Source organism: Capra hircus, chromosome 5, assembly GCF_001704415.2.
Source record: "Capra hircus breed San Clemente chromosome 5, ASM170441v1, whole genome shotgun sequence".
NCBI classification, from domain to species: domain Eukaryota; kingdom Metazoa; phylum Chordata; class Mammalia; order Artiodactyla; family Bovidae; genus Capra; species Capra hircus.
The window spans coordinates 69,688,850-69,805,956 of record NC_030812.1 but is presented as its reverse complement, the minus strand read 5'-3'; the positions used below and the strand labels follow the sequence as shown (position 1 = coordinate 69,805,956).

Genomic DNA, 117,107 nt, shown 5'->3' with positions numbered 1-117,107 from the left:
TCTGTCCCCTGGTTCAGTCCCTGCTGATGGGGCAGTTAGTTCTACATTTCCAGAATTTCAGAGTGATAGGCCTTCATGCCCATGGTAACAAACACAGTAGTAAATCCCATGAGCCTGAACATCAGTGACCTTCTGGAAGTTCTCATCTGAATTTGCAATGAAAGGAACTTGAGGGGAAAGCAAGCTGGTGCCGGCAGCTCGTGAACAAGCTACACGGGCACAGCACAGCGCCTGCTGTCGGCACACAGTTGGCGTGCAGGGTGTGTGTTAGATTGGCCCTTCTAGAAAACTATGAAATCAACAAAATGCAATCAAAGTGTCAAAAGTAAAGAAAACATTTGTTTTTTCTGAGTATCAATGTGAGGAAGTCACTTGCCCAGCAAAAGAATTAAACCAATAGAGAGATTAATGAGATAAGCTGAAGAAAACCTGTGGTCCATGGGAACAAGCAGAAGCAGGGGCTGTGGGGAGCGTGGAGCCCACAGGTGAACTCACTGCAGGGCCACCACAGCTGGGAGCAGAAGGGACGCGGTGCCACTGTCAGCATCGGTCAGGAGGCGTGGTGAGCAGACCAGGACAATACCAAAGCTTGTCCAACTTTTCCAGACCCAGGACCCAGGGGTCCCTCCAGATCACCCAATACACAGCAGAGCCCAACTCTGGCCATCCCGCCCCTCCCAGCTCTGTGCTCACGTTCAACTTCGTAGAACAGGTCGGTGGCTCATTTGCTTTTTTGTGTTCAGAATGGGTGAAAGAATGCAGGTTAGGGTACAGTGTAAGCATGTGAAGTCAGCCTCGCAGATACAAGCTGTAACTCAACTATGCTGGAGGATTAAATAGCTCTGAGAGCATTTGCATATGCGTGGTTTTCTTTATCCAAGCGAGCATGGGGACTGGTTACTAATTATCCCCACTAAGTGTCAGAAGTTGTCCTGGACTCCGGGGCAGTCACAGATTAAAGCCTGTTTCAGTCTACTGTGTAGACTTTGATGGAAGGTGGCACTTTGGGTTTGCTTGCCGACAAACTGGAAGGTTGCGCGATAAGCAAGGCAAACCAGCCCATTAACCAAACACAATGCATAAAGGGCACAGAGGGTCCCTTGTGTTTCCACAGACGAGACATGCAGCCGCAAGAGAGGAGACTCGTAGATTCTGTTCAGACCCTCTCAACTGGCAGGCCAGGAGGAAAAGAAGAAAAAAAATTTGAAATTTTAGTGTGTCATAAAACCAATCTAAACATTCCTTCTACAGTGGTATGAGAGAAGAGAGAGAGAAAATTCTTTAAAGTCCTAAGTATCTTTCATTATTTCTATTCTGATTGGTTCTGCTGCTGCTGCTAAGTCGCTTCAGTCGTGTCCAACTCTGTGAGACCCCATAGATGGCAGCCCACCAGACTCCCCCGTCCCTGGGATTCTCCAGGCAAGAACACTGGAGTGGGTTGCCATTTCCTTCTCCAGTGCATGAAAGTGAAAAGTGAAAGTGAAGTCGCTCAGTCGTGTCTGACTCTTCACAACCCCATGAACTGTAGCCTACGAGGCTCTTCCATCCATGGGATTTTCCAGGCAAAAGTACTGGAGTGGGTTGCCACTTCCTTCTCTACTGATTGGGCCTACTGCTTGTAATTTCAATTTCCAGCCCATCATATTTAAGTATCTGCTCTCTCTGGTCTTTTGTTGAGTCTAGAGCAAAAGCAAATTAACATCTCCTTCCCTCTTAATTAACACTTCACCTGGTTTGCTCTGGGACAGCAGAAGCTTCCAGTGCTATAACCTGTTCAGGAATCCCAAAGAGGGCCATTTAATTAAGATGAAACCGTGTCACGTGACCTTACTAATACTTGCATGTTTTATCCACTCCACATTTTCTGCAGTAACCTGGAAGCTGTCCAGAGGAGTGTAAACCCTGCCTGGCTCCTCCTGGAGCTCTATAATCTGGCAGGGTAGGAGAAAGACAAACCTTGGTTCAGGGTCCCAAGTAGAGAGCAAAGAGGAGTGTCAGAATCACAGAGATATTTAGCTAAGCAGTGATCTCAGGAATTGGAGAGGCAAATTAGAGTGAGAGAATTCAATATTTTGTACCTAGGGAATCACAAAATCTACATTGTTGAGAGGCTACCTGCCATGATTTGATTCCAACCATGCCAAACCAGAGTTTTTTTTTTTTTTAATAAATGGGGGCAGGGGGCAGAGGTGGTGGTTGGCAAGGTTCTGTTAATAAAAATAACTAAAGGGGAAAATGAGGGGCCAGAGAGTCTTTAAGGCTACAAGCCAGCAATGTGGAGCTGCGTCTACCACGGCGCTCATCCATCACAACACATCACAGTGATGTCAGAAAGTCATGCAGCGAACAGGCTGAACCACGCCATGACTCATTCCCATCATTCACCAGCAACACATGCAGCTGAACCGTCTCAGTCTAGTGAGAAGAACGTGGGTAAGCTCCTATTAGCTAGTTAAGACGAAAAGTTTTGATGGTGATTTTGAGAACTCAGAATCAACTATTATGAGAGGACTGCAAATTTAGGTGTGTGACACACCGCTGGTATCCTAAACGGAGAGGGATCTGTCCTGTGGGCTGGTAAGTCTGAGATAAGGTTGGGCAGTAGCCTCTGTTTCCTTGGGACACCAGCACCACTCATAAACTTCTCCGGGACCACTCAAAAAGGACCGCATTTTGAAAACTCCTGTATTATAGTACATGGTGCTTCTGATTATCACTACGTCCTTCCATCCCCACTACACACACACACACCCCCCACACACAGCGCATCCTAACATCATAAGGCCACGAAGAGGTGTGCTGGCTCTCCAGGTTTGGACCCATCAAAATTTCACGGTGACTCAACCTAGACCCAATTAAAGCCATATGGCCTCTGGTGGACACTTTGTTAAAAGCTAATCTATAGCTCAGATATTACAAACCACCACAGAGAAAAGAAAATGTCAATAGCCCTAATCCTCTACCTGTACATTAAGCTAGTAAAGGTAACATGGCCTCTGGAAAATAGTATGATTGGCTGAACTCTCTTCACTGTAATGGGAAAAAAAACAATACACATGTGTAGCCCAAAAATATTCACGTGTATGTAGGACTCTAACATTCTTGCAGCACATAGCATTCCAAGCCATTTCCTTATATGCAAAACCGATTTTTAAAAAGGCAGGAAGACGTTGGCAATATTCCCATTTTCTGCAGATACTGTTTTATTCCTGTTTTGTGATTCAGACTTTAATCTGTCACTGTAGCATGTTTCTATAGTTGTTTGTATGCTAAAATATTTGTGTTTGACCTTTTTCTTGTTGTAGGCAAAATAAAACTTGAATTTTGTGTATTTTAAGTCTTAAAAGCAAAATATTCTACAAATGATGAGGGTTTCTTTGCAGAACAAGTACCTGAGCAGCACTCAAAGCACTATACTTTGTTGTTAGAAGACATCATCTACTTACAGGTTAGGCTCCAAGTATTCAAAACACAAGGAAAAAGAACCCAAACTCCACTCCAGAAGAAGTCAGAAACAGGAGTCCCTAACAACCCAATGGTGGCCAAAAAGCGCTGTTTTGGAGCCCAGAAGTTTCGGCACAGAGCCTGAGGAGCAGCTGCAGGCGGGGGGGGGGGGGGGGGGGGGGGGGGGTGCTGAGCTGGCGGGGGTCCATTCACCTCACATCCAGTTCAACCAAACTGGCTCTACTGTGTTCATTCCATAGATCAGGCCTTTGCAAATAATTTCACGTGAAGAAAGGGTGCCACTACAAAACAAAAATAATCCCCTGCAGCAATCTGATGACAATGAATAGCTTCTCTGATCATTTTCAAATGTCCAAGTAATATTGTAATATTACACATCTTTCTGTAATAAAAGTCAAGACTGCCATGTAATTTACACTTAATATTTTATTCTGGTATGCAACATTATCAGTGTGTAACCTGCATTCTAGACGGTAACTGAGAGGGGATGTCAGGAACCATATTCCCAAGGCCAACCCTGTCGAGCAAGTAACCTGTGAGCCATACCACTCCTGGAGCTTTAACAATTAGGTTGGTGCAAAAGTAATTACAGTTTTGCATTGTTAAACATTGCTGTTTGATATTGGAATATTCCTAAATAAATGTGGTTATGTTGTACATCATTTTAATGTGCACTTCTCACTTTATGTTTTTTTGCTAATGACTTGCTTATTTTATATTTTAGACTAGGGAAATGATGTTAGACGAAAAGCTAATTTGAGTGATTTTCTTATTCAAGATGGGTCGAAAATGGGTCCTCAGGCAGCAAGAACTTGCAACATCGACAACACATTTGGCCTAGGAACTGCTAACACAGTGCAGTGATGGTTCAAGAAGTTTTGCAAAGGACACGAGAGCCTTAAGGATGAGGAGCACAGTGGCCAGCCATGGGAAGCTGACAACGGCCAATTGAGACGATCATCGAAGCTCATCCTCTTACAACTACAGGAGAAGCTGCTGAAGAACTCAACGTCAACCATTCTATGGACATTCAGCATTTGAAGCAAATTGGAAAGGTGAAAAAGCTCCGTAAGTGGGTGCCTCATGAGCTGACCAAAAATCAAAAACATCGTCATTTTGAAGTGTTATCTTCTCATTGTACCAACAACAACTAACTATTTCTTGATCAGATTGTGATGTGATGAATAGTGGGTTTTATACAACAACTGGCAACAACTAGCTCAGTGGCTGGACCGAGAAGCAGCTCCACAGCACTTCTCAAAGCCAACCTTGCACCAAAAAATGATCATGATCACTGTTAGGGGGTCTGCTGCCCATTTGATCCACCACCAAATTTCTGAATCCTGACGAAACTATTACATCTAAGAAGTATGCTCAGTAAGCCGATGAGACGCACTGGAAACTGCCAACGCCTGCAGCTGGTACTGGTCGACAGCATGGGCCCAATTCTCTATGACAATACCTGACCACATGTAGCACAACCAACACTTCAGAAGTTGAAGGAATTGGGTTATGAAAGTTTTGCCTCATCTGCCACATTCACCTGACCTCTTGCCAACCACCACTTTCCTCAAGCATCTGAACAACTTTCTGCAGGGGAAACGCTTCCACAACCAGCAGGAGGCAGAAAATGGTTTCCAAGAGTTCATCAAATCCCAAAGCATGGATTTTTATGCTATAGGACTTCTCATTTGCAGAAATGTGTTGACTGTAATGGTCCTATTTTGATTAATAAAGATGTGTTTGAGCCTAGTTATAATTTATGATTTAAAATTCATGGTCTGAAACCGCAATTATGTTTGCACCAACCTTAATAAGTTTATAAAAGGTTTCTGTGAGTCCATGTCCCACCATCGCAATCAGAAAACAATAGAGGTAGCACCCCAGCAAAATGACATCTGTAGTTTTAAAGAAACAAAACCAAAACAAGCTCCAGAGTGAGGTAACAAATCAGTCACATGAATGGTAGCCGGCTGTCAGTTGGCCAACCCCTGCTGGGTCTTAGGGGAAATCTGTCATTGGGGCCACCTCGCCCTGGCAAGATGGGGTTAGGACCTGGAAGTGGGCCCACTGGGTCAAAACGTGGTCTGAGTGGAGGGAACTGGCTGGGTGTCTCCCCAGGCCCAGGGATGAGTGAATTGATTGGGTCCCCGACATACGGAAGGGTTAGTCTTTGATCATATTCACCACCGATAATTCCTGGAGGGAGGAGAGAACTGGGAGGAAAAGGTCTGGGGTGCAAGGGGCTGGGGTAGAATGGAATGGGGTGGGGGGATGACGGCAGGAACATCGCATGCCGCCCTCTCTGGGCTTCTTTCCTTTGTCTGTACCTCTTCTTGTACAGCTGCAGACAGATAAGAACAAGACATGAGTGAGTTGGACACCTCCCCAAAGTTCCAGTTGGCTTTCATTGTACAGATGTATATATACTTCTCTTTTCCCACAGTACGGAGGCAGACAAAGAAGCTAGCACACTGAAGGGAACTTCTACCAGTTTCTACCTGCATGAATAAGGTAGTAGCTGTGAACACAATGCTAAAGGCACTCTAGTCTTTAACCACACTGCAGCTCAGCAATTGTGCCAATCTGGAGTAACAACACATCCAGAGAAGGGATGAGTGAGTGACACGGACTCTCAAGACTGCAATCTAGCATTCTCAAGCCGATATGAATTTCAGGTCAGCCTTTCCTGAAAATGGAAATTTTAAATATTTGCTGAAAATATCATGCCATAGAATGTAAAAAGTCACAGTATTGGCAGGGAAGGGCGGGGGAAGTCAGTACTTAAGTTCACTTTCTCACCTAAATTATGTCCCTAATAGACCTCAATTTAAATAACAAAATAGATGACCATTTCAGAGGGTGGAATATATTCCTATCTGCAAATAAAACAATATAACTTATTTTTTTCATAACTTACTATTCTAACTAGCTGAATAGCTGAAGACTACTCCAGCACAAAAACAACTCAGTTTTGTTTTGTTTTTACTACAAACAGGGAGCCTATATTAAGTAAAGGTGAAAACAATCACCGTGCTAAGATTTTTTCCTGTGTAATTACGAGACACTGAGGAAAACAGTGGAAACAGTGGCTGACTTTATTTTGGGGGGCTCCACAATTACTGCAGATGGTGATTGCAGCCATGAAATTAAAAGACACTTACTCTTTGGAAGGAAAGTTATGACCAACCTAGACAGCATATTTAAAGGCAGAGACATTACTTTGTCAACAAAGGTCCGTCTAATCGAGGCTATGGTTTTTCCAGTGGTCATGTATGGATGTGAGAGTTGGACTATAAAGAAAGCTGAGCACTGAAGAATTGATGCTTTTGAACTGTGGTGTTGAAGAAGACTCTTGAGAGTCCCTTGGACTGCAAGGAGATCCAACCAGTCCACCCTAAAGGAGATCAGTCCTGGGTGTTCATTGGAAGGACTGATGTTGAAGCTGAAACTCTAATACTTTGGCCACCTGATGCAAAGATCTAACTCATTTGAAAAGACCCTGATGCTGGGAAAGACTGAGGGCAGGAGAAGGGGACGACAGAGGATGAGACGGTTGGATGGCATCACCGACTCAATGAACATGGGTTTGGGTGGACTCCAGGAGTTGGTGATAGACAGGGAGGCCTGGCGTGCTATGGTTCATGGGGTTGCAAAGAGTCGGACATGACTGAACAACTGAACTGAACTGAACTGAAGGACAAAGTCTAAGGTAAAAGTTGAAAACATTTTACTAAAAATTAGCAATAGACTCAAAACAGATTGTATTATATTATAATAAATAAGTGGAAAATATGCCCTTAACATATTAATTCACTAATTATTTCCATGCTACATCAGCCTTGGTATTTACAAATACCTACTTCTTTCCAATCTGTGTCTCGACCTCTGATACTACCATCTAGAAAGAAAAAAGAAAACAGAAGGATTTTAAAATGTTTTGTTCATCTAGCATTACACCTGTCTTACCTCAATTTTCTATACTAAAAGAATCTACTTGGTCTAAAGGACTCTTTGTACTTGCAGAGAACACAAACATGAATGGGGAGAGCTTTGGCGGCACAGGCAGGGTACATGAGGCTTAGAATCTCTATAATAAGGCTATGCTATGACTACTTCCTACTCTAAAAAAAAGAGCCCACAACTTAAAACTTCTGGCCAGCTGAGTAATTAAGACCTCAGTAACAAAGAACACTTTTCTTGTTAGCATGCCATCATGGAAATCACCTCGAAAATCCCGCAGATACAAACACCTCCACAAAAGTTGATCATTTGAAGTAATACAGAGGTCACGACAAACTGCAGACAAAGACAGGACAGAACGAACATCCAAAAGTCGGAAGATCCGCAGCTTCAGCTCCAATGGGAGGACTACCAACCCAAATACATCTGGTAGGTTCAGTGCTAAAAGGAAAAAGAGAATAGATCTTACTGAGTAAAGAACATCCAGTTTTCCTCACATCAACTGAAGTGGCCAACTTTGTAGAGAGATGATAAATTCGATGGTATTCTCCAGTTAGCCAGGCATAAGTCATCTATACAAACTTTTATCCCCCAGTTGACTATATTACTACTACTAACTCTAAGCCCCTTATTCTCTTTATGTTTTACTAGAGAGACAAATTACTTTGTAATACAGATCAAATGAATAACTATGACAGTTTTTAAATACCAGTCAATGGCCTTTTGTTTCAAGATATATTCAGTACAACAAAAAATTCTCTACTCAACTACAGAAAATGGATAATTCATTGGCTTTTACAATTGGTTCCCAATGCTGCCACTTACTGTGTGCCTTTGGACAAGTTTTTTAAGCTCCAACTCAATTTCTCATCTGTAAAATGGGTGAATACTATACCTGCTTCACTGAGTTGAGAATTAAATGTGTAAATACATATAGAGTGCTCAGAATAATATCTGGCAAGCAATAAGCACTTGAGTGTTAGATTACTATTATTTGGTATCTAGCAGGCTGAAAAAGAAGAGAGGAAGACAAATTCAGAAGCAAAACCAAGAAAGGAAAATAATAATATATTCCAAAGTCAAGTGACAATTATTTTTTTATTATTAGCTACTTTGCATATAGGGATACTGTTCTCCACTAGCAAAGATAACCAAAATCCAATACAAGGTTTTAAAATTCACATTATTCTTTTCCCTCACCATCAACTGAAGAAGAAAACTATGATTGTATCAGCCTTGGCACCATGCCACTTGAGACCTAGAATACTATTTTTCTACATACAGACCGCAGATAAAGTCACATATCTATCTCTAAAAACCTGAGACTATTTATCGGCCAAAGGCTGTGGTAGATTATGACTCCACCGTATTATTTTCTACCCGACATCTCCCCATCCCACGGTCACTAGGTTTGGCCATTTTCACCTGTTTTGCCCACTGAAATGAGAGTACAAGCGGCATACTGTTTCTGAATTAAAGCTTTAAGAACCAACACTTGGTCACTGGTCCTCTTTCCCCTGTGCTACAGAAGAGCAAGTCCTAGATAAGGACCTCTCACCACTTTTTCAGCTAACCCTAACCCACATACAACACGTACCTGAGTGAGAAATAAACATTCAATTTAAGTCACTAAGATTTTAAAATATTTTTTACTACTGATAAAACACAAGGATTTGTGTTTATTAATACAAGGATTAATTAATACAAGCTTATTAATACAAGGATTTTGAGTGAATTATAAACCTTGCTGAATTAGTTTCATCACCTATAAAATGAGAATAAAATCCACTTCAAAGTTGTTAGCATTAAGTAAGAATGCATGTCAAATATCCACAGTACCTAGGCACAGAGTCCCAATAAATAGCTTTTTAAAAAGTAGACCTAATTTGTAGGCTATAAATTATTTATATATGTATTTACTGAACACCAATTATGGGCCAGACCGTGTGCCAGGCCATGAGAATACAAAAGAGAGTAAGACATATTTCCCTGCTTTCAGGGTAATTCATAACCTTAGGTGAAAAGAAATCATGTGAAAAATTATGATACAGTGGGAAAAGGGCTATAATAAAGATACACATAAAATGCAGTGAAGATACACAGAGGATGTGAATAGCGATTAAGGAATTAGCATTTAAGCTTAAGAGAGCAGGATTTCACTAGGAGCAGAAAAGAGGGAAGAGTCACATGTCATCCTTAAACATAAGTGAACTTCCGATTCTTTCCAGCCCTTCAGCCTGTGATAATTTATAATTTCTCACCTTGCCGGGTAAAAGCCAGAAGAGGATACACCAGCTGGTCTTTGAAGAGGCGAGAGAGTTTCTGAAGATCTTTGTATATCATGGCTACATTTTCCCCTAGAATATTTATTAAATGAAAAGTCAAAACACAATAGCAAATGGAAAAACTTGAAATGGTATCCTCTACTTCTGCCAAACCAAATCAAAGTGGTAAGTAAGTTTTCACAAATAATTCCTACATAAAGAGAAATGAACTGAAGTCTCCAGTAGAAGAGGAAGTATACACTGTGTAACTCTGAAGGCTGAATTCTCTTTAAACAAAATCTTTCTTTAATGGACCCACTAAAGAAGTGATTAGGAATTTATAAATAAAAGGATAAGTAACAGTACAGAGCATATACTAGGTACTACATTATAAGCCACAGTAAAAATGATTTAAATGACTGTCGAATGAGCAGCATACTCCTACCCAACATACAAAGTACATACTGAAAATACTAAATTAATACAATCCGTAAACTGGTGGCTTCCCTGATGGCTCAGGTGATAAAGAATCCGCCTGCAATGCAGGAGACACAGGAGACGTGGGTTCAATACCTGGGTCAGGAAGATCCCCTGGAGAAGGAAAATGGCAACCCACTCCAGTATTCTTGTCTGAAAAATGCCATGGACAAAGGAGCCTGGTGGGCTACAATCCAAAGGGTCACAAAGAGTCGGACGCAACTGAAGTGACTTAACATGCATTCACACAAACTTGTAATCTAACGGTATTAACTTTCTTCCTCCTTTTTCACTTATTTCTTACTTAACATAAATCAAATAATCTGAGCAACAGTGCTATAAACACTGTTCTTAAAAAATAGGCTGAGGAGCCATATCTACTCCAATCCTAAATTCTACTGTTTATTAACTCTGTCCTTGAAGTAATTTAACCTCCTCTAGACCTGTTTCCCAGAGAAGGCGATGGCACCCCACTGTAGTACTCTTGTCTGGAAAATCCCATGGACAGAGGAGCCTGGTGGGCTGCAGTCCATGGGGTCACGAAGGGTCGGACATGACTGAGCGACTTCACTTTCACTTTTCACTTTTATGCATTGGAGAAGGAAATGGCAACCCACTCCAGTGTTCTTGCCTGGAGAATCCCAGGGACGGGGGAGCCTGGTGGGCTGCCATCTATGGGGTCGCACAGAGTCAGACACGACTGAAGCAACTTAGCAGCAGCAGCAGCAGCAGACCTGTTTCCTGATCTAGAAAATGGGCATAAAAACCTTTACTGCTGTAACGAAGAGTATTTCTACTCCCCACAGTAAGGACCTCCATAGTACAGTGATGAATATACAGTGTTGTAGCCAAGGAATCTCAAGATTTTCTGGTCTTAATGGTAAGACCATCTGTACAGATTCATCAGTCTAGTTCATGCATTCTCAAAAGAAATAATACTGCCTCCAACCAAGCAAAAATCCTAGCTATTACATTGGTTTGTGACCCTCAAAAGGGCCATAGTATACAAATATATACTGTATCTATGAAATTAAAATTTCATCAGGGAGAATGATTTGGAAGTTGGGGTGGGGGATTGTGTACAAAGCCTCCTTAGGGGATTGATAATGAAAAAATGATTGAGAAACACTGGCCTGGTATGACATTAATTGTTCACAGACCATTAAAAATACATATTCTGAGGTCTCTCTTTCCTATCAACTTCAGTTCATATAAGTTAGTCTCTCAGAGTCTGACCTCCCCTGGGAGAGATCTCAAGGCCTTCAAAGCAAAGATCTAGATATAGGTAGCCTACCCTAAAAGACACTGCTGTAAATGCCATTTCCCTGCTATAAGGTATCACACCAGTCCCCACCCCCACCCGATTTTAAAACCTGCCTGACTTTACTATGAGGACAAGATGAAAAATACATCCATAAAGGCACGTGTCTAGCAAAAAAGAAGTATTCCAAAAGATGTTAATTCCCTTCCCACATCATCTCTTCTCTTTCAACTGCCTACCTGTCAGTTACACTTTGGGTTTAACTGAAAAAAGAAAAACTATCTTCTTTGCATCTAATAGAATACAAGCAAAATCACACCTAGAATAAAAACTTTTGAAGTTCCACTCTGTATAAAACAATAACCAAATTTATGTAAGTTTAAGCAAACATTTTGAGTACAGTTTTTCCTTTAATGACCTTTCATAATGCAGTTATACTGTATGGTTTCCACAAAACATAGTTCCTTTCCATACTGGTTAAATGCAATGCTAGAAAAATCCAAAGATTTAATTCAGAAATTATGAAGTATCAATCCTGTGTAATGCATTATATAATAGCATCATTCCATAATGATGCTAAATATAATTTGGCTGTATACTTATATATTTATATGGCATAATGGCAGTATAACTATAATTTAGCATCCAAGATCCAAACAGAAACAGGAAAGAAACTGAAACTCTGTAATATTGTCTTGTATTTGCTTTAGGCTCATCCAGAAATTTTAAGTCTTTGAGCATTATCTTTCTGGTTTTTTTTTTTTTGCATGAACCTCTTAAACCTTTATCCCAAAAGCTAAATCACTGTTACAATACCTGATTCCTCTTTGCAAATAAAAGATTCTGGCAGCAGCTGCAGTCTTTTCACACTTCTAACCTCATTGTTGATTTTTAGAGTAGCTGAAATAGCAAAAGAAAGATGATGAAAAAGTTCTGTCATTTTATCAACTGCTTTGCTTTTCCGTATAGACTTGCATTCATTCCCTTGCCCCCAGTATACAGGCACATTATACAAACTGCTCTCTGCTTAATCCCGTTAAGTAAGACAACATTTTTAAAGCTACAGTAGACACCTTTATATGAACCCCAGTAAGTACTACCAACAGCAGCTTATTAATAATTGAAAGATATGCAACAAGGTTAAAAGACAGGTAAACACAATACAATCATTATTTGTAACGAGGTCACTAAAAACTCTATTTATTTTTTGTTTAACTCTTGGCAATGAGTCTTCCCTTGTTTATTAAAAGAATCCTGCTAGCTTTCACAGTATCATCTCTCTCTAGACCCAGAGGACCAATATTCTTGACATCACCAGAAGGTTCATTTTTTAATCCTATACACAAAGGCGCATTTCATTTCATTCTATGAAAGAACCAGTGATGTGCTCGTGCACATGTGCACTGAGCAGGATGTCTCGGGTAAAGGAAAGATTTAAGGACACACTGCTCCTTCTCAAAGAACTCGGCCTGGAATGCTTCTGGAATGGCTGTCTGCCACTAAGTCCACAAGCAGCTGATTTGTCGAGAATTAGTAAAGGAACAAAACATCAGAAACTAACACATTTAGCAGCTATTCTCTATATTAAGTATCTTAAGACTAGTAAATAAAGGTTAATATATTGTTGAAGTGTTGTTGAGCTGTTTTTATAAGAAACTGAAGCAAAAATTACCACCTCACATTCACTATTTGATAGCTGTGACCTTGCAAGTTAGGCTGTGACATAGCAGCATGATTAGCCCTGTATTCTGTAACCTTTTGGCCCCTGTGTGATTAGTGGTCTAGGGATCAAACAAACTTGATAAAGACTCCTAGCTGTATTGTGACAGCCAATCACTGAAGTGGCTGTAAAGCATTTGGAAAGAAACATGTAAAGATCCATAAACTAACAAGCATGACTCTGCCATCTAGTTACCTATCACAACAGCCAATCACTGAAGTGGCTGCAAAGTGTTCGGAGAGAAACATATAAAGATCCATAAGCTTAACAAGCATGATTCCTCCAGCTAGTTACCATTTATGACGATGAGGTTTCCCAAAGGCACACAGGTGAGCGCAGCAGAGCCACCCTCGCAGAGAGGGTGCGTGTACTGCAGCTTATACACGCCCCCCAACCTCCAGTTCTCCGGCATGGACAGAGCTTTGGCTTCAGTCCCCTGGGCGACGACATGAAACAGAGGGAAACAGATAATGAAGGACAGTGCACTACTCTCAAAAAGATGAAAAACACAAGAGGCCCCTTACCTGTCTGCAAATAAGTATTCCACACAGTCCCTTTAATAAAGTTTATCAAATCATTAATAAAACTGTGATAGAAAAAAAATGTTATATTATCCACCATCAAAAGTTTGGTCCAAATAGATAAAATATCAGAGATGGAAACTGATTTCTCACTTCAAAATTTCACTTATCTGCCTTGCAGAGCCATATCATTATTCAAGAGCCCAGCTCAAAGGCCGCTTCTTTTGTGAAGCCTTTTTCAAAACAAATCCTTGCTGTCATTCCTACCCTCTCACCCCCTAACATTCTGTATGTATTTCCATTGCAATGCTTCTATTATTTACCATAATACATTGTAATCTGCTTTTCACTTCTTTCTTCCCACTTAGACTCCTTGAGGATAAAGATTGTCCCAGCATCTATATATTCTAAATCCTGACTCAGCGCATGGCATGGTCCCCGTGTTAGCTGATCACTGAATTACTCTACATTCTCGTTACTCATAGCATGGCCCGCAGATCAGCAGCATCGTTATTAGGTGGAGAGTGCTCACTACTATCTCAGGCTCCACCCTAGACTTATTCAATCAGAATCAGCATTTAATAAGATCCTGTGGGTATTCTTATGCACATTCAAGTTTGAAAAACTTCTCAATGTTCTCCTGTGTGACTCTCTGGCATGGTATCCTCTACACATATACGCTTCTCCTACAATTCAGCCAATACAACGCACCAGTCGGTTACTTGTCTTTCTCCTCCATTTGGACAGGAAGCAAGCTGACAGCAGAGACACAGCAGTGCACTGGACACTGGCAGATAGTTGTTGAATGGATAGGAATGAATGAATGTAAGCAACAACAACGTAAGAACAAGGTCTCTCTTCCTAACTGAGTCATATTAAGGTTAGTGGCAATTCATAGAACCACTAACATAAAAAAAAAAATAACCCGGTGAGCCATCTATCTAGTCATACACAGTCCACGTGCACTGACCACATATTATCATATATAATCTTTTGGGATTTTTTAAACTGTACATGTCACAATACTAACTAAAAGCTGACAAGGAAATGAAGGAGGAAAAAAGGAAAGAGGGAAGGGAACATTTACTGACTGCCTACTGGTATGCTCAGCATTGTCTTCGACAGTTTACATTAATACCCAGACACCTTTAAGAAAGAAATCTAGAACATAACCCCTTTTCTAACAGGAAACTTTTGTTCTCGGCCGTAACCTCACCTGCGGTATGTAACCCGACTCCAACATGAGAAGATGTATGGATACTATCAGGGCATCGCAGGGGTTCGAACAGTCAGCTGACTGATACAGGATCTCCAATGAATGTGGCACTTGCCCCTCCACTGATTCGCTGCAGAGCATTGGCTCTGCGGGGTAGAAACCTGCACCCTCCTCCACATCCACAACATCTGGAACTGACTCAGCTTCAAAATGCTGACCAGGCCCCAACTGAAAAGGATAACAAAAACAATGAATTCATTAAATAGACTTTCGTTTTTTTCACAGTATATTTTGTATCCTAAGTGAACTGAGATTAGAGCTCAGAGCTAAAGCACTTTACTGAGCTCAGAAATGGTACCCATTTTCTGCGAGGGCTCCCAAACCATGAATAAGCCTGCAATCTGCTCCTCCCTCCTGAATGTCTTGTGTGCATGCTCAGTCAGTCAGGTCCGACTCTTTGTGGCTTCAGGGACTGTAGCCCACCAGGTTCCTCTGTCCATGGGATTTTCTTTTGATCTCCATTAATTTTGGAAGGAAACTTATGACCAACCTAGACAGCATATTAAAAAGCAGAGACATTAGTTTGCCAACAAAGGTCCATCTAGTCAAGGCTATGGTTTTTCCAGTAGTCATGTATGGATGCGAGAGCTGGACTATAAAGAAAGCCGAGTGCCAAAGAATTGATGCTTTTGAACTGCGGTGCTGGAGAAGACTCTTGAGAGTCCCTTGGACTACAAGCAGATCCAACCAGTCCATCCTAAAGGAGATCAGTCCTGGGTGTTCACTGGAAGGACTGATGTTAAAGCTCAAACTCCAATATTTTGGCCACCTGATGCGAAGAAATGACTCATTTGAAAAGACCCTGATGCTGGAAAAGATTGAGGGCAGGAGGAGAAGGGGACGACAGAGGATGAGATGGTTGGATGGCATCACCGACTCAATGGACATGAGTTTGGGTAGGCTCTGGGAGTTGGTCATGGACAGGGAGGCCTGGCACGCTGCAGTTCATGGTGTCATAAAGATTCGGATACTACTGAGCGACTGAACTGAACTGAATTTTGGCTGGTTTGCCAAAAACCTGAAATCATCCTAGACTTCCCCCTCAACCTTATAAGCCCCACCTCAACATAAGTAGTTATCCAAGTTCCACTGAATCTATCTCCTAAATCTCTCTAAAATCTGCCCCTTTCTACCCCAGTGGTACTTCAGACTCATTTATCTCCTAATCTCCAGCAACAGCCTCCCCAGGTATCCCTGGACTCCACTTTCTTGTCTCCCAAGACACTCCACCCACTGCTGCTAGAGTTTTCTGACAACCGAGAATCCAGTTATGTCCTATGTCCCAGCTTAAACTTGCCAGTACTTCCCCTATGCAGATAGCACCACTGGGCCTGTATTGTGCCTTGGAACCTGACCCTAAATATTCTTGGGGAAAAAAGAGGTCTACAATCAAATGAGTATGGAAAATGCTACATGTCACAGCCTCCTAACCTCACCCTCTATATCCACAAAATACATTCCGGCATTATAAAGCTCTGAGAAGTCCAGGAATAATAAAAAGCATGCCCAACATTTAACCAAGAAGTACTATTCTCCGTCCTCAACATTCAGCATCCCCATAACACTTACTTTTAATCTCATTAGACAAGTTTTCCATAGAGGACATGCTGAGAAATGCAGGTCTACAAAATAAAGTCCAACCTCCTAAACCCCTTAGCGTACAAGGCCCTTCATCACCTGACCCCTGACTCTGTATCAAGTTCAGGTTCTGCAGTCCCTCCCTCTCCATTCTGGTATCCCCCCACCTCTTCAAGTATTACAACAGACTATCTTTCTACCTTGCAAAGGTCTTGATTATTGCACTTCACCACCCTGTATTGCAATTTTCTGATTTCATGTCTATATCCAACTATGACAAGAAGCTTAGAAAGGAATAGACATGTCACCCACTTTTGTAACATAAGAACAGTATCTGGCACACAGTAGGTACAATAAATGCTTGCCGAACAAATGATTAAAGATAATATCTTACAATTTCATGTTTTTCAGTGTCTTCTAATTTACCCCAGACAAAAATAGGCAAGACAGATGAGGTCACCTTTTTATACATGCTATAATTTTGATTCAGATTAAATAATATAACCAAGGTTACCAGCTAATAAAAATTTGAAATGATCTAAGATCGCCAGACTCATAGTTCGGAGCTTTCTGACATAGTAACACTGCTTCAGTAAGATTGAGTTAGCTACATTAATTTTACTCAGAAAGACTACTTCCTAGGCATGTGCTCAACTCTTAATGCAAAGCACATTTCTTCTTTTTAAGTTTATTTCCATTAGAAAAGGAGCAGAAGAAAGTAAAGTTACATTTTATGAGTAAAATGGTGGAAGAATGTAAGGGAGCAAGAGGCTGTTCTTTCAAAATCCTTGAGGATCTGAGCCCTGATAGCTTGTAAAGACCCACATTCACCTGTTAAAAACCCAGGGGACAATGACAATCCACACTACCTAAAAATAAGCCTCCTAAAAGGCTCCTTCCTTTGAGGAAGGAGAAAATACTCATTAAAATCACTTACCTGACAAAACTGTGAATTACAGGCATACCTGGAAATGTTTCAGGCTGGGTTCCAGACCATTGCAAGAAAGCAAATATTGCAATAAAGTAGGTCACAAAACTTTTTTGGTTCCCCAGTGCACATAAGAGCTATGTTACACTATGTGGCACTTATTAAGTGTACAGTAGCAATATGTCTAAACAATGTAGACACTCTTAATTAAAAAATACTTTATTGCTAAAAAATGCTACCCATCAAATGAGTCTTCAGTGAGTCATAACCATTTTGCAATAGTAACATCAAAGATCACAGATCACAAATCATAACAAAATACAAATGTCAAAATATTTTTTAAATGACAAAAATAAAATTAAAAAGGTATAAAAATATAATGACAAAAATGTTTAAACTATTGTGAGAATTACTAAATGTGACACAGAGATAGAAGCAAGCAAATGCTGTTGGAAAAATGACACCAACAGACTTGCTTGACACAGTTTCCATAGTCCTTCAGTTTGTAAAACACAGTGTCTGCAAAGCCCAATAAAACTGAGGTATCTCTGAATATACACTCTTTGCTTCTTATGCCTAACTTTTGGTCATTTATTACTTACTGATAGATGTGTGGGAGAGAATATATGTGAGAAGAATGTTTTTAAAGGTTACCCTAGGCTAATAATGACATGGGAGGAAGATATCAAAACCCTCTGGTGAGCTTATCAAACTTTACACCCACTCCATGAGAGCCACAGGCACTCTCTGAGCCATCCTGATATAAACACTTATCATAGTCTTCATGCATGTGCAAACGAGAAAAAATGTTTAGCACCACCTCTCTAAACAGACCGTTTGTCACATGTCATTGACCAGTGAGTGGACAAGTGACAGTAATGCAATTTAGAGCTAATATTAGCATCTGATACCATACTCTCCCTGTTTCTCTTTAAAGATTCAATCAGTACTAGATGAATTCCCAAATACAATGAAATAAGGAATGTGTAAATCAACTATACTTAATAAATAAAGTAATTTAAAAAAATTTCTATAGGAATATACTCTTTAGTCTACTGATGGTAATCATCCTGACTAGTACAGAATTCAGTTGAGCTATTCAGTATGATTTATCAACTATTCTACTTCTTGTTTTGATATGAATACCCACCACACTGTCATCATTCCAGGCTTCAGGTTGGGCTGCCTGTCCTTGGAGTGAGTCATGCAGTTGTGCATCCTGTATGCTGGACTGACTGGAGCTGGCGGCCAAAGAGGGTTGGTCATTATTCTGCAGTGAGGAATGCTCTGAAACTGTGGATGAAGGTAAGTTAGGTGCTGCAATGGCATCTTCAAGAATCAAACATATCAAGTCCCCAGAAACAATCCCATATGAAGCCAAGGTCTCTTCATCTCCAGTGAGGGCATCCTTGTTGTTCAATGTAATTGCAAACCGGGCATCGGAACTGCCAAGAAAGATGAATAAGGACAGTAAGAGCTACCTATTGCCGCCAGCCCCAGTATAACACATTTGAAACATATACAGAGCACACGGTATGGCCCCAGCAACGGCAATGAAAACAAAACAAAACAGAGATAAAAAAGAAAGCCAAAGTCTAGGAAAACTATCAAAATTATTTGTTCTTCTCACTAAATGCCTGCATTACAGATTCCAGCCTGAGGGACAGGATCAGTAATTCTCTATCATTAATCCATGTTTTCATCAATTCTAAGACACATACTTTTTTATACTTTGTCATCTTTGGAAAAGGGATGCATCTTAAAATTGATGACATATCATAGCTTAATGGACAGCCTGTTTTCATTTAGTGTGACTTAAGAATGTGCATCTGAGGGCTGATGGCAACTGAGAGTCAATGAAATATATTCTCTTCAAAATACACATTGTATCACATCATTCCTCTGCTGAGAACCCTCCAATGGCTTCTATTTGACCTTGGAATTGGCCTTAACATGGCCTCCAAAGCCCGACATCTGACCTACCCCACTCATCCTCTCACTCACTGTTCTCCATCTACATGAGCTTTCCACTCCTTCCTCTAAAACAGATCAATCTCACTGCAGCCTCTGGGCCTGTGCATCTGCTCTTCCAGTTCTTCAAATGACTGACTCTTTCACCCAGGTCTCAACCCAAATGTCACCTCTTGAGAGATCCCTTCTACCCAACCTCCATCACTCTATTCCATTCTTGTGCTTTACTTTTATTGGAACATCACTAATTGAAACTGTCATTTATTTGCTTATCATCTCTCTTCCACACCCATACCACTAGAATTTAAGTTTCATGAGATTGAGGACCTTGTCTAGTTCAAAATTTCATCTCCAGCACTTGGCAAATAAAAAGTATTTATGGAACAGATGTAACCAACAAACATTAGATGAAAAGATCAAGATGAGGCTGAAATCAGGGCTAACTATCCAATATCCTTCTACAGTAGTTAGCTTATGCTGCTAACTCGCTTCAGTCGTGTCCGACTCTGTGTGACCCCATAGACGGCAGCCCACCAGGCTCCCCCATCCCTGGGATTCTTCAGGCAAGAACACTGGAGTGGGTTGCCATTTCCTTCTCCAGTACATGAAAGTGAAAAGCAAAAGTGAAGTCACTCAGTCGTGCCAGACTGTTAGCCACCCCATGGACCGCAGCCTACCAGGCTCCTCCGTCCATGGGATTTTCCAGGCAAGAGTACTGGAGTGGGGTGCCATTGCCTTCTCCAGTTAGCTTATGAAGGTTCCAAAATACTAGACCCATGTCCTAATGAATATTCATAATCACAAAAAGTTAGATGAGTGCACATAGATGACTGAGTATAAATTCACCCCTCTTAACTCAGTAAGAGGTTCACCCTTCTCACTGAGGTCTTACTTAAAGTCTTATGTGGAAAAAGTGAACTCGCTCAGTCATGCCCGACTCTTTGCGACTGCATGGACTGTAGCCCACCAGGGTCCTCCGTCCATGGGATTTTCCAGGTAGAATACTAGAGTGGGTTGCTATTTCCTTCTCCAGGGATCTTCCCGACCCAGGGATCAAACCCAGGTCTCCCACATTGCAGGCAGACGCTTTACAGTCTGAGCCATCAGGGAAGTCCCTAATATGTGGAAGACTACACAAATCCAAAAACCCAGTGCTAAGCAAGCTGAGTTCAAATTAGGCTGAAGTAATGAACTCCCATCCTTTCTGCATCACAGATTATCTGACCTTCAGAGAATAATCATTTCATTACACACTGGTGAGGAATAATTAACAAACCACTATAGAACATTTCATAAGACATTTGTACTCAGCAATGCTAACTTCACTAACTTTTTGAGAGGTTAACAAAGGATGAAGTCCTTTGAAAACTGTGTTCTGTTTATTTATTTTTACAATGCTTCGTGGTCAAAAGTGCTCCCAGTAATTCATTTATGTTTTTCTTTCAAGTGTAAATACATATTTTCTTACCAATTAAAGAGTCTTTGGTACAGAAATTACTGAAGCTTTAGAAACAACTCCTGCTTACGAGAAAACAAGTAGCTATGCCTCTGCTTTCAAATGTTTTGATAAATGTTGAAAATCAGCCAACTGCCCAGGAAAACAACATCCCATTTTTAGCAAGAAAAAAAGAAAAAAACCTCAAATGAATTGTGTTTATGGATGATTTGTCAGAGCATAAGGTTGGTTTTTTAAAATGATTATCGAGCACAATATTCGTTCAAATATTGATTTGTAAAAAAGGTAAAGAATTGTCAGCTTAATAAAATGTCGGCCTCCCCTCCCCTTTAGTAAAAGACCTACTTCATCAGGAAATGCCATCCTAGAAACTCCAGGCCTTTGAGAATTATTTTATGGCAATCTCAGACCAACTTGCTCAGCAAGGACACTTTAAAAGTAATAAGGTCTTATGGACACATTTTTAAACTGCCCATTTATTATAAAATGAACATACTGTGAGAATAATGAATTCACTTTCACAAGCTGAAGCGTACATTTCTTCCGGTTAACCAGCCTCAACTGTAAAAACAAACCTGAAAGAGAAACTAACTTGGGCTCTTGAGTAAACAAAGCTAGTCATATTGGGTTTCACATCCTTTCCAGATTGTCCCACCTAATTAAAAAGTGATATGTATACATATATACAAGCTATTTTTAAAACAGAAGTTAATTTTGATAATTTGTAGCGGGATAATGATACCAGTATGCAAAACACTTAGGCTTAACATCAAGAAAAAACAATAGACGTGTCAATTACTATAACACTTAAAAGGAATTTTGCCAGTATCTCATTTTCTGTATTTATGTTTTTAATTTGGAGGGGAAAAAAAGGCTTACTATGAATGTAACGTCCTAAACTGAAAAATGAAAGAGTGAGACGTTCATAATAAAACCTCATTTTACTGAATTTCCTAAAAATAAAATGTAAGTTTATAAAAGTCTTACGAAAGGAGTCAGTTACCAGGTTTTCTTTTGAAGAATTCACCTAAAAAGCCCCAGTGAACACCTTCTGTACTTTTTCTCAGCACACTCAAATTCCAAATTCGCTAGCTCAGGATTTGAAGAGGACCACCCTCACTTTTGTCCCTCTACTCCCAGGTTATGGTCTCCAAGATACCCAGGACAGCCTCATCTGCAACCCCATAAATACAGAATTTGATCCATTATTTCTCAACGTCACTGTCCCCAAACTGCAAGCTCTCCAGGGTCATCATAAGGCCAACGTTTACCATAGTTTCCATTACAAAAAAAAAAAAAAAAAAAAGCAACATCTTGGCCAGGAAAATAATATTATTTGAAACAGACCGACATGCTGCACTTCGCAAAACTTTCCAGCGGGAAAGTCAAAGTGCCCACAGCGGCGCGCGGCAGGTAAACACTTAACGGAGTTTTAAGCGGACTGCAGGCTGGTAGTCCGAAAGCAGCGGTACAGGCTACAGGTGGCCTCGTATCTCCATATGAGATACGAAGCAGGTTTTTAACTCCTAACACTTTACAAACTTTTTCACTGAAATATTCCGACAGCTGGAGATGGTGAACTTAAATCCCTGGGAGTCTGAAGAGGTTTAACCTAAGCCAAACCCGTAATTTCCCAGCTCACATCTCAAAAGACTCGGGAATTTTGCATCTTAGCCTCTCCCTGCGTTCGTTTACTGCAAACACGGAAGCGAAGGCTCACCCTGGATGAGCTCGGAGCCCTCGGGACGCTGGGCCATGACCTCCGGGAGCCGGGACCCCGCGAGCTGCAGCCCTCGTTCCCGCTCCCCGCCTGGCCCGCGTCACAGTCCCGGGGTGCGGGCCCCGCCCGCCGGCCGCCCCGCCTCACGTGACCGCCCGGCGCGGGCCCGCGCCCCTGGGCGCTCCTCCCCGCCCCGCCGCGTCCCCACCCCCACCCCGCCTCTCCGCGGCGCCTACCTGTACCCCCAGGTGGGCAGCAGGGCCTGGCTCAGGTGCGCGCGCAGCTGCCCCAGAGTCGGCTCCGCTTCTGGCATATCCAGAGGCCAGGTCCGCTTCTGAAGCCGGACCCGCAGCTTCATGGCGGCCGCGAGAGGACTCAGCGGCCCGGACCACCGAGGCGGCGACGGTAACTACGGAGCGGCCGGGGAGCTCCCGCCTACAGCGGCCACTACCGTAGCTATGGAGATACTGAGGTGTAACCGACGGAGGACCCCGCCGAGCTGGTCTCTGGAACAGGAGCGCTCCGCCCCTTCTCTTGAGGGCGCCCCCTGGAGCCCACCGGCGAGCAGACCGCTGGCGGCCAACACGGGTCCAGGCCGCTCGGGAACTCACGATCGATGACTCGGCGCGCAACGGCGCCACCTGAGAGCGCGCTTTGAGTTCTGCGCAGGCGTGGAAGCTGCCGCGGAGCGCAGGGGTCGCGGCACTTGTGCAGCGGTGTCTCTTGTCTCCGCCTTTCCTAGAGAACGTTAACGCTGAAAGGGATGCTACAGATCAGACTACTCGCCACTCCGCAAGGCCAGGTGTCCTGGTTCTTACTCCACTTCCTCCGTGGCTCCAGCACCATTCGCACCCATCAGCACCCAGATTCTGATAGTTTCCACGTTACAGCAAACTTAAAACAATTTGTAGGGACTTCCTGTGGGCCAGTGGCTGAGACTCTGCGCTCCCAAAATGGGGGGCCCTGTTCAATCCATGGTAAGGGAACTAGGTTCCACATGCGGCCCAGACCCAGGGTGGCCAAATAAATATTTATTTAAAAACAAAACAAAACATTGTAGGCGGTGATCTACGTCGGAGAGTATATTGGCAACCTGTCGCTGCCAATAATCACCCCAAAGCTTAACTGCTTAGGACAACAAACATTTTTCACACAGGTTCTGTAGATCGAAAATTTGGTCATGACTTGGCTGTTTGGTTCTGTCTTGGTCTCTCGTGAGATTACAGTCAAGATGTAGGTCAAGCAGCCTTGACCTGCAGTTATCTGAAATCTTGACTCGGGCTGGAGGATCTCAATCGCATGACTGTTGACCTTGTTTTTTTCTGTTGAGGCCTTAGTTTTTCACGCTATGGGCCTCCCCATGGGGCCGCTTGAGTGTCCCAAGGGCATGGTGTCAGAGTGTCCCTCACTTCCCCCAGAGCCAGTGATCTCAGAGAGACCAAGGCAGAAGCCGCAGTGTCTTTTATGATCTCTTCTCAGAAGTCACATACCATCACTTCACTCGTTCAACCAAGACTTCCGTGTGGGAGAATCAACCCGAAGGCATGAATACCAACAGACAGGGATCACTGGGGTCCATCTAGGAGTCTAGTTACCACAGAGGCTTGGCAATAATGACGATGATCTCTTAAATGAGGAAAAGAGTATTGTCACTTTTCATCCTTGTAAAGATAGCCATTTTCCAAATCATAAAAAAGAGTTGAATAACGTTTCTTCCAATAGGTGGCAGCACTTGTCCACATTCTGACCATTCACTCGATAAATATATACCGATCACCTCTTTTGTGCCAGAGTATCCTTGGTCCTGAGAAGACAAGTTCCTACCCATGCAGAGCTTACAGGGAAGTGAATCGACTTTTGTGGTAGAGCGTAAAAAGTGTCTTGTTTATGATGGAGATAAGAACAGTGCTGGGGACTGGGATACATAGGGAAGGGTGGTTGGCCAGGAAGGTTCTTGAGTGGCAAGCGATATGAAATTGAGAAAGGACGGATGACAGGACCAGGGTGGCTTGATGTGGCCAGAATGGACACAGTGGCTCAATGTGGACGGAGTGGGTATATCGCAAATAAAGAAGAGCCTCAAGCTAAGCAAAGGATTTGGGAAACATCCTAGAAAATGCGTAGGAAGCCACTGAAGAGTTTTAAGCAAGGGAGGCTTCATCTATCAGAGTTCTTAGCTCTGAGCAATAGAGGCTAACTCTGACCAAACAGAAAAGCAGCAAATGAAAAGGATAATGGATAGTTCTGGGATTCTGGGATGGCCTGAAGAAGTGACTCCAGGTTAAGCTTCTAGGAGGATGCTCAGAACCACACTGAAGAACTGGCCTGATGAGGAAACTATCTTGACTGGTAGTCGCCCCACCCCATCCTGGATGGAAGCTGCTGTCACTGCTGCCGGGAACTGCTGGGGAATGGCTGCCACCTCCAAATGCCACATGATTTTACACCAACGAAATGCCAAACTTCCAGATGAACCTATATCCTCACCTCACTCACTTTGAAATTGAAACTTCAATGCATCTGGGATGCATCTGCTTAAGGGAAACTGAGGCCTGAAAACTGAGGGAAACTCCTGGCCAGAAGAGACTGGAATTTAGACTCTGATCTCTTTCCCTGGGGAAACAAGACTTACAATAGTTTGATTTCCCCAAATGGAGGAAGGCAGTTCAAAAGATGACAGGAGGCCGTGAGTCTGACAGATGGGTCAGATCTGAGATATGAATCTGTCCCTGGTAGAATATGGGCGAGATCAGGGTTTCTCAAGTTCTGCACTGCTGCCACTTGGGCCTCACAGTCTTTGTTGTGCAGAACTATGATATCTTGTACCTTGTAGATGCTGCTATTTAGCAGTATCCCTGATCCCTATCCACAGAATGCCAAGAGAACCCCGCTCCCTCAGTTGTGAGAACCAAAGATGTCTCCAAACTCTGCCAAATATCCCCTAGGAGGAAAATTGCCTTGGAAACCACTGGATTAGCGACCAGCCCGGTTAGACCTGCCCATTCCAATGGGCTGGAATGACAGTGGGAATGGAAACAGTGGGATGGTCTGGGAATATGTGTCAGAGGTAGAAATTATAGAACCTGAGAAATGGCTATGTTTAGAGACTGTGAATATGAATTTGAGCAAACTCCAGGAGATAGTGAAGGACAGGAAAGCCTGGAATGCTGCAGTCCATACGGTTGCAAAGAGTCAGACACAACTTAGCGACTGAACAACAGCAAATCAGGGTACAGCTTCAGCTACTTGAACAGATGTCTGAAATTGTAGTGACCTAAGCAGGATATAAGTTTATTTCTCTCTGAAATAATGTTCTTGAAGAAAGAAGTGTGAGGCTAATATGCTGTCCGTCTTTGGGGACTACATACCACAGTCTGCCTCTTCCTATTGCATAAACCTAATAAGTTTTAGAGAAACCTAGGTAAGTTACTGTCTGTAAAAATGAAAATAGTAACAAAAATATATTAAATAAGTATGCTGTAAAGATTCAGTGGGATGATACCTTTTGGTTTTTGTTCTAATCTATGAAGCTCCTGGTAATTTCTTAAGACAAAAACAGAAAACTAATCCACATGAGATCTTTGCCTCAATCCTTTGCACAATAGAGTGTAATCACTGGGGTGGAGGAAGTAATCCAACCACAGGAGTGTAGAAGGGGCCTGAAACAGAACCAGAGTATCTCCAAGGCACAACCAAGATGTAAGGTACTCTAGAGGGCAATCCTCCAAAACCTCAAAGGTCCATGAGAATATTGTATACCCCTTCTCTCAACTATCTTCCTCACTGAGAATTTGTTTTTCTCTTTTGCAGGACGTCACCTTAATAATGTCTGCAAGCAACAGTCACTGCAGTTTTCAGAGTTCTGAAATTTACATTTTTTAATGGGCCATTTTATAGAATACTACAAAAGGATGATGTCACTATTCCATGGGAATTCATTCATTGGCTCCCTGTAAGCTTTTTTTTTTTTGGAGTATAATTGATTTACAATACTGTGTCACTTCTGCTGTACAGCAAAGTGACTTAGTTATACACATATAGACATTCTTTTTCTTACATTCTAGGCTTTTTTAAAATAATTTTTTAATTTCAGAACAGTTTTAGATTTATAGAATTATTTTGAATACTTATCCAATTTGCCTTTATTAACAGATTCATATAATAGATTTGTCACAATTAATGGACCAATATAGATATTTCTATTAAAAAATTCATACTTTATTCAGATTTCTCATTTTTTTCCTGTTCTATTTTTTCTCATTCTTTCTGTTCCAGGATCCTGTCTAGGGTGCCACCTTATATTTAGTGGTTGTGCCTCCTAAGCTCCTCTCATTTGTGATGGTCTCTTAGACTTTCCTTGTTTTTTATGAACCTTGACAGTTTTGAGGATTACTAATCAGCTATCTGGAAGAGTGTCCATCAGTGACAATTTGTCTGGTATCTTCTTATGAAAATACCATGGCTGAGGTAATGTGTTTCTAGGAAGAAGACCGTTGAGGTAAAGCACGATCATCATATCAAGATGACGTCTGATGTTAAATTCTGACCACGTGACTTCTCCACCACAGAGTCATTTCTTTTCTCTCCTAGGTTTAGTTTTGTAAGTGCCAAACTTTTCCAAAGTGGAAAACATTTTTCATTCCCATTGGCAATGAATGAGACTTCCTATTGCTTTGTATTCTCACCATCAGTTTGTATTGTCAACTGTTTGTTTGTTTCATCTTAGCCGTCCTAAAAGGTGCATCGTTGTATCTCACTGTTTTAATCTGCAGTTTTCAATGACAATGCTGAGCCTTTTTTTATATGCTTATGTGCCATCTATATATCTTCCCTAGTGAGGGTATCTGTTCAGATCTTCTGCCCACTTCTAATTCGGCTGTTTGTTTTCTTGAATTTCCTTTAGTTTTCTGGACATAACTCAAATTTCTGTGCTTGACAAAAACACTTTATAATCTAGGTAGAAACCCCCTTCTTCAATCTGCCCAGTGACCCCCTAAAGAATACCCACACTGCCCTGTTCCAGAAAGCCTCCCTCACTTCCCTTGACCCTGTCTCCCACGAAGTCAGTTTGCCTCTGAGCTTTTGCACATGCTGATTCTGGCACCTAGAATACCTTCCTATCCTCCTTTTAAGAAGAGTGTGTTGCCTCTTCCTTTTGCTCCAAAAGCACTGGGAACATCCTTTTTAATGTTTTCCATCCCATTGTAGTGCAATGATTTGTGTAACAGGCTTTCTCTAGTCTGAGGCTGTGAGTTTCTCAGGGGGAAAAGGCAGGTCTTATCCATCTTCAACAACACTCAGCCCCCAGCTCGAATGTAAGGGCTGGTTAAGCAAGATTCAAAATATGACATAAGGATATCCATGCTTATCTCAGAGGTCTTGATATATTTATTTGAAAAGTAAGATCTGCATTCTGTCTCTAAAAGAAAAAGGTTGGCCTTAGTTTCGATATTTCCTTACAAGTCTAATCCATTTTCCTGAATCTTGAGCGTTAGTCTACATACTGATAGTTCTCACCCTTTGGAGTGTCTCATAAAACTTATGTGAATTACAGGACTTTCCTGGCAGACCAGTTGTTAAGACTCTGCACTTCCAGGGCAGGATGTGCAGGGTCAGTCCCTGGTCAGGGAGCTAAGATCTCACATGCTGGGCAGGGTGACCAAAAAATAATAAATATTTTAAAGAGTTATATGAATGTACATTTAAATTTTAGCATGAAGTTAAATTCATTTTGAACTGCAAAAATAAAAAGTAACTCCCTTTCAAATAAACAATAAGTAAGGGTTATTGGGTGAGTGGGTTTGTTTATTTTTCAAAACCAGCAGGAAGTCACTGCCATAAACCATTCCAAAGTGTGATTGGTGGGAGAGGCTGTGGTCTGAGTCAATCATCAGTGTTCACCCAGAAATGTTATCACATGGACAACAGGGGAATGTGGCCTGGCACTGAGCTGGGATGGGAGAGAGATGTGCTGTCAGGCAGTTGGGTGATTCTGCTAGATGTCTCCCTAGCCCTTCCAGAGCCACGCTAATTTCAGGCAGCTTCCTCTGGTTAGAAGTAAACTAGCAACTTCAAACAAACACATATATCTGTGTTACTCACACAGATTCAATTAGCAACTCAAAAAACCAGATGTGCTGCCTAGCAACAGCATCCTTCTCTCCTCACCTTCCACATCCGCTAGACTATGGTTTGTCCTTTTGTGACCTTCCCGAAAAAGGCAGCTTAGCACAGGGGTTAAGAGCCTCCCAGATGCAACTTAACCACAGAAGTAAACTTAACCATAGTGGTTCAGAGACTCCCAAAAGCAGAACACCTGGGTCCTGAATCCTGGCTCCACAAACTAGCTGTGATGCCTAAGACAAGGCAAAATTACTTAAACTCCCAGTCTCCTCGTCTATAAAATGGAGATAATATTATTATCTCAAATAGCTTTGGTGGAGATTTAATGAGTTCATATATAAATGGTGCCTGTACGTGCATGCTTATTCGCTTCAGTTGTATCCAACTCTGTGCGACCCTATGGGCTGTAGCCTGCCAGGCTCCTCTGTCCATGGGAAGCTCCAGGCAAGAATACTGGACTGGGTTGCCATGCCCTCCTCCAAGGGATTGTCCCAACCCAGGAATAGAACTCATGTCCTTTATGTCTCCTGAATTAGCAGGCAGGTTCTTTACCACTATCACCACCTGGGAAGCCCCACAGAGTACCAAGCATTCAATAAATGTTAACTCTCATTTTTCTCTGCCTCTTATGTCGCTCTTCAGGGTTTCCTTTTAACCAGATTTTACCAACACAAAATGTTGGGGAATGGGGAAATCAATGTGTCCTTTGTCCTAAAACTGCTTTATCTGGTTCATCCCACGCCCCACCCCCAACACACAAAGAATCCCTGTTTCCCCCCACTTTTGTCTCCTACAAAAAATAACATAATTTGCTTCCAAGCTCAAAAACAGTCTTATATTCAAATAACTTCTTTCTGTATGGGAATAGCCCAGACATTCTAGAAACCAAGAACTAGTATGGTCCATCCTTGTATCTTGACATCTTTCTCTTTTTTTGACATCTTTCTTTAATGAAGATTCTAGCTAGTTGATTTTTATTTTTCCTTTGGAGTGTTAATTAAAGGTGTCTCTTGATCTGCAGAGACTAATATACTGTCAGCCATTAATAAGTGGAATAACAGTAGGCAGTGACCAAAAAGAAATAGAGGAAGGCAAAGTGGTTGTCTGAGGAGGCTTTACAAATAGCTGAGGAAAGAGAGAGCAAAAGGCAAGGGAGAAAGGAAAACATACACCCAACTGAATGCAGAGTTCCAGAAAACAGCAAGGAGAGATAAGATTGTCCTTAAACAAACAATGCAAGGAAATAGAAGAATGGAAAAGACTAGCAATCTCTTCAAGAAAATTGGAGATGTCAGGGGAAGATTTCATGCAAGGATGGGCACAATAGAGAACAGAAACTGTTCTGTTAAGGACTTAACAGAAACAGAAGAGATTAGGAAGAGGTGGCAAGAATACACAGAAGAGCTATGTAAGAAAAGTCTTAATGACCCGGATAACCACAGTGGTGTCCTCATTCACCTAGAGCCACACATCCTAGAGTGTGAAGTCAAGTGGGCCTCAGGAAGCATTACTATGAACAAAGCTAGCGGAGGTGACAGAATTCCAGAATTCCTGCACTATTAAAAATCCTAAAAGATGTTGCTGTTAAAGTGTTGAACTCAATACGCCAGCAAATTTAAAAACTCAGCAGTAGTCACAGGACTAGAAAAGTTCAGTTTTCAGTCCAATCCCAAAGAAAAGTGAAAAGTGAAAGTGAAGCCGCTCAGTCGTGTCCGACTCTTCAACCCCATGGACTGTAGCCCACCAGGCTCCTTCATCCATGGAATTTTCCAGGCAAGAGTACTACTGGAATGGGTTGCCATTTCTTTCTCCAAATCCCAAAGAAGGTCAATGCCAAAGAATGTCAAACTACCGCACAATTGCACTCATTTCACATGCTAACAAGGTTATGCTCAAAATCCTTCAAGCTAGGCTTCAGCAGTATGTGAACTGAGGACTTTCAGATGTATAAACTGGGTTTAGAAAAGGCACAGGAACCAGAGATCAAATTCCCAACATCTGCTGGGTCATAGAAAAAGCAAGGGAATTCCAGAAAAGCATCTACTTCTGCTTCATTGACTATGTTAAACCCTTTAACTGTGTGGATCAAAACAACTGTGGAACATTCTAAGAGATGGGACTACCAGACCACCTTACCTGTCTCCTGAGAAACCTGTATGCAGGTCAAGAAGCAACAATTAGAACCAGACATAGAACAATGGACTGGTTCAAAATTGAGAAGAGTACGACAAGGCTGTATATTGTCACCTTGCTTATTTAACTTATATGCAGAGTACATCATGCCAAATGCCAGGCTGGATAAATCACAAGCTGGAATGAAGATTGCCAGGAGAAATATCAACAACCTCAGATATGCAGATAATACCACTCTAATAGAAGAAGGTGAAGAGGAACTAAAGAGCCTCTTGATGAAAGTGAAAGAGGAGAGTGAGAAGGCTGGCTTGAAACTCAATATTCAAAAAACTAAGATATGGCATCCAGTCCCATCACTTCATGACAAATAGAAGGAGAAAAAGTGGAAGCAGTAACAGTTTTTACTTTCTCGGGCTCCAAAATCACTGTAGATGGTGGCTATAGCTATGAAATTAAAGGACTTTTGCTCCTTGGAAGGAAAGCTATGACAAACCTAGACAGCATGTTAAAAAGCAAAGACATCACTTTGCCAACAAAAGTCCATATAGTAAAAGCTGTGGTTCTTCCAGTAGTCATGTACAGATGTGAGAGTTGGACCATTAAGAGAGCTGAGCACTGAAGAATTGATGCTTTCGAACTGTGGGGTTGGAGAAAACTCTTGAGAGTCCCTTGAACTGCAAGAAGATCAAGCCAGTCAATCCTAAAGGAAATCAATCCTGCATATTCATTGGAAGGACTGATACTGAAGCTGAAGCTCCAATAGTTTGGCCACCTGATGCATAGAGCCAACTAGTTGGAAAAAGACCCTGATGCTAGGAAAGTTAGAAGGCAGGAAGAGAAACGCATGACAGGATGAGATGGTTAGATAGCATCACTGACTCAATGGACTATGTGGGAGATAGTGGAGGATGGAGGAACCTGACATGATGCAGTCCATGGGCTCGCAAAGAGTTAGACATCACGTCTTGACTGAAAACCAACCAAATTAGTCTTGCATTCTCAATTGTCATCATAGGTAGGCTGGATAAGTAGAAATTCCCAGCAAATCCTTAGTTAAATCTGGAAGATTAAATAAATAATGAAACTGGATATCTGGATATCATGCTGCTGGCTTTTGTTGTTTCTAATGATGAATTTTGCAAATTACCAGAAAATGATTCTTCCAACAAAAGGAACGCTTGAGGTAATGTCTAAGGCCCCTTACAAATAAAATAAAAACAGACCAGCTGTACTCTCTTTTATCTTCGCGTCTTAAACTCCAAGTATCTGAGACTGTTTTTCCAAAATTATTCCACATCATACATGAGCTGTACTATTATTTACTTCATAAATAAACCCAATTCTTAAAGTGTATATAAATTTGTTTAAAAGGGGAAGTTATCTAAAGGGGAAACTTTTATTAATTTCCTAATAGAGGATAAACATTAAAATAAATATAAATATCATAAACATTAAACTCTGTACACTACTTCAAAGTAAAACTTGTTTAAAACATCTTTTAAATTATTAATTGAAAATAATAGAGAAAATACATGTAATAGGGCATCTAAATTATTGACAGTGAAGGAAAAACTTAATATATGCTACCTCACTTAGTTTAATTCTCATAATGACTTTTCAAAGTAAATGTGATAACCACTTTTATAGCAGATTCTCGGAGACCCAAAGGAAATAAGTAAATTGCCCCAGAGTCGGGGTGGGCAGGGCAAGTCTGTGTGAGGCCAGAACCACAAGGACTGCAGGATGGGGTTCCTCCTCCCCCCATTTCACATCCTGTCTCCTCTCCTTCATTCAGACCATGCTTCCAAAGACTTCTCTCCAAATCCTGTGCCCAAAATCCCAGGATTCACAACATTGACTTGAGTTAGATTTTCAGTATTTTGTGCCAAAAATAAAAATTAGTATTTCCATCAGAAAAAAATACAATTATTTGTATTTTACAATCTTCAGCTTGCTTTTAAGTGGAGCAGATTCTTATGCAGCTGGTTAATGGGTCTGACGATGCAAATAGGAGGCCAATCAAGGTCTGAGTCTCCCTGACAGAAACAGGGAATGAGGATGGGAAAGACGAGGCTGAGGGTGGGGCGCGCAGGAGATGAAGGTGAAGGTAAGAAGCGGCTGGGGAGGTGGGGGAAAGAGAGATCAGAAGCAGAGAGGAGGGACAGGAGAGGAGAGGCAGCGATGCTGGCTCCGAGGGGAGATTCAGAGGGAAGGAAGAAATATCCACAGGCACTGGATAAATTGTCTCCCATACAATGTATTATGTCATTCATCTTCTCCCATGTCTGGTTCTTGGTTTTTTATAGCACACTAAAATAAATACAAACAATTCCACGTGTTTATCTGTGTAGCACCTGAAGTGACCCCATACTTCTGCTGTAGGACATGTACATGGGAAACTGCCCCGGATGACCTCACCACTCCTACAGATTTAAATCCATCTCGAGGATAATGACTCGGAAATTCATATTTCTAGTCAACCTCTGCTGGGAACTCCAACTACCCAGCTGATGTAGCCATTTAGATGTCTAATATCGTCATTTCTGCCCTTACTGCATTCCAGACACACCGGCCCACCTTAGCTATTCCCTCCACCCAATCCCTTCAGGGCTTTTTCTGGCTGGCTTCTAATGCTCAGATCTCAACTCAGATACACCTCCTCCGAGAAGCCTTCCTGAGCCGTCCTCACAGAGGAAGCACTCCTCCCCTCAGTTGCATCACCCTACCGATTGCGAGACCACCCCCCCACCAACTACATCCTCCATGTCCTCCCCAGCACATCACAGTCTACGCGTTTTGGTTTGTCTCGTTTGCCTGTTTGTCTTACATCTCCATCCGCTAGAATATAAGCTCCATGTGGACATGAATTCTGTCTGTTTTGCTGAAAGGAACTTGTACACAGTAGGTGTCCAAGATTTGTGGATTTAATGAATGAACCAGTCTATGACTGGCAATAACCGATTCTATGAGGAGAGTATCTTCAGGCTCCTATCACCATTGATATGACCACATACCAATGAATAAAGATTTTACAGCACTTTACAATTCAAAAGCACTTTACAGCACAAAAAAATTTACAGCATTTTACAATTCAAACGTTCTCCTAGGTTACTTAGGTTACTGCTATGGTCTGAATGTTTGTGTTCCTCCAAAATTCATATGCTGAAATCTTAACCCCAAAGGTGATGTTATTAGTAGGTAGCACTTGGGGAATTCATTTCTTCTAAAAGAGGCTCCAAAACTATTCTTAACTCTTCCCACCCTGTGAGAACACAGCCAAAAGAATCTAGCTGTGAACCAGATCTTAAACCACAGCAGTGACCTGGATCCTGCAACAGAGTCCTAATCAAGACATAACTATGCTAGCTCCTTGATTGTGAACTTCCCATTTCCAGAACAGTGAGCAACAAATGTGTTGTTTATAAGCTATGTCTTAGCTTATACATTTAGCTGAGCTTAGACTGGCTTGTGAAACTTACTAGCAGCCTGAACAGAATAAGACAGCTATCAACATCTTTTTTCCACCAGTACCTATTAAAGTAGATGCTATTTTTATTCCCACTTTACCCCTAAGAAAACTGAAGTTAAACAGGTACCTGTAACTGGAGCTGCGCTGGATGAGGAACTTAAAAGCTGTCAGAAGTACAGACAATGCCAAGCAAACATGCCTGTTGTTCTTCCTCGTTTTCCTGAACTGTCCTGGTTTTAGTACTGAAAATCCTGTGTCCTGGGTAAACCAGAACAGTGGATCACCCTATCTCAAATTGTAAACTTAAGACCTGAGATGCTTCATGTAATCAGATTCCTGCCCATCTAAAGTACAAGGATTAAAACATGGGGGATGGGAGTGGGGAATGAGGTTTAGAAACTATAGATACCACGTTCCGAAATAGTTGATGAACCCGCCTAAACTGACTTCAGAGGAATGCTGGGAGTGAAAGTCATTAATAATCTGAAAAACGAGCCAATAGTCAGAGATACTTTCTGTGATCCTACCCTGAAAGATAAAGATGGTAACTAGGTTGGCCTGGTTATCAAGCCTCATGCTTTCAGAATGAATCTGATCCACCAAAAGTCCAAAAGGTATCCTTGGCAGCAGTGGCAACACTCAGTACAGGCAGCCTGACCGAGGGAAACCAGCTTACTCTCCCAGGAAGGAGAGGTCTTCCTCTTCCAATTCAATACAACTTAGCACCTTTTTAAAAATACACTGGAATTCTGAAGCTTTCTGGTAAAGTAGCCATAGTAATTTCTCAAGATATGAGTGTGTGTGTGCACGCGCATGTATGTGTGTGTGTTAGGGAGATAATTATTGCATAGGTGGCATTGTCTGCTCATCTAGGCAGAGACTGAAGTGTTCATTCATGTCTTCATGTCATTGGGTAACTGAAGTGAAGCAATAATGTATCACATTTTGAAAGAGGCTTTTTAAAAAGATTCACCACTAGATGATTCAGACTTAATTATCATCTTTGCAGCAGAGGAGCTCAAGGCTCCAGTGGAGAACACATCGACTTCAAAGGCAGAGGGGACTGAAGGCGCTCCCTGGCTTTGGATACTTCCTCTTCTTGAGGTAAGAATCTTAAACCAAGATTGAACCAACCTGAAGCTTGAACCACCTTCAAGTCTCTGCCAGTGCACAGTGTCCCAGCGGGAACTACCCTCTTGCTGGAGATGACCCAGATCTGGTAGGACACCTTGAACAGCCAGCTGTCACACATCCTGAATTATTTTGGTCTGCCTAGCTTTTTCTATGCTTTATTTCTTTACGTCACTCAGCCCACCCAGAAAACTGTGGACAGCTCTAAGATAGAAATGAGAGTTGGTTTAGACTACGTGTTTAGTTCTGCATCCTTCAAAAGTGGGGCTCAATAGTTTGGACTTCTATTTTTGCCTCCATTCCAGTGGGGAACCCAGCACAGTGGCAGGAAATGCTAACTTGTCTCTCGACTGGTGTGGTTAAGACTAAGGAACCTCAGTGATCTCTGTGCTTTGGGATCAGGCCTTAAACCACAACAGTGACCTGGACCCTGCTGAGCAAATGGCCTTCCCATCTACCTGAATTTTGTAACTCTTTTGTGTTAAGTATGGAGTTTGGGGGGACAGGGGTGGGGAGACTTGGGGTAAATTTTCAAGGCCCTTGTTATTAGAGATCTTGGTATAAAATCAAATGTGTGGGCTGAACCCCTTGAAATATTCTTCAAGTCTGCCTATATTCCATACCTGTTGATTTAAACTTCTTACCAATTTTATTATCTGTCTTAACCATTAGGGTGGAATATTCTTATAGACCAGGCTTCTTTAAACCAATTGAGCTTAATTTCTCAAACTTTGCCTCTATTTTAAAGGCTACACATTTCATTCAATCAACACACATTTTAATTTTTCCAAAGTCTGCCAAAGCTCTCCTTCAGGAGCAGTAATGATACATTGATATTTCTCAGGACTTTCCTAAGTCATATGTGAGTTTTCTTATTTCTAGTCATCAGAATGGCTCAGGCAAAAGCCATTTAATTTAGAAGTATTATTCTGTCTGGATACTGGTATGGAAATGTAATGCCTTCTGAGGTTTTGAGTATTGGAAAGAGGAATTCCTCAGAAGCAACAAAACAGGTAACTTGCTGGCAGGTTTTTAAATCATCCTGAATCCCTTCTTTTAATAGGCAACTCACCCTGTCCTTACTTGTCAGCCAAATTACCTAACCTTTCAGGAGTCATCTCCTTGTTTGACAAGGTTCCGTTCCTCCCCTGCCTATAAATTATCATCCTAACCAAACAATTCAACTGAAAGTTACATACAATCTATTCCTTTATAGCTCAGTAATTTTACTCATTCATAAAATTTTGAGAAGAAAAATATGTGTTTTCTATATGCAGCTTTGAGTTCCTGAATCTCCGTCAAAGTAGACCACTTCAGAAACTTCCTTGAACTGAGAAGTGAAAACAGGTTTTTTGGCTGCTGGAAGGAAATTTAAAACTCCATTTGTGCTCAAGAAAACACAAATGAATTTGCGCTTTGATACTTGAAAATTTCCAGACACTTAATGAATCTTTCCACATAAAAGATGGCATCAAGCAACCCCTATTAAAATTCCCAGATAAAAATGAAAAGTTTAGTACTGTCAAGTCATTAAATGAAATAAAAAAAATCATAAACACTAGAATTAGGAGCCAGAAGAACAGGTTTGATTCCCAAGAGTCTGACTTACTCTGGGATCCTGGACAGGTCATTTGAACTCTGTAAGCCTCTGTGTCCACATGTCTAAAATAGCAGAAATATACTAGTGTTGTGAGTTTTGTGAATGGTGAAGAAATATAAATTTATCATTTTAATTGCTCTTCCATTCACAAGTAATATCTCTGCTTTGGTTTATTGTGGTTTTTCACTGTAGAAATGAAGAACTGTTTATATGATAGTTTGGTTTTCTCATTGTTTTCAACCTTTTCTAGAACTTTCCTTAGCTAACAAGAATCTTGTAGGCCAGCTGGTTAGTAAGTTAGCAAATATTTGTTGAGGTCCTACTATATACCAGGCAGAGATAATTTCTGCCTTACTTTGCATACATCTAATGGGTATAGACTTTTTGGTCTAACATTAATTTCTTTTCACTATTATGAAATCTTTTCCTTGTTTAAAAAATCCCTCTCTGGGAGGGGACATATGTATACCTAAGGCTGATTCATGTTGATGTTTGGCAAAAAAACAACAAAATTTTGTGAAGCAATTATCCTTCAATTAAAAAATAAATTAATTTTAAAAATCCCTCTCTTGCTCAAGCTCAGTTGCTAAGTTGTGTCTGACTCTTTGTGACCCCATGGACTATAGTCTGCCAGGCTCCTGTGTCCATGGGATTTTCCTGACAAGAATACTGGAGTGGGTAGTCATGCCCTCCTCCAGAGGATCTTCCTGACCCAGAGATCGAACCTGCGTCTCCTGCACTGGCACAGCACACACACATATATATGTGTGTGCGTCTGTGTGTTTGTGTGTCTCTGTATGATATATATATCATATATATATATACACACACATATATACAGTACCTGGCGTTTCAAAAAGTTGGACACAGTTGAAGTGATTGAGCAGACATATATATATATATATATATATATACATACATATATAACTGAATTGCTTTGCACACAATATTATAAATCAACTATGCTTCAATTTAAAAAACTCTCTTGTGCCTGCCTAGGCATGACTCATCCATTTACAATTCTTTGCTTACAGTGATATTAACATGACTACACATCAGTTTGGCCTCATCCTTTGTTAAAATGTGGAACTACTTCTATACCACTTGGTAAATAGCTACTAATCTAAGCTAAGGAATCCCAGGGGTGTTCCTCTTACTCCCATTGTCCCGCCCATCTCTGCCTATCCCTCTCTCTAGGACCCTGGACCACTCCCAGGATAGCTAAAGGATCAAGGAAGGCCTAGGACAGATGGCATGCTATGCATGTTCAGTCTCTCAGTAGTGTCCAACTGGACCTAACTCCTGCATCCACCCTCAGTATCAGATGCTGTTGATATCATCCTGTCTCCCAGAACATGGAGAGCCTCACACTCATTTATCCCACTCCTCATATTTCCTCCAACCCTCAGATCACTCATTGCTTGACCAGAGAGACCCTCTTTTCCTACCGGAATTCCTTCTCCTCAGCTCTCGCTCTCACTCCTCTGTGCTTTCCTTAGTGTTGTCTTCACCCTAATCTTCCTCAAGCTGCACCCCTGGACCTGCCCCCTGCATTGTCCAGTTTCTTTCTATAGCTTGTCCTTTACTACGAAGACCAATTCCATACAGCTGAGACACCACACTTAATGCATAAGGTCATAGCAGTTTTAAAATATTGAAATACCTCAGTAGCTAACAGCAAATAGTCACTGCTCTGGGTCCCCCACCCCACCCCCCAGTATACCCACACTGGCCACTCCTCCAAGACTTCCTCTGTCCCACTCATGATCCAGGACCTAACCTCCCCAGCCCTCTCTAGAACTGTGGCCAGCATCCGTTCTAAAGGATGAATATGCTCTGCTAGTGTGTAAATGCTCCAACCACCTCTGCAAAGAGCTATAATAAAATGTAGAGTGAAATAAATCCTATTCCTTTTAGTTGTTTGTGGCTAGAGGTATCCATCTTCACTGCTATATAATATTCCACCGTGTGGATAAATCTCAGTGTGTGTGCATTCTGCTGGGAACGTCTATGTTGTGTTCAACTTTCTGCTGGGCTCACTTTGCTCTTTTGGACATTTTGGCACCTGGCTCACGTGGGTAGGGGGTTCGCTTGAGTGTGTTCCTAGAAGAATAAGGTATGTTATATGCAAGGAAAAAATAAAGGCTATTTCTTTGCTTATGATTCATTGATTCCCTCTATCAGTACTTATCAGTCACTCACTGCATCCAAGACACTGAGGGAGCCAGGCTCTGAAACCTCCAAACCAGACAAGGCCTTTGCCTTCACAGCACTTATATTCTGGTAGAGGAGACAGACAATAAGTTAAAAAAGGAAATATAGGCACATGAATAAATATGTATTTTGACTGAGGGTTCAGAAGGAAATGAGATTCGCTTAGGGAAGTCATAAATGGCTTCAGAAGGAAGGCTGTGTTTACAGTGAACCTTAAGGATGCACAGACTTTCTGTAGGCTAAGTAAAGGGCAACAGCCTAAGTGTGGGTATTATTCAGGAAACATGAGGTAAGGTAAGTTTGGTGCTTCCTTAGATGCAGGTTTGATCCCTGGGTTGGGAAGATCCCCTAGAGAAGGAAACAGCAACCCCGTCCAGTGTTCTTGCCTGGAGAATCCCATGGACAGAGGAGCCTGGCAGGCTACAGTCCATGGGGTCACAAAGAGTCAGACGTGACTTAGTGACTAAACAGCAACAACAGTGGGGTGAGTTTGGGGGCTTCTCTGGACAAGGGATATACAGATCAGCTGACAGATGCAAGCAGGTTGACTGAACCAGCCTCTTCTCATACCTGAAGGTGGATTTATGCAATACAGGACAAATCAAGACTCTAATTCTTGATCTCATGGCCCTCTAGCAAAATGCCCTCTGTGAGTATTCACCAGTCTGAGCATAAGCCCATTGCATGAGTGGGAAAGCTTGTACACTGGACAGAATGCCAGCCCCAGGGGTGAGAGGAGCAGCCCTTTCTCTGCCACCAAGCTGGATACACTAGTGTGAGGTTTTCCTGGAACATTCTCTGCTGGTCCCACAGAGGCTGGTATATCTCCAGAGGGCACCCTTTCTCATTTCACACAAAAGCCCAGCATAAGCCAGCAGTAGCCCTACTTGGACACTCCCTCCCCTGGTCAGACTGCTGTGCTCCTTTCAAATAAATTCTCTGGAACTCCCCTTTGTCTACTTCATTGCATTCCCATTTCTATGGTCTTACCCAAGGGCACACACTAATGTTTGTTTTCTTTGTTGTTGTTCAGTCACCAAGTCATGTCTGACTCTTTGCAACCCCATGGACTGTACCCGCCAGGCTTCTCTGTCCATGGAATTCTCCAGGCAAGAATACTGGAGTGGATTGCCATTCCCTGCTCCAGGGGATCTTCCCGACCCAAGTCTTGAACCCTGGTTTCCTGCATTACAGACAGATTCTTTACCACTTGAGCTATAGGGAAGTCCTTTGTTTATCTTGGCCAAGCACAGATTCTCTCTCTCTTTCTCTCTCACATACACACACCTCTTACAGCGACCTTCCCCTTCATCTGGACTGCTCCTGAATCCCAGCCCCTCTGGGGTCCTTCCCTGCCCCAACTGGCCTGACTCCTCCCTCTGTCTAAATACACAGCTCCTACAACTTCCTCTTCCCTGACCACGCCCTCAAGTGCTCCCCTGACTAGTTTCATGTTTGTGTGTTAACTCCATGGGTATCTGTGTGAATGCAGGAATGACCGGTCCCCCAGCTTGTAAACTCCCAGAATTAGAAACAAGGCCTGCAAATGCATTACTCACTCTACTGTCATTCGAAGAAACCTGTATCACTGATGTTGTTGCTACCTCTGCTTCATTCATCAAGAAAATGGAGCAACATTAATTCATTTAATCCATTAATTCAGTAAGCGTACACTGAACATTTAGTCTATGTCAAGCACTAGCAAGGTAACAGTGAATAAGATGCGATCTTTCTCCTTGGAGAAGATGTTTAGTAAGTTTTTTCCTGTGTCTTCTATGTACCAGATATTGAACTAGACTCTGGAATCATAGTAGTAAGACAGACAAGACAATCACAATGCAGGACTGTACCATGAAAATCAAGGACTGTTCCGAGTACTGTGGGGCCTTCAAAGGCATGCCTGGCCCACTGCATGGTCTCAAGGAAGAAACGAGCCATTCATCCATTCAATCAATATTTGCCTACTGGATGCCAGTCACTGTTCAAGGTGCTGAAGTGATGAAGTCCTCCGTGAAGCCTTAAAATTCTAGTAGGAGAGACAGAAAATAATCAAGTAACTGGAAACTATGCTAGGTGATGACTAGTGCTTTGGAGAAAAATGTAGCAAGGGAGGCATGGGGAATACCAAGGTCACGGGGGAGTGTGTTTCGTTTAGACAGGTTAGGAAAGGCTTCACTGAGATAATGCTCGAAATACCTGAAGAAAGTGAAAGGCCCAGCCACGTGGTTTCTGGAAGCTGTCTCTGCCAGGCAGAGGGAATAACAAGTGTAAAGACCTGAGATCCAGGCTGCTTAGAGTGATCCAGGAAGATCAAGTCAGCCAGTGGGGTTGGGTCCAGATGAGCCAGGTATGTCTATGAAGGAAAGTCAAGGCGGAGGTAGAGGTGTGAGCAGGGCAGGGCCTTGCAGCTGGTAGAAGGGCTTTGGATTTTATGCTGAGTAGGATGAGGAACCACTGGAAGGCTTGAACAGGATGGGGGCAGAAGTGACAAGACCTGACTTGAGAAGTTTTCCCAGAAGGAACTGAGCATCTGGCCCTGGAGGAGGATTCACCAGCCAGATGCGGGTGTGCAACCCAAAGGCAGGGAGACGGAAAGAGATGTATGTGCATGCACATTTGTATTGGGAGGGTTAAAGACAAAGCCCTCAGTTGTGAGAGAACTGACAAACTGAAGCATAGAAAATAGCTCAGTGTGGACAGCTCAGAGCACTACCCCCACTTAGATAGGAGAGGAGGGCCGGGAGCATGGAAGAAGTCCGGAGCCAGTTATGAAAGGCCTTGATTGCCATGCTAAGAGCTTAAACCTGTTTGTCCTGTGGGCAAAGGAGAGTCAACAGGGATCTTAAAGCAGATAAGTGGTTGTCTCACATCCACTGAGGCCACCTTTCCAAACTCCTGACTCATTTGTTCTAGAACTCAAGAATGCCTCCATCCCACTTCTGTATCCAAAGCATATCCTTCCCAAGACATATCCAAGTTGTTACATTTATTGTAAGACTCTTGTATTGCATTGCATTATATCTTACTGTGTTACGATTATCTGTATGTTTATGTCTGATTCACCCACTATTCTGCGGAAAGAAAAGGTCAGAGGCCACACATGGGTCATCTCTACATCTTCAGCGCCTGGAACACATTCTGGTGTGTTCAATAAATGATCACTGGATGGATGGTTAGATGGATGGATGGATGGATGGAGTGAGTGAGTGAGTGAGTTCTGGAAGTAAGCAATGAAAATAAGAAAACCTAGAAATACTAGGTTGGATTGGGCAATGAGAAAGCATAGTAAAGGAACTCTAAATGTTGGCTAATTGCAGATGTGTACAAAGATGGCCCAAGTCCAAGTCCTCTGGGGTTGTATCCTCCTGTGGAATCTCTACATCTCATCTGCCCAGGCCATTTACCCTGGAATCAAGGCGAGGGCTACTCAGCGGGCCCTGGACTATGGTAAGTTGGATGCTTTCAGAAGCAAGGCTGTACTCACCTCCCAAGTGGAGTCTTTGACCCAAATCCAGAAGCTCATATTGGGGTATCTCATGACTGATACAAGCTCAGCAGTGGGCTGATCCAGAGATGTTAAGAAGGCTGAGGGAAAAGTGTTGCTTGAAAAATAATCCTCTTGACAATAGGCATATCTAAATACAGCCACAGACTCGTATTCCACCCCTCACCCCTCTTTCCTCTGCACATGCATACACAGTGAACATCTTGGGCGTAAAAAGCACTCAGAACAGAATCTTGCAATAGCAAATTCCCAATGAAGATTACCTACTTTATTTTCACATGGGTGAACAGATACCTCCACAGTTGCTAACATCCCCATGTTATAGACGAGGAAAGTGAAGGACAGGGAGATTTTGTAACTTGCAGAGTCACGCAAGCTAGTGAGCCAAAGTGTTGAGATTCAAACCTAAGCTGTCTGTGAGTGCTTTTGGTTCCATCTTTCTATCCTTTACCTCTGTCTTTATATCTCCACATTACTATGCTATTCACAGTATTATAGAGGATAAATCTGCTCTTCATAATTTCCGACAAGAATAGAAAAGTGGAAATGAGCTTAAGCTGAAACGAAAGGAGTGAAAACAAAGCTTCCTCCTTGAGAAGGTTAAAATGAAAAGATCATTCTTTGTCATTGTGTGAATTACTTTTCTCAAGCACTCTGATGGGCAGGAGGACTCTATTCCTCTACAAGCTCAGAGAAGCATGTTCTGTGGTGCTATTATATAAAGATGGGCTTATTCCAGTATTAAACAAAAGCAGTGGTTACTCAATTCTGGGGGGTGCTGGTATCCTTTGAGAATAAGGTGAAAATGTGAACCCTCTCTCCTGAAAAATTAGATGGACACACACACACACACCTACCTTATAATATTTTATTAGAATTTTAGGGGGTTGAAGAGTTCCTAATAGTCCAAGGATCTCAGATCCAAAATTCCTGAATTTAAAGAATCTGGGAGAGAAAGAGGACAATGTAATATAATTTTCTGGAACTGGCCATCAGGCACAAACTCTGGAGTCAAATTGCCCAGATTTGACTATGGTCTCCCTCAGTTTTTAGCTGTGTGACTTAGGCAAGACTTAACCTCTTTGAGGTTCAGTTTCTTCATCTGCAAAACAAGATAATAATGATACTTTACATTTTTCCTAACACTGTCCTGTGTTAACATATTCTCATGCTGTTAACTCTGGGGTCTCGGACAATTCCAGGAGCCTCTCTGAGGACTAGCGTTTTCTTCTACAAAGTGGGGACGATAATACGCACCTTGCAAGAATCTTGTTTTCTAAGTATCTAGGAGCATGATTTTACTTAATAAATTTCACTTACGTGTTTAGTGATATTGTGCCATCACCATCTTTTTTATCAATGAACATTTTCTGGGGCTTCCCTGGCAATCCAGTGTTTAAGGTCTGTACTTCCAATGCAGAGGACTTAGGTTTGATCCCTAGTTGGGGAACTAAGATCCCACATGCCACATGGTGTGACCAAAAAAACCAAATAAACAGTTTAAAAAGTCCAATTAAAATTTTTAATTAAAGAATAATCATTTTCTTTGGTTGCTTCACAGCTGTTCAAGCTGGAATGGAGATGATTGAACAAATGGCCAAGGAGAGAAAGCTCCCAGATTTAAAAGGTTCTGAGTCTCTTGAATTTCTGAAAATCGATTATGTGAACTACAATTTTACCAAGTAAGTAAAAGAGAAGAGCATTTTTAGCAGTGAAATTAATCTTTAAAATCTCAGGGTTGTGGCTATGCCACCAAGAGTCCTGGTGTAACACCAGGACAGAGAAGTTAACCAAGGTTTGGTGACAGGCTTATCAGATGGCTCCCCCAAGCGAGAGGGGTCCTGGAGTTGACCGAGCGTGTGCTATTTGGGTCAGAACATGTGGGGCCAAGTCACGCTTCTGCTGCATGCTCGTTGCGTGCCCCTGACACATCTGCTCAGAGTCTCAATGTCCTCTCCTCATCCCTAAAATGAGAATTGTAACTGAATGCAGATGCCAGCTGTGGCCACCTTGTCCCCAGGATTCTAAATGAAGTTCTTGTTCGTTCCATTGCTTACCCCCATAAACTTGGATGCAGGGTCAATCTCAGTTTCATAGTCTACTCTCATCGAGTCTTAACTTACTTTAGTAAAGTTTAGTCAAGGCGTCAGAGGTCATAGGAATGGGTTACAAGGCACATGGCCTTCTGCCCTCTTGCTCTCTAGACCTCCTCTCCTTCTCTGGAGCAATGTAAGTTTCTTCCCCTGCTTTCATGTGTAGCAGTTCCACCCACTCCTGAGTACCAAAGAATCTTCCTAAATGCTTTTCCAAGTAATTTTCTCTGCTTTTCCTAAGAAGAATTCTGGTGGCACTTACAATCTTTTCTACCACATTACAGCAATTAAATCAAATATCAAAATCAGTAAACAGTAAAAGTCAGATGTTATAACAAATGTGAAGATACTTCATAGAATCTGAAGCTGCTAAACATGGATTAGTTTGATAGACTTAATAATAGTGTAAGACCATCAATGTAAGAACAACAAAATTGCCACATTGATCCAGATCCTTGTTTCACCCAGCATAGGGTTTTGAGGTTATACTGTTACCCTCCCTCTTACACTGGGAGGACCCCAGCTGGGTCCTTCTCTTGCCCAGTGCTGCTCATGTCAGCTGAGACCAGGTTCAGCAGAGCAGAAATTTTATTCATCAGTCAAGGAATGGAGGAGGAGAGCCCACACTCTGAAGACACATTCTCCCCATGGCAGGAAAGTGGGGGACTCTCAAGGGGTAGGTAGGAGGCAGGTGCAACATCAGAAACTGGGGGAAAGGGCAGAGATTTTCAGGAACAGTGCTCCTCGCACAGTGGCTTGCACCCAGCACGATTTGTGCCTGGCGAGGTACAAGTCCACCTGCTGCGGGCACAGACCTTAACACGGCAGTGGGGCAGAGGCGGCTTCCAGACTCACCCAGAGTTCCTGACGCAGACGCTGCTCTTGCCCTGAGGCTCCCACCAGCTCAAGGCGTCGACTGTGAGTTTCCTGCGAGGTGTGACTGGTGATCTCTAACAACCATCAGGTGTTTTGGAACGACAATAGAGATAGTTTAAAGCAGAGGCCTTTCGGTTCCCTGGTGTGTCTGTGTGTGATCGCACGAATTAGGAATAAGGTTTGGCTGTATGCAACAGAAAATGAGAACGACTTAGATGAACTAGGGGTTCATTCTTGCCTCACAACTAATAAGCTCTAATGAAGCAGTGGAAGAATCCTGTCGAAGCCCCGCAGTTTCATCAGAATACAACTGTCTTATATTTTTCTCCTCCCCCAGCCTTAACTCTGCCTCTGGCCTCAGTTGCCTCATGGGCTAACATGGCAGATGCTCTACAGTTATTCAATGGCAGCCCACTCCAGTATTCTTGCCTGTAGAATCCCATGGACAGAGAAGCTTGGCCAGCTACAGTCCATGAGGTCGCAAGAGCCGGACACAGCCCAGTGACTAAACCACCCCCACAGCACCACAGCCATCCAACAAGGGCTTGCTGGGCACCTACAGTGTACTAAGGCTTTGTTCTAGGCATAGGACCTACTGCAGAGAATGACCCAGATATGCTCTTAGTGTTCAGTGGAAGAGATGAGCATTAAATACGCATTTACAAAACTGATGATTTAATTACACTGATGATAATGCCACAGCAGAAAAATCCAGGGTGATTCCCATAAGATAAAGTAAAGTTAGAGATGAGGAGAAACAGGTATTCTCATGCATTGCTAGTGGGAGCACATAAACTGGGACAATGATTTCAGAGCTGGCTGTCCAAACAGGAGCTGCTGGCCTCATTTGACTATTGAGCCCTTGAGATATGACTAGAACAACTGAGAACTGTATTTTTTTTATTTTTTCAGCTGAAAAGTTTATCAACTCTAAATACAGTCAAGATTTTTGATGAGGGGCCTCCCTGGTGGCTCAAACAGTAAAGAATCCACTTACAGTGCATGAGACCCAGGTCCAATTCCTGGGTCAGGAAGATCCCCTGGAGAGGGGAATGGTAGCCCACTCCAGTATTCTTGCCTGGAGAATTCCATGGACAGAGGAGCCTGGTGGGCTACAGTCCATGGGGTTGCAAAGAGTTGGACACAACTTAGTGACTAAACAACAACAAAATAATTGTGATGAAAATTCAGCATCTAGATTGAAGTGTATCATGAGTATAAAGCATGTCATATTTTGAAGGCATATTTTCTAAAAAGGAAAATAATGTATCTCATATATTGGTTACATATTGAAATGATAATATTTCCCTTTTTGATACTACTAGATAATGTTAAACTACATATATGGCTCACATTGTATTTCTATCAGGCAGTGCTATTTTAGGAGATGATTTGCAAGGATATTTTTAGGTGTGCTCTTTGACCCCACAGTTCCATGTCTCCTCTCTGGAGAAGCATATGCACAAACAGCATGAATGAGGATGCTCACTGTGGCATTGTCTATAATACAGAGATACTCAAACATCCTAGATGTCCAAACACAAAGCAATGATTTTGTTTTTAATCCACAGCTTGGATTACTCTGTAGCAATTACAAAGAATGTGTTAGACCTATATGTATCAAAATGAAAATATTTCCAAGATACAATAGTCTTTACCATTGTCTTCCCACAGTGATACTCAGGACATTTGACAGAGGATAGACAGGAGAAGATGCCAAAAAGAGGAAGTAGTGAATAATCATTTCTTTTTGACTGTCACATTTAAAAATTTTCCCTAATCTTAGTTCATAACAATGCTTTCTCCTGTGCAACAGTTACATACAGATGATCTCATTAGTCTTCCCAACCTTCCCATGAGACACTCTTCTTTTAAGTGATTGACTGGAAGAGTTTAAGTGTCTTTGCTAAAGCCATACCGCTAGCAGAAAACTTGGCTCCAAGCTGAGTGTCCTTTGCATGATATCTGTAGTGCTATAGCTTAGTGGTTAAGAGGCCTCATGACAGATGGAGGCTTCCAGGTCTGGTTCTACCACTTATATATGATTTCAGCCAAGTTTCTCATCTTTTCATCACTGAATGGCAGATTACAAAACCAGCAGTGGCCTCCTAGGATTATGGAGAGGGTTAAGATGAGCTAATGCATGTAAAGTGCTTACTCCAGTAACTAAGCAGATAGCAATTGCTCAATCAATGGTCATAATCATAACTTATCGTAAGGCACATGGCCATCGAACTGTGTCAGTTGCATGCCACCTCAGTTCAGTTCAGTTCAGTCGCTCAGTCGTGTCCGACTCCTTGCAAACCCATGAATCGCAGCACACCAGGCCTCCCTGTCCATCACCAACTCCCGGAGTTCACTCAGACTCATGTCCATCGAGTCCATGATGCCATCCAGCCATCTCATCTCTGTTGACCCCTTCTCCTCCTGCCCCCAATCCCTCCCAGCATCAGAGTCTTTTCCAATGAGTCAACTCTTCGCATGAGGTGGCCAAAGTATTGGAGTTTCAGCTTCAACATCAGTCCATCCAATGAACACACAGGACTGATCTCCTTTAGGATGGACTGGTTGGATCTCCTTGCAGTCCAAGGGACTCTCAAGAGTCTTCTCCAACACCACAATTCAAAAGCATCAATTCTTCAGCACTCAGCTTTCTTTATAGTCCATACATGACCACTGGAAAAACCATAGCCTTGACTAGATGGAACTTTGTTGGCAAAGTAATATCTCTTCTTTTGAATATGCTATCTAGGTTGATCATAACTTTCCTTTCAAGGAGTAAGCGTCTTTTAATTTCATGGCTACAATCACCATCTGCAGTGATTTTGGAGCCCCCCAAAATAAAGTCTGACACTGTTTCCACTGTTTTCCATCTATTTCCCATGAAGTGATGGGACCAGACGCCATGATCTTCGTTTTCTGAATGTTGAGCTTTAAGCCAACATTTTCACTCTCCTCTTACACTTTCATCAAGAGGCTTTTTAGTTCCTATTCATTTTCTGCCACAAGGGTGGGGTCATCTGTGTATCTGAGGTTATTGATATTTCTCCCGGCAATCTTGATTCCAGCTTGTGCTTCTTCCATCCCAGCATTTCTCATGATGTACTCTGCATATAAGTTAAATAAGCAGGGTGACAATATACAGCTTTGACGTACTCCTTTTCCTATTGGACTTCCCTGGTGGCTCAGATGGTAAAGCCTCTGTCTACAATGCAGAAGACCCGGGTTCGAGTCCTGGGTTGGGAAGATCCCCTGGAGAAGGAAATGGCAATCCACTCCAGTACTATTGCCTAGAAAATCCCATGGACAGAGGAGCCTGGCAGGCTGCAGTCTACGGGGTCGCAAAGAGTCGGACATGACTGAGTGACTTCACTTTTCCTATTTGAAACCCGTCTGTTGTTTCATGTCCAGTTCTAACTGTTGCTTCCTGACTTGCATATAGGTTTCTCAAGAGGCAGGTCACGTTGTCTGGTATTCCCATCTCTTTCAGAATTTTCCACAGTTGATTGTGATCCACACAAAGGCCTTGGCATAGTCAATAAAGCAGAAATAGATGTTTTTCTGGAACTCTCTTGCTTTTTCCATGATCCAGCGGATGTTGGCAATTTGATCTCTGGTTCTTCTGCCTTTTCTGAAACCAGCTTAAACATCTGGAAATTCACTGTTCACTTATTGCTGAAGCCTAGCTTGGAGAATTTTGAGCATTACCTTACTAGCATGTGAGATGAGTGCAACTGTGCGGTAGTTTGAGCATTCTTTGGTATTGCCTTTCTTTGGGATTGGAATGAAAACTGACCTTTTCCAGTCCTGTGGCCACTGCTGAGTTTTCCAAATTTGCTGGCATACTGAGTGCAGCACTTTCACAGCATCATCCTTCAGGATTTGAAACAGCTCAATTGGAATTCCATCCCCTCCACTAGCTTTGTTCATAGTGATGCTTTCTAAGGCCCACTTGACTTCACATTCCAGGATGTCTGGCTCTAGGTGAGTGATTATACCCTTGTGATTATCTTAGTCATGAAGATCTTTTTTGTACAGTTCTCTTGTGTATTCTTGCCACCTCTTCTTGATATCTTCTGCTTCTGTTTGGTCCGTACAATTTCTGTCCCTTATCGATCCCATCTTCGCATGAAATATTCCCTTGATATCTCTAATTTTCTTGAAGAGATCTCTAGTCTTTCCCATTCTGTTGTTTTCCTCTATTTCTTTGCATTGATCACTGAGGAAGGCTTTCTTATCTCTCCTTGCTATTCTTTGGAACTCTGCATTCAGATGCTTATATCTTTCCTTTTCTTCTTTCCTTTTTGCTTCTCTTTTATTCACAGCTATTTGTAAATGGCTCCCCCAGACAGCCATTTTGCTTTTTTGCATTTCTTTTCCATGGAGATGGTCTTGGTCCCTGTCTCCTGTACAATGTCACAAACCTCCGTCCATAGTTCATCAGGCACCCTGTCTATCAGATCTAGTCCCTTAAATCTATTTCTCACTTCCACTGTATAATCATAAGGGATTTGACTTAAGTCATACCTGAATGGTCCAGTGGTTTTCTGTACTTTCCTCAATTTAAGTCTGAATTTGACAATAAGGAGTTCATGATCTGAGCCTCAGTCAGCTCCTGGTCTTGTTTTTGCTGACTGTATACAGCTTCTCCATCTTTGGCTGCAAAGAATATAATCAATCTGATTTTGGTGTTGACCATCTGGTGATGTCCATGTGTAGAGTCTTCTTTTGTGTTGTTGGAAGAGGGTGTTTGTTATGACCAGTGCGTTCTCTTGGCGAAGCTCTATTAGCCTTTGCCCTGCTTCATTCCATATTCCAAGGCCAAATTTGCCTGTTACTCTCGTTTCTTAACTTCCTGCTTTTGCATTCCAGTCCCCTATAATGAAAAGGACATATTTTTTGGGTGTTAGTTCTAAAAGGTCTTGTAGGTCTTCATAGAACCTTTCAACTTCAGCTTCTTCAGCGTTACTGTTTGGGGCATAGGCTTGGATTACCGTGATATTGAATGGTTTGCCTTGGAAATGAACAGAGATCATTCTGTCATTTTTGAGATTGCATCCAAGTACTGCATTTCAGACTCTTTTGTTGACCATGATGGCTACTCCATTTCTTCTAAGCGATTCCTGCCCGCAGTAGTAGATATAATGGTCATCTGAGTTAAATTCACCCATTCCAGTCCATTTTAGTTCGCTGATTCCTAGAATGTCGACGTTCACTCTTGCCATCTCTTGTTTGACCACTTCCAATTTCCCTTGATTCGTGGACCTGACATTCCAGGTTCCTATGCAATATTGCTCTTTACAGCACTGGGCCTTGCTTCTATCACCAGTTATATCCACAACTGGGTATTGTTTTTGCTTTGGCTCCATCCCTTCATTCTTTCTGGAGTTATTTCTCCACTGATCTCCAGTAGCATATTGGGCACCTAATGACCTGGAGAGTTCCTCTTTCAGTATCCTATCATTTTGCCTTTTCACACTGTTCATGGGGTTCTCAAGGCAAGAATACTGAAGTGGTTTGCCATTCCCTTCTCCAGTGGACCACATTCTGTCAGACCTCTCCACCATGACCCACCCGTCTTGGGTGGCTCCACATGGTATGGCTTAGTTTCATTGAGTTAGACAAGGCTGTGGCCCATGTGATCAGATTGACTAGTTTTCTGTGATTATGGTTTCAGTGTGTCTGCCCTCTGATGCCCTCTTGCAACGCCTACCATCTTACTTGGGTTTCTCTTACCTTGGAGGTGGGGTATCTCTTCACGGCTGCTCCAGCAAAGCACAGCCACTGCTCCTTACCTTGGACGAGGGGCATCTCCTCACAGCCACCCCTCCTGACCTTGAACGTGGAGTAGCTCCTCTCCACGTGGGCCCTACTGTGCCCACGCAGCCACTGCTCCTTGGATGTGGGGTAGCTTGTCTCATCCGCCACCCCTGACCTCGGTCGTGGGGTAGCTCCTCTAGGCCGCTCCTGCGCTGTTGCAGCCTGGCACACCTACTGCCTCTAATTACCTGTGTGACCAGTGACCACTCAGAGAATCCTTAGGAAGAATTCATGCTCTAAAGTAAGTTTCTCAACTAGGGAAGATACTGTCCACATAAGAGGGCATTTGGAAGGAAGGCAGGCTGTTTACTGTCCTGATGATTGTGAGGGATGGGGAACTATTGGCATTTAGTTGGTTCAGTTCAGTTCAGTCACTCAGTTGTGTCCGACTCTTTACAACCGCATGAATTGCAGCACTCCAGGCCTCCCTGTCCATCACCAACTCCCGGACTTCACTCAGATTCACATCCATCAAGTCAGTGATGCCATTCAGCCATCTCATCCTCTGTCATTACCTTCTCCTCCTGCCCCCAATCCCTCCCAGCATCAGAGTCTTTTCCAATGAGTCAACTCTCCGCATGAGGTGGCCAAAGTAGTGGAGTTTCAGCTTTAGCATCATTCCTTCCAAAGAAATCCCAGGGCTGACCTCCTTCAGAATGGACTGGTTGGATCTCCTTGCAGTCCGAGGGACTCTCAAGAGTCTTCTCCAACACCATAGTTCAAAAGCATCAATTCTTCAGTGCTCTGCCTTCTTCACAGTCCAACTCTCATATCCATACATGACTACTGGAAAAACCATAGCCTTGACTAGACGGACCTTAGTCGGCAAAGTAATGTCTCTGCTTTTGAGTATGCTATCTAGATTGATCATAACTTTTCTCCCAAGGAGTAATACATATGCCAAATATACTGCCAACAGTACTTTATAAAAAATAATTGTCCCATCCAAAATATGAATGTTCCCCTCATTGAGAAATACTGAAACAGCTGAGGGGAAAGATTCTGATGGCAATATTCTGTCTTTAGAGAAACTAAAGAAGGAGACTGATTACCTGAAAATTTGCTTCTAAACCTGCTCATTTCTCCCCTCCACTAGATACAAGGGACTTCCTGCCAAGGGTCTGAAGGGAATTAGTGCCCTGAGGCTGCAGTGCAGACCTGAGGGTCCTTCCTCTACCTACAAGCAAGCGTTAGTCACTCAGTCATGTCAGACTCTTTGTGACCCCATAGACTGTAGCCCATCAGGCTCCTCAGTCCATGGGATTGTCCAGGCAAGTGTACTGGAGTGGGTTGCCAGTCACTTCTCCAGGGGAATCTTCCAGACCCAGGGACTGAACTGGGGTCTCCTGCATTGCAAGTGGATTCTTTACCATCTGAGCCCCCAGGGAAGCCCCCCTTCCTCTATAGGAATTCACAGTTGCCTGTTCCTCTCAGGAGTTCTACAGCTGCATTTTGGGTTTTGCCTTACTGAGATATGTGCTACAAGAGCTGCACTAATTTTTCTGTTTCTTGTTTTATAGCATAAAAATCAATGCCTTTTCATTTCCAAATACTTCACTCGCCTTTGTTCCTGGTGTCGGAATCAGGGCTCTGACCAACCATGGAACTACCAACATCAGCACAGACTGGGAAGTCAAGTCTGCACTTTTGTAAGTATTCCACTGAAAAGTCTGCTGCTATTTTGGGGGGAAATGGAGAAAAAAATAAAAACTCTACATGTTTGCCAATGTATTTGACTTTAGGCTTCTTTCCCTCAGTCATTAACTGTCAGGGGAGTGTGTAATTTCCTCGGTTCTGTCTCGCCACAGCAAAAATTTGAAGCGATGGTTGGACCAGTGTTACAGCTTGGTTACAGCTCCGTTTAAATGGCAGACCCATGTTACAGCTCGGTTACAGCTCAGTTTTATTTGGCAAGCAAAGGAAAATATGTCCTCAAGGTGTAAGGGTGGGGCAACCCAAAAGAAGCAAAGAGAAGAGAAGAGAGAGGCTCAATTTTGGCTCCTCTTTTAATGTTTTTTCTCTTCCCCCTGAGCCTGCCCTGTGTAAATTGGGCTAGCCAGGAGGGCTGTTTGTTTCACTTGATGTTTTCACTCTGGTCCTCAGACCGTACTCTGTTCTGTTTTTGCAGGCTTTTTCCTTTCTTTGCCTTTTAACCACCACTATTTTGGACTCCTTTTTCCTAGTCTAACTACCTAACTCTAATTTTCTTGAAGAGATCTCTAGTCTTTCCCATTCTGTTGTTTTCCTCTATTTCTTTGCATTGATCACTGAAGAAGCCTTTCTTATCTCTTCTTGCTATTCTCTGGAACTCTGCATTCAGATGCTTATATCTTTCCTTTTCTCCTTTGCTTTTTGCCTCTCTCCTTTTCACAGCTATTTGTAAGGCCTCCCCAGACAGCCATTTTGCTTTTTTGCATTTCTTTTCCACGGGGATGGTCTTAATCCCTGTCTCCTGTACAATGCCACAAACCTCATTCCATAGTTCATCAGGCACTCTATCTATCAGATCTAGGCCCTTAAATCTATTTCTCATTTCCACTGTATAATCATAAGGGATTTGATTTAGGTCATACCTGAATGGTCTAGAGGTTTTCCCTACTTTCTTCAATTTAAGTCTGAATTTAGTAATAAGGAGTTCATGATCTGAGCCACAGTCAGCTCCTGGTCTTGTTTTTGTTGACTGTATACAGCTTCTCCATCTTTGGCTGCAAAGAATATAATCAATCTGATTTTGGTGTTGACCATCTGGTGATGTCCATGTGTAGAGTCTTCTCTTGTGTTGTTGGAAGAGGGTGTTTGCTATGACCAGTGCATTTTCTTGGCAAAATTCTATTAGTCTTTGCCCTGCTTCATTCCACATTCCAAGGCCAAATTTGCCTGTTACGCCAGGTGTTTCTTGACTTCCTACTTTTGCATTCCAGTCCCCTATAATGAAAAGGACATATTTTTTGGGTGTTAGTTCTAAAAGGTCTTGTAGGTCTTCATAAAACCATTCAACTTCAGCTTCTTCAGCATTACTAGTTGGGGCATAGACTTGGATAACTGTGATATTGAATGGTTTGCCTTGGAAATGAACAGAGATCATTCTGTCGTTTTTTAGATTGCATCCAAGTACTGCATTTTGATCATGATGGCTACTCCATTTCTTCTGAGAGATTCCTGCCCGCAGTAGTAGATATAATGGTCATCTGAGTTAAATTCACCCATTCCAGTCCATTTTAGTTCGCTGATTCCTAGAATGTCGACGTTCACTCTTGCTATCTCTTGTTTGACCACTTCCAATTTGCCTAGATAGCATATTCAAAAGCAGGGACATTACTTTGCCAACAAAGGTCCATCTAGTCAAGGCTATGGTTTTTCTTGCGGTCATGTATGGATGTGAGAGTTGGACTGTGAAGAAGGCTGAGTGTCGAAGAATTGATGCTTTTGAACTGTGGTGTTGGAGAAGACTCTTGAGAGTCCCTCGGACTGCAAGGAGATCCAACCAGTCCATTCTGAAGGAGGTCAGCCCTGGGATTTCTTCAGAGGGAATGATGCTGAAGCTGAAACTCCAGTACTTTGGCCACCTCATGCGAAGAGTTGACTCATTGGAAAAGACTCTGATGCTGGGAGGGATTGGGGGCAGTAGGAGAAAGGGACGACCAAGGATGAGATGGCTGGATGGCATCATGGACTCGATGGACATGAGTCTGAGTGAACTCCGGGTGATGGTGATGGACAGGGAGGCCTGGTGTGCTGTGATTCATGGGGTCGCAAAGAGTCGGACACGACTGAGCAACTGAACTGAACTGAACTACCTAACATTAACCGTCTTTCTCAAGTGCATTCTTCAAAGAGAGATTTAAAACAGAATATCTTTTCTGGGGACAAGGGAGAGGGGCCTGAAAAGCATCAGTGGCAGAGCCACTGATCAATGTGCCATTTAAGATTTCCTAAGAGCTAGAAGTCCCTGACTGTTAGAGGCATTGACATGAGCTTAACATTTCAGAGTCCCAGTGAATCACCATCTGACCTTGAGCTAGTCTTTGAACATGCTTCCCTAACAATAAGGACAACTGCTTAGAAATAAGCCTTCCAACCTCATAAGGAGGTTGGAGGAGGGTAGTCATCTTGAGCCCAATTCTCCCTCTACCAAAAGGCCTTTGCACTCTTCTATAGAAAGAAAGGATCAGATTCAAGGTACACTTACAAACTGCCTACTATGTGCAAGTCACTATCTTGAGTGTAATGTTTAGGTCTGCCTTGGTTGATGCCTCAGGATAACACATTCGTTCACCCATTTGGTCGTTCAGCATCCATTTATTGAGTGCCTACTGCATCTGTTTATGAATGGTACTGAATACCACTCATCTCCCTCTCAAGAACTCTGGTCTTATAGACAGTAGAAAAATGACATTTTCCCTCCTAAGAAGCAGAGATTCATGTATTATTCATTTCCTTGCTGACTTATCAACCATAGATTGAGTGCTTATTCTGTGTCAAGCCACAAGGTAAATCCTGGGGCCTGGAGATGAACCTCCATCAAGGAGTTCACAGATGACATCCAAGTGTCGCCTTCCCATCTAGATGCCCGTCCTAAATAAGCTGTGGCCACTTTACCCCTATGTTTACCCCTCCAAACAAGCTTCATATATGAACTGTGGTTAATATTAAAACATGCCCAACCACTATGGGGGCCAGAGCACTCAGGATGAAATACGAACAAGGTGCCTAGAGCTGTCACCATTCACATATTTGTTATTTCATTTACTCAGTAAATATCCATTCAGCTCTACTCCTATCTGTTGTTAAGTGCCAGGAATCCAGAGGTGATGATGTTCCTGCCCTCCTGGGGCTTACAGCCTATGGGTAAGCCCTCCTATGGGGGTAGATTCAGAGGAACAAGATCCACCTCCACCCTTGCCCAGGCTTGGGTAACCTTGCACTTTTTCTCTCAATAGCCAAGACACAGGAGCAGCTGACCTGTTTCTCTCTGGGGTCTATTTCACTGGTATAGTTGTCCTGTCCCGAAATGACTTTGGTCACCCGATCCTGAAGCTCCAAGACTGCTATGCTCAAGTGAGCCATGCCGACGTCTCATTTTCTGGAGAGCTCAGGTGAGTGAGGGAACCCTGATGGGAAGTGGCCAGGCTGTGGCTGGATTCTCAGGCAGCTCCTAGGGGTGGTTATTAACTGGCAGATATGATTCTGCATAAGCCTTAAAAAAATTTTTTTTTCCTAGTGTCCTATACAACTCCTTTGCTGAGCCCATGGAGAAACCCATTTTAAAGAAATTAAATGAAATGGTAAGTCCTTAAAGATTATCCAGCCACAGTGACATGCTGCCAGCAGCAGTTCTACCGTGCTTTGATGAGCTCTAAGTCAATAAACCTTGCCTGAGCACCAACTGTGTGCTAAGCACTCCCCAAGGCACTTTCACAAACATTCCCCTTTGCAGCTTAATAGTTTCTCAAGTGCCTGCTATGTGCCAAATACTATGCTTGGTGCTAGAGGTATAGAGATAAGTAAAACGGCACTCCTTCCCTCAAATCCTCACCTCAGGGTGGGGAAACAGTCAAAAAGATTTGGTTTATTGTGTGCCTACTGCATGCCCAGCACTAGGTTAGAGTCTGTTGGGGATATGAAAAAGGAATAAGCTCATCTGTTTAGGAAAACCCAGTTCAGACTTGTGAAACTAACTGAATAAGAATTTGAATCTTGTACATACCTATGTTGTCCTTAGATTGAAGCAAAGGGGTTCAGAGAAATGGAAAAATTAAATACATAGATCCTGTTGATATTTTTGGAGGGTGCAGGACTTGAACTTGGCCTTGAATTACAGGTAGGATTTGAATAGGTAAGGAATGGGAGAAAAAAATGGATATTTCCAGCCAAGTGAAATAGTATAAGTTAAGGTGACTTCCTGATTCCAGAAGTCAGCATTTGAAGAAGGAAAAGCTGGAATTGGTGGTGAGCCCTCTTTCCAATCCTGTCAGTATCTTCCCTGAACACTTCACATGTTTCTGGAGAAACAAGGAGAGGGGTGAGGAGGACAGGGAAGAGAAAGGAGATTCATCCCTGGAAAAGAGGGGCAAGGGTGAGTCTGGCTGTCTCCATCCTCCTTGTGTTGAATTCAGTGCTCAGAAGGCAGGAGGTGCGTAATGAACGTTGATGAGGAAATCGACACACAGGAACATTAGGCAGCTTGTCCAACAAGGTTGCCCGGCTGGCCCAAGGATGCTGAAGCTTTCCTATCTTTCTCCATCCTGACCTGAAATTTGCTGAGTGCCAGCGAATGTGCATATTAAAGAGAGGCTGGGAAAGAGTGCTGTCACCTTAAGAGACCCCACCCTTGCTCATCCATCTTTCAAAACAAGTCATGGTCTTTTGGCCTCCAACAAGAAGCCGATAGTTAAGCTTGCCTGGAGTTTATATATGACATAGAGCTCACAGATGCTTTGCTTCTAGGGTTCCCTCTGTGTTACTGGAAAAGGACAGGAGTGCTCTGACCACAGTGGTCTAGCCATGTCAGATCAGATTTCAAATCCTGCTGATCTACTTGCTCACCTTCTCTAAGCTTCAGTTTTCCCATCTGTAAATAAAGGACAGTAGTGCCTGCCTCTCAGGACTGTAGTGAAGACAAAATGGGGTTAACAATCGCTAACATTCATTGAATGCTTATGACATAGCAGATGCTATTATCGTCCACAGGTTGCAGATGGGGGGACTGAGGCAAAGGAGTACAAGGAACTTGCCAAGGCATCCAACACCAGGCAGTCAGGCTCCTGAGCCTCTGCTCGTAACCCCCACACTGAGTGTTCAGCACATGCCTAGCACGTGGCACCCACCTTGGTACTTTTCCTCCTTCCTACAGATGCACTTGGGAGTGATTCAGGATTGCTTTTCTGATTCCAAAAGGGGTTCTGATCTAAGTAGATGTCTGATCAAATGAGCTCTCAAAGCAGCCCAGCAAGGAAGTCAAGTCCCTGCTCTAACTCTCCCGGGGCAGGGCTTGGCATCCTGACAGTGGAGGTGAGAGGCAGGGGCATCCCTGCTGTCAGGAAAGGCTCAGCAGGTTCCCCAGGTGTCATAGCACATGGACTGGGCACACTTCCTGTCGTGCTGCGGGAAGGAAAGCCAAGAGCTCGTTCTTTGATGGGGCAAGCTGGGTGTAGTCCCAGTTGCTCTGAAGATGAGCCAGCATTCAGTGGCACACCACCCACTCATTAGGAACTTGAGGCTTGTGGACATCAACTCATTTAAGGGAAACCTTTAAGGGAAAGTCCAAAGGGAGAAGGTCTTCTCACTGAAAGGCCTTTGTGGGCACTGTCTAGGCCCTGAAACAGAGATGTCCGGTACAATGTGATAACCTGCATTTTTTTTTCCCTTTTATGGCCAGCTCTGTCCCATTATCACAGGTGAGGTGGAGGCGCTGAATGCCAATCTCAGCATGCTGGAGGGTGAGTCCTAGAGCCGTCTTTTCCGGGTGCTTCTTCTCCCACCCCGCACTCAGGTGCTCTCCAGGTGGGCTTTGCTCCAGCTCTCCGGTCTGCTTTCCCCCCTGCAAACTAGTGCCACTGCAGGGAGGGGCATGTGGGGACTGACCTGAGTGTGTAGGGCCTGCTCTTTTCTGCTGGTTAGCTAGCTTCACCGCAGGAGGAGATGGCTTCGGGAGACAAGATGCAAGGCAGAGGATTAAACTCTCGTGAGCTTGAATCCCAGCTCTGGTACTAAATCCATCCTCTTCAGAATGATGGATGCTCATCCTGACCAGTTACCCCTGGTTCTAATCCCTTTGGCAGTTCCTATAGCTGCCTTCAGGATCAAGTCCAAATCCCTTTTCATGGGCTACAAGCCCTGCCTGTCATGGTCCGGCTTCTTCTCACCTCTCTGGACTTCATCCTTCTCCTCTAGCTGTTCCAGCCATCAAACTGCTTCTCCTGCCTCACACCCTTGCCTCCCACCCTGCTGTCCTCTCTGCCTAGAAAAGCCTTCTCTCCTCTTCATCCATTTATTCACTTAAGAGATATTCACTGAGTACCTGTGCTAAGCACAGCTCCTTCTGCTTCCTGTCCCTCAGCCATTCCCTGTCCTGTTCCCTCCTCTTTATCTTTTAAGGCTCAGCTCAGGCATAGTTCCAGCTCCTCAATGCTCGCATGATACTTTGGGTGTTTCTATCTCTTTGCACTCCATCCACTCATCCCCCAGTGATGTGCTGAGCCCCTGGAATAGGCTGGGTGCTATTCTTGGTGCTGGAGATGCAGCAATAAGCCTAGAAGACAGAAATACCTGCCCTCGTGGGGCTAGTGAGAGGAGACAGCCAGCCAGCAAGATAATTAGTGACATCTACAGTATCATTGCCATAAATGGTAAGAGGAAAACTAAACCAGGGAAGGAACTGGCTGGCGGTGGGGCGGGGGGGGGGGGGGTGGGGTTGTTTAAAATAGCCTGGCTGGGAAAGGTACCCCTGAACAAGTGGCATTAGAGTAAGGACCTGAATGAAGTAGGGAGCAGCTGCTCCTAAATCTGGATGAAAGACTTTCCAGTCAGAGGAAAACTCAAGCTCAAAGGCCCCTGTGGGAGCATGCTGAGTGCCTTGGAGGAACTGTGAGGAGACCATACTGGAAATAGAAGGAACGAGGGGGAAGTATCAGCAGACAGGGGCAAAGAGGGAAAAGCAGATGGTTAGAGCTTCAGAGCTCTATAGGTCATCACGAAGGCTGGCTCTTAGTCTGAGATGAGAAGTTGTTGGAGAGTCCTGGTCGCACCTTGCATGTCCTGGCTTATATTTTAAGATCACGCTGGCTTCTATTAATTGTAGGACAGGGTCAAAGGTGGAAGCAGGGGGACCACCTAAGAGATCACTGCAGTGACCCATATGGGCAAGGAAGGGAGGCGCCTGGATGGAGTGAGGAAGATGGTGAGAGGTGCTCAGGCTCCAGGTGTTCCTGGAGGGCAGTGACAGTGGTACTGGCTGACGCGTTGAATGCGGGTCACGAAAAGAGTCAGGGGTGGATGGCCCCAGGGTCTATGCTGGGCACCTGGGAAACTGGGAGAAGTGGACTTACTGATGCCAAGGTGAGGAAGACTATGAGGCTCAGTTTGCAGTCGGACCATCCGGAGCTCAGCTATAGGTCTGCTCCTATTACATTGTGTTAATTTCCTGTTCCGCCTCGAGTTCCTTGAGGGGAGGAACTTTGACTCTTCTCTGTGCCCCTGACTCATAGTAGTTTAATAAATAAGGGATGAAAGGAGATGGTGTCTGGACAGATGGACTGATGAATGGGTGCAGATAGAAGAATAAAAAATAATAGATTGGCGAGGTAGGGAAAGAGTGAGAAGATGTAGAAAAGATGAGGAAAGAACCAGGGGAAGAGTCCCATGTCCTAGCTTGCTGTGGGCAAATTTCTTCACTTCTGGGAGCATGTATAAAAGGATATGGACGAAAATCTGGTGTACCAATGGACATGAATTTGAGTAAACTCCAGGAGATGGTGAAGGACAGGGACGCCTAGGGTGCTACAATCCATGGGTTCACAAAAAGTCAAGACACAACTTAGTGACTGAACAACAGCCAGAATTTTATCGATGTTTCTCTCAGGACAACGTGACAAATGGAAGTTTTTACTTTCTTCTTTTGATTTATCTACTTTTCCTGAGTTTTGAACAGTGAGCAAGTGTTACTTAAGAAATAGGATAATAGTTAATTTTTGTTTTAAATAACAGAAGGTTCAGAATTATATTGTTCTGGATAAACATTAATCATGGTTATACTATACCTGTATGAATGTAAATTTTCTTTTTTCTTTGTTTTTTTAGTTTTAAGAAAGATTGACAACTATACTCTGCTGGATTATTCCCTAGTCAGTTCCCCAGAAATTACTGAGAATTACTTTGACCTGAATTTGAAGGTAATTTTGTCATCATCAGAGTTCTGATTTTGGCCATTAACAGCCAATATTCGAGGAACAAACATTATATGCAGAAGGAAATAAAACTACGTTCTCTTCCAATAATTTAATTTTCTTTCAAGGAATTCTCTCATGTTTATGTTCCTTTAAAAGACTCTTGAACACTTTCTTGATTGGTAAATGATTGCTTGGATTAAGTAACATATGTCTGCCTTCTTCAAGAAAAGTATCATGTTGTCTTTACTTCTGGGAGTAAGGTTTGAGGCTAAGAGCCAGCAAGTAAGATAGTCTGCATTTATTAGAACTCAACAGATCGGTATGTTGTAAATATTGATACTTCTACTTATTCCTAACTCTCAGCTTAGTGAATTTAACTGAGGGCTGCTGATCTTGGTCAGGGCCAATAGCACATAATAATGGTGTTTGCTGATTCTAGAAAATGTAACTGTGGTTACATTTAGTTTGCTCCAAAGTTAATATCATTGTTTTTTTAAATGCATACAGACTTATGTTTCAAGGACTCAGTCATTCAAATCAGTTAAATGTTACACAGACACCATTTTGTAATAACAACCTATAGCTAACGAGGTCAGCATTTAAAAATGTCACAAAAACTCTTTAAGCCACGTAGCGTCCTGGGTCCTTTTGTGTCTGTGATGCCCCAGATGCTCAGAAGTCATGGGTTTTGTAGATCAGAGGTTTGACATCTCTAATTCTCTATGTGGCACTTCGGGAACTATCCAGAGCTGTCCCCTCCAGATACAGGCACTTGCCTTCCTTTCTCTGAGAAGGGGACCAAAAAGGACATTCTCACCAGATTACATCCTAGGGTGAACAAGACATGCTCAGATATGCTCAAGAAGTCATCAAAGCATTGAAACATAGTCCGTAGTCAAGGAGTCAGAGGACTCATGGTTTTCTCATCCCTACTGAGTTTCTGCGATTTTCCATATTCTGGCTTGAGTGGGTCCACCTCCTTTTAATCCTGCACAGCTGAGTCGTCCCCTAATACACTGGTCTTTCTATTTCCCCACAGGGCGTTTTCTACCCGTTGAAAAGTCTCCAATATCCCCCCTTCCCATCAGTTCCTTTTGTGCTCCCGGAACGCAGTGACTCTATGCTCTACGTCGGGATCTCCAAATATTTCTTTAAGTCTGCGTCCTATGCTTATTTTACAGCTGGGGCTTTCAGCTTCACTCTCACCACAAAAGAGGTGAGGAATGTTAATGGATGATAACAATCTACACCGACATTTGATCTTATTTTAAGTATCCCATTACGGGGGTTGTTATGTTCTTATTCCTGGGCCTTTGTAGACACTATCACTTCTAGCAGGACGATGAATAAAGGGATTGCAGAATGAATGTTGATATTAGTTGGAGAGTTGCTGGCTTTCCAGTTCCGCCAGTTTCAGCTTTTTATGTTCTTCTAGATTGATCTTAAATAATACTAAGAACCCCCTTCACTACTTATTACCTGTGATGAATACCCGTGAAATTTTGGCAGTTTCAATGTACCTCACATCTCTATGCCAGATTTTCATCATTTGGAAACTGGGAATAATAATAAATCCTTACACATAGGGTTGTTTTGGGCATTAAAGAGCTTTAAATATATGTGAAGTATTCAGGCCAATACCTAACACAGAGTACATGCTCCATACGTGTTTATTATTATTGTTTGTGTTATGCCAACATAAAGATTTCTCCTATTGGTAATTACAGTTGACATCTACAATGATCAGTGAATAGCACAGATATTCACTGATCCTCTTTGTCATGCCCTCCTTTTTGTAATGAGAACACTTTCTCCAGCCAGTCAACTAACAGCTTTCACTGAGCATCCCTTATGACTCTTTCCATTCTCTAGGTCCAAATTATACATGTAGTTATAAATCTTATGTTCAAAATGCTGGTGGCAACACCAGCTCCCAGACACCGCTGAGAATGAGATATTTCTAGTTTCAGACTTGAAAACCATTCATCTGTGAAGATAAATTGCTTATGCATTGTTTATCTCAGTAATGTCTGAAAATGAGGGCAATAAAACAAGACTTCTTGTTAACTACTGTAAAACATTTACATCTAGGTCATACCTATATGATGTACACTGTGTTCCCAAGGTTAAAAGGTACTTTGCAAAGCGATGTAACTTCCTGTGTGACCTAAGGGCAAGTCACTTTACTTCTGTGGGCCTCTGAGTTCCTGTGGTTGGGCTATGAAATGATAGATCACCTTCAAACACTAGGCATTTCTGGTGCAACAGCTTCATGATTCATAAAAATTATAGAGAATGCTGCATTTTCCCTGAAAATACAAGCCAGGTATAAACCTTCCAGTGACACGATGTTCTTCATTTTCCAGATTTCCAACCATTTGCTTCACAACTCTCAAGCCCTTGGCAACATGCTCACCCGGGTGAGTGCTCAGGGCTTGGCTCCTTAATGGTGTATTTGCTTTCACTGCAATTACTTCTGGAAGACTTTGTATTCCTTTGTGGTTCAAGCTTGCATCCGTATTTCCCTTCTTAAGGGTTTAGTCCTTTAAAAAGTGCTTATTTATTTATAGTGCCACATGCGGGATCTTTAGCTGTGGCATGTGAGATCTATATCATTCCCTGATCTGGGACTGAACCTGGGCCCCCTACATTGGGAGCATGGAGTCTTAGCCACTGGACCACCAGGGAAGTCCCAAGAGTTTTGTCTTTTAATCAAATATCAAACTGAACAATGCAAGTTTCTAGTGAAGACATTGTAAGTTCACAGAATAAATCCTCTGCTCCTTTTGTAAGTTTCACCACACTTGAAATAATTAGTTGAAGTGGGAAAGGAAGGAACAGGGCTTACATTTGTGACCTTAGTAATAGTAGTGTTAGCCACTCGGTCGTATCCAACTCTTTGCGACCCTATGGGCTATAGCTTGCCAGGCTCCTCTGTCCATGGAATTCTCCAGGCAAGAATACTGGAGTGGGCTGCCATTCCCTTCTCCAGGGGATCTTCCCGACCCAGGGATCAAACCTGGGTCTCTCGCATTCCAGGCAGATTCTCTACCATCCGAACAACCAGGAGCCCATTTGAAACCTTAGCAAAGCAACTACTAAGATCATGGTGGCATGGCACCTGAGTATTGGGCACAGTGTATTGAAAGGCTGAGGTTTGCCATGGAGGACCCAGAGGTGCTTGTGTAGCATCCTGGGTTTAGAGTAAGGATCTTAAGTCAGATAGACCTAGACTTGAACCCTAGTTCTACAATTTATCTGCCTGAAACCTTGAGAAAATTGCTTAATCTCTCTCAGGCTCACTCTCTTTAGCTGTGAAATGGGAACCTGCCTCACAAAGATTTTGTGGAGATTGAATGAAATAATACTGAGAGTCCTGACATGTGCCTGACACACAGTATGTGTTCAGTACCTGCCAGCTGTTCTTATTGCTATGTTGTTATTGGTATTATTATTAAAGAGCTTTTTTCTAACTGTGATGATGTAAGATTAATCACCACAGGCCACCCCAGATTTGTGATATCTCCTCTTCATCTCATGACTCCTGATCTCTGTCTCTTTCCCTGAATGTGGACAGATTGCAGAACTCTACATCTTGTCCCAGCCCTTCATGGTACAGGTCACGGCAACAGAGCCTCCTGTGATCAGTTTACTACCAGGTAACTTCACCCTGGACATCCCTGCCTCCATCATGATACTCACCCAGCCCAAGAACTCGACTGCAGAAACCATCGTTTCCATGGACTTTGTAAGTCTGCGGGGACAGGAGGGCAGCCTATGGATATCAATCCTGTCTGTGCAGTAGACCACTGACCTGCAGGCTCTGCCGAGTGTTTGGAGGGAGGGGATGAGCTCCATCAATTAGGGGAGGGGGCTGGGTTGAGACTGAGGTAGAGGAAGTTATGGAGGCCAGTTCTCATTCAATAGCTCCCAACCCTTCCCCACATGCTGTGTGCCCTTTCCTCTGCTTCAGTTACATTAATAACCAAATTTCTTTTTTAAAAAAATAAGTCTATCAGTGTGGAGTTCAAGTTTATTTGAGTAGATGAAGGCCAAATGCAATCTGAGAGAAAATGACTGAACAATGTACCTAAGTGCGATGCTACACACACACACACATACATACACTCACAAACATACACACACACACATACACATGCATGGAAAAGAGAGATTAGAAGAAAATGAAAAATAACTTAAAGGAGATCTTCAAACAGAAAGTCTTTATAGTTAGTCTTCCTACCTGCAAGGCAGTATTTTCAAGAGCTGTTTCTTTTTAATATTTTTTGAGATGAAAGTGAAGTTTATGTTTCTGCTATGGCTAGTGATATTTGTGGCCAAAATGGACAAATTCACTCATCTTACTAATGAGTGCCTTTGTTCTCTGCAGGTTGCTAGTACCAATGTTGCCCTGGCTATTCTGGGACAAAGACTGATCTGCTCTTTATCTCTGAACAGGTAAGCTCAGTTGATATGACTGTTGGATAGTAGTAACAAGTGAATCAACAGGCCAAGAGACAAGTGAATATTCACAACACAAGTGAAGTTATCATCCAATAGACATGAACCATTGAGCATTTCTCCTGTGACAGTCCAGATAATTTCAAAGTATGGCCTTAACTGAAAATTGTATTATAAATTATTTTTCTTCCCAATAAACAATATTCAGATAAATCTGGCAACAAAATTAGCATAAGTTTAATTCTACAATGTAAATTCTCATTCTAATAGTATAGCAATAAAAAGTGAATTTCCTTTTCAACAAAGTTAAAATAGATGCTATTGAAGAAAGAGAATGAAACTTTGAGGTCAAGGAATGAAGTTTCAAACCCCTGCTCCCTGGTTCCAGAACCATGATCAAGTCTTTTAACCTCTTTGAACCTCAGCTGCCTTATCTGTAAAATAATGAAGTCATAAAGAATCACCTCTGAGTTACCTTCAGTCTCTAACATTCAGATCCCATTACTAGAGTGTAGAGTTGAGCTAGACCATGCCCCATGGCCTGGCTGGCTCTCAAATGCAAGCCATGCAGTGTGAAAGAGCTGGAGCACATCATGTACACAGATCACTGAACACTAATTGCCACTGGGAAGGATCATCTTCAAAGCCCATTCTCTTTAGCCCTTATAAAGCTCATGGAAGTCATGAACCAGACAACCTAGGAGTGAGGATATACAGAATCAGATGGCACAGATTAAATCCATGAAAGGAGGAAGAGGAAGCAATAAAATAGACAAATCAGAATCTAAAAAGACTGGGAAACCAACAGAGGAGAAAAGTCAATCACCGTAAGTCAACTTGATGGCTAAGAAGACTATTGTAGGAACATGGAAAATATGTTCAGGAAAATAATACAAAATGAAATAAGCAGGATATAGAACTGCATAAACACAACAATCAACCATGTAAAACAGCTTTCCATCTGGACGAGAAAGTGAATTACAAATGAAGGATTGTGTTAGGATATGAGATTATGAGTCAGCTGTTTTTTAAAAAAAATTTTTATAACTATGTTGCTTTTCCAATAAAAGGAGTGATAAAAGCAAAAAGGAGTGTGGTTTCCCAGAGATAAAAGGTTTCATGAGGGCTTTCTCCTCAACTTTACCCAGGTTTTCAAAGAAGGACTGATTTCTCCATTAATAGGCATGGTGCCCAGAGCCTATGAAACTTCAGGGACTCATGAAAATGTTTTAATATATTTTAAAATAAGAAATTTAAAATGAATTCAATCAAGACTGTACTATACCATGACTTTACAACACATCAGTCTTCGAAGATCAGTTTTAATATTTTTGTTTGTTTGTTTTTGTTTTTTTGTGGAGGAAGAACTCCCAAAGGCTTCAGGCTCCAGATGTCATGATGTAGCCCTGTTTCTAGAAGATCAAGGCTGATGAATTTCTTAACCCTGATGGGTGATCTTTGAGATGGCAGTTTTAATGGTTGAAAGGGTAGAAGCCAGAGAGCAGGAAGAGAGAGGGGAAAAGGATGGAAGGTGAGGAGCTGGCAGTATCTGAGCTAGGCCATGAGAAAGGACAGAATTTGGAAGCTGGTGTGCCTGAGTCACAGTACTGTGAGTACAGGTGAGACCTCCATCTGATGGCTGAGAAGAAAGGGGAGCTGGAAGTCTGAAGTGATGGAGGGTCCCTGGGGCAAAGCTGCCAACTGAGGCAGCAAGCTCTGAGAAGGTAGAAATAATATTTACCGTTGAGCCAGGGTCTGGTTTCCTGGCAGGATGAGAAGGAAGGATTTAATAAGAACAGGACTTCAGGCTGTGGCAAGCTGGTAACAAAGACCTTGAGTTGCAGAGAGACCAAGGTGCTTTCCTGCTGACTCTCATCTCCAACATTCCTACCAGTAAGAAACTGCAGGTACAGTGGGCATTATGTTTATTTACAGAAAAGTGAAAGCGTTTGTCGCTCAGCCATGTCCAACTCTTTGCCACCCCATGGACTGTAGCCCACCAGGCACCTCTGTCTATGGAATTCTCCAGGCAAGAATACTAGAGTGTTCAGCCATTCCCTTCTCCCAGGGATCTTCCTGACCCAGGGATGGAACCCTGGTCTTCTGCATTGCATGCAGATTCTTTATCATCTGAGCCACCAGGAATAATTAGGAAAACTGACGGTAACCTGTTAAATTCACATCATCCAAAGAAATGTTTGAATTCATTCTCCAGCTTCCTGAGGTCCACAAGTCTGCTTTGACCTTGGAAACACAAATCTGAAAGTAGGACTCCTGCCTTCCCAAAGTCTCCTCAAACTCCCCTGTGACCTCCTTTAGATTCAGGTCACTGGGCTGGCTTCCCATACCCTGAGGCCTTGGTGGGCTCTGAACAGCACTACCTACATAATTTGTGAGGCTTGGTGCAAAATGAAAGTGCAGAGCCCCCTGTTCAAAAATCTTGAAGAACTGCAAGATGGAGACAGCAGGGCATTAAACTGAGCACAGAGTCCTTCTGAGCACTGCACAGGTCACATGCACTGAGTCTGAGGGTGGTTCCTGCCGTGGTACAACAGCAAGCCTCAGGCAGTGAACAGACTGGGGGCAAGGCTGGTGGGCCTGGCATCGCTTGGGTCCAGCCAGACCCAGAAGCAAGGCTGCAAAGGAGCAGAGCTGTGCTGACAGAACGCTTTAATCTTTGGCAGCAAGAGTGGTAACCCTGTCTCCCACACGCCCGCGCCTCTGCTCCTGGGCTCTGGGAGAGAGGCTTTGCAGGGGGAGCTGGTTTGCTAGGTGACATCATAGAGGGGCTTCCCAGGCGGCACTAGGAAAAGCGGCATTGTAGTAAAGAATCTGCCTGCCCCAATGCAGGAGATATGAGATGTGGGTTTGAGCCCTGGGTGGGGAAGATCCCCTGGAGGAGGGCATGGCAACCCACTCCAGTATTCTTGCCTGGAGAATCCCATGGACAGAGGAGCCTGGCAGGCTACAGTCCGCAGGGTTGCAAAGAGTCAGACACAACTGAAGCCACTTAGCATTCAGGCACACACACACATCATAGAGACACAGCAGGAGGAGATGTAAAGAGGGCGGAGATCAGTGTAACACCCCTGAGAAGAACCAGGGGACACACGGCCTCTGAACATATCCCCCCAGAACACATAGCCTTCCTAACCATCCTCTCCTGAGGGTGGCTCTCTGGAGCTGCTCAGGGCTGGCTCCCTAGATATAAGATGTAGAAATCACAGGTGAATCCAAGGTGGAGAGTTTAGAGAGGAGGTGAAATCACAGGCTCAGAATAGCTGGTTCAGGTCCTAGCCCAGATATCATTAGCTGTGGGATCTCAGGCAAGTTTCCTAATGTTTCTGGGCCTATATTTTCTCCTTTATAAAATGATGTAGTAAAACCTACTTTAAGGACTTGTAAGGAATACGTGAGTTAATAAATGTAAAGTGCATGTTAAGTGTCTTTAAAAAAAAAGATGGCAATTTAAAACTTGGATGCTGGCTTCAGTCAAGGGAAGGCAATATTCAATTATTCAAGAGTATTTCAAGAGTTTTATTCAGAAAATACCTCACTCCTCTGCCTCCTGCCCAGTGATGGCTACTAGAGAAATAGCCTTTTGCTCTATTATTTATAACTACTCTTCATTATTGAGCCTTTACTATCTGCTGGTCCTGTGCCAAGCACCACACATATACTATTTAAACCTCACAGCCTATATCTCCAGAACCCAGCACCATGTCTGTAGACTGAATCATTAATCCTAGAGGAAGCTTATTATCCCCATTTTATGGTTTATATGGGTCAATTAACTAAATGTTAACCAACATAAATGGACTGCCAGATATTTCTCCAGCAAACATGGTTTAATTTGGGACAAGCAGAGAATTGCATTTTGGGGTCTATAACCATGGAGAGACTTGCACAAGCCCCCACACGGCAAAGGAAGGAGAACCCTTTTACAGAGGGGACAAGGAAGTCAAGAGGGCTGTAGTAAAGAGTCCATAACTTTTCTTCAACTGAATCCTTGCTAGAAAATAAGAGGAGGCTTCCTTCTTCCTATTGGACTCTCTGTTGTTCCAGGGTATGAGCGCTCCCCCTTCTGGTTTCCTGACTCTATTTAATCAAGCTTTCTGTTTATTAATAGTTTTTTACATGAGTCACAGAGCTGTTGAATGGCAGAGCTAGAATTTGAATCTGAGTGAGTCTTCAAAGCAATGCGTGTTTGTTTACTCGCTACATTATACTATATTCGATGTGGTTAATAGTCAAGACTTAGAAAATGACACTTAGACCTTCAACTTATAAAATAAATATCCTTGCCTGGAGGAGGAAACCAAGAGCATGGAGTCAGGTTAAACTGAAATAGGCAGCAAGTCCTTTCTCAATTTTAAGTACTGAGAGAAAAAAAGAGAAGACACTGGCATTGCATGTCCTAAAATGGTAAAAGCTCACAGCCCTTTTCTCATTGCATTAAATGAAACTCGGCCAAGGGAAGCTAAAGAAGCGAAAGCTGGAGTATTAGTAACAAACTTGACTTCTTTGATATGTCCAATTAGAAGCACAGGCTCTGGAGTCAAGCGTGTCTCATTGTGAATTCTGCCTCAGTCATTTGCTGACTTGTGACCTTGTACAAGTCCACTGACCCCTCTAAGAATCAGTTTCTTCCTCAGCATAACAGAGCCCCTGTTTAGAGTGTCGTATTGGTGAAGTGAAGTCACTCAGTTGTGTCCGACTCTTTGGGACCCCATAGACTGCAGCCTGCCAGGCTCCTCTGTCCATGGGATTTTCTAGGCAATAGTACTGGAGTGGATTGCTATTTCCTTCTCCAGGGGATCTTCCCAACCCAGGGCTCGAACCCGGGTCTCCCGCATTGTAGACAGAGGCTTTACCGTCTCAGCCACCAGGGAAGTCATTGGTAGAGATGAGAATGTGTGAAAAGCACAGCTCCCAGCACATAATCAGTGCTCAAGAAACTTTGTTGTAACTAGTGGTAGGGCTTTATTCTTTCCCCATTCTGGGATCAAAGTTTGGCCAAATAAAACGGGAAAAATTGGTCCGAAGAGACATGACAAGTCAGGAGGGTCTTAAAAGCTGCAGAGTTGGCCTTCAGGATTACAGCTCTTTCTACATTTGAGCCTTTTTTTTTTTTTTTTCAAACAGTTCTATTTGGAGGTAACTCCAATCCAGATTGGTCATGTAATAGGTGTTTTTGAGACTAATTCAGAGACTAAATTAAACAACACTTTCCCTTTTTTGGCCTTCATACAGATCACTTAATTCTAACCCTTTTTCTTAATCACGTGTAAAGCTCAAGGCAATCCAGTGCACATGACTGCTCAACCATTTAGGGTTTGGAACATTTTTTTGACATTCCCATAATCAAGAATTTGGATGCTCCCAAACTGCACCCCACCCCACTACCATACACACAGGTGCGTGTGCATGCATATGCGTACACACACACACACACACACACACACACACAGTTGCCCTACTACCTCTCCCACGCAGCACCATCAGAGAATGCAAATATAGCTGCCTACAAGCAGATAGTACCACACCCAACTAGACTTCTCACAGTTGTGCAGATAAACATTTCCCAGCGTGAGCCATCTGGTGAGAAACAGAAAGGAAAACAGGTCTGGGAAGAATGGATTCAGTTTCTGTTGGAACGGTGCTCGGACAGGCCAGCAGAGCTCAGGCTTGGCAACCGGGCTGATTTCCGTCTCCACCCTCCCACTGAGGGTGAGGCCAGGGGAAAGGAAGGCCACAGTGGGAGCCCCTCTTGGAGAAGCAACCCCCAATGACTTCTTCCCTTTCTCCCAGTCTCATTGGTGGGAGGGCAGATTTCTAGACTGCAGAAGGCAATGGAGTTAAAATACTGGGAAACTTTTCCTCAGAGAGAGAATCCTTTACTTCTGGAGGAGGCTCAACATATGCCTCCCCTCAAAAGTGTTCATCATTGGATTAAATCCACAGCCTAGGGTTTTCAAGATCTTCAGCATCTGGTCCTACCTTTCAAACCAGCCTGTCTTCCCTCCCTAAAGTGAACATGCTGCTCCAGCTGCCTCACCCTCAAGGTGACCTCAGTCCATCAGACCAGTGGTCCCCAACCTTTTTGGCACCACGGACCGATTTTGTGTAAGACAAAATTTTTCCATGGACCAGGGTGGGGGTGGAGGGATGGGGAGAGATGATTCAGGCAGTATTGCCAGCAGTGGGGAGCAATGGGGAACAAACGGCATTGATTGCCCACCCGTGGCTGACCTCCTGCTGTGCAACCCAGTTCCTAACAAGTACCAGTCCATGGCCCAGGGGTTGGGGACCCTGAAATATACACTTTCCCATCCATCTTTTATCTGCTCATTTATCCATACATACACTCAGTAAGAATTTATAGAGCACCAAGTATATGTTCTGCCCTGTTCTTGATACAGAGAGTTGAGAGAAAAACAATAGTTTCTACCTTCTGTGTCCTCAGCTTAGTGAGGGGAATACTCAGATTAACAAGCAATTACAGTACTGGGTGCTAAGCAACAGGTGCTTGTACGTGGTAGTATACAGAGTGCTTCTCTCAAAGGACAGTTTATTTTCCTCCCATATTATACACACACACACACACACATACACACACACACACACACACATACACACACACACACACACACACACAATCCACTCTGGTCTTATCAGCTTTTCGCACCTTCCCAGAATTCCTGCAACAAGTAGTGTGCAAACCCATAAAACAGCACCTGAATACAAGTTGTTTTGTAATATCCTATAATTGTTTTCTGCACACACAGCTTCTCCCCATCCCTCAAAAATACAGATATCAATAAAATTCTTCACATTGCCTAGCACATTACTGAGCATAGAAGAAGCACCTGGGATCCTCACGCTGCCAATCTTTTCTCTGTGTGCAACTAGAGTGGTCTTTACAGAGCACTGACATCCCCTGCCCCTCCTTAGAAACCTTCCATAGATTCCTTTCCAGATAAACATGAAATTTCTAACATGGCCTGAGTGGTCTAGCCTGGTCAGACAGCCAGCCACAGTCTGTCTGTCTAGCATCATACTGCGGCTGTCTCCCTAGCTTTCTGTTCTCTCTACGCAGACCTTTGCAACCTCTGCCCAGACCCCTTCCCCCTTCCTTCTCCATTTTGCCTTTTTAATCCTGCTCATCCTTCTTATGTCAACTCTAAGACACAGCCCTTCCTTGGAAACCTTACTGCATCCACCAAGTTAGATCAGGTTCTTTTGTCATTTACCTCAATGAACGCATTTCTTTCCTTCAGAGTTTTTGTCTAACCTTTAATTAAGCCTTCATCAGTGTGATTGTTTGGTTAACGTCTGCCTTCCCACTGGGCTGCAAACTACATGGGATAGTGACTGTGTTTGATTTTTACTCACATTTCTATCTCTGGTCCCAGTTCCAGGGCTGACATTTACTAGGTATTCAATAGATTTCTGCTAGAAGAGTCAATGAGTGAACGAGGGAAAACTATGTGTGATATATGTCACGCTCTGTACTCAGTCCTAGGAACACAAAGGGAATTAAGACTGGATCTCAACCCACAGGGAGCTTATAGTCAGAGGGCAAAGCGAGAAGCAATTATTATAGGGACTGCGTGCAGGGATTCATTGTCAACGTCTGCCATGGCCACAGGGTTGCAGGAAAGGCATTGCGAGTGTCTGCGCTTTGGTCCACTTGGCCTTCAGCATGCCACACTTGCTACATTAACTCAGAGTATGAAGAAAATTTTTCTTTTGCTGTGTTTTAAAATTTGCAGTTTAGCTCTGGTTTTCGATCAGAGCAATAAACCTTCTCCAAAACGTTCCTTTCTTTTTCTCTTCTCTTCTTTCTTTCTGCCATGTGGCACGCAGGATCTTAGTTCCCTGAGCAGGGTTCAAACCCGCACCCCCTACAGTGACAGAGTGGAGTCAACCACCAGACAGCCATGGAAGCCCCCAAACCCTTAAAAATAGGCTTTACCTGGACTATCAAGTCTAGTGGTTAAGACTCCACGTTTCCAATACAGGGGATGCAAGTTCAGTCCCTCTTGGGGGGGACTAAGATCCTGCATGCCATGTGGCATAGCCAAAATTAAATAAAATAGGTTATACTTTTATATGCCTGAAACATGGAACTATTTGAGCTCCCTTTCTCTCCAGCTACTCTGTGTTTCTCTAATAAAAATTAGCTGCTAGTAGCAGGACTTTAGGGCTTCCCTGGTGCCTCAGACTGTAAAAAAATCTGTCAGCAATGCTGGAGACCTGGGCTCAGTTCCTGGGTTGGGAAGATCCCCTGGAGGAGGGTATAGCAACTCGCTCCAGTATTCCTGCCTGGAGAATCCTCATGGACTGAGGAGCCTGGCGGGTTACAGTCCATGGGGTCGAAAAGAGTCAGACATGACTGAGCGAATATACACAGCCCAGCACAGCAGGGCTTGAAGTAACAGGTTAGGGGCCAAGTGGAGAATACAAGGTCAAAGGAGTGAAGTTGGTTGCCACCTAGTGGTCTGAGTTGAGCTTTTGTGTTTTTCAGAGCCAGGACAGGAAGAGTTTAGTTAATGAGACTTGTCCATTAAATGGCAACCCACTCCAGTACTCTTGCCTGGAAAATCCCATAGACTGAAAAGCCTGGTAGGCTACAATCCATGGGGTTGCAAAGAGTCAAACACGACTGAGAGACTTCACTTCACTTCAAACTAGCAGGGTAAATTGAGAACTAGGAAACAGAAGTAATCCCAGGTGGCCCAGTGGTGAAGAATCCGCCTGCCAACTCAGGAGACACAGTAGACACACGCGTCCCATCCCTGGGTTGAGAAGATCCCCCGGAGTAGGAAATGGCAACTGGTTCCAGTATTTTTGCTGGGATAATCCCACGGACAGAGGAGCCTGGTGAGCTACAGTCCACAGGGTCTCAGAAGAGTCGGACACAACTTAGCAACTGAGCACGCGTGCCCAAGAAGAGGACAGCTGGTTTGTAGGAACCTCAGATGGTAACCACTCATGGTTTGGGGATGTCATGGAAGAACAGAAAGGAGACTCACAAGTGTGTTCCTCTCTCGTGTAGGCCGAATTTCTAGACTGCCCTAGACTGTTCCTCATAAGCAGGTTGACCAGGGGGAAGCATCCACCTCACATTTCCCCAGCAGTATCTTAAAGTGATGTTCAACTGCTCAGCTTACTTCCTTCAAGGATGCCCTAAAAATTCTGGTCTTCACTTTCTAGTAAGATCAATCTGAGCCACAGGGCCTCTGATATCATCTCTTTTCTTTTTTTTTTTTTTAATTTCTTTTTTTGGCCGCACTTCAGGGGATGTGGGATCTTAATTTCTCAACCAGGGACTGAACCTGCACCCCTTGAGATGGAAACACTATATCTGAAAAGTTCCCTCTGGTACCATTTCTGATCCTTGTCAGAATTAACAGTCTTTCTAGTTTTTGCTCTTAGCTGTCACTATAAAGAAACCTCAAAGCCTAATTCATACTCACATGATATTGGCTGATAATAAGCAAACTTACCTCTTCCATGCACATTTAGTCCTTAAATGTTACAGCAGAAACATTCTTGGGAGAGGCACAGCTGAGTAAAGTGGCCACACCTTATTGAAGAGGGGCATAGATAGGGAGACACTTAGATGTTGTTTGTGAACTCCTTGATCATCAGTTTTCTTGTGTGCCAAAGGGGCAGTAATAGTAGCATCACTCACAGAGTCATTGGGAAGATTGCATTTTAAATGTTTATATAGCTTCTAGAAGAGTCCATGTCACCACCACTCTCATCATCACTGTCATTGTCATATTTATTAATAAGGGGCCAGTCTAACTTGGGGAAGTTACAAGGTTGAGTTTAGGGCAAGAAGACTTAAAGACTGCTTGTTGAGAATGTTCTGGGAAATTCCCTGGTGGCCCAACGGTTAGGGCTGGTTACTATCACTGCCAGGGCCTGGTCTGGTTCCTGGTAGGAGGACTAAGATGTCAAACACTACAGATCTCAGCCAAAACAAAAGTGTTCTGTGTTTCAAGTTGGCAACAGTAAGTCCCTTACAGCGAATGCACTTGGGCAACCCATCTTGTTTCCCTTTTTTCCTGCCCTGCTTCTTCAGCAGCAAATAAGGGGGGAAGATGTACTAGAACTCGATGTTCTCACAAGTTTGTGTGGCTTTTAAGTAATAATTTATTGAACGGAAAAAATTGTTTCTTTTTATCTCTGTTTCTTTCTACTGATGTGGTTGTTCTTAAGCCTTCCCTCATTGAACTTGTTCCTATTGCTTTTTGTTGTTTTGTTTCATTTTCAGATTCCGCCTTTCTTTGCCAGAGTCCAATCGCAGCAATATTGAGGTAAGAATCAGTGCTCTCCAAGTTCCCACCTAGGGAAAAAGGAGAAATCTATATAGTAGCTGGATAATTGTTTTCTTTGCCTCTTAGTGTAGGCTTTGATTTTAAAATTCTTTATGTAGCTACACATCCACCAAGCCCATTAACCATTAAGCAAGAGAGGAATTCCCTTGTATATATTCAAAAAGACTTTTAAAAGAATTCAAAAGATTGTTAAGACTATGTAATGCTAGGGGAGGGAACAGACATTTTCAGGAACATGTCATTTTTTTGGATAAAATAATCCCCTAGAGTTTACGATTCAGACCACCAAAGGATGATGCCCTAAATGAATTGTTAGGCATGATTCAGTTTGTTCTTCAAAGGTTTTCTACCCATCTCCTAAAATTAAGTTAAGGTTGGTTGTGTAGATGCCTCTTTGGAGGGGTCTAGCTTGGTGACCTCCTAATTGGAAGAGCTCGTCCCAACATACAACTTGGAAACCCTCTGCCCCAAGCTTCAGGAAGATCAGCCAAATCACCAATTTATGTCTCTACCTTGTCTCTACATGTCACTTATGTTATAGAGAAATGGTTCTCAGTTAGGGTCAATTTTCCCCTTCAGGAGCATTTAGCAATGTTTGTAGACATCTCTGAAAAAAATGACAATGGTGTATATAGGGAACTTTACATAATATTAACTTGTTTAATCCTGGTAAAACCCCAAGGGATTAGTATTATTATCTTCACTTTATGGTTGAGGAAATTGAGGCACAGAGAGGTTAAGGAACTTCCCCAGCATCACACAGTAAGGTGGTCAAAACAAGAGATATACCTAGGAAGTCTGCTTCAGAGCCATCCTTGCTAAGCTGCAAAAAGGTTCTTACTATTGCTAAGCATATAGGATGCTTAAAAAACATTCATTAAATGAACTGAAGTTCATCATAGTCTGTTTGTTTTTAATACCTGAGTCTTCCCAGGAACCAGCAGTTTGCTAAAGTGAAAGTCGTTCAGTCATGTCCAGCTCTTTGCGACTCCATGGACTATACAGTATATGGAATTCTCCAGGCCAGAATACTGGAGTGGATAGTCTTTCCCTTCTCCAGGGGATCTTCCCAACCCAGGAATAGAACCAAGGTCTCCTGCATTGCAGGAGGATCTTTACCAACTGAGCTACGAGGGAAGCATTTTGCTAAGATTATACAACTACTTAGTTTATTAAAGATAAATTGCATGTTCTGGTGGTGCCATTGACTATAGAGCATAACATAGGGAAACTCCTGTGACGGGAATTCCTAATAAATTAATGAAAGACCACTAACTAGAATATCTATTAGCCATTCTAGATTGTCTTACTTGATATCTAAGCTGCCACATTTGCTGCCATTGTGTGGCCCCTCTGCATTTTTGTCACCATGATCCAGTGTAGAGAGGCAAAAATGCCCATCTTCAACGAGGAACAAAAATTAGGAAACCCTACAAAAATGGTTTTCCACAAAATAGGTTTCCGTGTCTGGAAACCTAGAATACGTCTGTGGGGAATGTTGATTATTGCTGCCCATTCTGATAAGGTCTGGGGGAGTGCATGTCCAAACCAGGCATCGTACTTTCAAAATACCCTCATTTAGCACCTGATCCAGTTTCCCCTTTCATTTTAGGTCTTGAGGTTTGAGAATATTCTGTCCTCCATTCTCCACTTTGGAGTCCTCCCACTAGCCAACGGTAAGGGAGTCTGGGGAAACAATGTAACTCGGACACTGGTTACATATTGGGGATTGTCCGGGACTTTCCATCCTGAAGCTTGTACTTGCTAATGTGTTATTATGAATCCAGGCCAGGGCCAGAATTGACAGAGTTGATACCATCAACTATACGGCTTTGAAATTAAATATTCCAGCTTCAAGCCTTGTTAGCAACCCTACTTGCAAGCAAGAACCGCTAACTCTGGTTGAGCTAAGGAAATTAAAACTCTTCTCCTTGGGCAGTCTAGAGTCTCCTTTGGGTCAGCCAGAAATGAGATGAAGCTCTCTTTGAGGGTGTCTCTGTGGTTCTTATGCAAAGATCACCACTGGAATAGACAGTGGAATGACAATCCCAGACCTACACTGCAATTGTTCACAAACAGTAGCATCTTGACTGCGGCTTGGTTAAAATATGTTTTGTATTGGAAATCAAAATATTCTCAGGACCCACTGATTAAGGTATTTTCAAAATACAAGTTGGATGAGTTGCTATCTTTTTTTTCTGCCATCCAGATACACATAGTTGCAAGTACATTTTTATTAAGCACAGATTAATTAACCATTCTTTCAGGAAAATACTAGGGATATATCAGAGGGAATTGAAGGCACAGAACCAGGAACAGTGGAAGGATAAATTATCAAAAAGTTTTTTGTTAGTCTCTTACTAAAAAGTTTACCAAATCTTCCATGCCGGTGCCCAATTATTTCACATCTTATTCTGTATTTTAGCAAAATTACAGCAAGGATTTCCTCTACCCAACCCACACAAAATCTCACTCGTCAATTCAGATATTGAAGTTCTTGAGGTAAGAATTATCAATATTAATTGCCCCGTTTCTTTTCATCGTAGAATGCACCTCTTCCTATTTTGCTCACTTTTTGTTTTATTTTGTTCTGCTTTGTTTTTTCCCAGCCCAAGGAATTTTATAAACGAGATATTTAGCTCTTAAATATCTCTTAAATAATGAAAACCCCTTAAACCTGAGTTTAAAAATCACACCAGAAAAAAAAAAAAAACCGCATCAGACCAAATCTGATCTCCCTCTGAAGCCAAGTTTATCCACACCACAGTACAAGAAGATGCACTAGTGCCCTTTCTTTCATTTGTTCCACAAGATATGCTGTAAGGCTGGGACTGTGAATCCCATTTTATCGATGAGGGCAGGAAGACTCAGAGAGGTGAAAAGGTTTGTGTAGCTGGAAAGGGCATATTCGAGACCAGATTGGCTCTTCTGAGTCCCCTAGTGAGCAAACTTTGGACTGAACCAAAGACACTCCTCTGGGTTCAGGGATCTGCTGTAAATCATTATTCACAAACTTCAGAATACCTTATTTCTTCCCTTCTGGGGCTTTTTCGTTTGGGGAGGTAGATGTAAGATACTGACAGAATTCTCCAATCCTATGTACTACTCTGCACCCCCTATTCCCTCCCCATGTCCCCTTCTAGAATTGCTGAAGTCGCACAAGGTGACAAGAATCCAAAATAGCCGGTTCCTCTGTCTGAGGCATTGACAAGGAGGTGGGGTAGACGAGGGCATGATATAGTAGGACCCGGGAAAGAAGCCCCGTCCCCCTCACCCCTCAGGCAGACTCAGACATCCTATGGCTGCACACCCCCAGGTTTGACGTCGTCCTCGTTGTTGCATCCTTTTCAGGGTTTTCTTTTGATCTCCACCGACCTGAAGTATAAAACATCAAAGCAGCAGCCAGGTTTCCTTGGTTGGGAAGGTCTGCACCTGATAAGTGGACAGTGGAGCGGGAAGCCAACCCCATGACTGCCTGTTTAGACTCCAGGAAGCAAATGGCCCTTAATCCCACGGCTCCTATAAACCCAGCGCCGGAAGGCAGTGCGCACTGGCACTGTGAAGCCCTTGTGGAGCGCCGGAAGGTTTCTTTTTCAAGGCCTCAGGAATACAGAGGGAGGCAAACGGGGTGCAAGGGTTAAATCAGGCTGTGTGTGTGTCCCCATGCGTGTGGAGGGGTAGATGTTCGAATGTGCGTTCACGTTTGAGTGCATGTTGTGTGCTCCTGTGTCTGTGAGATTCTGTGGCCAAGAGCAAGGTATGTATTACTTCTAAGGTCTGTGAGAAGGTCTCAAATACAGATTTGCATCAGCTGTTGTCAGCGGATGTCCCTTCAGCCTCTTCAGCTCTCTAGGGTTCCCTCCTCCTTGCATACTGAATTTTATGTTTTATATTTACTGCTACTGTCCCCCGTATTTAATTAAAGTTGTTTTCTATCAAAGTAAATTTTGCCTTTTCATTTGCAAAGTTTCTTGTCCCTGATTTTTTTGTAATAAAATAAGACAGGTAAGAAGAGAATGTAGTGTCCTTAAGGGTGTTTTGTTTGTTTGTTTGTTTTTATTTTTTTCTCTCCCACTCTGCACTGCCTTCTGGCTTGTGGGATCTTAGTTCCTTAGTGAGGGATGGAATCTGGGACCTCTTGGAAATGCAGAGTTCCAACCACTGGACCATCGGGAAATTCCCTAGTGTTTTTAATACTACCACAAACTGAGCTTGTACAGATTTCAAAACTTGATTTAAAAAGGGAATATGTTCTCTTTTAGATGTGTCTGGAGAGAAACAGTGATTGCAGGAAACTCTACAAATTGTATCACTTTAAGTTTTAGACTGTTTTCTCTCTCAAATGAAATGAAATGGCAATGCAGAGTACTAGATAAATCATAGATAGATTAATGTTGTTGGAGCAACAAATCAATGGGGTGAAATTGGGGCAGAAGAGGAGGAAAGGGGAACTAAATAGAATCCACACTTTGCTTTTGTGATGCTGACAATCCAGTGGGGGAACGGAAGACAGCTGTTTACTGGCGGGCTTACCCAGTGTTTAATCTTCACGACCACTTGTGAAGAATTATTATCTCATTTTATAGAAAAGGAAAAAAATTATTAAAAAGATATTTATCATACAAAGCTAGTAAACAGCAACAGTAAAAATTCAACCCAAGCCTTTCTGAATCCAACGTTGCTGTTCTTTACATGAGGTAGGATTGGAAATAGAAAACACTTAATAGTAAAACACACTTATTACTGTGAAGAAAAGGCAGTGTGTATAAAAGCACGTTCATAGAGTACTTAGTCATCAGAGAAGAATAGGCTGGGAAGCCCTAGACATCCACAACAACTGCCGTTTATTCATCTTTGTGTTGCTCATCTGACCTCAATAGATGTCCTTGTCAGAGTTGTTGGAATAAATGATAAACTGTCATGTTTCCTTCTTCGGATTGCTCTTTTCTGACGAAAGTATTTACTGTGTTCACAAATTCGTTTTGAAACATTACAAAATTTCCGTTGTGATATCTGTTTAAATGTTTCTCTTTCTCACCTGCAGACATCTCTTTCTCCCTCACTCAGTTCAGTGCAGTTCAGTCACTCAGTTGTGTCCCACTCTGCGACCCCATGAACTGCAGCATGCCAGGCCTCCCTGTCCATCACCAACTCCCGGAGTCCACCCAAACCCATGTCCATCAAGTCGGTGATGCCATCCAACCATCTCATCCTCTGTCGTCCCCTTCTCCTCCTACCCTCAATCTTTCCCAGCATCAGGGTCTTTTCAAATGAGTCAGCTCTTCGCATCAGGTGGCCAAAGTATTAGAGTTCCAGTTTCAACATCAGTCCATCCAGTGAACACCCAGGACTGATCTCCTTTAGGATGGACTGGTTGGCTCTCCTTGCAGTCCAAGGGACTCTCAAGAGTCTTCTCCAACACCACAGTTCAAAAGCATCAATTCTTCGGCGCTCAGCTTTCTTTATAGTCCAACTCTCACATCCATACATGACTACTGGAAAAACCATAGCTTTGACTAGACTGATCTTTGCTGGCAAAGTAATATCTCTGCTTTTGTGGGGTGTAAACCCCAAGCTCAAAATAACTGATGCTTTTGAACTGTGGTGTTGGGGAAGACTCTTGAGAGTTCCTTGGGCTGCAAGGAGATCCAACCAGTTCATCCTAAAGGAAATCAGTCCTGACCCAGAGGGGTGGGTGGGAGGGGGGGTTCAGGACGGGGAACAGGTGTACACCTCTGGCGGATTCACGTTGATGTACGGCAATACCAACACAATATTGTAAAGTAATTAGCCTCCAATTAAAATAAATAAATTTATATTTAAAAGGAAGGACTGATGCTGAAGCTGAAACTCCAATACTTTGGTCACCTAATGGGAAGAACTGACTCATTTGAAAAGACCCTTATGCTGGGAATGATTGAAGGTGGGAGAAGAAGGGGACGACAGAGGATGAGATGGTTGGATGGCATCACCGACTGGATGGACATGAATTTGAATAAGCTCCGGGAGTTGGTGATGACAGGGAATTCTGGCGTGCTGCAGTCCATGGGGTCGCAAAGAGTCGGACATGACTGAGCGACTGAACTGAACTGAAACTCCAAGCAGATGATTCCATAGAACAACTGGACCTGATCCAGACTCAGTGCGTTTTTCAATGCTGAATGTGAATGTGAAGTTGCTCAGTCAGCTCAGTTCAGTTCAGTCGCTCAGTCGTGTCCGACTCTTTAGTCGTGTCCAGCTCCTTGGGACCCGATGGACTGTAGCCTACCAGGCTCCTCTGTCCAATGCTGAAAAGCACTTCTAAAACGAAAGATAACTAGATCACACTAAAAAGTACTAGATTTAGCTTAGCTTTAGCCTGAAAGAGAATGACTAGTTAACATCCACAAAGATAAACGCTAGAGGATGGTCTATCTTAACTAGCAAAGGAAGGAGAGAGCGCGCGCGCGCGATTGATAGAAGTTTTGAACCTCGGCGGTTGCCGTCGCCCACCCTGCTGCGAAACCGGCCGCGCCTGCGCGCTGAGTGCCAGAAGGCGGTGTTTAAGTCAGCGGGACAACGCGGCCAGTGGCTCCTCAAAGCGAAGCCGGGAGTTTTCGCCACCATGAGTCGCAGTTATAATGATGAGCTGCAATTCTTGGAAAAGATAAATAAGAACTGCTGGAGAATCAAGAAGGGCTTCGTGCCCAACATGCAGGTGAGGCGGGGGAGCAGGGCCTGTGGCTGGGGGTCTACGGCGCCTCCCTGCCCACCGGGCGGGGCCTCCTCCAACCCCTCCAGACCCCTAGCGCGCGCGGCCGGCCTCGTCCCGCCGCCACCGGATTTCCTCCAGGTCCCCGGCGTCCACCCCAAGTTCCCCTCCGGCCCGTGAGTGCTTCATCCGTGCAGACCTAACGTCTCCGGTGAGACGTCCCGGCACAGTGAGGGTGAAGAAAGCTGAATGCGTCCAGCGTATCCACATATATACGAAACTGGCCTTTGCGAAGCGTTTTCACACAGAAGTCTGGTAAACGGACCGTTCCTGAGCCTTGGAGACAGCAGTGGTCTTCCACTAGGTGGTCAGCCAGTCCGGAGTAGAGTTGCTTGGGCCAAACTCCGCTCCTCTGAGTCATGCTGGTCATTTATGTAACGTTTACGGACCTGTATTCACTGTACCAAGTTTTTAGTTCACTGTACTGCTCTTTGTGGGTTTTTTTTAATTTCAATTGACAGGCAGAGTTTTAATAGGACAGTCTTTATTCTCGAAACAGACGAGAACGGTCACAGGGCGAGGTGGTGTCTTTTTCACAGGCACTTGTCAGTAGGGCCTGGAGGGTCAGTCGGATGCACAGCTTCCTTTGCTCACCTAGTAGAAGCTCAGCTTAGACATGGTGTCCAGTTGATGTCTTCTTCGTCTGACAGGATGATGTATTCCCGACGAAGACTTGGAACCCTGATACTAGAGAGTTTGAAAACCTGGTCTCTGTTATTTTGGGGCTTCCTTGCCATTTGTGCTTACTGTCTTTCATTAAAGTGAAGAAAGAAGGCATTTGTCAGGTTTTGGCGCATATGTTCTTAAATGGCTTTTGAAATCCCTTTAGATACCCTGCAACTGTACTGAAGGTGTGTGATTCTGCGTCTTAGTAAAAGTTCCTGAGACCCACTCCACTCTTTAACTCAGTATTATTATTGAGTAGCCCCTGTGAGCAAAGCACTTAGCTAGACGCCAAGGGGAGGAAAAGCCCATAGCGGTAAACCCCTTTTGCTGTTTTTTTCCCTTGGTAGTTTCTTTTTATGGAATCCGGTTCTCTGAATGGAGTAGAAAATTAAAAAACATATGATCATCCTAAGAGGATTGTGACGCACATTGTCATGTTTTGACAGCAGTCCCAGCTTAACTTTTAATTCACACTCTCCTGCTAATTCTGCATGGGAGCAAGTCTGATTTTGCTCAGCATTTTCCATTAAGTATTTAAACAACTTGGGTACCACTTCTCCCTTGGGAATGGAAAGTTGAAACATTGCTCTTAAAAAGTTACTGACCTTTATGCTAGGCTTGTGTTGAATTCCCATTCTCTTAAGAGTAGAGAATTTAACACTTAAATCCTCATATCTCTCTTAATCTCCATTCCTCTCACAAGAACCATGTGCTGCACTAAAAATTTCTCTTTGTTCCTTAAAAACACTTCTCTCCCATCCCTATGTCATCTTTCCATTCAGCTCCTAAATATGTTGCCATTCTAGTAATGTCTTTTGTCTTTAAAGAGCCAGCTTAGTGTTCACAAAGGGAACAAACTGTGAAGCGCCGCCACCCTAGACTGTTGAGCCCCTTCTGCATCAGATTTTTCTGTAGAACTCTGTACTTCTATTGCAGCACTTGCCTCATTGCACGCTCTGCATGTTCTAGTCTGGGCCACACCCTAGACTGGAAGCTGCACAAAGGGACAACCTTGCATAGTTTCTGTATCTCCCCTACTGTCCAGTACAGTGCCTGACACATAATGAATCCTCAGTAAATGGTGAATAATAAATGTTACCCTTTAGAAAATTGTGCTGGAGATATTTTCCATCAGCTGGTTTGTTAGTCTCCCAGTGGTAAGATGCAGAAGTTTTCCTTCTGATAAATCAGTTTCCTTTTCCAGATGATTATTAAGTCTTTGGTACTTCACTCCTTGGCAGATCCTTCATAATATTGGATCTCTGATTAACATGTTCTCGCCTTTGACGTTACATAAGTATATCTTCCATTGTCTTGTGTGTGCCTCTATCATCAAGCTTTCTTATTCTCTTAAAATTACACAGATTGTAAAACTAAGCTTTTATTAATTCACTGTTTACATAAGTACAGATTTGTAAATCAGAACAGAAGACAGTAAAGTGTAGTGTGCTGTTGTCTTAGACACGGAAAAAGTGTGCTTAGGTCAGATGATTGCATTTGTCTGTTTAGATCTGAGTTTTTGATTCTTTTGTTTCAAAAGCTACTGATGTTTTAGAAGCGCGAGAATACTGAGACCTTTGGCCTTAGTGAGAGCATTGTTGGAAGACTTTTCTTAATCCCACATGCACACAAAATATTTTACCTCTTGAACTTTTAAATGTGGCTTATGAGAGTAGGAGAATAAACAAAATGATTTGTGGAATATTGTAAAATACATTTTAAAGATATATTTAAAGATGGGAACATCTTATAAGAAGTTGTCTGCTATTTAAGGTAGTGTGAAAGTGTTTTATGAAGAGTAAAGCAAGCTAAATATTGTCTGCAGTGTTTGTATTCTATCCAGTACTTGTATATCAGGTCCATGTGCTCTGACATAATTTTTCCTTTTCTCTGATACCAGGTTGAAGGAGTTTTCTATGTGAATGATTCTCTGGAAAAATTAATGTTTGAAGAATTAAGGAATGCCTGTCGAGGTGGTGGTACGTAAATTATACAGTTTTACATGTGGTAGTACAGCTAGTATGTACCTTGTGGCCTGAAAGTGGTAACTCAAATAATTATAATTTAAAAATACAAAAGTATTATCGAGGAATGATCAAGACTTGATGTGAGACAAAAGCCTGTTACTTTTTCGTGATCACATTTTTGGCCACCTGGGCTTGTAGGTGGATCCACTTTAGCTTTATCCACTTTAGCTGGATAGACCTGGTTGGTTTTGCACCTAACCTCTGACAGTTAACGATAAGAGCAACTATTTACTGTGCATTTACTATGTAAATGTACAGGCATTTACATAGCTTATGGCATGTAATTCTTGGACTAACTCTAAGAGGAACATATCTCCATTTTACAGATGTTTAAGTCAAGGCTCGGTGAGGTTAAGTCATTTTAGTTCATCCAGGGCTATAGTTTCTCAGTGACAGAACCAGAATTCAGATCCAGTTGTGTCTAATTACAAAGTCAGTGTACCTTTAGTCTCACTAAACTTTCTCATCTGTAAAAAAGAGTTTATCACACCTATCTTGTGAGACTACTGGGAGATATAGAGATGAATGTGTACCATTCTGATGATGATGGTGAAATAGAAATCTAGTTGTAACCCTTTTATTTTTTCCATCAACAAACCTAAAATAATTTCACCTCTGTCTCACCAGGGCATGCTGACTTGTCCAAAAAGATGTGCTGATATTACAACCCCAGATCCCCTGACTCTGCATGCAGTGTTTTCACAACACTTCCTTATTGCCCTTCTTTGTCATTTAGAGTGAAACTAGTTTTTTTTTTTTTTTTTTTTTTATGTTATGAACAGTTAAAAGAATGCTTTTTTAATATTGACAACATAATGTGTAATGATTTTGTTTTACAACTCCAAGTAGAGTATTTGTAGGCAACCATCATGGTCTGCACAGAATACTGATGGCATGTTTCATAATTAGTCTGGTTGCCCTCACTGCTTTCCTGTGTGTGTGCCACCTTCTTTCGCACTTCATCTCAAACACACTCATGAAAACTTTGCTGTTGTAGAACTAACGACTACCCATTCATTTGATCCAGTCTGGAAAAGTTTGACTATATTTCTGCCAACAATCCCACAGAAAGGCAATGCCAAAGAATGCTCAAACTACCGCACAATTGCACTCATCTCACATGCTAGTAAAGTAATGCTTAAAATACTCCAAGCCAGGCTTCAGCAATACATGAACCATGAACTTCCAGATGTTCAAGCTGGTTTTAGAAAAGGCAGAGGAACCAGAGGTCAAATTGCCAACATCCGCTGGATCATTGAAAAGGCAAAAGAGTTCCAGAAAAACATCCATTTCTGCTTTATTAACTATGCCAAAGCCTTTGACTCTGTGGATCACAATAAACTGTGGAAAATTCTTCAAGAGATGGGAATACCAGACCACCTGACCTGCCTCTTGAGAAACCTGTAGGCAGGACAGGAAGCAAGTGTTAGAACTGGACATGGAACAGCAGACTGGTCCCAAATAGGAAAAATAATCCATCAAGGCTGTATATTGTCACCCTGCTTATTTAACTTCTATGCAGAGTACATCATGAGAAACGCTGGGCTGGAAGAAGCACAAGCTGGAATCAAGACTGCAGGAGAAATATCAATAACCTCAGATATGCAGATGACACCACCCTTATGGCAAAAAGTGAAGAAGAACTAAAGAGCCTCTTGACGACAGTGAAAGAGGAGAGTGAAAAAGTTGGCTTAAAGCTCAACATTCAGAAAACGAAGATCATGGCATCTGGTCCCATCACTTCATGGCAAATAGATGGGGAAACGGGAAACAGTGGCTGACTTTATTTTTTTGGCCTCCAAAATCATTGCAGGTGGTGATTGCAGCCGTGAAATTAAAAGACACTTACTCCTTGGAAGGAAAGTTATGACCAACCTAGACAGCATATTCAAAAGCAGAGACATTACTTTGTCAACAAAGGTCCGTCTAGTCAAGGATATGGTTTTTCCAGTAGTCATGTATGGATGTGAGAGTTGGACTATAAAGAAAGCTGAGTGCTGAAGAATTGATGCTTTTGAACTGTGGTGTTGGAGAAGACTCTTGAGAGTCCCTTGGACTGCAAGGAGATCCAACCAGTCCATCCTAAAGGAGATCAGTCCTGGGTGTCCATTGGATGGACTGATGTTGAAACTGAAACTCCAATACTTTGGCCACCTGATGCGAAGAGCTGACTCATTTGAAAAGACCCTGATGCTGGGAAAGATTGAGGGCAGGAGGAGAAGGGGACGACAGAGGATGAGATGGTTGGATGGCATCACCGACTTGATGGACATGGGTTTGGGTGGACTCCGGGAGTTGGTGATGGACAGGGAGGCCTGGCGTGTTGCAGTACATGGGGTCTCATAAAGAGTCGGACACGACTGAGTAACTGAACTGAACTGAACTACCAAAAATCAAATGTGTTCACTTTTCTCATATTGAAATTTTGTTTTCAGGTGTTGGTGGCTTCCTGCCAGCCATGAAACAAATTGGCAATGTGGCCGCCCTGCCTGGGATTGTTCATGTGAGTCCATATTCAGAGCTTTAATCACTTATATTTTCTTTTAGACTAAAACTTTGTTAAATAGATGAATGGCCATGCCTAGCTGATAGTGGTATCATCTAGACTGTGACCCTCAAACATCTAGAAATAACCGTGAAATTTAAAGAAATAATTGAATCTGGGTAATATCTCAGTTTCTGGTTGCCTTTGGCCAGAATCTGTAAGTGTTTGAGAACCTTTGGAGTAGATTTTGTTCTCTTGTTTCTTGTTGTACACATTATTCTTGTATTAGTGTGCCACCAGTGAAAGTTTCAGTGTGGCCGCATTCAAGAGGATAACTGGAGGAAGACTGGAAAGAAGTATAAGGGTTAGGACTGAGGGAAGGGAGAGAGGTGCACAATAGAGCTGGTGAGGGTATGATTGGAAAAGGAGGCTGGTGGCGATGCTGTGGATAGAAGTGGATGATACAAGTGGGCCCCCCACCCGAGTCTGCATTTCGGATTCCACCACTAGGGGTAGATGTTAAATCCGGCAGACATGATTTGAGGTCTTGATGCAGGTTACTGTGTTCAGCACTTGGGGGAAGAAATGAAGAGATGTGGGTTGTACATTTAAGGAAGAGTTCAGGTGTCTGTACGTATCCCTACCATGTTGTGATCTCCGTTCTTTCTGAGTCAGGATACTTCCCTAGGCCCCAGATGTAGACAGTGTACAGTTTTCATTCCATCAGATGTGTTACATTTGTCTTATTTCTTAAACACTGAGAACCTTTGTAAATCTGGCATTTCAATCCTGTCAACCTGACATGACCACAATTTGTCAATGTCTAAGCATCATCTTTAAAATGTAATAGTATTAAAATTAGCATGTGGTTCTATATCATGTTGTACTGAGGCGTTTCTCTTTTCAGTTTTCTTAGTTAATGGTCAGGATTTGAGGGGGTAGGGAAGGTTGTGGATTTTTTTGTCTTTTGGCTGAACTGCAAGTGGGAAAGTCCCAGTGGTCAAACTTTGTAAAAAAGTCTTTCCTGCCATATCTAGCTTTATGATTAGGAATTTTTATACCCAGTGTCTACCAATAGAGAAGATTTCGTCAAAACAGAATCTTGATTTGGGGAAGGTTTTAATTCCCAGTCTGTTTTAGAGTAAGATCTGTCAGAGTGCCAGATGGAGAAAGCTGTATTTCTTTTTCTGATTTTCTTTCAGCGATCCATCGGTCTTCCTGATGTCCATTCAGGCTATGGGTTTGCTATTGGAAATATGGCAGCCTTTGATATGAATGACCCTGAAGCAGTGGTATCCCCAGGTAAGGTCGCTGTGCACGTCTGCTGTCAGGCGTGTAGTTTCTCAGAATCATAGCCTTTCCAGAATAGATTGTGGCTGCTTTTTGTGTGTGCATGTCAGCTTCATCACGTTCTATCATTTCTTCATTTTCTGAGAGGATTAATTGTGGACACTTGGAGGCTATTAAAATATCAAATAAAGCATATATTTATTTAAAACTATTTGAGCTCCTACTTTGTGCCAGGCATTATTCAGACATTGGCTACAAAACAAACCAAAAGACTTCCCTGGCTAGTGTATCTTCTTTGTGTCACAGTTACCTCTTAGGCAAATTGGAGCTAATGATATTACTTATGACATAATATTTTTGTGAAGATTAAATGCATTAAACTGTGCTAAAATACTTAGTACAAAGCTAGACACTTAGGAAGTACTTGATAGGCATCTGCTCTCATTATCGTCGTTATTATCCACTTCTAGTTGTACACTGCTTTTCTGCTGTGGTATGCTTTCACTGAAAATACTTCAGACCAGAAGTAGTATCTTTGCTCAAAAAAAAGATGAAAGTACAAATTATATGTTGAGAGTTTTGGTGGACAGGATCATTTTAGAGCAATCCTCTGCCAAGAATAATGAGAAAAACTGTGTAAAAATTTCAAAACAAAACCAAAACACATCTGTTGAAACCATAAGAAAACTGTTGAGATGGTAAAAATTTGTGAGGCTAAGATCCAGAGGAAAAAGTGCAAGTACATGCGCCCAATATTTAGCACTTTTAGTTTTTCTTTTGAGGTCATGGCAAATTTGTCCTTAAGGACACAGCTGATGCAAATAACCCTGTTACAGAATTGACACCTTAACCTCTAAGATACAGATGTGATTGTATGTGCACCCACATTATAGTGCATCCGAGAACTGTAGAATACATGTTCTTTTCAAGTGCACATAGAATGTTCACCAAAACTAAACCATGTACTGAGCCACAAAGATGATCTCAAATTTCAAAGCTTTGAAATCAGAGTAGCAATTCCCAAACTTTAGACTTGAGACCTTTTTACATTCTTAAAATTATTGAAGGTTGGTCTCAAAGGCTTTTATTGATGTTTACCGTACTGGAAATTAAAACTGAAAAAGTTTAAAACAGTAACACGTAAGGACACAGTCCATGTTTCATTATGCCTCACAGCAAACATGTTATCACATGTCATGTAGCCTTTGGAAAACTTCACTGTGCAGTAGAGAGAATGCATTTAAAAGGCTAATGAATGTCTTAGCATTGTTATACAGTTAATCCTAAAGACATGATATGATCTCTGGGCCATACCTAAGAACCACTGATACAAAGAGTAGTATCCTGCTGCAGTGGAAGTTAAGTTAGAAATCGTGAACAATAAAAACTAAGGGGAAGAAACCCCATATGTTTATAAATTGAGCAGTATGCATTTAAATAACCCATGGGTCAAGAAAAGCATAGTGGAAACTACAAAATAATCTTAACTAATGATAATTTTTAAAATAACCTGTCTAAAAATTGTTACTATTAATATCATCCTTGAATAGAAATACACAGCCTTCGGTGCACAGATTACAAAAGAAGAAAGGCTGCAGTATCAATGATATAAGCATCCATCTCAGAAAGTTAACAGAAAGCACAGCAAATTAAACCCAAGAAAGAAAGAAAGATGGAAGTAAGAGCAAGATTAATGAAACAATATACAATGGAAAGGATCAACAAAGTCAAAAGTTGGTTCTTTGAAAGGACTAATAGAATTCATGAACCCCTGATAAGATTGACCGAGAGAAAAAGAGAAGCACATAATTCACATTTTAATCTCTGGTCTAAATGTTACTTATGGTTATTTTTGCCTCCTTGGCCCACAGAGTACTTTAGTATGTGTTTAAATTATGTTGTTGTTAGCTACTTTAAAACAGTTATCTTTAAGAGTGGCTATCTTTTAAACCCTTTATTCATAGTGAGTAACCACTGGTAACAATGCCTAACCACCTGGTTTTGCTAATATTTGACTTAATTTTTCTCTGTTTTGTAGGTGGTGTCGGATTTGACATTAACTGTGGTGTCCGCTTGCTGAGAACCAATTTAGATGAAAGTGATGTTCAGCCTGTGAAAGAGCAACTTGCCCAAGCTATGTTTGACCACATTCCTGTGGGAGTGGGGTCAAAAGGTGTCATCCCAATGAATGCCAAGTAAGAACAAAAGTTTCCAATATATGGAATGAGAGATAATAACCACATGATTATTTGGTTCATTTCCAGTGTAGGACATTTAAGAGATAGGGATTGTTCAGTCACTTTTCAGGAAGTGTAATGAATTGTTTTTTTTAAGCATGAGGTCTATAATGTTTGTTAGAAACACTAGTCAATTCATGTTCATTGTGACAGCCTTTGACATACAGTTCTAAATAGAATAATATCCTTTAATGTTTACTGAGCATTTCCTATGTGCAAAGCATTGTGTGGTGGTGGATGTGTGTATCATTTTGTGTAGGTATTAATGCTAATATTATCCCTGGTTTACAAGAAAGGAAACTGAGGTTTAAAGAGATAATAGTAAATAAGCTAGTAAGTAAAGTCAGGATTCACATCAAGGATCCTTTGGCTTCAGAGGTTATATTCTGAACACCACTGTCCTTTGTCGGTGAATATGTATTTATTGACGACCTTCCTTTTTGGGTGATAGCCCTGAGTTTGTCCTTCACCTACGATTTCATGTATTTCCAAAGTAGAGGATTCCATGTAGGACTACCCTGCAGGGGCCTTATAGTGGCCATTGGTGTGTCATATCTCGTGTAAAGCTGTGCACCTTACACTTCGCAGGGTGTGCTTAGTAAGTGTACCTCTTTAATATCTTCTGTTTTATCTTTAAAATTTGTATGAATTTTGTGTTCTATTCAGATACATGTACAGACATTAATATTAAAACATTTTAGCTATTTCCTGTTATATATAATTCCTATTTACCAAAATGCAAAACACAACCCCCCAAAAAAACACTTAGAGTAAAACTGATACATTTGGAAGATGCTTATTTTATGATTTTATGTGGTCCCTGACATGCAGTTCCACTTTGAAAAGCATTCTTGGAACATCTAATAAATTCCAAGCATCTTTACAAATATTTTTGACAGGAATTTTGTCCTAATAGGTAATGTTTGAAATGAGCTGTTGTGGGGAGGGCACACTGATCATTGTAATTGCTCCTGATAATATTTTGAAAGAGGGCTGGACCTTAGGTGAAGATGAGAGCTTTTTCCTTCTAGGGGTTTAATGTGTATACACCTCAACTTCAAAATGCAGATACAGTAAAGCTAGGTAGTACTTCTGTGAAGGTAGGAATAAACCTTAAAATTTAACCTATGTTGCCTGAGGACATTGAGATAGTTTTATTTATTATTTGTAATTTTTCATAAGTTACTATGAAAAATTAGTGTTAACTACGGTAAAGTTGGTGGTAGATAATGATTGTTGTTACAGTTATAAATTTTCTGTGGCTGCTTAATCACTGCATCATAGAATTTGGGATCAGAGAGGTAAAAGTATGAGGGGCTGAAAAAATGTGAAGAACTATAATCATCTCCAATGTGGTATTTAGTACTTTAATATTAAATTATTTATGAAACTGCTTTCCTCAAAAAACAAAAATTGCTAATAGCATGAACTATGTCTCACACATTGCCGGAGGCACAGGCAATAAACGTAGTGCTTTCCTCTGCCGTTTGAGATGTGGTCATTCTTAGGTTTTGATCTGCCTTGGCTGTGAAGTGACCTTCACCTTGTTACTCACTCAGAGACTTGGAGGAGGCCTTGGAGATGGGTGTGGACTGGTCCCTGAGAGAAGGCTATGCCTGGGCAGAGGACAAGGAGCACTGTGAGGAGTATGGAAGGATGCTGCAAGCTGATCCCAATAAAGTCTCAGCCAGGGCTAAAAAAAGAGGCCTTCCCCAGGTAACACTCACTTTGGAGGGGAGACGTTCATTTTTTTCATGTTTTTCTTTTATTTTGGTGGAGGGGACGTCTTCCATGTGTGGAGAGTATATCCCCAGCATTTTCCAGAGTACATTGAAAGGAACACAATTTTATTTATGCTTCATTCTTACTCTCTTAAAAAGCTGTCAGGAGCTTGCACATATTCATAAAATAAAACAAGGTGTCATGAATTAGAAATGGATGGGAAGAAAATGAAATACGATTATAAGACTTAAAATATACACCAAAATTGCTTAAGTAGAAACTTTGACAATCTACAGATTTGACTGAAAGTTTTCTAGCATCTAAGTTGAAAACAGATATCTTCTCAGTTTGTGGTGTCCATGAGATAAAAATATACCAGATGTTTGAAATTTACATTAATTGTAATGGCTTTGCCACTGATTGACTATGACTATAGGCAAGTCTCTTGCCTGCTGGGTCTTGTTTTCTTAGGTGAGAATTGAGATAAAAGTTAAAACGAGGCAACCTCTGAAGACTCTTGTTGCACTGCCATTTTCTGGGTCCCTAAATCATCTGTTAGCTCCAATTATGGGATATATCCTTCCAGTGATGTGTAAGAGTCAGCATTCATCAGTTCAGTCCAGTCGCTCAGTCGTGTCCGACTCTTTGTGACCCCATGAATTGCAGCACGCAAGGCCTCCCTGTCCATCACCAACTCCTGGAGTTCACTCAAACTCATGTCCATCGAGTCGGTGATGCCATCCAGCCATCTCATCCTCTGTCATCCCCTTCTCCTCCTGCCCCCAATCCCTCCCAGCATCAGAGTCTTTTCCAATGAGTCAACTCTTTGCATGAGGTGGCCAAAGTACTGGAGTTTCAGCTTTAGCATCATTCCTTCCAAAGAAATCCCAGGGCTGATCTCCTTTAGAATGGACTGGTTGGATCTCCTTGCAGTCCAAGGGACTCTCAAGAGTCTTCTCCAACACCACAGTTCAAAAGCATCAATTCTTCGCCGCTCAGCTTTCTTCACGGTCCAACTCTCACATCCATACATGACCACTGGAAAAACCATAGCCTTGACTAGATGGACCTTTGTTGGCAAAGTAATGTCTTTGCTTTTGAATATGCTATCTAGGTTGGTCATAACTTTCCTTCCAAGGAGTAAGCGTCTTTTAATTTTATGGCTACAGTCACCATTTGCAGTGATTTTAGAGCCCCCCAAAATGACGTCTGACACTGTTTCCCCATCTATTTTCCATGAAGTGATGGGACCAGATGCCATGATCTTTGTTTTCTGAATGTTGAGCTTTAAGCCAACTTTTTCACTCTCCTCTTTCACTTTCATCAAGAGGCTCTTTAGTTCCTCTTCACTTTCTACCATAAAGGTGGTGTCATCTGCATATCTGAGGTTATTGATATTTCTCCCGGCAATCTTGATTCCAGCTTATGCTTCCTCCAGCCCAGCATTTCTCATGATGTACTCTGCGTATAAGTTAAATAAGCAGGGTGACAATATACAGCCTTGACGCACTCCTTTTCCTATCTGGAACCATCTGTTGTTCCATGTCCAGTTCTAACTGTTGCTTCCTGACCTGCATATAGGTTTCTCAAGAGTTGTTCATCCCAAAATTTGACCATTCTCTCCATGATGTTTAAATTGTCCTGTGAGCTATTTGATGGTCTGAGTTTTGGTTGATGAAGCTTTTTGTGTTGTTCCTCAAGCAAATAATGATATAATAAACTGCAGGAACTGCTGTATGCTATTTTAATTGTGTGGAATACTACTTGAAATAAATGAAACCTTTCTAAGCTTAGAAGTTTCTTTATTACATAAAACACTATTTGTGTGATTATCTTTTTGTTGATTGTTTCTACCAATTTGCTTTTTAAATGGATTTTTTCAATCCAGAGTAGCTGCTGTTTTATCAAACATTCTCACTTTTGTAGTTGGGGACTCTGGGAGCAGGCAACCACTATGCAGAAATCCAGGTTGTGGATGAGATTTTCAACGAGTATGCTGCTAAGAAAATGGGCATTGACCATAAGGGACAGGTGTGTGTGATGATCCACAGTGGAAGCAGAGGCTTGGGCCACCAAGTTGCCACAGGTATATTCCGGACCTAAGTTTTGGCTTGGTGCTAAAAAGTACATTTTATGGGGAACCATATAGAAGTTTCAGGGAGAAAGTGCTGAAAGTTTACTTGTCGTCTTTTACCCTTGTTTTTCTCACTGGCAACGCATCCTTGAACAAATTAACTTCACTAGGCCTTAACTTGCTTGTTGGAAAAAAATGAGAATAATTATTTTGTATGGTGTTGTAAAAGCTCCACTTTTTATGTTTACTCTACAGATTACTGTTACTGTCTGACCAAGAAAGAGCAATAAAAATCTTAAATTGTGGAATTTATGATAGATGCAGATTTATCAAGATTGGGTGTTATGATGGATTCAGTGATGAAATAGCAGGGACTCTGCCATCAGATTATCTTATGAGAGAGATAATCTCATGTTTATTAAAAAGAAAAACTAAAGACAAAAGATAGTAATTGATAAAATACTATGAAAGAGGCAGAATGTTTGGGTAAAAGATTTTAGGGGTGACTTCATAGACACACAACATTTGAACAATCATATGTGCAGAACATTCATGACCAGAAAACAGCATAAACAAAAGCAGGAGGCAGGGAAATAAAGGTCATTTTGGATGGTTTGTAGGATGTGTGAAAGGGTTTATGGATATAGGATAAGTTATATGGGCACATGGAAATTATAAACTCTTAGTTACAATTATGGTTCATCCTTGTATGTACGTTTCATTCTGTGGGAATTAAATGATTTGTCCCAACATGGCCTGTTTAGGGTATTTTGTCTAGCAGGTGTATGGAGCACTGACTAACATTTTTGAACTTTCTACTCAGTACTTCTCTACAGTTTATCATGAATTCGATTTGCATACAGAAGATCTAGCAACTTGTCTCCAGTTCTTTTAGGTTAAGTCACTGAAAATTATTTTCAAAAGCCGTGATAGAAATACATGTTTTACTACTTCTCATTCACATGCCAGGAAAAGAGCAACTCAGACCATGATGTTAATTCTGTACACCTCTGTTCCCCTTACAAGTCCTAGAGAGCAGGTGTTCTCTTTGGAGTCCACATACATTGTGTCAGATAGCTCTGACAGAAGATTCTCCATAAATACATCTTAACCAACGAGTAGGTGAGCTCAGAAACAATTTAGAGGGAAAGTTGTGTTCTACTTGTTTCTTTTTAGAATGGCTTTGAATATAGTCTACCTTTCTGCAGTAAATCTGAATTATAAAGGGAAAGCCGGCTGACTTGGACTTGTTGCTCTCTCTCCTTTCAGATGCACTTGTGGCTATGGAAAAAGCCATGAAGAGAGACAAGATTATAGTCAACGACCGTCAGTTGGCTTGTGCTCGAATCGCTTCCCCAGAGGGTCAGGACTACCTGAAGGGAATGGCAGCAGCTGGGAACTATGCCTGGGTCAACCGCTCTTCCATGACCTTCTTAACCCGTCAGGTACAGTTCAAGCTGCTCGGCTGTTCCTAGTTAAACATGATGAACTTAAATGATTTAAAACAGTGTAATTAAGTCAAAGCTTATATAATTTGGTTGTGTAATAGATATTCAAAATATTGGCAAAGAGTCCAAGCTTTTGTCGTGTCCTTAAGCTCACTCAGTAGGGTATCAGGAGTGGGGAGAAGAGAAGCTAAAATTATTCCTAGAATTTGCCTTGAGCAGGGGAGAGAGTGGAAGTCCTGTTCCCTAAAATTCAGAAGGCTGAGGAAGAAGCACTTCTGAAGAGTGAGATCAAGAGTAGCTGTATTCTTTTTTCCCTCCAAAGGGTTTCTTTAAGAAAGAATCTGGCTTTGCTGGGTCTTTGCTGCTACTCCCAGGCTTCCTCTGGCTGCAGGGAGTAGTGGCCACTCTCCAGTTACGGTTCTCGGGCTTCTCCTTGCAGAGGCTTCTCTGGTTGCAGGGCACGGGCTTTAGGCGTGTGGACTCAATAGTTGTGGCTTGTAGGATCTTCCCGGACCAGGGTTCGAACCTGCGTTCTCTGTACTGGCCAGTGGATTCTCAACCATGGGACCACCAAGGAAGTCCCAAGAGTAGTTGCAATTTATTCAGTGAAACTTGCTCTGTGGTCTAAAGACAGTTTTTGTCCTTTACATGAAGATTAATAATTTTGCTAATTTTGAACTCTTAGATCCCTCACTCCCTTCAGGAACAGAGCTTTCAGAATAAATAAATTCTGAAGAGCTAGTTCTGGCCACTATTAACATTAAGCTTTCTCTCTTAGGCTTTTGCCAAGGTCTTCAACACAACCCCTGATGACCTGGACCTGCACGTGATCTATGATGTTTCTCACAATATCGCTAAAGTAGAACAGCATGTGGTGGACGGGAAGGAGCGGACTCTCTTAGTACACAGGAAGGGGTCCACCCGAGCCTTCCCTCCTCACCATCCCCTCATTGCGGTAGATTACCAAGTACGTACTGAGCCATTTGTGGTTTTAAGCGGTGGGGGCATGATTTGGACAGTTCTAAATATGGACGAATTTAAACAGGAAAGCAGCAATTGTGAAAAGAAAACAGTCTGTCATCCATGAGAACAGTGATTTCCAGTCTTCTCTGAAGCACGACTTCACCCTTCATCTGTGCTTGCAGTGTGCTGTCTAAACAATGCTGCATAGAGAATATTCTGCTCCATTGAGATCCATTAAGATTATCTTTTTAAGGCCTTTGAATGATTAGCAGACAGGATTAAGACTAAACTCAGTCTGTTTCATTCCTCTTCTCCTTTTGATATCTGGCTGTGATCAAGTTAGAAGGACCCTTAACCAGCCATTTCACAGATCAGGAAACAAGCCTGAGAGGGCAAGTGCCACGCTTAATCAGGATGGTTCTTCCTAAAAACTCTTCCCTACACATTTGAGTTTGGTTTTGCTCTTACTTTTGGTCTGTCTTCTATCTTCCTGGTCTTCAATATTCCCTCCCATCCTCTACCCTTACCTCTCAGTTATCAGAGAATCAAAATTCTTTCTTAATGTAGTTGTGAGAGCAGTACATTTAGAGGCCCAGGCTTCTCCATAGTCCTTTAGTGCAAGAGGAAATTTAAATCGCAGGCATGGAAAGTTCATGCAGTTCTGAATGTTAACATGTTTGATTTGTGTACTTCCTCAGCTTACCGGACAACCAGTGCTCATTGGTGGCACCATGGGAACCTGTAGCTATGTTCTTACTGGTACTGAGCAGGGCATGACTGAAACCTTTGGAACAACTTGTCATGGAGCGGTGAGTTATGAAAACAGAAGCTCACTTAGAAAAACTCGCTTCAGTGTAGTCATTGCTTTCCATTTTGAGGGTAAATATATTGAAAGTGAAAGTGAAGTCGCTCAGTCATGTCCAACTCTTTGTGATCCCATGGGCCGTAGCCTGCAAGGCTCCTCTGTCCATGGGATTTTCCAGGCAAGAACACTGGAGTGGGTTGCCATTTCCTTCTCAGGGGATCTTCCAGAGCCAGGGATTGAACCCAGGTCTCCTTCACTGAAGGCACACTCTCTACTGTCTGAGCCACCAGGGAAGCCCTTGGTTGAACATTAACAAAGTTGAGGTTTGGATCTGTCTTGTTTTCTACATGAGTTTAACCCCAGAATATATACTGTCTAGTAATACATACTGAGGTCACCAAGTATCTCAACCTTAGTGAGCTCATTGTATGGCTAGGGACTGTTCCTCAACTCTGAATCCACAAGATGCGGACTGAGAAATTGTCACACTAGCATAACTGATAAAACTTAACCTGATGCAAGTTTACCTCACAGTGTTTCTCAGTGATTTACAGACCTAGCCGTTAGCACAGCTTGTTCCTTACTGAGTGGATCCACTCAAGATCTGGAGGAAATGCCATATTTTGCAAATCAGGACCTGTGTGCAGACTGCTCACCTATTTCAGTATGTTGCCTCTTCTAAGCCAGGTGTTGGTAAACTTTCTATAAAGCACTAGACAGTGAACATTTTAGGCTTTTTGGGCCAGAAGATCTCTGTAGGAGCCATTCCATTTTGCCATCATAGTAGAAAGCAACTGTACATAAACAAGTGGGTTTGCTGTGTCTACTAAAACTTTATTTACAAAAACAGGTAGTAGGCCAGATTTGGCCCCTAGACCAGTTTTCTAACTGCTTTTCTAAGCCGTCAACGTTCTTAGCTGGTGATGGAGTGGAAAATAGAAACTGTCTAGGATATCTTTTCAACCGGACAGGCCCTCATATATATATATATATAAACCGCACTATTTTCTCCTGACCCTTCCTTGTTTCCAGTTGCCTCTCAAATCCTAATTTTTAACTGAGTGATCAAAATCATCTCCCTCACACACTGTCAACAATGTTTCAGGGCACTTTTTATTGTCACAGTCAGGGAGAGGAATTTTGCTATTCGCATGTAGTGAGTAGAGGCCAAAGATTCTGCTAAATGTCTTACAGTGTGTATGACAGTTACCTAATCCAGGATGTCAGTAAGTGCTAAGGCTGAGAAACTGTTTTAAATCACAAATGGCACAAAGTTTTTGTGATGATAGACTTATCATTTACAATTTTAAATGAACATATTTGTATTTACTTGATAATAGTGATCAAAAACACAAAACTGAATCTTAAAATGCTTTGTAAATGCAAATTTGTTTTCCACAAAGATATGATGAATCTTACAACTAAAGGCACATTATAAGCTTGATGAAATAGGAAAAGCTTATTTTTTAATTCTTTTTATAGTTTAAAAAGAAGTCAAGGAAAAAGTATATAAACCTAAGGGTTTAAATAATCGCTGGGATTGAACATAATTTATAAATGAAGTTCATTCCTTTCCCAACCTAGGGCCGTGCCCTGTCCCGAGCAAAGTCAAGACGTAATTTAGATTTCCAGGACGTCCTCGACAAATTGGCAGACATGGGAATTGCAATCCGTGTCGCCTCACCCAAGCTGGTAATGGAAGAGGTAAGTGAAATTTTGATAAGTATGCAGCATAAAACTGTTCATAATGTATGCCAGTATACAGAGACAGCAGTTGTTACTATTGCTAATAGAAATATCCTCGAGGAGGTGAAAATTAGAGATACCAAGGGAACATTTCATGCAAAGATGGGCTCAATAAGGGACAGAAATTGTAGGGACCTAACAGAAACAGAAGATGTTAAGAAGAGGTAGCAAGAATACACAGAGAGCTGTACAAAAAAGATCTTCACGGCCCAGATAATCATGATGGTGTGATCACTCACCTAGAGCCAGACATCCTGGAATGTGAAGTCAGGTGGGCCTTAGGAAGCATCACTACGAACAAAGCTAATGGAGGTGATGGAATTCCAATTGAGCTGTTTCAAATTCTGAAAGATGATGCTGTGAAAGTGCTACACTCAGTATGCCAGCAAATTTGGAAAACTCAGCAGTGGCCACAGGACTGGAAAAGGTCAGTTTTCATTCCAATCCCAAAGAAAGGCAATGCCAAAGAATGCTCAAACAACCACACAATTGCTCTCATCTCACACACTAGTAAAGTAATGTTTAAAATCCAAGCCAGGCTTCAGCAATACGTGAACCGTGACCTTCCAGATGTTCAAGCTGGTTTTAGAAAAGGCAGAGGAACCAGAGATCAAATTGCCAACATCCGCTGGATCATTGAAAAAAGCAAGAGAGTTCCAGAAAAACATCTATTTCTGCTTTATTGACTATGCCAAAGCCTTTGACTGTGTAGATCACAATAAACTGTGGAAAATTCTGGAAGAGATGGGAATACCAGACCACCTGACCTGCCTCTTGAGAAACCTGTAGGCAGAACAGGAAGCAACAGTTAGAACTGGACATGGAACAGACTGGTTCCAGATAGGAACAGGAGTCCGTCAAGGCTGTATATTGTCACCCTGCTTATTTAACTTATATGCAGAGTACATCATGAGAAATGCTGGGCTGGAGGAACCACAAGCTGGAATCAAGATGCCGGGAGAAATATCAATAACCTCAGATATGCTGATGACACCACCCTTATGGCACAAAGTGAAGAACTAAAGAGCCTCTTGGTGAAAGTGAAAGTGGAGAGCGAAAAAGTTGGCTTAAAGCTCAACATTCAGAAAACGAAGATCATGGAATCCGGTCCCATCACTTCATGACAAATAGATGGGGAAACGGGAAACAATGGCTGACTTTATTTTTCTGGCCTCCAAAATCACTGCAGATGGTGATTGCAGCCATGAAATTAAAAGACATTTACTCCTTGGAAGGAAAGTTATGACCAACCTGTGCAGCATATTGAAAAGCAGAGACATTACTTTGCCAACAAAAGCCCATCTAGTCAAGGCTGTGGTTTTTCTAATGGTCATGTATGGATGTGAGAGTTGGACTATAAAGGAAGCTGAGCGCTGAAGAATTGATGCTTTTGAACTATGGTGTTGGAGAAGACTCTTGAGAGTCCCTTGGACTGCAAGAAGATCCAACCAGTCCATCCTAAAGGAGATCAGTCCTGGGAGTTCATTGGATGGACTGATGTTGAAGCTGAAACTCCAATACTTTGGCCACCTGATGCAAAGAGCTGACTCATTGGAAAAGAGTCTGATGCTGGGAGGGATTGGGGGCAGGAGGAGAAGGGGATGACAGAGGAAGAGATGGCTGGATGGCGTCACCGACTCAATGGACATGGGTTTGGGTGGACTCTGGGAGTTGATGGACAGGGAGGCCTGGCGTGGTGCAATTCATGGGGTTGCAAAGAGTTGGACACGACTGAGTGACTGAACTGAACTGAAGTAAACTGAGGAAATGAAAGGAGGTGAGGTCTCATGGGGTTTTGTCTTTGCTAGGAGCTCAGGTATGATGAAATCATCATTTCAGAGAGAGTGATTGGCTTAGTGACATTCAGGTGATTGGCAGGACAGTGTCAAGGATCCACTTGAACTTAAATTCAGTGGTTGGGTGTTTTTCAGCTAAGTTCAACTCTATGGGTGGAGGCGTGAAATAGATGCTGAGTTTCCTTTAGTCAGGGTTGCAAGTACAGCACAATGAAAGATAGATAATCAAGGTTGTTGATGGGTTGCAGAAAGATTGTGGGTCTCATGAGATTTAAAGGATTGTTGGAGGTGAAAACGTAGGCTGTGTTCACCAACGTGGGATGTTGGGAGCTGAGACTGGGGAAGCTATAAGCATTGGTGATGACTAGTTAGTTCTAGGGTGTGACTCTGGGAGTGAATGGCTGAGGTAAGCATCGAAGGAGCAGCAATGAAGGAACTAGGAAACCAGGTACTGAAAGGATCCTCTTCCTGGATATTGAAATTGTTCAGAATTATAGCCGGAGAGGCTGAGGATGGCCCAGGAGCTGGAAATCTTCAAGTGACAATGGGAACGGACTCTAGCAGATGATTGCAGCAAGAAGAGTAGTAGGTGGCATGAATGGTGACCGCTGAATTCAGAACTGGGAGAAAGGAGGGAAAGTGGTCTGAAAGGAACCGGGAAGAGCAGGGACACCTGTCCCACCTCTCAGCCTAATGGCATGACCCAGTTTGGGAGAGAAAACAGCTGCCACTTCAGAAAGTTGGAGGCAGAAGTAACAGCCTCAGGGTAGATCCATGTTTCAGCAAGAACAAGAAGGCAAAGGGAATGTTTAAACAAGAAGGGAAGAAGTTGTTTGCCTTTGACTCAGTGGAAAGGAGTTCAGGGGTCATAGTAGAAACGTTTCAGAAACTGGAAGGGAATGAGAGATGGGCCTTCAGAAAGGGTTGCACACAGCCCCATGGGATTCAGTGAGAGTTCCAAGCTTGCTGTGCTGACGGGCATGGAGATGAAAGGTGTGCGTGAAGAGGTTTGTTCTGTTGGTGGCGAGGCCTTACTAGAAACCACAGAGACAAACTGTGTGTATGTGTATGTATATATACACATGTACACGTGCATGAATACAGTGTTAGTTATATATGTGAATGTAATAACCTCTCCTTATTGTGAAGGTGTTATGTGTTCATTCCAGGAATTTTGAAAACTATAGAAACATATAATAAGAGAAAATCAAAATTGTTAATTACTCCACCATCCAAAGACAGTTACCATTAAGAGAATCATTTGATACATTTCCTTTCAGTTGGATATTGGTGTATGTGCTTTATTCAGTTACATTTACTGCTTTTCCTACTATGTAAATGATATACCTTCTTTGGGGAAATTTAGAGAAATACAGAAAAAATTTTAAATAAGATGAGAATGTTTATCATACTGCCCCTTTACCCACACTGAACTTAATCATCTTTTAAATCTTTGCTTATTTTATAGGCAAAAAAAAACCAAACCCAACTCAGTGCCATTTGAATGTGCATATCTGTAATTACAAGTGGAGATTAATACTTTGAAAGATTCCATTTTAAGTAGACTTTTGCAATGTTTAACTCCACCCCTACAGGCCCCTGAGTCCTATAAGAACGTGACGGATGTGGTGAACACCTGCCATGATGCCGGAATCAGCAAGAAGGCCATTAAACTGAGGCCAATTGCTGTAATCAAAGGATAGAACCCTGACCACGGCCACCGGACACCACTGACCCTCCCTGAAATGGAAGTGGACAAAAACACTCTTCAGACATCAGACTCGATTCCTGACAGGTTCCATGGTGTGCAGCTCTAGCTGCCTATTCCAAAATGGCTAGTGGGTCAGCTTCCAATTCTGGAGTCAATGTTGTAAACTTTCCTTCTGGGAGGAGTCATGTTGCCCCCACTTGGAAAGAAATGTATATGCTTCCTCCCTGATTATCCCACAGATTTTTAGAAAAATCTGATAGGGAGTGAGGCTAAGTCAAGAAACTGCCTTACTCAGTCACACAAGTCTTTCTTCATCAGAATGAAGTTCTTTACACCAACCTCTGTTTCCAGCCTGTGAGGTATTGTGAAGAACATTCTATTAAATAGGAAGATTTTGGAATGTCTTTTTCCCTTCTGTCACTTTGTCCACTTATCCACTCGTATACCATCTTATACCATCTTGTCCTGCACTGAGCAAAACCCTAAATACTGTTCTTACTTGGAGCATACAAATGGGTCAAAGAAGGATGTTGAACAGATGGATAATGGGACAAGTTATAGAGGGGGGATGTATGTGGAGGTGTAGGGATGGGTACCCAAAAGAAAATATCTCTTCATAGACTTGTTACCTTTGTTGTTCTAAATTTAAGGCAGAGTTTTGACTTACCTGTAGAAAATGGCATCAGCTGGTGTCTGTCATTAATTAGGCCTGGTCAGATAGACTTTTCTTGAATAATAACTTACAAGGCAGCATCAGAGAACCCCCACAAAATACTGAGTATCTTTACATTTGCGATTGAATTATTATAAAACATCAAATGGCCACAGCTGTGATGCTAATGGTTACTCTGTGTTGACAGGTTGACTAGTCTTGTGCCACCTAATCAGATGAGGTGCTATGTACTATGACACCCGAAGATGTTAAATTTATAGGGTACTGAGGCCACAGTTGAGTCCAGACACTAAAACGGAAAAGTCTAATAAAGTTGTAGTATGTTGTTTATATTTCATGCTTAATGTTTCATAGCTTAGGACAGTATTTCTACTTGATTCACTTTGGTCAGTGTTGCTGTTTTCTGATTTTCTCCCTGGTTGCTTTCAGAGATGCACCTTAAAATACTCTTTTCTAACACTTATCCCTCAACTTATAATAAAATCCCCCATTGGAGTATCTTCTAAATGATAGCTAGAGAAAAGCAGACTTCCTCTGAAAAAATGTGACATGAAATAGCATGTCTTTACTTTGAGCACTCAGTAACTTAAATGGGTTTAGAGTTTGAAAGTTACCAATAAGTTAGTAATCTTAATGCAGTAATTATATGCTACTTGTGCCTCTGGGTTGGACCAGTGATCATTGTGCACAGGTGAGTTAAGGATACAGTGGACACTGGAGGGCGTTTGAGGATGAGAAACAGGCTTCTGGCAGGTGCTAGGTTCTCCTCTCCAGAGATGAGGCAACGGTGAGTATCTGTGTGGACTCCCTCTAACTGGGCTTCCCCAGTGATGTCATTTAGCAAAGTCTGCTTCCAGAACTGTGATGTTAGTGCAGGAAATGCTGCCGATCATCCAAGGTACATATGTTACATCCTATTGGACGCTTTGAAAGTCACTGGGGAGGGGAGAGGGGAGCAAATAAGGTAGAGAAATAGAAATGGTTTGTGCCGTGACATTTCTGTATTATAAGCTTTTCTTATATGTAGCATTTCTCCCAAACTTGGCCCTATTAATGACCTTGGGAAGTAATAGTTAATATTTTGAGTTCAAAAAGAAAACTAAACATTGTTTTCCTTGTTCTAAAGATGTCATTTTCTCATTTCAGGCAAAAGCCGTTTAAAAATGAATGTTCAAAGAAAGTTGAAGTAACCAGCTGTTTTTATTGCTCTAAATGTTCCCCATGCCTGGGCACATGGACACAGCTGGGAATGCACTTTGATAAGGGACTGTCTGGTTTCACCAGGCATGAAATGAGTCTTATTACTGTGCACATCTTTTTCAGGCCTCTAAAGTGAGTAGGTTTATCAGTAATATTTTAAAAAGCACTGACATTCACACATTGATGATGGACTGTGTCATTCCTGTCATCAACATGTGTCTGCAAAGACCAATTTATGAGACATAAAATGAGAACGCTCACTAATTTTCTAATTTTGTGAAATGTTTTGTGGAGCAACAAGGAACTGAAGATTCAAATATTGAAGTAAAATCTTACAGATCTTAAGATGCTCCCATCTTCATATAACCTTGATCTTCATATAACGTTTAAAAGCTTACATACAAGATAACTTTTTTTTTAGGTTTTCCTATTTTGTTCTTGCTTTTTTGAAGTAACTTTCTCCTATTTCTGAAAATTGCTTTTAGCATCATCTGTATTGCTGAAGTGTTTACAACTCCCTGTGCCTGATATTTCAATACACAACTCGCATTACCCCTTCTGTCCTTACTTCTCATTTATGTCCTTATTTTTGCATCTGCTCCATTGCTTGACTACATAGGGTTTTCACATTGTCCAGAGAGCATGATCTGGGTCCATCTGGATCAGCTGAGTATGAAGATGCTATTAATTATTAATCAAGCACCTTGGAGTGTGCCAGGTTATTAATAGTTTCTAATCTTTAAAGGCTCTTGCTTTGAAACTAATATCTGAAATACCAGTGATCTGAAGATAGTGTTTTAAAGAGGGCATATCATAGAGAAGTGAGTAGTGATTGAAGTTGTACCTTGCAGATAGATGTATAGTAAATGAAAAAAGTACCAAGCATATAGTAGGAACTTTACATGTTAAAAATCACCATTCCTGCTTTGCAGTATACCCAACATTTTTACATATGGTTTTAGTCCTTAATGAATGAGGGAGGGCTAGGCAGGATTGATGCCCTTACTCAGCCTTGAAGCAATTTCAGAAGACTGACCTTCGCCCCTCTGCTTCCCATTAGATCTCTGAGGAGGGAATGAAACTGGAGGGAAGGGGCATTCCCCTTTAAACAACCATTAAAAGAATGACAGCCATCAGTTCAGTTCAGTTCAGTTCAGCCGCTCAGTCGTGTCCGACTCTTTGCGACCCCATGAATCACAGCACGCCAGACCTCCCTGTCCATCACCAACTCCCGGAGTCTACTCAAACTCATGTGCATCGAGTTGGTGATGCCATCCAGCCATCTCATCCTCTGTTGTCCCCTTCTCCTGCCCCCAATCCCTCCCAGCATCAGGGTCTTTTCCAATGAGTCAGCTCTTCACATGAGGTGGCCAAAGTATTGGAATTTCAGCTTTAGCATCAGTCCTTTCAGTGAACACCCAGGACTGATCGGATGTGACAAAAACTGGTTAGAACCAACTACCAACTAGATCCAAGATGGCGAAAGATTCAACTTCCAGTGGGCCTTGAGCCTCCATATATGCTTATTGTAATACATTAGCATGTGCAAAATGACACCCACCAGTGCCATGACAGTTCCAGGGCCAACCACTGAAAGGCCAAAAGGTGGGCCGTGGCCCAATTCCTGGACATCGGCGCCTCTTCCCCATAATGGTTGGGATAATCCTCCCACTCATTAGCCTGTGAAATTACCCAGCCTGCGAAAACTAACCATTCCATATTTCAGGGCCTCTCGGCTTTTCAAATGGACTGTATTCTGTCTATGGAATGTGCATCTCTCGTCACCTATAAATAAGCCAACAAACAAATGAGGGAGGGTGGGAGAAAGGATTATGTGAGCCATTCACTTGACTTTAATTAGGTTTGCCTGGTAGGTATTATCCCTTCATTACAAATCGGAATGTAGCCTGAAAGATGAAGTAGCTTGCTGAAGGGCACCAAAAATGACAGATCCAGGCATAGAGAACTTGGTATTTTGACTCCCAAGTTTAATTTTCTTTCTTTGACTGCTCCTAATGGCTGTTCTGATTGAGATTTGTCTAGTCATTTGAATCTCACATAGGGCTGCTTTAGAATAGTAAAAGAAGAGATGTTGGTTGAAAATCAGAGTGAAGAGTCATTGAATTACAAAAATCCTTGCTTTATTTTTCTTGGCCATTATTGCCACCTGAAAACATATTTATGCTTGTTTATTGACTCTTCCTCTTCCTAAAGTTAAGCTCTGTGTAGGCAACTAGTAAATATTTTCTGATTGATGAATGGATGGATGTACAGGATGAAGACCATCCATAGACGATCTACTACCACTGATCTGTATGATACGTTAATTCTCTAAATTTTAGTTCTTCATCTTTAAAATGAAAGTGACATGTAATACATACCTCGTTGGATGGTTGTAAAGATCAAATGAGAATAATACATAGAAGGGCCAACCTGCTCTCAGGTAGGTCCTCAGGAAATGTCAGCTGATGGAGAATTTCTGTTACTAGGGGTCTTTTAAGAGAGAACAGATATGCTTTTGCCTTGCATGGGTTAATCCTTTGTTTCACTAAAACTCCTGGGGTTGAATCAGGTCATTTCCCAAGGCCCTTTCTAGTCCTGGTGATTCTGAGATCTGATTCCTTCTTCAGATGTGTTTCTGCTGTCGGGGATATAAGAAATGTCTTCAGTGCCCCTCTCAAGGCTTGCTTTGCAGGCAAAAACCAGTTTGATTGTCTGGACACACTACTTCTGCCGCTTTTTAAGTTCCATTTTGACCATGGTTAATGACAGTGAGTAACCCAACAAGAAAAGGCTGCTGACAGGTTTGCAGCAAAGGACACAGCTAAATAGCTACAAACAGATTAAAAATCATTCTCACCACCCAGAGAGCCTGTGCATAAAAACAAACACAACTCAGCGATGATAATCAAAGAGCTGGGATTGGTTCTACAGTTTCATGGACCAATAAAGCAGCGTCAGGCCCTCTGCCCTCTCCCAGAAGCCTGTCTGCATGATGGATATGAAAGGGCTGGCAATGGCTGAAAGCGAAGGGTCATGAAGTGATCATTCTGTGAAGGATTCCACTGACATTTCCATCGAAAGTCTCATTCCCAAGGTGACAAGTGGGATTGTTACCCATTTTGGGAGAAGACAATGATAACTTTGGGAGCTTTGAAGAAAACCTTTGTCTAGACAAACAGCTTGGAAAGCTTGTGAAATGCACCATCTGAAACGTGGCTGACTTGGTTATAGCTAGGTAACGCTGACTCATCCTATGAAATACCTTCCCCGACCTGATGGGACTTTGGTCTCAAATTCAATTAAGGTTTATAGCACCTGAAGTCAGAAGGATGAGTGTTTAAGTTCAAGTGTCCTGAGTTGAAGGTATGTTGTTTGGTTGAAGGTATGTTGTTTGATTGCTAAGTCATGCCTCACTCGCAACCCCATGGACTGAAGCCCACCAGGCTCTTCTGTCCATGGTATTTCTCAGGCAAGAATGCTGGAGTGGGTTGCCATTTCCTTCTCCAGGAGATCTTCCTGACCCAAGGATCGAACCCGCATATGCATTCTCCTGCATTGCAGGTAGATTCTTTTTTTACCACTGAGACACCAGGGAAGCCCTTTGAAGTTATGTTACCCACAGATCAGAAATGGCTAGGCTAAAGAAGCAGACCAGCCCAAGGGCATCTCAATTCTACTCCCCTCCAAACCCTGTTCCTTTTTCCTAAGTTATTTTTTCTTCCCCATCTCCAGATATTTCCACAAAGGGAAGAAAATACTGTTTTTTTCTTTCTCACCAACCCTTGATACATTGCATCTCCTTTATACTGGTTCCATAAAAGTTGGTCTCTGTGAGAATTTTATTTTTAGCCCTAGAAGCTACAGAGAAAAAATAAATTATTGAGCATCTGTTATTTGCTGCCCAACTCAGGCAAGGTGTGTTGTGTATATTATCATTATCTCATATAATAAACACTGGTGAACTTTCATAGTTAATTATAATCACAAATTATAAAATATTAAATACAAATATCACTTAAGTTTCTGAGAGGAGTTTGTGCAACTTTTAAACGAAGTCATTAAAAACTGAATTTCATGCTTTTGAAGCCAGACAGTTCTACAGGACAGTATTAAACACGTACAGTCATACTTTTCACACAGTCCTTTTCTCATTGTCATCGCTGTTCCTACAAATGGCAGGCATTTGCAGACATCTGCTTCATCTTCAATGATTTAAAACACCCACCTTAGTCTCAACTGGTTACCTTCTAATCTGGTGCCCTCCCAGTTCTTTAATATTGCCGGTTTCTAGGACCTCCACCTCCACCAGACTTCAGACTCCTGAAAACCTTTGCCATCCGTGAGCTTCTGTGTTGACCTGAACTGTTTGTAGGACCTCAGGCTCAGAACTATCTCTGATGTGCCATGTTCTCCTCCAATGGTCCCCTTTGTATCATCCCAGCTCTCCTACTCTGTCCACTCTGAAGCGTCTTGAAAGGGTAGTCTTTAGCCTTCCCTCTGCTTTCTCACCCCACTCCTTTCACAAAGGTCTCTGGTGATCTTTTAATGGCTAAATCTAATGGATCCCTCTAACATTTAAATCCCCTGACAGCTCTGACTCATATGATGCTGTCCACTCCCTCCTCCTTGCAAAATGACATCTGCATTTAATTACCATGATCTCACACAGCCTGTTTCTCCTTCCAGCTTCTTGGTCCTCTTCAAAGACATTTTTCTTACGCCACTCCTTCAGAGTAGGCCTTCTTTCCCTGGGAAATCTCATCTACTTCTTGTTCAGTCACTAAGTCTATATGCATGTGCCTCTAAGCCTACAGCTGTCCTTGATTTCCCTCCTGACTGCACTGTCAGCATTTTCAACTGCTTGTGGACAGGAGTAACCTATTAATATAAACCCAGCATCTCCCAAAACAAGACATATCTGTTTTCAACCTGCTTTCTCTTTTGTGTTTTTGACTTCAGTTGGTGAGAACTCACTAGACACACCTCCTAACTTCTTCCTCTTCCTCATCCACAACCCCATCCTCTGTGAGTAGCCAAGACCTATCAATGCTACTCCCACTTTATCTTCCAATCCATCCCTTCCCATTCCCACCGCCACTGGCTTTGTGTAAGCCCTCACTTCCTCTTTCTTCATGATTGCAATACCCTGTTGGTCTGCCGCTTCCTACCACCAGAGTGATTCTCAGCCACAGCGCTGAACAGTTTACCCTCTTTCCAAGCCAAAAAAAACCCTTTTTTTCCAATAGTTTGCCATTGTCTACAAAATAAAGTTCAAGTTATTTTCACCTGGCTCTCAGTGCCTCCTAGAACCTTTTCTCAACCATCATTTCTAATCTCCTATTGTTCTCCAAATACAATTCCTTGCTTAAGGCTACATCCCCCAATGCCTTTCCTCCTAGTCCTCACCTCACTTGAAGCTAGAATAAACTCCTCTTTTCTTTGTATCATAACATTTTTCATTTTGAACACCAGTTATAACACATAACCTTTTTCCTTCATACTGAGGTGAAATGGGTTCATTTTTCTTCCATATCGTAATATTCTTCAAAGTCTACTCCACAAAAGATTATGAAGCTTGCCTTTTTAAAATGAAGCGTTGTAGTAGCAATTAGGATTCAGTAAAGCGTAAACGGCTGCTCTGGGACTGGATCTTTCCAGTAGGAAGAGATGACACAGAAGCACAGAGCCACTGAGCTGTGTGGCAGGAAGTGGGCATGTCTCACCAACATCTGTTTCCCCTAGTCTAGGATTTCACACATATCAGAAGAAAGGCATCTTCCAGCTTGAAGGCCTAAAAGATCTTGCAGTCCAATCATCATGTGCTCTAGCATGGGGAAGTGAGATCACTGAAGTTAGGGAATCGCCCAAGGTTACCAGATTGGTAAAACACCAAGCCGGAGGGCAAACTTGCCCACACCCCAGGACAGCCCCTCTGCCTTTGCACCCTCAGGGTGGAGATAAGGTGTCACAGTTGTTAATCATTGTTATGAATATTCCAAAAGCAATACAATGTAATTAAGTACTATATTGGGGCTGAGTATCCAAAGAAACAAGATCTTGAATGACAATATTTCTCCTTTCATGAAGGCATCATTTCCCTCAAACTCCCATTCACTCCATTGCTTTTATGTCACTTGTTGGTAGTTAATTTTGTCCTTTTTGAGTCTTTTTTTTTTTTTTTTTTCTTTTTTTGAGCTTTGCCACACAGCTTGCAGGGTCTTAGTTCCCTGATCAAGGAATGAACCTGGATCCTCTGAGGAATGAAAGCTCAGAGTCCTAACTACTGGCCCACTGGGGAATTCCTGAAAATCAAATTGTACTATGGTTAGTTAGATGTTCAATCATAGAAAAGGGGAAGAGTGAACATTTTAAGAGGGCTTATTCCTGGATTGGCATGCCTCCCTATGGCATTAGGAAAGTTGCAGAAAAACTGCCTGATTTTTCTTTCCCCCTTTAAAAAAAGTTACATGATTGACATGGGATTTTATTATTATTATTCCAAAAGGTTTCTCAAAATCATTGCTTTATTCACGATAGGACTGCAAACAAAAGTCTCACCAGATGTCTCAAGGCATTTTATCCAGAAAGAAAGTTCTCTTTTAAAACTGCTTTGTACTCCCTCTCTCCCCTTAAAAAAAATTTTTTTTTATTTGTTTGGCTGCACCACGTCTTAGCTGCAACACTCAGGATCTTGAGTTGTGGCATGTGGGACCTACTTCCCTGACCAGGGATTGAACCTGCATTGGGAGCTTGAAGTCTTAGCCACTGGACCACTAGAGAAGCCCCTGTTCTCTTTGTAAACTCATGTGTGCAAAGTATAGTATATTTATTCATACATTTCATAACACATATTTTGAAGAAGTGAAAAAGAAAACTTTATTTCTTTTTTCCTGCATTGAAAGCAACCACATAACCTGTACAGATTAAGAAAATATACTTTTTAAAATATTATTACTACTTTAGAAAAGAGAATGTCAAGGTGCCTGCCCATTAGCTGGAGCAGAAAAAAGTAATGAAGAATGTTATTACCACCTATAGAAGGCTCCTGAGAAAAGTCTCTCAAGGTTCTCCAATGAACAGCGTGGTTAGTTCCCCTCTCCTCCAACTCAGCCAGGAAGGTATTATAATAACATGAGTGTTTTCTCTTTTTTTCTCTTTTTCTTAATTAGAAAATATATCTCACCTATAGATACTTGCTTCACTGAAACTCCCACTGGAGTAAGAACCAGCTTGGAGAACAAAATGGATACATTACAGGAGTTTGTGAGAATGTAACTAAGTAATGGGTAAGAAAATAGCTGTTCCTTGCTCATTCAAACCACAAATCTCTTGCTTCTTAAGAAGTAAAGCTTGGTGGTAAATCATGGCATAGCATTTATCTGAGCAGCCAGAAACAATAGAATCCCATAATTCATCATGATAAATATCAATAATACATTTTAACATGGATTCAGCATTCCTTTGGTCATGTCTCCTAGAACCTTGCAATAGAAGACAGAATGCTAGTGAAGAGTGGTTTACTCTACCCTGCTTCTGAAACACTGAGGAAATCACACTCCATCTAGAGATCATTTTTAATTAGGCCTACTCTCCCTGGAGCTAATAAATAACACTACTAACTTAATCATTGGATTGTAGCTTGCAGATTACCAAGGTCTTTAATTTACACTTCTGAGAAACAGTAGGACAAGGACAAGGAAGCTGAGTTGCAGAGAGTTTAAGGAGCATTTGCTCAGTCACCAAGCTAGCAGATGGCAGGGCAAGGGAGAGCATGGTCAGAAAGAAAGCAAGCCTGGGCTTTGGGGTTAGGCCGACTTTGGACTAGATCTCAGCTCAGCTAATTCTTGAAACACTTAACTACTGGGCGAGGCATGTAATCTCTCCCAGTCTTTTTTTTTTTTTCCTTAAGACTCCAAATACGTATAATACCCACCTCACAAATTTATGAGAATAAGTTGGACAAAATGTGAAAAGCAGCAAAATTTCTGAAAAGACATTCATTGCTTATTGCATCCCGTCGTTCACATATCTGAAGAAAGGGGGGTAATAAAACCTACCTCAGTGTGGAACTTCAGTGAATACCTGGAGAAGGTTCACCCTTGTTCATTTTCTCTTTTCATCCTTTTCCTGGTTCCTCCACCCCCCCCCCACCCCCACCCCCTTATTAGCAAAGCTGTCTCTGTGGAAAGGGGAATGCAGCACATTGGAAAACTGGAGAGGGACTCAAACGAGAGGAGGCTTATCTTCACATGTCAACAAGCTTTTGACTTAAAACCTACTGAATTTTTAATTGTTTCTCAGGGAAAAAAACAAAAAAAAAGACTGCCAAAGTCTTTCAGTTTCAATATAGTTGAAAGCCCCTCAAGGTGATAGAAGTTTGAGAATGCACCAGCCTCCATCCCTCCCTCCCCTTCAACCTGGTTGAAAGGAGCAGGTCCTTTTCCTTTTCCTATTTTACAGTCACAGTGTTTGTTTAACTGAAGGTTAGGTGGAGTGAGAACAAGGGGAGATGAAAGGAAAATGGACAAAACAAGAGGAGAAAAAAGTTTTCATACAAATCTGAGTTCTCTTCCAAAAAGATCATTGATACGAACATGTGTTGTTATTCACTAAATACTATGAGGTTTCCACATGGCCACTTTCTGATGAAACAGGACGGTTCAAATATGTAATGGTTTTTCTAGTACCAACGTTCAACACGCTCAGTCAACAGCACAGGCTGGTCTTGCAGGCTCTGGCAAACGTGTTTTCAAGTGTCAGGATCAGCTTCATCCAAAGCATGGTGTCACTGCGTTTCTCATCAATTCCCAAAGGCAGGAAACCCGTTCCTCTCATCTTAGGGCTGTCATTTAGTTAGCTAGTTCGGAAAGTTCTTCTTTGGTTACTGGTTGAGTTTGTTTCAGTATTTGCATCCCTAATTTACCCACCCCTGCTGACTGTGGCAAATTACCGTTTTGAGCAGTTCGGAGTCTGGTACGTGCATAGTCACTGCTCAGTCAGTCTTGTCCGACTCTTGGAAACCCCATGGACGGTTACCTCTGCCAGGCTTCTCGGTCCATGGGGTTTTTCAGGCAAGAATACTGGAGTGGGTTGCCATTTTCCTCCTCCAGGGGATCTTCCGGACCCAGGGATCAAACTGGCATCTCCGGCATTGCAGGCGGGTTGTTTACCCGCTGATCCATCAGGGAAGCCCTTGAGTCTGGTACAGCTTTTATTTGATATAGGCAGTTTCCTTAGCATCTTTGTTGCAGGCACATACCAAATAAGGGGTGGTGATGGTGGGGTGTGGATGGAAACAAATAGAATGTCTCCCTAGAGCACTCATTCCTATTTCCTAAGATTTACTTCTGGAGAGCAGGGGTGGCGGCGGGACGGGGGAGGGGGGGTAAGATAGCAAATGCAAGCTACCTCCGGAGGGAACCTTAGAGCAGACGCCAAATGCGCGCAGAGCCGCGGGAGGGCCGGGCGCGGGGGACGCTCGCTAGCTGGCCCCGTCCTCGGGCTCGCTGCTGGGCGAAGGCGCCGATGAGGCCTTGGACTCGCCGTCGCTGTTGCATTCGGCCCTGCGCGAGGAGCTGGCACCGGCCGCACCCTCCTGTGCCCGTGCGTGGCGCTCCAGCACCTCCTGGAGCTGCTTGATGTAGCCGATGGCGGCGCGGAGAGTCTCCACTTTGCTGAGGCGCTTGTCCGCCAGCTCTCTGGGCAGGTGGTCTCGGAGGCGCGCGTACCCCTCGTTCACGCAGCGCACCCGCTGCCGCTCGCGCTCGTTGCGCTTGCGGAGGAAGGCGGGCTCGAAGGCGCCGTCCAGCCGTAGGGGCAGGTAGGGCCGCCTCGGGGCGCCGCCGCCGCCGCCGCCGCCGCCGAGCGCCCGCTCCCAACCCGCGGGGTCCGGACTCGCGGAGACTCTGAAGGAGTCCCGCAGGGGGAGGCGGGGCAGGGACCTCGGCACGCCCAGAGGCACCTGGCGCAGGTGATGCGGCAGGGTCAGCAGTCCGGTCTGTGGAAGTTTCTCCATCATTCGCCAAAAAGAAAACCAATCACCCCAGAGGTTAATCTCCCAGCAGAAGATGACTGAAAATCTTCAAAGCGGATATCCTGGTCCATTCAGACTGCCTGATACTGCTGGTCAGCTTTTGGAGAAGTTTCTGGGTCCGGAAGCTAGGTTTCAGAACAAGCTTCAAGAAAACGTTGCAGGATTCCCTAAATTCATTGCACTCCTCGATCTTTTTATAATGATCCAGGTGGAGGTGATAGGCGAAGATTTAGGACCCCCTCTAATCCACACTTCAAACCCTCTCTTCCCTTCTGATCTTCTTATTTCAAAAGATAACAAAAGGGGTTCCTCCCTCGGTCCCGTGGCCTGGAAATGAGAATGCACACCAAACACTGAGTAATCTTCCAAAGCCACCAAAAGCTTTGCAATTACTGTAATCCACCGCTCTGGGTCTTCATGAGCACAGGAATCTTCAAGGTTTCAGAAGAGCTCCTCCCAGGAACCAACAGATCTACTGGCGGCTGAGCGAAAGTTTACCAGAGGCTTTCTCCTTGAAAATCAAAACTTGACTACCCTTTGTGGTTTCCGGCGTCCAGGGCTAATGGAAGGAGCTTTTATACTGTTTGCAAACTTAAACTTGCTCTTTCATTTCTGGAGAGTTGGAGAGAAGACCTCATCAAAGGGAACACTGCTCCCTTGTGGTTAAAAAATGTGTCAAGTCAGGGAGGACCTTGGGGAAAGTTTGAGGGTTTTCTTCTCCAAAACTTTTAAAAACCCAAGTAGACATTTTTTGAAGGGAACAGAAAAGAAATACACTTTAGCAACAAATATATGGGTCTGCCTATTATTATGTTGAAGACTGGGCGGTGATGTATTTGTGCTACTTTTTAAGAGCACATCAAAAGGCTGAGCAGTAACAAACACTTTTAGCCAAAGTTATTTCTCAGTGCTTACTGTAAACACAGCTTAAACACTGCTTCCAGACCTCTTCTAATCCCACCCAGGATATAAGGACATCATCTCTCCATAGTGTAAAGAGTATATTTCTATTGTATTCTTTTTGTTTAAAAAAAGAGAGAGAGAGAGAGATGCAATTTATTTTCACCCTTGAGGGTGAGAAAGCAACATTTGAAAGGAGGAGAGCCTCATTTCCAAGGAGAAAGGATGATGGCTTTGAAGACTGTCTTTTTAAAACATAACTAAAAAATGAATAATTAAACCACCATGTTGGTAAAGAGCTTTGAAGATGAAA

At 42.5% G+C, this 117,107-nt stretch overlaps 4 protein-coding genes across 5 annotated transcripts; 2 read left to right on the top strand and 2 right to left on the bottom strand.

The window, feature by feature from the left end:
• On the bottom strand, positions 3,874–23,598 carry FBXO7 (F-box protein 7). Of its 2 annotated transcripts, none has more exons than XM_018048222.1 (9): positions 22,837–23,598; positions 18,604–18,898; positions 14,888–15,115; positions 13,445–13,586; positions 12,247–12,330; positions 9,690–9,785; positions 7,693–7,869; positions 7,329–7,366; positions 3,874–5,809 (listed from the first exon to the last, which is right to left on the bottom strand). In XM_018048222.1, the coding sequence occupies exons 1-9, from the start codon at positions 22,956–22,958 to the stop codon at positions 5,420–5,422; spliced, it is 1,572 nt and encodes a 523-aa protein (XP_017903711.1). In that variant the 5' UTR covers positions 22,959–23,598; the 3' UTR covers positions 3,874–5,419. The 2 variants fall into 2 exon arrangements, with proteins under 2 accessions (XP_017903711.1, XP_017903712.1); XM_018048223.1 differs by lacking the exon at positions 22,837–23,598 and adding an exon at positions 22,601–22,729 and having other exon boundaries at positions 18,604–18,746.
• Positions 35,330–80,206, top strand: BPIFC (BPI fold containing family C). The gene is made up of 16 exons (XM_005680586.3): positions 35,330–35,429; positions 42,588–42,717; positions 44,337–44,457; positions 53,085–53,213; positions 56,505–56,660; positions 56,786–56,849; positions 58,943–59,003; positions 61,363–61,454; positions 62,491–62,667; positions 63,818–63,871; positions 65,029–65,199; positions 65,842–65,909; positions 76,201–76,243; positions 77,877–77,940; positions 78,690–78,766; positions 79,616–80,206. Exons 2-16 carry the CDS (start codon positions 42,588–42,590, stop codon positions 79,733–79,735), a joined length of 1,527 nt encoding a protein of 508 aa, XP_005680643.1. The 5' UTR covers positions 35,330–35,429; the 3' UTR covers positions 79,736–80,206.
• On the top strand, positions 82,764–109,754 carry RTCB (RNA 2',3'-cyclic phosphate and 5'-OH ligase). Its single transcript, XM_005680585.3, has 12 exons — positions 82,764–82,961; positions 85,582–85,660; positions 88,144–88,211; positions 89,396–89,495; positions 91,522–91,678; positions 93,280–93,436; positions 95,369–95,528; positions 96,786–96,961; positions 97,743–97,931; positions 98,626–98,736; positions 100,317–100,436; positions 103,870–109,754. Exons 1-12 carry the CDS (start codon positions 82,869–82,871, stop codon positions 103,975–103,977), a joined length of 1,518 nt encoding a protein of 505 aa, XP_005680642.1. The 5' UTR covers positions 82,764–82,868; the 3' UTR covers positions 103,978–109,754.
• On the bottom strand, positions 115,031–116,856 carry ASCL4 (achaete-scute family bHLH transcription factor 4). Its single transcript, XM_018049102.1, has one exon. The coding sequence runs from the start codon at positions 115,877–115,879 to the stop codon at positions 115,343–115,345; it is 537 nt and encodes a 178-aa protein (XP_017904591.1). The 5' UTR covers positions 115,880–116,856; the 3' UTR covers positions 115,031–115,342.

Coding starts and splice junctions, on each gene's coding strand:
- FBXO7 (XM_018048222.1), bottom strand. CDS start 22,958: ATGAAGCTGCGGGTCCGGCTTCAGAAGCGGACCTGGCCTCTGGATATG. Junction 15,116..18,603: donor CCTGGAATGATGACAGTGTG/GTGGGTATTCAT, acceptor TATCCTTTTCAG/TTGGGGCCTGGTCAGCATTT. Junction 9,786..12,246: donor TATTTGCAAAGAGGAATCAG/GTATTGTAACAG, acceptor TAAATATTCTAG/GGGAAAATGTAGCCATGATA.
- BPIFC (XM_005680586.3), top strand. CDS start 42,588: ATGTGTACAAAGATGGCCCAAGTCCAAGTCCTCTGGGGTTGTATCCTC. Junction 56,850..58,942: donor TAAAGAAATTAAATGAAATG/GTAAGTCCTTAA, acceptor TTTTATGGCCAG/CTCTGTCCCATTATCACAGG. Junction 61,455..62,490: donor ACTTTGACCTGAATTTGAAG/GTAATTTTGTCA, acceptor ATTTCCCCACAG/GGCGTTTTCTACCCGTTGAA.
- RTCB (XM_005680585.3), top strand. CDS start 82,869: ATGAGTCGCAGTTATAATGATGAGCTGCAATTCTTGGAAAAGATAAAT. Junction 85,661..88,143: donor GAATGCCTGTCGAGGTGGTG/GTACGTAAATTA, acceptor TTTTGTTTTCAG/GTGTTGGTGGCTTCCTGCCA. Junction 97,932..98,625: donor TCATTGCGGTAGATTACCAA/GTACGTACTGAG, acceptor GTACTTCCTCAG/CTTACCGGACAACCAGTGCT.
- ASCL4 (XM_018049102.1), bottom strand. CDS start 115,879: ATGATGGAGAAACTTCCACAGACCGGACTGCTGACCCTGCCGCATCAC.